General features: G+C 45.6%; 2 protein-coding genes and 1 long non-coding RNA gene across 6 annotated transcripts; all 3 read left to right on the top strand.

Moving 5' to 3' along the window:
• Positions 1-42,198: 42,198 nt before the first annotated feature.
• On the top strand, positions 42,199-92,683 carry LOC106585097 (semaphorin-4C). The gene is made up of 16 exons (XM_014170926.2): positions 42,199-42,795; positions 70,024-70,227; positions 76,223-76,377; positions 77,322-77,384; positions 79,861-79,959; positions 81,722-81,818; positions 81,937-82,056; positions 82,773-82,924; positions 83,454-83,629; positions 83,996-84,140; positions 84,400-84,613; positions 86,006-86,121; positions 86,772-86,929; positions 87,249-87,340; positions 87,560-90,179; positions 91,123-92,683. Exons 2-15 carry the CDS (start codon positions 70,125-70,127, stop codon positions 88,468-88,470), a joined length of 2,601 nt encoding a protein of 866 aa, XP_014026401.1. The 5' UTR covers positions 42,199-42,795; positions 70,024-70,124; the 3' UTR covers positions 88,471-90,179; positions 91,123-92,683.
• A 2,059-nt stretch (positions 92,684-94,742) lies between these two features.
• LOC106585098 (cell division cycle-associated protein 2) lies at positions 94,743-108,187 on the top strand. 4 transcript variants are annotated; one of them, XM_014170931.2, is made up of 13 exons: positions 94,743-94,966; positions 95,505-95,739; positions 95,971-96,101; positions 96,383-96,548; positions 96,815-97,014; positions 97,232-97,450; positions 99,298-99,415; positions 102,599-102,918; positions 103,195-103,246; positions 103,505-103,659; positions 103,916-103,993; positions 104,442-104,604; positions 106,722-108,187. In XM_014170931.2, exons 2-13 carry the CDS (start codon positions 95,565-95,567, stop codon positions 107,837-107,839), a joined length of 2,895 nt encoding a protein of 964 aa, XP_014026406.2. In that variant the 5' UTR covers positions 94,743-94,966; positions 95,505-95,564; the 3' UTR covers positions 107,840-108,187. The 4 variants fall into 4 exon arrangements, with proteins under 4 accessions (XP_014026406.2, XP_014026404.2, XP_014026403.2 ...); XM_014170929.2 differs by having other exon boundaries at positions 94,750-95,147; XM_014170928.2 differs by lacking the exon at positions 94,743-94,966 and adding an exon at positions 94,978-95,147 and having other exon boundaries at positions 95,482-95,739.
• Positions 108,188-109,051: 864 nt separating this feature from the next.
• Positions 109,052-111,302, top strand: LOC106585099 (uncharacterized). The gene is made up of 3 exons (XR_001323909.2): positions 109,052-109,590; positions 109,724-109,759; positions 110,080-111,302. It is a non-coding gene; the product is annotated as an uncharacterized lncRNA (long non-coding RNA).
• Positions 111,303-126,955: the final 15,653 nt, after the last annotated feature.

Here is a 126,955-nt window from a genome sequence, read left to right as displayed (position 1 = left end):
AAACTGAGCTACAGAGGACCCCCCCACATACACACAAACTGATCTACAGAGGACCCCCCCACATACACACAAAGTGAGCTACAGAGGACCCCTCCACATACACACCCACACACACACACACACACACACACACACACACACACACACACACACACACACACACACACACACACACACACACACACACAAGAATCAAACCCACTATTCTGGCATTGCAAGCGCCATGCTCTACCAACTGAGCTACAGAGGTCCCCCCCACCACACACACACACACACACAATATAATTTAGCCTCTCAACAAGCTCATTCACATCAGCACTCCTCTCTGTCGACACAGTAATGTAGTAGAAACTGAATTAGGGTGACAGAAGCTGTATGGCATGTTTCTAATGTGTAGAGAGCACTCAACTTCCTGTTGACTCACACTGCCTAGTGGTAATCAAGAGTTACGAGATGAAGGGAGCAAAAGAGAAAAATGGGGGAGGAGAGCCGTGTGAGGCAATGGAAAAGAGGAAGGAAGTGTGGGTCTTTGTTTCTCTCTCTCCTTCCTGGGGCGTGGCGTCACCTCAGGGCTCCCTCTTTCCTTTTTCTTCCTTCTGACACACTTTCTCTTGCCCTCTCGCCCCCCCCCCACCCCCCCCCCACCTCCCCTCGTTTGAGTGTGCCCCCCTCTGTACTATGTGCCACAATGAAGAGGACAGAACTCGCTGGGTACAGTTAGTTGGGTCCGTTCTCTCTCTCCAGGATGCACTGCACTGATTAATTTACAAGGCACACACAGACAGTGGGCAGGCCAGACACACACACAGAATGGATGAGTAGGGGGAGCAGATGACTGTGAAGTTAATTAGAACATCCTGTGCCTACTTCTTTCTCTCCCCCCCCTCTCTCTCTCTCTCTCTCTCTTCCTCCTCCCCTCTCTCTCCCTCCTTCTCTCCCACTCTGTCCCTCTCGGAAAAGCTTTGATGTGGCTTCGTGCCTGGAAACGTAATGAAAAATGTATAATAGCCTTTCTGTTCTTTCTCTCTTCTCATTCCCTCTCTCATTCCCTCTCTCCCTGGTCCTGCCTCCTTGATATGGCTGTTTTACACAACATGGGGCGAAACCGTGTTGAAAGCTGTAGAGACCACTTGTCATAATTACTCTCTGAGACTCTTTTTCTCGCTCTTTCTCATCCCTCTTTCTTTCTCCTCCCTCCTCCCTTGGCAGTCTCTTTCTGCCAGTCAGCATATCACAGGGAAGAGAGTGTTTGATCCTTTTCCTCTATTCATCTCTCTTTCTCTTGCCTGTCCCTCTCTATCTTCTCTTTCCTTTTAATCTCTCTCTCTCTCTTTCTCTTGCCCGTCCCTCTCTATCCTCACTTTCCTTTTAATCTCTCTCTCTCTCTCTTTCTCTTGCATCTCCCTCTCTACCTTCTCTTTCCTTTTAATTCTCTCTCTCTCTCTCTTTCTCTTGCCTGTCCCTCTCTACCTTCTCTTTCCTTTTTATCTCTCTCTCTCATCTCTTGTCTCACGTACAGCCTTCATTACTTACAATCAACTTCAAGTTCAAAGATGTCATTTTTGACTTAAGTAGGACCTGTCAATTCCTCTGAGTTCATACACACGCCATTGAAAAATAGAAGTGCCCATGTGAAGCTCATTAATGATATCACAGATTGGAATGGAGGATGTCAAAGCTAATCTATCAGGGCAAGTTAGCTCCATCTCGCCTTCAATAAAACTTACTTAGGAATTGCAGATGACTGTGTGTGAAATCATTAAACAGGTTACAGTACCCTGCAGATATAGATTTGCACATGACTCTTATTGTGAAATCGATTGTTTTACCTGGAGCTAGCTCGTTAAGCCGACCATGTCTCGGCATCCTACACTACTGTAACTGTCATCTCTCATTCCCGTCAGCAACTCACGTTTATCTCTGCTCGTCTGCCGCCGTGAGTCCTCATCGACTCAATTTTCCCTAATCCATTTCTCTCACGCTCTCGCTTGCTCTCTCTTTCTTTCTCTCTCTCTCTGTTTGTTCTCTCCCTCTCTCTCTCCCTCCCTCTCTCTCTCTCTCTCTCTCTCTCTCTCTCTCGCTCTGTGTTCTCTCCCTCCCTCTCTCTCTCTCTGTTTGTTCTCTCCCTCTCTCTCTCCCTCCCTCTCTGTGTTCTCTCCCTCTCTCCCTCTCTCTGTCTCTATCTGTGTTCTCTCTCTTTCTCTCTCTCTCTCTCTCTCTCTGTGTTCTCTCCCTCTCTCCCTCTCTCCCTCTCTCTGTCTCTCTCTGTGTTCTCTCCCTCTCCCTCTCTCCGTCTCTCTCTGTGTTCTCTCCCTCTCCCTCTCTCTGTCTCTATCTGTGTTTTCTCTCTCTCTCTCTCCCGCTCTCTGTGTTCTCTCCCTTTCTCTCTCTGTGTTCTCTCTCTCACTCCCTTTCTCTTTCTCTCTCTCTCTCTCTCTCTCTGTGTCCCCCCCTCTCTCTGTTTGTTCTCTCCCTCTCTCTCCATCGCTGTGTTTCTCAATCCCCTCTTTCTTTGGAGCTCTGTTTAATTTGGCTCATGTATCGATTAGAATCATGCTGTGAATTATTTTACTACATGAAGCTGCGTGTTCCTTGCTGCTCTCCTCTGCCTTCTCCCGGGTGATTGGTCCTATATTTACAGGCAGGTTTATTTGGGTTTAATCTCCCCATTAAGGACTGCCTGTCTCAGCCTCTTACTGAGTGCTTCCTTCATCTTAACTCTGTCTTTATATAAACACTCACAGCTCCTCTATCTGCAGACAGACACATACTGCAGGTCTACCCTTTCATTTCGGAGCTCTTTTAACACACTCTCTTCTCCAACCCCCTGCTCTCAACATCCCCTATAGTCCTCTCCTCCTCTGCTATTCTCCCGGGATCATCATACCTGTCTCCTCTCCCTCTCTCTCTCTTTCGCTCTCTTTTATTGTATGTCTTGGCTGTCCTCTGTCCCTTCTCCTCCATGACATCTAAAATACATCCAAAGTACACTTAGACATTCTCTCTCTATGCTTACACACACACCCACACCCACACCCACACCCACACACACACACACACACACACACACACACACACACACACACACACACACACACACACACACACACACACACACACACACACACACACACACACACACACACACACACACACACACACACACACATGGTTCGTTCCAGTTGAAGAAAAGGTCAGTCCATTAGGGAACAATGCAGGGAGTTTTCCTGTGGAGGGAGAGCACTGGGACTGTACTCTACTGTAAAGCTTTTCATTCTGTGGGTATGTGTGTGAGTGTGTATGTGTGTGTTTCTATATGTATCCCACTGGGCACACACTGGTTGAATCAACGTAATTCCAATGAACGTGGAAGAGACGTTGAATTGACATCTGTGCCCAGTGGGATGTGTGTGTGGGGTGGAGCGTGCGGGGACGCGCAAGTAGCCGAACGGTGGTTTGATGTGCACGTGCATTTTGCGTGCGTGTCCAGGCTGAGGTTTTTGTTTACTCTCTTTTCAGTGTCACTGCCTTGCAGACAGCAGTAACCTTTTCAAATGGCACAGTCTGTCTGCCTTTTTTTGGCAAGCAGGGGAAAAAGGAATGACTCTGACGCCAATACGTTTCTTGGATAAGGGCTCTATTCAATCCGTATCGTGGAAGTTCAGCGTTACAGAGTAATTGACATTTAAAGGCAATGTTCCCGCGTTAGCAGAGTCTGCATTCGTGGTAAACGCTGCACATATCGGCTCATTTGAAAATGACCTTTACTTTTCTACCAGGCAATCTGTAACGCTTCATCGAAACAGATTGAATAGAGGCCTTAGTTTGTTTTATTTTGCTTTGGTCTATCTTTCTATCCTTTTTTACTTGACTCCTCAATTTGCTGTGATTGATTCTGCAGCAGGAGCAGACCGAGACCAGACTCAATTCAAGACGAGCTTTTGGTGATTGTCAACCATCGATTCTCGATTACTCTACCAGTAACTAGATTGATAAAGCATCCTGTCTCTTTACGAGGACGGGGAATGAATGTTTTGAATGTTCACACACATATACACACTCACACACACACACACACATACGCAGGCACGAACACGCACGCAGGCTGTCATCCTATTATAAACGAGTAGTCCAGATGTGAACGCTTCTGTGTCATTCTAAGGAGAAGACGATGATGAAGCTAGCATAAGGCTCCTTCAAATTTTCCCGAACTCGGACCAAGATCATTCCCCGAGATTATAGAAGTTCTCCAACAGTTTGTTTGCCGTTTAAGTCATTTGTTTGTTCTAATTTGGACATGTAGAAAGTGACGGCCGTACTTTGCAAACCGAGCGCAAACCGAGTAGAAGCGTGTGAAAATGTCGGCGGGCAGACGCCTACCAGCGGGTGGCCCCTTAAAAGAACCGCGAGCGAGCGGCAGACGAACGGCAGACCATCATTCGGTGCGATGTGTTTTTTCTTGAACTCTCCTGCCTGCTGCTATGTGACTGTCCTTGAGGATGCCTCTCCACTCTCTACTCTATGACAGATGGGTGCTGGAGTGTCTCTGCAACTTCCCCAGTCAATATTTCCGCTTCAAAAAGGAGTGCATACTTCTCTCCACTCCATGAACATACAGGTAACGGCTCAAATAAAGGAAACACAAGTCAATGAGGGACAATTAAGGAATCCCATCATGTTTAGGGTCGTATAAAAATGCCCAGTTGCCCTTTATTCTGGCCACCATGGCTAGTGTTTCAGTCACCAGATCTCAACTCAATTGGACACTTATGGGAGATTCAGGAGCGGAGACTGAGACAGCGTTTTCCACCACCATCAACAAAACACCAAATTATGGAATTTATAGTGGAAGAATGGCATCTCATCCCTCCAGTAGAGTTCCAGACACTTGTAGAATCTATGTCAAGGTGCATTGAAGCTGTTTTGGCGGCTCGTGGTGGCATTTCTAGATGCCGTGTTGCCATAAAAAATTCAGTGTATCAGAGAGCATCCAAGGTTCAGGATTGTCTTAAAAGCACGCATACAGTTGCAGCTCAATCTGTCTCTCCCTTGTCTCCCTGTCATCTACCTCTCTCTCTCTCTCTCTCTCTCTCTCTCTCTCTCTCTCTCTCTCTCTCTCACACACTCTATCCCTCTCCCCCTCTATCTTATCTCCCCCGTCTCTTTCCCCCTCTATCCTATTCCCCCTCGCTCCCTCTTTTCTCTGTCCCTCTCTCATCCCCATCTGCCTCTCTGTCTCTCTCTCTCTCCCCTCTCTCTCTCTCTCTCTCTCTCTCTCTCTGTCTGGCCATGGTCCCGATCCTCAATTGGCTTAGTGGAAGTCATTCGCTGACGCCTCTGCTGTCGTCCTCTCCCTGTGGTGATCCTAATCCTGTGATCACTAAATACCCTCCTTTAGCTCACGCTGCTGCTGGTACTCTGCACTGTACTGCACTCACTACCCATTATAGTACTCCACACACTCAGCTATAGCTCCTCACCCCCAGGGCACAGACAGGGGAGAAGGATACTAACATGTCAATCATCGCCTGGCAACCACAGCCAGTAACTCCAACTCTCAGTCCCATGGAGTAGGTTGAAATTGTCCCTCACCGCTTATTTAGGGTCACATTTTGTTGAATCTTCTTAATGCTTATGGTTAGGTGAAGGAATAGGTTAATCTGATCCTACATCTGTCGTTAAATGCAACCCCTACCTGTAGCGCCCCAGATCTGGGGTGTAGATGTTTCCCCCGCAGCTCTATGATTTAGGATCAGCTTTGGCTCCCCAAATTTATTCGGGAACGAATGTTAAACTGACCTTTGATTAGTTTCTAGAGGGCAGCGTCATTCTGCTCCCACTACTCTCACTCATCACTGAAAGTATTGTGCTGCAGATAATGTCCGCCAAACTACGCTGTCAAAGGCAGACCGCTGTTTTGTCTGTCTGTGTGTGTGCGTATGTGTGTGTGTGTGTGTGTGTGTATGTGTGTGTGCACATGCTTGCTTGTATGACTGTATGTGTGTGTGTGTGTGTGTGTGTGTGTGTACGTGTGTACGTGTGTGCGTGTGTGTGTGTGTGTGTGTGTGTGTGTGTGTGTGTGTGTGTGTGTGTGTGTGTATGTGTGTGTGCGCATGCTTGCTTGTATGACTGTATGTGTGTGTGTGTGTACGTGTGTACGTGTGTACGTGTGTGCGTGTGTGTGTGTGTGTGTGTGTGTGTGTGTGTGTGTGTGTGTGTGTGTGTGTGTGTATGTGTGTGTGCGCATGCTTGCTTGTATGACTGTATGTGTGTGCCCCATAGTGCTCTGTGTGTGTGCGTCCTTGCGTGTCTAGGTCTAAATTAGAAGTACATTAGCTAAAGTGTATTTATCATTTGCCACACAGGGGTTGAGTATGGCTGGAGCCTGTGGATGTCTCATAGGTTTAGAGGCATTAATCACCCAGTCCCAGATCTCACTACGTGGCAGTTTCAGCTTAGCAATCCCTAGGTTATTGACTGGATCCCAACCCCCTCCCCTTTAAGTCAATGATTAACAGATACATACACTGAGCGTCTTATTTTCTGGCCTGAACGACATTGAAGGTGGCAGTGGGTGAGTGGGCCGATCCCCCGGCCCATACAATGTAAAGCGCATTGAGCTGAGTGAATCATTAATCATTACATCCTGTGTCCCAAATGGCATCCTATTCCGTATGTAGTGCACTACTTTTGACCGGAGGCCCACGGGCCCTTGTCAAAAGTAACGCGCTATATCGGAAATAGAGTGCCATTTGGGACTCGGCGGACAATTTAATGACCACATTCTGTGCTGACTGAGGGCAAACTCTCCTCAAGCCCGGGTCACTGGGTTGTGTCACCTTCAGATGTGGATAGCCTCCTCAGTGTGGCATCCGCTGTGGATCACACCCACAACATCATGTCATGTTGTGACTGTGTTGACTTTGGGACCCAGGGACAGAAATCGGTCCATCTAGAAAAAAGAAACGCACACCTTTAAAGGCGAGGTGCTGGCTAGCGGAGTAGAACACTAGAAAATAAAGGAAAGCCGCACACTCTAAGAGCTCAGATGCAAAAATTTAATAACCAACGTTTCGACAGCGAAGCTGTCTTCATCAGGGTATCATCAAACACTGCGAGATGAGTCATTTATATAGTGTCAAGAGACACACAGGTGTTTGTAATCATGGCCAAGTATGGCCTAATATCATTGGTTAACTCAAATATTTAAAAAAATGGCATACAAAGAACATACAAAAAGACAAACAAATGGATAGCATACGATCATAGCATTTGTAGTCTAAAATGTATCTAACAAACAATTACAATGGCAAAATCACAATTATCACAAGAATGGCTTCAGATCAAAGTCTATATTGAGACCGAAGGGAGCAAGGGTCTTTAAATTAAAGATCCAGGCAGCCTCTCGTTTTAACAATAAATTATCAAGGTCACCCCCTCTCCTCGGGAGGGTGACATGTTCGATACCAATATAACGCAGAGACGAAATCGGATGGTTTGCTTCCAAAAAGGTCCCCCTGTTCATATAATGTTAGTCATCATGATCTAAAAGGCATCAACTACTCAGAGACTATTTGTGAATACCAGCCCTGAACGTTCTCGGCTGTCATTGTGGCTCCAAACCTTGCGCCAGTTAGTTTAATGGTATTCAACAAGGTCTCAGTACATAGCCGTTGGTACATGTCGTGCTGACGTGAGTAGGTACACATCCTAATGGGTACGAATATTAACATATACAGTGCATTCGGAAAGTATTCAGACCCCTTGACTTCTTCCACATTTTGTTACGTTACAACCTTATTCTAAAATGGATTAAATGTTATATTTTCCTCATCAATCTACACACAATAACACAAAATGACAAAGCAAAACCTTTTTTTTTTCTTTACAAATTGATACAAAATGAAAAAATGAAATATTACATTTACATAAGTATTCAGACCCTTTACTCAGAACTTTGATGAAGCACCTTTGGCAGCAACTACATCCTCAAGTCTTCTTGGGTATGACACTACAAGCTTGGCACATATGTATTTGGGGAGTTTCTCCCATTCTTCTCTGCAGATCCTGTCAAGCTCTGTCAGGTTGGATGGGGAGCTTCGCTGCACAGCTATTTTCAGGTCTCTCCAGAGATGTTCGATCGGGCTCAAGTCCGGGCTCTGGCTGGGCCGCTCAAGGACATTCAGAGACTTGTCCCGAAGCTAGTCCTGCGTTGTCTTGGCTGTGTGCTTAGGGTCGTTGTCCTGTTGGAAGGTAAACCTTTGCCTCAGTCTGAGGTCCTGAGCGCTCTGGAGCAGGTTTTCATCAAGGATCTCTATTTACTTTGCTTCATTCATCTTTCTCTTGATCCTGATTAGTCTCCCAGTCCCTGCTGCTGAAAAACATCCCCGCACCATGATGCTGCCACCATCATGCTCCACCCTAGGGATTGTGCCAGGTTTCCTCTAGACATGACGCTTGGCATTCAGGCCAAAGAGTTCAATCTTGGTTTCATCAGACCTCTTTTATTTTATGACTTCGCTGTCCTTTGTCCCTTCTCCTCCATGACATCTAAAAGACATCCAAAGTACTCTTACACATTCTCTCTACACTCACACACACACACACTCCCATGGTCAGAGTTCTTTAGGTGCCTCTTGGCAAACTCTAAGCGGGCTGTCATGTGCTTTTTACTGAGGAATGGCTTCTGTCTGGCCACTCTACCACAAAGGCCTGATTGGAGGAGTGCTGCAGAGATGGTTGTCCTTCTGGAAGGTTCCCCCATCTCCACAGAGGAACTCTGGAGCTCTGTCAGAGTGACCATTGGGTTCTTCCTGACCAAGGCCCTTCTCACCCGATTGCTCAGTTTGGCTGTCCTTGCCAGCTCTAGGAAGTCTTAGTGGTTCCAAACTTCTTCCACTTAAGAATGATGGAGGCCACTGTGTTCTTGGGGACATTCAATGCTGCAGACATGTTTTGGTACCATTCCCCAGATCTGTGCCTCAACACATCCCTGTCTCGAAGCTTTACGGAGAATTCCTTTGGGCTCATGGTTTGGATTTTGCTTTGACATGCACTGTCAACTGTGGAACCTTATATAGACAGGTGTGTGTCTTTCCAAATCATGTCCAATCAATTGAATTTACCACAGGTGAACTCCAATGAAGTTCTGGAAACATCTCAAGGATGACAAATGGAAACAGGATGCACTTAAGCTCAATTTCGAGTCTCATAGCAAAGGGTCTGAAACCTTACAGTACCAGTCAAAAGTTTGGACACACCTACTCATTCCAGGGTTTTTCTTTATTTGGACTATTTTCTACATTGTAGAATAATAGTGATGACGTCAAAACTATGAAATAACACATATGGAATCATGTAATAAGCAAAAAAGTGTTAAAAAAAATCTAAATATATTTTATATTTGAGATTCTTCAAAGAAGCCACACTTTGCCTTGATTACAGCTTTGCACACTCTTGGCATTCTCTCAACCAGCTTCACCTGGAATGCTTTTCCAACAGTCTTGAAGGAGTTCCCACATATGCTGAGCACTGCTTTTCCATCTCTCGGCGGTCCAACTCATCAAATCAAATCAAATCAAATCAAATGTATAGCCCTTCTTACATCAGCTGATATTTTATTTATTTTTTTATTTCACCTTTATTTAACCAGGTAGGGAAGTTGAGAACAAGTTCTCATTTACAATTCCTACCTGGCCAAGATAAATCAAAGCAGTTTGACACATACAACAACACAGAGTTACACATGGAGTAAAACACACATACAGTCAATAATACAGTAGAAAATAAGTATATATACAATGTGAGCAAATGAGGTGAGATAAGGGAGGTAAAGGCAAAAAAGGCCATGGTGGCGAAGTAAATACAATATAGCAAGTAAAACACTGGAATAGTAGATTTGTAGTGGAAGAAGGTGCAAAGTAGAAATATAAATAATGGGGTGCAAAGGAGCAAAATAAATAAATAAATACAGTAGAGGAAGAGGTAGTTGTTTGGGCTAAATCATAGATGGGCTATGTACAGGTGCAGTGATCTGTGAGCTGCTCTGACAGCTGGTGCTTAAAGCTAGTGAGGGAGATAAGTGTTTCCAGTTTCAGAGATTTTTGTAGGTCGTTCCAGTCATTGGCAGTAGAGAACTGGAAGGAGAGACGGCCGAAGGAGGAGTTGACTTTGGGGGTGACCAGAGAGATATACCTGCTGGAGCGCGTGCTACAGATGGGTGCTGCTATAGTGACCAGTGAGCTGAGATAAGGGGGGACTTTACCTAGCAGGGTCTTGTAGATGACCTGGAGCCAGTGGGTTTGGCGACGAGTATGAAGCGAGGGCCAGCCAACGAGAGCGTACAGGTCGCAGTGGTGGGTAGTATATGGGGCTTTGGTGACAAAATGGATGGCACTGTGATAGACTGCATCCAGTTTATTGAGTAGGGTATTGTAGGCTATTTTGTAAATGACATCGCCGAAGTCGAGGATCGGTAGGATGGTCAGTTTTACGAGGGTATGTTTGGCAGCATGAGTGAAGAATGCTTTGTTGCGAAATAGGAAGCCAATTCTAGATTTAACTTTGGATTGGAGATGTTTGATGTGAGTCTGGAAGGAGAGCTTACAGTCTAACCAGACACCTAGGTATTTGTAGTTGTCCACATATTCTAAGTAAGAACCGTCTAGAGTAGTGATGCTGGACGGGCGGGCAGGTGCGGACAGCGATCGGTTGAAGAGCATGCATTTAGTTTTACTTGTATTTAAGAGCAGTTGGAGGCCACGGAAGGAGAGTTGTATGGCATTGAAGCTCGTCTGGAGGGTTGTTAACACAGTGTCCAAAGAAGGGCCAGAAGTATACAGAATGGTGTCGTCTGCGTAGAGGTGGATCAGAGACTCACCAGCAGCAAGAGCGACATCATTGACGTATACAGAGAAAAGAGTTGGCCCAAGAATTGAACCCTGTGGCACCCCCATAGAGACTACCAGAGACCCGGACAACAGACATCCGATTTGACACATTGGACTCTATCAGAGAAGTAGTTGCTGAACCAGGCGAGGCAATCATTTGAGAAACCAAGGAACCATATCTCAAAGTGCTGTACAGAAACCCAGCCTAAAACCCCAAACAGAAAGCAATGCAGGTGTAGAAGCACGGTGGCTAGGAAAAACTCCCTAGAAAGGTCAAAACCTAGGAAGAAACCTAGAGAGGAACCAGGCTGTGAGGGGTGGCCAGTCGTCTTCTGTCTGTGCCGGGTGGAGATTATAACAGGACATGGCCAAGATGTTCAAATGTTCATAAATGACCAGCATGGTCAAATAATAATAATCACAGTAGTTGTCGAGGGTGCAACAGGTCAGCACCTCAGGAGTAAATGTCAGTTGGCTTTTCATAGCCGATCATTGAGAGTATCACTACTGCTCCAGCTGTCTCTAGAGAGTTGAAAACAGCAGGTCTGGGACAGGTAGCACGTCCGGGGAACAGGTGCGGGTTCCATAGCCGCAGGCAGAACAGTTGAAACTGGAGCAGCAGCATGGCCAGATGGACTGGGGACAGCAAGGAGTCATCATGCCAGGTAGTCCTGAGGCATGGTCCTAGGGCTCAGGTCCTCCAAGAGAGAGAAAGAAAGAGAGAAAGAGAGAATTAGAGAGAGCATACTTAGATTCACACAGGACACCGGAGAAGACAGGAAAAATACTCCAGATATAACAGACTGACCCTTGCCCCCTGACACATAAACTACTGCAGCATAAATACTGGAGGCTGAGACAGGAGGAGTCAGGAGACACTGTGGCCCCATCCGATGATACCCCCGGACAGGACCAAACAGGCAGGATATAACCCCACCCACTTTGCCAAAGCACAGCCCCCACACCACTAGAGGGATATCTTCAACCACCAACTTACCATCCTGAGACAAGGCTGAGTATAACCCACAAAGATCTCTGCCACGGCACAACCCAAGGGGGGGCGCCAACCCAGACAGGAAGACCACGTCAGTGACTCAACCTACTCAAGTGACACACCCCTCCTAGGGATGGCATGGAAGAGCACCAGTAAGCCAGTGACTCAGCCCCTGTAATAGGGTTAGAGGCAGAGAATCCCAGTGGAGAGAGGGGAACCGGCCAGGCAGAGACAGCAAGGGCGGTTCGTTGCTCAAGTGCCTTTCCGTTCACCTTCACACTCTTGGGCCAGACTACACTACTGAAGTACTGAAGAGATGAGTCTTCAATAAAGACTTAAAGGTTGAGACAGAGTCTGCGTCTCTCACATGGGGAGGCAGACCATTCCATAAAAATGGAGCTCCATAGGAGAAAGCCCTGCCTCCAGCTGTTTGCTTAGAACTTCTAGGGACAATTAGGAGACCTGCGTCTTGTGACCGTAGCGTACATGTAAGTATGTACGGCAGAACCAAATCGGAAAGATAGGTAGGAGCAAGCCCATGTAATGCTTTGTAGGTTAGCAGTAAAACCTGGAAATCAGCCCTTGCCTTAACAGGAAGCCAGTGTCGGGAGGCTAGCACTGGAGTAATATGATCACATTTTTGGGTTCTAGTCAGGATTCTAGCAGCCGTATTTAGCACTAAATGAATTTTATTTAGTGCTTTATCCGGATTGCCGGAAAGTAGAGCATTGCAGTAGTCAAACCTAGACGTGACAAAAGCATGGATTAATTTTTCTGCATCATTTTTGGACAGAAACTTCAGATTTTTGCAATGTTACGTAGATGGAAAAAAGCTGTCCTTGAAACAGTCTTGATATGTTCGTCAAACGAGAGATCAGGGTCCAGAGTAAGGCCGAGGTCCTTCACAGTTTTATTTGAGACGACTGTACAACCATCAAGATTACTTGTCAGATTCAACAGAAGATCTCTTTGTTTCTTGGGACCTAGAACAAGCATCTCTGTTTTTAAAAGTTTAAAAGTATAAAGTTTGCAGCCATCCACTTCCTTATGTCTGAAACACAGGCTTCAAGCGAGGGCAATTTTGGGGCTTCACCATGTTTCATCGAAATGTACAGCTGTGTGTCATCCGCATAGCAGTGAAAGTTGACATTAAAGTTGACACAAGGGGCTCAGGTAGTGCAGCTAATCCAGGATGGCACATCAATGCGAGCTGTGGCAAGAATCTTTGCTGTGTCTGTCAGCGTAGTGTCCAGAGCATGGAGGCGCTACCAGGAGACAGGCCAGTACATCAGGAGACGTGGAGGAGGCTGTAGAAGGGCAACAACCCAGCAGCAGGACCGCTACCTCCGCCTTTGTGCAAGGAGGAGCAGGAGAAGCACTGCCAGAGCCCTGCAAAATGACCTCCAGCAGGCCACAAATGTGCATGTGTCTGCTCAAACGGTCAGAAACAGACTCCATGAGGGTGGTATGAGGGCCCGACGTCCACAGGTGGGGGTTGTGCTTACAGCCCAACACTGTGCAGGACGATTGGCATTTGCCAGAGAACACCAAGATTGGCAAATTTGCCACTGGAGCCCTGTACTCTTCACAGATGAAAGCAGGTTCACACTGAGCACGTGACAGACGTGACAGAGAACGGAGACGCCGTGGAGAACGTTCTGCTGCTTGCAACATCCTCCAGCATGACCGGTTTGGCGGTGGGTCAGTCATGGTGTGGGGTGGCATTTCTTTGGGGGGCCACACAGCCCTCCATGTGCTCGCCAGAGGTAGCCTGACTGCCATTATGTACCGAGATGAGGTCCTCAGACCCCTTGTGAGACCATATGCTGGTGCGGTTGGCCCTGGGTTCCTCCTAAAGCAAGACAATGCAAGACCTCATGTGGCTGGAGTGTCAGCAGTTCCTGCACGAGGAAGGCATTGATGCTATGGACTGGCCCGCCCGTTCCCCAGACCTGAATCCAATTGAGCACATCTGGGACATCATGTCTCGCTCCATCCACCAACTCCACGTTGCACCACAGACTGTCCAGGAGTTGGCGGATGCTTTAGTCCAGGTCTGGGAGGAGATCCCTCAGGAGACCATCCGCCACCTCATCAGGAGCATGCCCAGGCGTTGTAGGGAGGTCATACAGGCACGTGGAGGCCACACACACTACTGAGCCTCATTTTGACTTGTTTTAAGGACATTACATCAAAGTTGGATCAGCCTGTAGTGTGGTTTTCCACTTTAATTTTGAGTGTGACTCCAAATCCAGACCTCCATGGGTTGATAAATTGGATTTCCATTGATTATTTTTGTGTGATTTTGTGGTCAGCACATTCAACTATGTAAAGAAAAAAGTATTTAATACGTTTATTTCTTTCATTCAGATCTAGGATGTGTTGTTTAAGTGTTCCCTTTATTTTTTGGAGCAGCATATATAGTGAAAACAATAGTGGTCCTAAAACGGAACCTTGAGGAACACCGAAATTTACAGTTGATTTGTCAGAGGACAAATCATCCACAGAGACAAACTGATATCTTTCCGACAGATAAGATCTAAACCAGGCCAGAACTTGTCCGTGTAGACCAATTTGGGTTTCCAATCTCTCCAAAAGAATGTGGTGATCGATGCTATCAAAAGTAGCGCTAGGGTCTAGGAGCACGAGGACAGATGCAGAGCCTCGGTCTGACACCATTAAAAGGTAATTTACCACCTTCACAAGTGCAGTCTCAGTGCTATGATGGGGTCTAAAACCAGACTGAAGCATTTCGTATACATTGTTTGTCTTCAGAAAGGCAGTGAGTTGCTGCGCAACAGCTTTTTCATTTTTTTTTGAGGAATGGGAGATTCGATATAGGCCAATAGTTTTTCATATTTTCTGGGTCAAGGTTTGGCTTTTTCAAGAGAGGCTTTATTACTGCCACTTTTAGTGAGTTTGGTACACATCCAGTGGATAGAGAGCCATTATTATGTTCAACATAGGAGGGCCAAGCACAGGAAGCAGCTCTTTCAGTAGTTTAGTTGAAATAGGGTCCAGTATGCAGCTTGAAGGTTTAGAGACCATGATTATTTTCATCATTGTGTCAAGAGATATAGTAGCTAGGGGAGTTAGAGCCCTGTGTATGTTCGTAGATAAGATGAGAGCACCCCTCCAGCTAGGATGGAGTCTGTCACTCCTCAACAGGCCAGGCTTGGTCCTGTTTGTGGGTGAGTCCCAGAAAGAGGGTCAATTATCTACAAATTCTATCTTTTGGGAGGGGCAGAAAACAGTTTTCAACCAGCGATTGATCTGTGAGACTCTGCTGTAGAGATCATCACTCCCCCCTAACTGGGAGGGGCCAAAGACAATTACTCGATGCCGACACATCTTTCTAGCTGATTTACACGCTGAAGCTATGTTGCGCTTGGTGACCTCTGACTGTTTCATCCTAACATTGTTATTGCCGACGTGGATAATAATATCCCTATACTCTCTACACTCGCCAGTTTTAGCTTTAGCCAGCACCATCTTCAGATTAGTCTTAACCTCGGTAGCCCTGCCCCCTGGTAAACAGTGTATGATCGCTGGATGATTCGTTTTAAGTCTAATACTGCAGTTAATGGAGTCGCCAATGACTAGGGTTTTCAATTTGTCAGAGCTAATGGTGGGAGGCTTCGGCGTCTCAGACCCCGTAACGGGAGGAGGAGAGACCAGAGAAGGCTCGGCCTCTGACTCCGACTCGCTTAATGGGGAGAACCGGTTGAAAGTTTCTGTCGGCTGAATGAGCGACACCGGTTGAGCATTCCTACAGCATTTCCCTCCAGAAGCCATGAGAAAGTTGTCCAGCTGCGGGGCCCGTGCGAGGGGATTTATACTACTATCTGTACTTACTGGTGGCACAGACAATGTTTCATCCTTTCCTACACTGAAATTACCCTTGCCTAACGATTGTGTCCGAAGCTGGGCTTGCAGCACAGCTATCCTCGCCGTAAGGCGATCGTTCTCCTGTATATTATGAGTACAGCGATTGCAATTAGAAGGCATCATGTTAATGTTACTACTTAGCTTCGGCTGGTGGAGGTCCTGACGAACCACGTCCAGATAAAGCGTCTGGAGTGAAAAAGTTGAATGAAAAAAAGTTGAATGAGAGAAAATCAAAAAATATAAACGGTAATTAGAAAGTAAAAACCGTAAAGTTGTCAGGTAGCAAAGTAACGTTAGCAACAAAACGCACAGCAGCAGGTAAACAAGTCTGCAAGTCATCCCAAACCATCTCAATTGGGTTGATGTCGGGTGATTGTAGAGGCCAGGTCATCTGATGCAGCACTCCCATCACTCTCCTTCTTGGTCAAATAGCCCTTACATAGCCTGGAGGTGTGTTTGGGTCATTGTCCTGTTGAAAAACAAATGATAGTCCCACTAAGCGTAGACCAGATGGGATGGTGTATTGCTGCTGAGTGCTGTGGTAGCCATGCTGGTTAAGCGTGCCTTGAATCAGAAATAAATCACCGACAGTGTCACCAGCAAAGCACCCCCACACCTCCTCCTCCATGCTTCACGGTGGGAACCACACATTTAGAGATCATCCGTTCACCTACCCTGCTTCTCACAAAGACACGGCGGTTGGAACCAAAAATCTCATATTTGGACTCATCACACCAAAGGACAGATTTCCACCGGTCTAATGTCCATTGCTCATTTCTTGGCACAAGCCAGTCTCTTCTTATTATTGGTGTACTTTAGTAGTGGTTTCTTTGCAGAACTTTGACCATGAAGGCCTGATTCACGTAATCTCCCCTGAAAGGTTGATGTTGAGTTGTCTGTTACTTTAACTCTGTGAAGCATTTATTTGGGCTGCAATTTTCTGAGGCTGGTAACTTTGATTATCTTATCCTCTACAGTAGAGGTAAATCTGGGTCTTCCTTTCCTGTGACGGTCCTCATGAGACCAGTTTCATCATAGCACTTGATGGTTTTTGAGACTGCACTTGAAGATACTTTCAAAGTTCTTAACATTTTCCGGATTGACTGATCTTCATGTCTTAAAGTAATGATGGACTGTCATTTCTCTTTGCTTATTTGAGCTGTTCTTGCCATACTATGGACTTGGTCTTTTACCAAATAGGGCTATCTTCTGTATACCACCCCTACCTTGTCAAAACCCAACTGATTGGCTGAAACGCATTAAGAAGGAAAGAAGTTCCACAAATTAACTTTTAACAAGGCACACCTGTTAATTGAAATGCATTCCATGTAAATACCTCATGAAGCTGTTTGAGAGAATGCCAAGAGTGTGCAAAGCTGTCACCAAGGCAAAGGCTGGCTACTTTGAAGAATCTCAAATATAAAATACATTTTGATTTGTTTGACACTTTTTTGGTTACTACATGATTCCATATGTGTTATTTCATACTTGATGTTAATGTAGAAAATAGTCAAATAAAATAAAAACTTGAATGAGTAGGTGTGTCCAAAGTTTTGACTGGTACTGTATGTAAATAAGGTATTTCTGTTTTTTATTTTTCAAAAATTAAACATTAAAGAAATAAAAACCTGTTTTCGCTTTGTCATTATGGGGTATTTTGTGTAGATTGATGAGGAGTTTTTTTGTGTTTAATCAATTTTAAAATAAGGCTGTAACGTAACAAAATGTGGAAAAAGTCATGGGGGCTGAATACTTTCCGAAGGCACTGTATGAAAACAATATAAGTAAGGTCACTGATTGAATATGACCATTTTCTTTCATGTCTCCCCGCCCATCGTCATGAACATGTACCTTTCATCCTCTACCGGTAAGACTGTATCAAAGTCTGACCTCGTCTTTACCTCTTAGTTAATGGGTTTAATGGCTAAAGGCTATGATCTTCCCTTAAAGTGGGCATGAACCGGCTACACACACGTGCGCACGTGCACACCACACACACGCACACACATACACACAAACACACCAAACACACGGCTCTCTAAAATCAGGTCCCGGAGCTATTATTCACTTAGATCTGTGTATCCTCCTCACTGACTGTGTCTACTGCTGCAAGAGGGAGTCTGCCTCGATCTCCGTACTGTACAGTACGTCTCCGTCTCTCTATCCCCTTCATCCCTCTCTTCTCTACCTCCCATGCTCTCTTCTTCCTGCCACTGCCTCCATCTGTTCGCGCTCCTCTGTTTCTCTTTCCTCTTCCATCCGAGTGTCTTTCCTGTCTCTATTTAAGTCCTCCCTTTCCCTCCCTCCTCCTCTCCGCTCCCTCCTCCTCTCCGCTCCCTCCTCCTCTCCTCTCTTGAGCTCTTTCTCAAGGGTCCTGTTCTAATTCGGTCCTCTTCCTCCAACCTAGTTTTCTATTTTCTAATCCCGTTTTACACTTTAACTGCTTGTAGGACATAAGATAGCAGGGACCCTCTCCCCTCCTCTGCCTAGCCGGTTCAAAGGCATTACTGGCTGGAGGGCGGTAAAGGCTTTTGCCAAAACTTTTATAATAGCAACACATTTTCAGAGAGGAATTATAGAGACAGACGTTTATCCCTCCACCCCCGACACCTTCCAGTCCCTTCCTTCTGCGTCTGCTGGCAAACAACCCCTCTCAGTTTGTCTGCCTGTCTGTCGCTATCTGTCAGTGCCCACTCCGTCTGTCTCTATCTGTCAGTGCCCACTCTGACACAGAGACGGGGCTCCGTCTCTCTCGGACACACACTCAGACAAACACACTCAGACACGCTCAAACACATTCAGACACACACACACACACACACAGTCAGACACACACATACTCCAGCCACTTAAACACTCAGTCATGTGTCTGATGGCCTGGCAGGTTCTGTCATTCTTCCTCGACAGCCCCCGTCCCCTGACGGTGCCAACCAGCCATGGAGTGTGTGTGAGAGGCAGTTCAGGCATGCATTGTATCCAGCTGAACACACACACACACACACACACACACACACACACACACACACACACACACACACACACACACACACACACACACACACACACACACACACACACACACACACACACACACACAGAGATATGCGAACAAACACAGCCCCCAGAAAATGAATAGGCACATCATGTACCCAGCTCAGGCACTCACTGAAAAACCGACACAAACGCACGCACACGCACGCACACACTCTTTGTGCCAGGGACGCAGGTGGCCTGACCCTTTGGGTCTCACACAGACAGCTTAAATACAGTCTTCCATGGACACAGCACACTGCTCTACAGCGCAACCACAAACCAATATAATGTTCTGAGAATAGCAACATCCTACATGCTACATTGGGTAGTGAGCCATACATAGGATAGCATTCTAGTCAGACAGAGCAGAATCACTAAGTGTTGTCAGTAGAGATAGTCACTGTTCCACTCATGCTCAATAATGTTCTATGGAGAGTCACTATATGCTACAGTAGTGTAGCTGGTTTGTAAACCAGCAATGAGATTCTTGACAGAGCAGTATTATTAAGTGCTGTCAGTAGTAATACATCCTGTTTTACTCCTGCTCAGTTGTCACTGCTCTATCTTTGCATAACAACGCCCCGTGGCTCTATCATGTACCCCCATCCCAACATCCCAACAGGTCCATGTTAAGTAGAATGTGACATGATGTCCTCCGTCTCATCTCCCCATGTATGACTGATCTGAGACAGAGCCAGACGCAACCTGGCCCCAGAGCGCAACTTAAGAGCCAGCCTGCCAGGTCCGGTGTGGTTTTAAAGCAGCAAGCTGGAGAGGAGTGGAGAGGAGAGGATCCAGTGATTAAAGATGTGCCATTGTAATGAGAAGGTTGCCCTTCCAAATCCCTATGGTTGTGGTGGTGGAGGGAAGCCATAATGTGAATGGCCTCAGTGATTACCCAGCCTGCCTCTGCCTGTCAGACAAATGGATGGAGAGCATAGCTGTATAACATAACGGGGCTGCCAGGATACATTCTTTTTTTAAAGAAGTTACAGAGGATACAGCCAAGGATATCTGCAAGGCGATATTGTTAGAAGTAACTTGTATTAATTTATTTCTCTGTGTTCATTTGATTTGCCGCAGGCTAGGCTAGACTAGGCTACCCTGGTCCCAGATCTGACTGTGCTGTTTTTCCAACTCCTATGGTCATTGTTACAGTGTCACAAACAGATCTGAACACTAAAGGAATGCTCCAGACGGTGACTAGGGGATGTGGGAGGGTAATATACTGCTGGACAGCAGCCTGTCCAGATCCAGATCAGACCAGAAGAGAACAGAGTCCCATTCAAGCCTCTTAATCACACTAGGAAAGACAACAGCATGGACACAGGAAGTCATTCGAATTTGCATTGAGATTGGTTTGACCTCTCCTGCACTCCCCTCCTCTGCTCTGTCTGTCTGTCCAACTGGGCGGGCGCTGGACATTGTGAGTGGACACAGCAGATGTTTCTGGAGGCGGAGTTAGGTGTGGGGAGAGGGGGGAAGAAGGGGAGAGGATAAGAGGGTTTTAGCATTTAGTATCCCACAGGGGGCATAGAAGACAGCTGTGCATTGTCTATCCACGCCAACCATTGTCTGGGTTAAAACACAAAGAGGGAGCGGGATGGAGAGAGGCTGAGAGAGAGAGAAAGAGAGAGAGGGGAGAGAAATAGAGCGGAGAAAGACAAGGACAGATGGGGCTAGACAGCTCAGAAAAGAGGGCAACTCCGGGATGATATGAGGGATGAGGAGTGGTGGCTGGTGGGATTGTGTCGGTGAGGACAATGGTGCAACTGGTGCCGTGTTTCACCCTCTGGAAACCTGAACCCCCCCCCCCCCCCCCCAGACTCCCCTCCGTGGCAGGAGGACGGCTGGTCATATCGATGCAGTAGAAGTCAAGTTCAGCGGAGCACCAGAGCGCATATGAAAACCCAAACGGCATGTACTACATACACACCCAAATGTACAGTGAGAAAGATTCACTTTGCATGCTCCTCTCCTCTATCATGTCTTCCTGTGTCTGTCTGCTGGTCATAATACAATGTGTTTATTTCTGCTCATGTCTGATTGAGGAGGGAGCTGATACCACATAAAAATATGGCCCTTTTTACTAGGACATGCAGTCTAGACCCCCCCTCCCCCCCACCCCCACCCCTCCCCCTCCCCCCCACCCCCACCCACACACCACTCACTTTGTGTCTGAACTCTAAACCCACTTTTTATCCCACATCTACAGTGTCATTGAGAGAGGGCACTCAAGCAGGTAATTCACTGACAATACATAAAAATAGAGGTCATTATTTTCAAGCAGTCACTTGAAATTAAACGGTTGTGAAACATGTGTCAGTGTGTCGACTATTAGTTCCTACCACCCCTCCACTACAGTGAGGTGGAGGTTAACGTTTGCTCCAATCAAAATGTGTTGCTGCTGCATGTTGCTTCAGACTGAGTTGGTTGGAGTAGTTAGGTAGGCACACACACACACATACACACACACATGCAGGCAACACGCATACGGACACACGCAAACACACACAGGCACACGCACACGCACACCCACACACACCAACACACATGCAGGCACACGCACATACACATATACAGACACACACACACACACACACACACACACACACACACACACACACACACACACACACACACACACACACACACCACACACATGCAGGCACACGCACACACACACACACACACACACACACACACACACACACACACACACACACACACACACGAATACACGCACACACTCTCTCTCTCTTGCTCTCTGTCTCTCTTTATATATCTCTCTCTCAAGGTAGATACTGTACATGTGGGGAAATAAGCCTCTGGCTATTATTATAGGCAATGGCTAACATCCTCTCTCCACTCTCGTCTGTCCTCAGGTGCAGAGCCTGTGGAGGACAAGAAGATAGCTCTCCCTGTCTGCCATATATATTATCCACACACACACACGCTCACACACGGACGCACGCACACACACACGCACACACGCACACACGCACACACACACACACGCACACACGCACGCGTGCACACACACACACGTGCGTGCGCGCACACACACACACTCCTGTCCTCTCATATCACTCTATATGACATACAATGCCTTCTGAAAGTAATCATACCCCTTGACTTATTCCACATTTTGTTGTTTTACAGCCTGAACTTAAAATTGTATTGCATTTATATATTTTTTCACCCATCTACACACATTACACCGTAATGACAAAGTGAAAACATGTTTTTAGAAATTGTGGCAAATTTATTGAAATCTAAATACAGAAATATCTCATTCATATACACTACAGTTCAAAAGTTTTGGGTCAATGTCCTTGTTTTTTGTCCATTAAATTGACATCAAATTGATCAGAAATACAGTGTAGACATTGCTAATGTTGTAAATGACTATTGTAGCTGAAAACGGCAGATTTTTAATGGAATATCTACAGAGGCAGAGTTGCAAAGAAAAATCCATATCTCAGACTGGCCAATAAAAATAAAAGATTAAGATGGGCAAAAGAACACAGACACTGGACAGAGGAACTCTGCCTAGATGGCCAGGATCCCGGAGTCGCCTCTTCACTGTGACTGTTCACTGTTCACTGAGACTGGTGTTTTGCAAGTACTATTTAATGAAGCTGCCAGTTGAGGACTTGTGAAGCATCTGTTTCTCAAACTAGACACTCTAATGTACTTGTCTTCTTGCTCATTTGTGCACCGGGGCCTCCCACTCCTCTTTCTATTCTGGTTAGAGCCAGTTTGCACTGTTCTGTGAAGGGAGTAGTACATAGCGTTGTACGAGATCTTCAGATTCTTGGCAATTTCTCGCATGGAATAGCCTTCATTTGATGTCATCACTATTATTCTACAGTGTACAAAATAGTAAAAATAAAGAAAAACTCTGGAATGAGCAGGTGTGTCCAAACGTTTGACTGGTACTCTATGTACATATTTTTTACCCATCTACCAGTAGGTGCCATTCTTTATGAGGCGTTGGAAAACATCCCTCTTTGCTGTGGTTGAATCTGTGCTTGAAATTCACTGCTCGACTGAGAGACCTTACAGATAATTGTATGTGTGGGGTATAGAGATGAGGTAGTCATTCAAAAATCCTGTTAAACACTATTATGGCACACAGAGTGAGTCCCTGCAACTTATTATGTGACTTGTTAAGCACATTTTTACTCCTGAACTTATTAAGGCATGCCATAACAAAAGGGTTGAATGCTTATTGACTCAAGACATTTCAGCTTTACATTTTTTATTCATTTGTAAAAATGTTTTTAAAAAACAATTCCACTTTGACATGAGCTATTGTGTGTTGGCCATTGACAGGAAATCTCAATTTAATCAATTTTAAATTCAGGCTGTAACACAACAAAATGGGGAAATAGTCAAGGGGTGTGAATTCTTTCTGAAGGTACTGTAGCTATACTGTACAGTGTAATATATCAGAGATGGGACCAAGTTCCGATTATTAGAGTCACAAGCAAGTCTCAAGTCACAAGGTTCAAGTCTCAAGTCGAGTTCCAAGTCGAACGGGTCGAGTCTCGAGTCAAGACCAAGTCACGCATTCTAAGAGCAAGTCACTTCAAGTCACAAGTTTTCCCAAGACAAGTCTCAAGTCAAGTAAAAAAAAAATCTATACATGCAATGACTTGTTCAACTACAAATCGAGACCTTGGGACTATAAGGTTCTAGCTGACATTTTTGTACAAAATGAGTTAGTCACATATAATAGATCTTTAGATGGTTCTTCATCTGTCTGTAAAGTTATATTTTTAAAAAGTACATTTTAATTGAAAAAAATGATAAACTAGAAAGTTTTATCTGCATAAACCCACTTGAACTTGGCGCTATAAGGTTCGATCTGCAATCCAATCACAAGCCTGAAGAAATACAGACAGACCTATCAGAACACGTCTTTGCCGTCTCCCTCTATGGTCTAGTCTAACCAGAAATAATGGCACGCAAGCAACAAAAAATCAACGCTGTCAGAAACCTTAAGGTAAATGATGTCACATCGTTGTTCCGCGACGACAGTTATTTGTCTAATGATCATAATACATTTCTTAATTTTGGTAAAATAGTGTTATTTTATCCTTTATGTATTCATATAGCTAGTATTCTTAAAAACTGAACATGTCTAATTCACAAGTGTCAGATAGGTTCTATCTAAAAAAATTAAATTATGAATGTGTCAGCATTTTGATACTCTGTACTTAAGGTACCTTTAAGATGAGGACCTTAATGGATTATGAAAAAATTATTCACTACAAAACAGTTCTGAGATCTGGGATGTGAAAACTAATGCTCAATATCTCAGAACTATGCTTATTGCAGATAGAACCTTATAGTCCCAAGGTCACGAAATCTGTGTCTATTTATTGAGGCTACCAGACAGCCCTTTCCATTATGTTATCTACAACCCATTTTGATTATGTAAAGCTTCATAACTCAAATTTCAAGCAATTTTGACATACCAAAAGACCAGTGGGCCTATCCTAGTAATTGTTGCTTGATACCTCATTGCTGGTGAGCATGCAAAATAAACAGTTCATATTCTTGATGGCCCACATTTTTTGGGAGCTGCATATTGATTCAAAAATAAACAGCATTTTACACATTCATTTTCAGCTGAAAGTCATTCATGTTCAAAGTCAATATCAACTACGAATATCATGTCACATTTGAACTTCTCTGGAGTTCAGAGCAAGGAGGGTCATACAGCCTACCTGTACGCAGCGGAAGTTGCAGGATCGGATGGAAAGCACGATCTGTCAGTAACCTTTTTCTTCCTCGCAAATATCGTAATTCATTCGCCGGAATATGTTACATCGTCATCCCATAAGTATAGAAGGTAGTGAGATGTCACAGCTATCTTTGGACATATAGCCAGTACCACCACTGAGCACAGGAGGTTGGTGGCACCTTAATTGGGGAGGACAGGCTCGTGGTAATGACTGGAGCGGAATCAGAGGAAGGGTATCAAATACATGAAACACAAGGTTTCCTCCCCTCCATTTGCTCCATTCCAGACATTTTTAGAAGCCGTCCTCCCCTCAGAAGCCTCCACTGCCACTGAGGTATATAATTATAACCCACCCAAACTAGGCCTATCCGAAATAGGAAAATGATCAATGAAATCACCAGCTTATTGTTATGGCAAAGATGAGTCCGTAGCAGATCGCTGAACTGAATTTTAATTGGATAATATTAACGTAGGTAGGCTACTCTGTTTTTGCCAAGGAAAAACCGGAGACAATTAAGCAATTGCTTTCTGGTCACTAATCTGGATATGTGTGCCCGCCTTTGCGAGCCAATGCTGATGACTGGTTATTGGTCAACAGTCACGAAGCGCAACTTTTTGGTTCTGAAGCACAGATTACAAGAATCTGGTGCAATGCCTTAGGTCTATATTAGTAACCAGATCGAATAAACAAAGGTATAAATATAAAATACAAATGGTAGGCTATATTTGACAGTTTGCTGGTCCAATCAGAGGGCGCAGTGTACGTTTCACTAGACAATTTGTCGTTTTTTTTTGCAAGTGCGATGCTGCCTCTGGCCTAATCCACGGAGACTCTGTGCCACAAAATGAGTGACGAAACGTTACAAAATCTGTCCAGATACTTTCAAGTCGTCAGTCTCAAGTCTGAATTGAGTCCCGAGTCTTGAGTCCTCATGTCGAAGTCAGGTCTCCAGTTGTTTAATTTTCTATCAAGTCAAGTCTCAAGTCATCACCTCCGTAATGTATGGTTTTAATGCCAGGGGAAAATCATTAGAACTGTTGCTACAATGCAATAGCTTTTCTGTTCACATCATTAATGCAGCAATTTCAACCGATTTCTCTCAATTACCCTCTTCGCCATCATAATTGATAAATGTATAGTACATCGCTCTTTTTCGCTCTCTCCCTCCCTCACACACACACACACACACACACACACACACACACACACACACACACACACACACACACACACACACACACACACACACACACACACACACACACACACACGTACGTTCCCTCTCTCGCATTGTTGAGTTCCCTCTCTCGCATTGTTGATGTTCTTAGAATTAGTGGTGACTCGAACCCTGAAGATTCCTCAAAGAGCCATTTGAAGCTTTAGTTATTTGAGGGGTTCTTGGAGGAACCTTTAACGTTTCAATGTAGCAAACGGTTCCCGGAGAAACGCTGGACTGGAGGCGTGGCTTTCAGATAGATATTTTTAGGCCTCCCAGGGGTGTAAATGTCATTCCTGTTCATCTGTTCTGTTGTATTGTCATCCCATGTTAAGGTTGAAAACTGACAGTTTTGTAGCTTTAATGAGGCTTACAGAGGTGTATGAGTTCCTCTACAGCACAGCCTACGCAAATCCCCAACTTGGAATTGTTACCGCTTTATTACTATATTCGTAATCAGCCATATTAATGCTATTCATATTACATGATGTAATATGCATAAAAAAATTATGTATTTGCTGTGTACAAACAGGAATTACATTTACTCTAACGGGTGGCCAAAAGGAACTATCTGAAAGCCACACCTCCATTAAGCCACGCCTCCAATCTTCTGATAGGCTGCCACCTCTACAATATATTATTAAAAAGGTTCACAAAAAGGTTATGGTTTGAACCTTTGCACAAGGGTTTCTCAAAGAATGTTTTCAAAGGGGTTCCTCGAAGGTACCTTTTTGAACTGGAAAGGTTCCCCCGGTGTGGCAATTTTTTGAATTCCAAAATGTTCTTCCAGGCTCTTTTACTTCTAAGAGTGGAGGGAATTCAATACCTAGTAGATGAGTGGAATTCTAGTAGCTGGCATGCATTATATAGATATATGCAGCAGAGAAGGCCTCAGTGGACAAGTGGTCCTTCTATTCCACACCAGGGAAGCAGGCAAGGATGTGCTCAAACTACTTAAACAGAACAGGCCTGGCTCCATGCACCACGTTACTGTTACAAGTCACACTGTTACTCACCACGTTACCGTTACAAGTCACATTGCAGCGTATCACTTCTCACTAGTCAGCAGTGAGTACACATGATCCTCGGTCCTCAACAAAACACCTCTATGGAGAAGAGGAGAGAGAGGCTGCAATCCCAAATAGCAGCCTATACCCTATATAGTTCACTACTTTTTACCAGGGCCCTATATATGGGATAGGGTGCCATTTAGGAGGCAACCAGAGAGAAGTCAGGACACCTCTAAGAACATAACATCTGAAATAGGCTGACAAACAACAGGGTCTGGTGTTCTCTGTGTTCTTGGTTTATTCAGTAGAAAGCAGCAGCACACAGGGGTGGTGATTCAGAAAGGCCTCATGTTTCAAAGGGAACGTTTTCTCCGAATGGGAGCGGTATAAATAAAAACACAGGAGAGCCTCTGGTGAGGAGTTAGTTTGGGACTCTGCGTGAGCTTTGGTTCACAATGGGCCCAGTGTGTGTGTGTGTGTGTGTGTGTGTGTGTGTGTGTGTGTGTGTGTGTGTGTGTGTGTGTGTGTGTGTGTGTGTGTGTGGCTACACAGAGTGTACAAAACATTAGGAACACCTTCCTAATATTGAGTTGCCCCTTAAGTTCCCACACAGAAAAGCCTTTGCCCGTAATCTTCTCAGCAATGCACACCTAGTCAGTCTGTCATGGAAAGAGCAGGTGTTCCTAATGTTTTGTTCACTCAGAGTATATATATATATATATATATATATATACATATATATATGTGTGTGTGCCTGTATGTGTGAGAGAGTGAAATAGTCACATGGGCCTGTTATGTCACACGTCCACTCACATCATCCATCCAATATGTGCTGCATTAAGCCATGTTCACTCTGCTTTGCACTCCGTGGGGACCAGGGCCAGGACCAGGACCAGGGCCAGGGCTAACTCAAGCATTTCACTTTTAAATGCACAATGCATGTGTCACATGGGACACTCTGCATGGGTCGTCACTAGGTACCACAGCCACAAAGTAATAATTATGGCTAAACGCTGCCTATTTCTAAAATGTATCTTCTTAAAATCTGATTTAAACCTACATTTTAACCAACATTAACCGCACTGCTAACCTTATGCCTAACCCAAACCTTAAATGAAGACCAAAAAGCGAATTTCTGTTTTCATGAATTTTTATGTTATAGCTAATTTTTACTTTGTGGCTGTGGTAACTAGTGACAACCCTCTGCCTGGGCCAGAGTGGGAGATACTACCCCATGGGAGTGGGGGTGTATAGAATAAATCAAATAGGAAGTGGTTAATTTACAGAGTTGGCTAAAAAGTATCCTTCTCAACCCCTCCCTTTAAGGTAATATGCCAACTTAATAACATCTGTGTGAGCCTGAATCTGAACCTGAATCTCTTTAGCGCAGCACAGCTGGAGGGACTAAAGCCTAGCCGCCTGCCTGGCCACCGTGCCTCAGCCTGCTTCCCAAATGGCAACCTATTCCTTATGTGCCATAGGGCTTTGGTCACAGGTAGTGTGCCATGTATTGGATAGGGTGCTATTTGGTATGCAGCTCCTAGCCCCTAGCTCCCCTGCCCACCCCATCCTGGCCTGTTAATGGTACAGGTCGGGCTGGGTGAGGGTAATTACTACAGTGGTACTGTGCTCTGCCTGGACCCCCCCTCCCCCCCATGGCCATACTGAGACTGTTTGAGCAGTTGTGTTTTCTTTGTGCGGCCAGGCCTGCTATCACATTACTGCACACATGCTGATGCAGCATCAACCCACCAAACCCCCTTCCCTACCCACCTACCCACCTACCCAGCCCCAGCGCCAGCACCAACCCCTCCCTCGGCTCTGATCTGCTCCCTCAGGACACCTACTTTCACCAGGCACTGAACCAGGCCCTCCCCACGTCTACATCCACCTCAGTGCCGGCCCTCTCTCTCTTTCTGCCTCTCTCTCTCTCTCTCTCTCTCTCTCTCTCTCTCTCTCTCTCTCTCTCTCTCTCTCTCTCTGTCTCTCTCTCTCTCTCTCTCTCATCTCTGCTGATCTACAGTGGAAGATTATTCACGGAGCTATCGCTACAAACAGATACGTGTCACACCTTGATCCATCAGTGGGGAGTGGTGTCTTTTCTGTGGGGAGGAGGAGACTTGTTTTTTTCTGCTAAAACTGGAGCATGTTGTTTTCGGGGGCTGGTGAACCGTCTGTGGGACTTTGTAGTGGTGTGGGGCGTCAGGGGGGTTCTGTGTGCGGTGGACAGTGTGTGGACGGGGGGGGGTTTGGTTTTAACTTTCTAGTCTGTTAAAATGAAGTAAAGTTAGTTTGGCCCAAATATATTTTTTTAAATCAACAAAAATCACTCGCTCTCTCTCTCTTTCTCTTTTTGCCTCTCTCTTTCTCTCTCTCTCTTTCTCTCTTTCTCTCCCTTTCTCTGTCTGTTCTCCATCTGCTCTCACTGGCTGAATTGGCGTGGTTCGAAACCTCAGCTGCCAGCATGGCTAAAATCACATCAGCTTGAGTTTGTGATGGTGGCTCCAAACGTCCAGGACCTGGGATGTACAGTATACTGCACTAGACAGGAAAGGTCTGGGAAGAAATACACCTGAAGATGACCTCCACATGAACGAGGAAAGACTCACACAGCACAAAGAAAAGAGGCTCAGTGGCGGTAGTGTAGTGGGGGCACAGCTAGCTAGCTGACTCGAGGCAGAAAGACTGTTGCAGAGAAAAAGGGATTGGTCAGTGTGTTTATTTTTCCCTGCCTGCAGAAAGGGGTTAATTGATGGTTTTGGATATGCTTACCTAGAAGGAGGAATAGGGGTTTTGACCCTTTCTCTCTTTCTCTCTCTCTCTCTCTCTCTCTCTCTCTCTCTCTCTCTCTCTCTCTCTCTCTCTGAGCTCCAGTGAGCTTGTAAAGTCAGCAGCCATACATTATGGTATAATAATAATCCTGGTTTTATTGGGATTGCAGGGGGGGGGGTTAAGTGGTTATGAAGCACAATTCATGCCCTGTACAAAAGAGGACTGTACTGCTATATACATATACTGTACCGGCTGTTCCTCCCCATACTCACAGACAGAGACCTTATTGGAAATGTGGTTTTCATTGGTACGTAGATAGAGCACAATGCTCCGTGTGTTTGTGAGTGAGTGAGTGCGCGTGTGTGTATGTGTGTGACCACTATGCGTGAATCAGCGTTGGGGGTATTAGCGACATGTTGGTATTTAAACAACTCCTATAACAACGGGGCTTAAGTCTATCATTGTGCCCACACTCTGCATGTTACAGAGCCAATGGTACCAGTCTGCTTACTAAACCAGCATCATGCAGACACTCCATTGACATGACAAGTGTACAGGAAGTACGCAATTACCACATACGACCTTATATCAGTACATTTCCCCATCAACATTCTTATGACAGTTCAAAAGCGTCCGATAGAGATTTCTTACCTCAAGATTAAATTAAATATTGGCAGGTCAAAAGTGTCCAATATTAGATTTCTAGAATATGACAAGGCCTTTGCATAAGGAGCTAGATGTGTCAGGATAAGCTCTGAAAACCGTTCCGTCTAGGTAGGTTTAGGTAAAGGTCAGTGAATAAATGTTGGAGGGAGTTCAAACATCATCCAAGGCTCCTGCCAGAGATCGAACTTCAGCAAGCAGCTCCTCAAAGAGACCTGAATCACTCTAAAGGGCTTTAAAGGACAAAAAATCTACATATTATATAGAAGGCCAGGCCAAGTAATTTATCTTGCTTTTCCCTATATATCACAAAGCCCTCTACGCTGGTGTTTGTAACCGGGTAGTCCCGGTTACAACGGGGACCACGTTTTAGAAGCATGAAGGATTGCTGGTTGTGATGATGGGCATTTATAGGAAGTGGTGTTTAGTATTTACTGTGTTTTTCACAGATGACTGATTTGCACTTTAGGAGTCTGAATATGGCTGTGTTCTGCTGTAGCATTCTTATGGCCAAACTGTGGGGAATGTTGACACTGTGCCAGCCTGGAAGCCAGCCTTCATGGCCTTGGCACAGAGAGAGAGAAGACCTACTGTCTCCCTCAATACATAGAGGGGCTGGGGGGACCGGGGGTCATGCCAGCGGAAAATGCCCCTGGTAGGATGGGCACGGGTGTGGAGCAACGGCTGTCTCCCGAAATCAACTCCTGGCAGGCCTGGATATCTCCTTTATTGAGACCTAACAAGATGGACTGGTAAAATTAGCCCTCTTAAATTGGATACTTGTTACATGGAGTGAGGGAGTGGTGTGTCTCAGGTAAGTGGCTTGAATTGAATAACAGAGAATGCATCTCAATAACTCCTAACAACCGGAATTAGATTACTTATAATGTAGTGTTCATGGTGGAGTGAGGGGTGATGGGTAAAATCAGACGAGGGCAGATGTGGGCAGAATATGTTGATGTGAGATGGCACACATGTTCAAAACGTGTGTGTGGTAGTTGCACGCTCACACCCCCACCCCTGGCACAAGGTTGGTTGTCGAGTGCATTACCTCCCCAGCCTAGCCAATAGAAATGCATCACAATCTGCACCATGTTCAACAACATTCCGTTTTTATGCTCACATTATATTTCTGTTCCCCGTCAATTGGTTCAGCTGGTTGAGGCTTTCAACGTGAAATTCAACAGCCAGTCACAAAAACAACATTCCTCTCTAGGCAGAGGCAGAGGTTGAGTCCCAAACGGCAACCTATTCCCTATACAGTCCACTACTTTTGACCGGGGCCCCAGGTCAAACGTAGTGCACTATATAGGGAATAGGGTGCCATTTGGGACGCATAAAGCCCTTGTACACAAGATCAGCTGGTGGGAGCCGTGCTCAGGATTCTTGGCAGCTCCTTCAGTGGACAGGGCCGTTTACTGGGTTGCTATATCACCACATAGCCTCTGGCAGAAGACGGCTTTTACAGTGAAGTTAATATGGCTACGTCAAACCAAAACATTTCACTTGAAACTTCTAGTCTTATCTGAAAAAGACAGGTCTTCTTGGAAAAGCTAGTTACTGTACTAAGTTAATGGCAACACATGAACATAACTCATTATATAACCCTCCCATCTTCCCTCACGTACAGTAGCTCTCTGTTTCAACCAAACAATTATATATGGTCTCTCATCTACTTGTACATCATCATCTGCTCATCTATCACTCCAGTGTTCATTTGCTAAATTGTAATTACTCCGCTACTATGGCCTATTTATTGCCTGACCTCCTCACGCCATTTGCACACACTGTATATAGACTTTCTTTTTTTTCTATTGTGTTATTGACTGTATGCTTGTTTATTCCATGTGTAACTCTGTGTTGTGGTTTGTGTCGCACTGCTTTGCTTTATCTTGGCCAGGTCGCAGTTGTAAATGAGAACTTGTTCTCAACTAGCCTACCTGGTTAAATAAAGGTGAAATTAAAATAAATAAATACAAAATCTAGTCGTATACTGTACCCGTAGGCTATATATAAATTCCCATGTATGCCTATGTATTATAAAGTGAGGTCTCAAGCAGGCAGGCAGTAAGGCAGGCAGTGTAGCATGCATACCATAGGGAGAAGAGGGTAGAGGGAGGAGAGGGAGCTGTGGGTTGGGAGGCTGGTGGTGCTGCTCATTATGGTGACTCAATGGCCAGGGGGGGACAGAGTGACTGAGAGGTGTGGGGTCCCCTGGGTCCCAGCTCTGCCTTCCTCAGCAACTTTACCACAGCTCACAGACTGACTGAACGCGCACAGGAACAACGCAGCCAGCCGCCTGGGGACCCAAGCCGCAGCAGCCGCGGAGCCCACATTCACTTTTAACAGTTTCCAACAGAATTAAACAGACCCCAAACTTTTCTCTTTACATAAGACAAGAACATTTGCATATTGTTATGCCATAAGAGACATAAGTGACAAAGCGTGGCAGAGAGGGGGTATTGTGTGCCAGACTTTAAAAAGCACTTAAGCAGATTTATAGAAGTAGGAACTTTCTGAAATTAAGTGGAGGAGAGTTTATGTTTATTTCTCAATCTCTGATCGTTTTTTTTTTTTTACTTTTAGGAGAAGTAGCTAAGGGAGTATTTAAAGAGTGAGACGGCTGGGGTGTTCGTTACAGATGGTGCTGTCCGGCTTTGATGAAGAAATCTCTCCATTTGAGACTTCTAATAACTCAATGTGTTTTCGAGGTGATTCTAAAAAAGCGCATTTCTCTTCGTAGGTTAGATGAAAAAGATCTATGGATTCGTGTGAGTTACATTAATGAAGGGCATTCGTAAAATGTTCATTTTCAGTCTAGGAAGTGCTAGGATTAAAAAAACGTTTGTGTCAAATCCGATCGTCCTTTAATGAATATGCTACTCAAATAAAATCATGTAGTGCTGTGCTGTAATTTCCTGGCTCAGCCAGAATAGAGAGGGGCAACTTATCATATCGGGACATGTTTTAACTCTCATCTCAATATAAATTCTTTTCTGCAGTAGATGCCACAGCAGTGAAATATTGGAGAGAAAAAAAATTGAAAATGAAATGTTGCTATTTCTCTGTTTCTCTCCTCAAATGTTTACTCCTGAAATTGCAATGTAATGAAATGTGACAGGTCAGCATTTGAGGAGAATGGTGGCTGTCAAAAAGCTAATGTTGCAAAAAGGCCTATGAAGCGATTTAGGACAGATCCCTTAATCAGTGTTCAGAATCAAAACGTCAATACTGTATGTTACTTTCTTACGTCGTACCTCAGTAATTCCTATTTGTCTTGATTAAACAATCTGCCTTATTAGCTAGTCATTACGAATCATGATGAAGTAAGCATAAATTATAATAATGCATTCAGTTACAGTAGCTTGTGTTCTACAGGTTGGTTTTAGGCCACAATTACCTGGTAGAATACAACAAATACATAATACTAAGCTTTGTAAGCTTTGTCCAGTTTTAGCTGTGGCCTCTGGTGTGCATTTCAGTAATTGCAATGAACCGGTACAGTAGCTAAAAGGCCTAACATGCTAAGAAATAGGGTACTGTGTTAAATAAAGCAGAATAGTTACCTTATTATTTTAAACGCCATAAACTTTACCTCATAAACCGTAGCCTCTATAAACCAGAGCCTAGCTTGTCGTAATGGAAATTTCCAGTGGAGCAAAAACCAGGTAGAGTGAGGATGCGTCTCAAATGGCACCCTTTCCACTTTTTAGTGCACTACTTTTGACCAGAGCCCTATTGGCCCTGGTCAAAATGGTCAAAAGTAGTGCGCCACTTAGGAAATACGGTGTCATTTGAGACATAGCCTGAGTGATTGCAGCCACTACAGCAAAGGCTCATGGGAGTTGACCCCTGACCTTTGTCATAATGAACCTGTACCCCACTTCTCATGCCGTTCTGGCCTGTTTCCTACAGCTGTTTTTCTCACCATGTGCTCAATACTCTTCTAATACTGTTTCTACTGCAGCTCATGATTCATTCAAGATGGGTTGTATTCACAGCCTTGTCACACGTGATACAAGTCAGTAGTCCACGTCCATCCCTGTCTGAGGATGTTGGGAGATGACGTTGAAACCGGCAACTACGGGCAACAGTGAGCGCTGTTAACTTCAAGTAGGTTTTGGTTTTGCTGGGGCGATGAGGGTGCAGATGGGAGAAGGGTGTAAGCATCTGCCTTTAGTGCCAAAGGTTGCGTGTTTGAATCCAGCGATAGTTGTTCAGGAGATTTTTGTTTTAAGCCTATCCCAAAATGTAACTCTTACCTTAATCATTCAGAGTTAATGACTAACCTTAAGATTTCAGAGTTAATGCCTAAACTTAACCCTAACCTTAAAAAGTTTGAGTTAATGCCTAAACGTAACCTTAAACACTTTTAAATTTGACTTTTGGAGCAACTTTGAAATTTGACGTTTGAGGATAATTGATGAATGGCTAATTCTGATGTGAGACTGTGAGAGCTTGTTGCAGCATTCAACCTTGGAAAGACAAGCTTGCTCTACTCTGGGACCAAAATAAGCAGAATTGAACAAAACAATGATTTAGCATTTCAAGTGTGCTACTATCTCGCTTATAATACGTCTGGGGATATTTTCTCCCCTTGAAGCTGGAGCTCCACAGGGTTTAACTCCCATCAATATAACAGCCCAAGTCTCTCTCTTGTTACCGGGAGGATTGACCTGATTTGTGAATCCCCCCTTTGGTAATCTCTGCTACGTTTATGATGTGCAACCCAAGCCCTACATTACCTTCACAGAGCAGGCCTCGCGCGGATCATCCTTCAATCTTTTCACATTTGATTTACTTAGCGACAGTTAGAGGTTTCATGTGTCTGTTTATTATTTGATTGACCTGCCTGGCACAATGTTTTGACATGGTTTTTTTACACACTGCCACATTACGGATTCAGCTCAGATCAGCTTGCATCATATGTGTTTCTGTTTGAGACCAATTCACCACCACATGAAATCTCTCTCTCTGTCGCTCTCGTTTATCTATGGTATCTCAGGCCTTGAATCTCTTTCCAGCAGGCAACATAACCCTGCTAGCTTATAGATTCCCATTCATTACATTTCATTTACAGCATGAACATGCCAAGGCATTTAGGTCTATGATGGCTTATAAAACCAGTGATTACTAAAAAAAAAGACCTTGTAAGCCAGAGGATCTATCCAAGCAAATCTGCATATTTTATCCCTTTAAATTAACTTTTGGAAAAAACAAAACTGTCTGTAGCCTAATTTCTGTAAGTATTTAACTTGACTTGTTATTGTTTTTCCTGACTGTTCCATCACTCAAACAACATATTGGGTAAGTGTTACACAACATGCTGAGTGGTGTATTTGGGCTATCTACAGAGCATTAGGAAACTATTCAGACCCTTTCACTTTTTCCACATTTTGTTACGTTACAGACTTATTATAAAATGTATTAAATTGTTTTTTCCCCTCATCAATCTACACAATACCCCATAATGACAAAGCAAAAACTGGTTTTTAGACATTTTGAGAAAAAAAAAAACGGTAATAACACATTTACATAAGTATTCAGACCCTTTACTCAGTACTTTGTTGAAGCACCTTTGGCAGCGATTACAGCCTTGAGTCTTCTTCGGTATGACTCTACAAGCTTGGCACACATGGATTTGGTTGTATCAGGATAAAGGTAAGACCCAGATGCAGATCGTGTCGAAGTAACAATGTTTACTACAGCAACAAGGGGCGTGCGTTCCACCCACACAAGCTGCTGGGTTCAGGTGGTGGGGTTGGTGGAGACCAGGCAGCACAGAGTTGTCTCAAGGTCCTGGTTGGCTCGCTCCGACTGGGGGTGGAACCCAGAGGACAGGCTGGCCGACAACCCAATGGGTGCAGAATGCCTTCCAGAACTGGGATGAGAACTGAGGACCCCAGTCGGAGACCATGTCCACGGGCAGTCCATGGATCCGGAAGACGTGCTGCACCATGACGAACGCGGAGACGTCAGGGACCATGGTGGGCCACCAAAAGCGTCATCGCACAAATGCCAAGGTCCGGCAGGAACCCGCGTCAGGCACGGACTCCCCCCCCCCCTCGGGTTTCGGCTGGGAACGCTGTGCCTCCCGGACCTGTTTCCCTATACCGCAACTGAGTGCCGTTGCCAGGCACGAGATGGGAAGGATGGTCTCAGGCTCTGGGGTAATAGCCATTGGGCTATAACGGCGAGACAGCGCATCCGGCTTGACATTCTTGGATTCCGGCCGATATTAGGGAGAAGTTGAACCATGTGAACAGCAGGGCCCATCTAGCTTGCCTGGAGTTGAGGCGTTTGGCAGTGCGGAGATACTCCAGATTTTTGTAGTCGGTCCATAGGATGAACGGATGATCCTCCCCTTCCAGCCTGTGCCTCCATTCCTCCAATGCCGTATTCACTGCGAGAAGCTCATGATTTCCCACATCGTAGTTTTTCTCTGTGGCGTTGAGGCGATGGGAGAAGAAGGCGCAGGGATGTAGCTTCAGGTCCAGGGCAGAACGCTAGGACAGGACCGCCCCCACTCCTACATCCGACGCATCGGCCTCCACCATGAACTGACGGGAAGGGTCAGAATGAACCAGGATGGGAGCAGTGGTGAAGCGGTGTTTGAGGTCCAGGGAACGCCCGGTCAGCAGCAGGGGACCACGTGAACGGAACCTTGGGAGAAGTGAGTGCTGACAGGGGGGAAGCCAGGGTGCTGTAACCCCAGATAAAGCGGCGATAGAAGTTGGCGAACCCAGGAAGCGTTGCAGCTGCACCCTGGAAGAAGGCTGGGGCCAATCCACCACCGCTCTCACCTTCCCGGGATCCATCTGGACACTCCCAGCGGAGATGATGTACCCCAGAAATGGGATGGTGGAGCGATGGAACTCGCACTTTTCTGCCTTGACAAACAGCTGGTTCTCCAGGAGGCATTGAAGAACCTGTCGGACGTGGAGCACATGTTCTTGGGGGGTGTGGGAGAAGACGAGAATGTCATCAATGTAGACGAAGACGAACTGGTTCAACATGTCACGGAGAACGTCATTTACCAGAGCCTGGAACACGGCAGGGTTGTTGGTGAGGCCAAATGGCATGACCAAATACTCGTATTGGCCTCTGGCCGTGTTGAAGGCGGTCTTCCACTCCACCCTGCCCGTATCCGCTCCAGGTGGTAGGCGTTCCGTATATCCAGCTTAGAAAACACGGTGACCCCCTGGAGCGGCTCGAAGGCCGAGGAGATGAGTGGTAGCGGGTAGTGTTTCTTCACCGTTATGTCATTGAGTCCCCGGTAGTCGATGCACGGGCACAGGGTCTTGTCCTTCGTCTCCACAAAGAAGAACCCTGCGCCGGTGGGAGAAGATGAAGGATGTATAAATCCTGCAGCTAGGAAGTCCCCAATGTAGGTGTCCATAGCCTTGGTCTCTGGTCCCGACAGCGAGTACAGTCATCCCCGGGGTGGAGTGGCGCTATGGAGAAGGTCAATCCCGCAGTCATATGGTCGCTGCGGTGGAAGCAAAGTGGCCCGGGCCTTGTGGAACACCTCCCGAAGGTCCTGGTACTCCGCGAGAATGGCGGAGAGGTTCGGGGCACCTTCCGAGTAAGCAGGAAGATGTCCCGGGGCAGGTTGTGCTGACTTCAAATCCTGGGCATGGCAGAATGGACTCCAGCCCATGATGGCACCAGTAGACCAGTTGATGAGGGGATTGTGTTGCTGGAGCCAGGAGAATCCCAATACCATGGGAATCTGAGGAGACTTGATGAGTAGGAATTGAATAGTCTCGCTGTGATTCCCTGACACCCGTAGGTTGATAGGAGTGGTAATATGAGTGACACAGGCCTGTAGAGCACCTGTCCAGCGCTCAAACATCCATGGAAGTGGAGAGGGGCTGAGTGGGGATGTTCAGCTAGGAAGCCAGGGTAGCGTCCAAAAAAACTCTCATCGGCACCAGAGTTAATGAGGACCTGGAGAGATTTAGACTGGCTTCCCCACAGCAGAATGACATGAACAGGGGTAGCAGGAAAGTTCTCCATATGACCCACCAGAGAACTCGCTCCTACCAGTGAGCCTGATCTCTTTAGAGGACAAGAGGACACAAAATGACCAAGAGTCCCGCAATACAGACAACTCTTCGTGTTGATCCTGTATTGCCATTCCGGTGGCGATAGCCCAGCTCAAGATAGTTGCATAGGCTCGGGAAGCGGTTACTCAGATCCGTAGGTAACTCCCGAGCAGCAGGCTTGTCCTTGACCTCCTCCTGGACGCTGTGCAGGAACATATTGAACAGTTCTTCCTGGTTCCAAGCACTCTCCTATGCCAACATGAGGAATTCCACTGCATAGTCAGCCACACTGCAGGAGTCCTGCCGAAGCTGGATTATCTCCCAGGCAGCTTCTCTCCCGGAGAATGGGGCGTAAAAAACCTATTCACCTCTCCCACAAACCCCTCCAGTCTAACACATATGGCCGGCTGCTGTTCCCATACAGCAGTAGCCCAGGTGAGAGCCCTCCTGGACATCAGCGTGATGAGATAGGCTATCTTGGAGCGAGCCGAGGGGAAGGGGGGAAGGAGGAGGGCTGAAGCTCGAAAATGAGGGCACACTGAGCTAGAAACCCCCGACAGGTGCTCGACTCTCAATTGAAGCGTTCCGGGGGGTTGGTAATCCAGAGACAGGGCAAAGGTACAGAACAGCAGGCAGGCTCAGGGTCAGGGGCAGGGGCAGGGGCAGGCAGAGTGGTCAGGCGGACAGGCTCAGGGTCAGGACAGGCAAGGATCAAAACCAGGAGGACGAGAAAAGAGAGACTGGGGAAAAGCTGATCCAAAAAACGCTGGTTGACTTGACAAACAAGACGAACTGGCAACAGACAAACAGAGAACACCGTTATAAATACACAGGGGATAATGGGGGAAATGGGCAACACCTGGAGGAGGGTGGAAACAATCACAAAGACAGGTGAAACAGATAAGGGTGTGACAGGTTGAGTTTCTACCATTCTTCTCTGCAGATCCTCTCAAGCTCTGTCAGGTTGGATGGGGAGCAAAGGTGCACAACTATTTTCAGGTCTCTACAGAGATGTTCGATCGGGTTCAAGTCTGAGCTCTGGCTGGGCCACTCAAGGACATTCTGAGACTTGTCCAGAAGCCACTGCTCTGTTGTCTTGGCTGTGTACTTAAGGTCTTTGTCCTGTTGGAAGGTGAACCATCGCCCCAGTCTGAGGTCCTGAGCACTCTGGAGCAGGTTTTCATCAAGGATCTCACTGTACTTCATCTCTGTTCATCTTTCCCTCAAATCCTGACTAGTCCCCCAGTCCCTCCAGACGTGACGCTTGGCATTCAGTCCAAAGAGTTCAATCTTGGTTTCATCAGACCAGAGAATCTTGTTTCTCATGGTCTGAGTCCTTTAGGTGCCTTTTGGCAAACTCCAAGCGGGCTGTCATGTGCCTTTTACAGAGGAGTGGCTTCCGTCTGGCCACTCTACCATAAAGACCTAATTGGTGGAGTGCTGCAGAGATGGTTGTCCTTCTGGAAGGTTCTCCCATCTCCATAGAGGAACTCTGGAGCTTTGTCAGAGTGACCATCGGGTTCTTGTTCACCTCCCTGACCAAGGCCCTTCTCCCCCGATTGCTCAGTTTGGCCGGGTGGCCAGCTCTAGGAAGAGTTGGTGATTCCAAACTTCTTCCGTTTATGAATGATGGAGGCCACTGTGTTCTTGGGGACCTTCAATAATGCAGACATTTTTTGGTACCCTTCCCCAGATCTGTGTCTCGACACAATCTTGTCTCCGAGCTGTGCAGACAATTCCTTCGACCTCATGGCTTGGTTTTTTGCTCTGATATGCACTGTCAACTGTGGGACCTTATATAGGCAGGTGCGTGCCAATTGAATTTACCACAGGTGGACTCCAATCAATTTATAGAAACATCTCAAGAATGGTCAATAGAAACAGGATGCACCTGAGCTGAATTTCAAGTCTCATAGCAAAGGGCCTGAATACTTATGTACATTTCTAAAAACTTGTTTTCGCTTTGTCATTATGGGGTATTGTGTGTCGATTGATTAAGGAAAAACATGTATTTCATCCATTTTAGAATAAGGCTGTAACGTAACAAAATGTGGAAAAGAGGAAGGGGTCTGAATACTTTCCGAATGCACTGTGTCTTGCCCTCTGTCAGCAGCTCGAATGTATGCTTTTAGGGTTGTTTCAAGGCTTCATGTGCAAACTGCAAAGGCCTCTACATTAAATCTGACAGGAATGAATGATGCCACTTGAACTAAAACAAATGTAGCTCCCCCTCTAGCTCACAGATGTTTAATTTCAGCAACAGCACGCAATGGATTGGAGTGCTTATACCCACCTGTTTACCATTCCTATTGGTAGGCATAGTACATCAACATTACACAACTAAAGTAACAGAAGTAACAAAATTAACTTAGGGATTGAAGTTGAATGGGCCTCTTCATTATTTCACCTTTACATACCTTCTATCTACGCCATAAACGCTTGGAGCTACACATCTCCACTGTCTGGAGATTTATGTCTGAGACTTAGTCATTTCACTTTGATATTTCTGTAACTGCTATGGGCCAATTTTCAAACACGAGCCAACTAGTTCCTCTGAGTCTGTCAGAAAAGCAACACATTATTACAATATCTAACCCACTGTGATAGCATAGGCTACTGGATTTATAGTCTTAATGCAAATTATTTCTTCAGAGTCTATTAGAATAGCAACCCATAATATTGACATATTATAATGCCTATAGCTTACTGTGGTAACAGTTTACTGTACATATAATACACATGCATTCACACAGGACTATTAATCATACATTCCCATACCAAGAGACAAAGAAGATCAAACTTTTGTATGAATCTATTAGTATGAAATCTCTTGGGTATTTGGGATTATCAGATTCTTTACTATACTATACCTCCTAATCCCGTCACCTAATCTGTCAATCATAATCCCATGTCTTGTATGTTTCCTCTTTCAGATCTGTTGTTTTCTTCCCCTCCATTATACAGTTGTAGGATCTTAATTTAATCACCCTGTTGCAGGAAACTTCCTGCACAGCAGGAAATGCTAACTTCAAGTCAAATCAAAGTTTATTTGTAACCTGCGCCGAATACAACAGTTGTAGACCTTAAGGTGAAATGATTACTTACAGGCTCTAACCAATAGTGCAAAAAAGGTGTTAGGTGAACAATAGGTAAGTAAAGAAATAAAACAACAGTAAAAAGACAGGCTATATACAGTAGCGAGGCTATAAAAGTAGCGAGGCTACATACAGACACAGGTTAGTCAGGCTGATTGAGGTAGTATGTACATGTATATATGGTTAAAGTGACTATGCATATATGATGAACAGAGAGTAGCAGTAGCGTAAGAGGGGTTGGCGGGTGGTGGGTGGTGGGTGGCGGGACACAATGCAGATAGCCCGGTTAGCCAATGTGCGGTTAGCCAATGTAGTGTATTCAAGGTTTAAAAATAATTCTAAAGTTTGTAATTTAAAAAATGTCCGTCTTGATTGTCCCTAACTAAAAATGTATCAACCCCTACAAAAATGTCCATTCATTATAATCCACACAATTATTCACATTTCCTGTTGCTGCAGGATACTTTTCCTGCTTTGAGAAACTGGTCAAATTAAGATCCGACACCTGTACAATATCATCATACATTATTTTACTTTCTTGTCATCACTAGACAGACAGATAGACATATATTTTATTCCTCAACAAAGTCCACTTCCTAAAATAAATCACAAAGGTGGTATATAAATCTACTATTCATTTTCCTAATCAAACTCATATTCATATCTATATAGTGTGTTATGTGTTATATATGCCTAAATTACCATAACTCATCAAAAGGTCTATTCCTCTGTAACCTGACTTTTGGGACTATCAAATAGCCCAGTCTGGGAATTGCACAGGGGGAATGGGCGGGGACCTGTTTGTGCCTTTGTGTCATCCTTGGTCCCCACTGTGATACGTAATGCAGAAGAAGTATGGCACACGCTGCAGCGTAACGGTATAGGCACACTTAACCGGTATTCCACTGGAATATCTGCTCATTAACGCAACGACCAACCGATGTCCCTCTCTCTCTATCTACTGACTGTTTTTAATTTCTGCAGAAACTTCTTCATATCGAGAGTTGTGCAGTTCTCTGTCGGAGAGCGCCGAGGAGAGGTTTTATATGCTTTGGAAGTGGATCTTATTTGCGTTTTCTTTCTTTCTTGGTTTCGTATTACAGAGCCTGGCGATTGAGGGAGTGAGCGGAGCAGAGAGCGAGTTCCGCTATGTAAACTGACAGCATCATATGTCTTGATTTCCAGATGCTTCGCAAGAAATCTGAAGGAAAAACGCAAACAAATACAAGTGACATTTGTTGGGATGTGGAATAATTTATAACTAACTGAATCGTCCAAAAACAAAGCCGAGATAACGGAAAGGAAAGGGATACGGAATCTGTCGTCAGTTTACGCGACTGCGGAGAGAACTGACAGAGAGAGTAGGCCTTTTGCATTATTATCGTCACAACTGCTGAACAGATAAGCTTACAGAAGAGAACGAATACTACGGTAAGTTTTTTTGCAATCATTACAACATTATTCAAATCATTTGAGCGTTATCCTGTAGGTTGGACACATCGTGAGACTGCCTAATGTTGAATATTTAAAGTAGCCAAATATAAGAGGGAAAAAATTAGAAAAACATCTGATCCGTTCGTTGGCTTAGTCAGCAGGGCTCCAACTGTTGCCACAAGTGGGCTACACTGTTTTTACCGGGTTTTATGTACACTGGACAATATTTTTTACCTAACGTAATTGTATTCTTGCTGCAACTTTATCTCTACTAGTCCACTGTAAACAGCGCACTGCGGTTGGGAAGCAGTTGGAAGCGAATCAAATGTTTTTTGTTGTTGTTGTTAGCCTACAAAACCACATTTAAATCATGATTCAGACCATGTTTATTCGATGCTGTTCCAAATCGTCTGGGTAGACGGCTTCCTTATTTTCTCAACTTACATGTTCTATGTATGTGTGCCACGTTTGTAGTGAGTGAAATAGAGCATGTATGCTTTCCACAATCGGGCACAGAGTAGTTTAACTGTTTTTGGATACATTTGGATACATTGGATTGCGAAACAGACACTGTAATTAGATCAAATTCGTGTCTGATATGTCTACGTTGTTATCACACTATAGACCTTTTGGAGAGGACTATTTTACCGTAATTAAACATTATTACAAGTATCCAGTTCACAGTGGCTTAACGCATTAATTCGGCCAGTTTTTTCTGTTGCTTTCTTTTTAACGGTAATGAAGTAAATGATAGCTTCAGCTGACTGATGATAGTAATTGGCTAGAACGTGTGAGCAGAACAGTTGAACTGCTTTGCTGACTGACTGACTGACTGACTGACTGACTGGCTGGCTGGCTGGCTGGCTGACTGACAGGCTGACTGGCTGGCTGACTGACTGGCTGACTGACTGACTGGCTGACTGGACAACAGGGTTTGCGCACGTTGGATTGTGTGGTGCTGATTTTGTTCCTAAGGACTGGTCCACGATCAGTTTTTAAAGTCTCTCTGTGTGTGTGTGTGAGTTTGTGTGTGTGTGTGTGTGTGTGTGTGTGTGTGTGTGTGTGTGTGTGTGTGTGTGTGTGTGTGTGTGTGTGTGTGTGTGTGTGTGTGTGTGTGTGTGTGGCGCGCGCGTGCGCACGCGCCACCGCCACGACGAATAATAATGCCACAGTAAAATTACAATGCCAGTGGTGTCGGTGGTGTGTTGACATTTCCAGGGTGTGTGCCCATGTGTGTCTAGGGATATTTACCACACTTCTCCAGGGCCTGTGCGTGTCCATTTGGCAGGCAGGGAAAATGGTGGTGGAAGCATGCAAACTCAGCGCCCTCCCTCCCCCCCAGATGTTAAAGCGTCTATTGAGAGTCCGATTTGGCTCCTGCCGGGTTGATCTCTTCATTGTTGCCACACAATGGGCCCCACATCCTGCTGCCTGCCCCTCCTCCTAGTCCCCAGAATCCCCACTGCTCTTCAGCCCACTCACAGGCAGCCTCATGGCTGGCCTATAAAGCACTTTTAATACTGTGATGCCGTCGTTCTTTAGGTTAAGTGGCGAAAGATGGATTTGTAACCACTTGGCTCTCTTTATCTCCGTTATCCTCTGCTAGCATGTGTGTGAAGCTGAAGCTAGCTGTCCTGGGAGCAGTGTGGCGGTTGCATCATGCCTGGGACATGGAGCACCAACACATGTCCTGTGTCTAAGCTGCTACAGTGCATTCAGTCATCCCCGTGCCTCTTGTGAAATGTAAACGCAGCAGATATTGAAGAGAGTGACCACACGTGGCAAACAGCCATCCAAACATGTGAATTACATGGTTACATCAATCTCTTTTCTCTCTGCTGGTGATGCCGTAACGCCTGCATATATATGCACAACTGATTTCAACCTGTTTTGTTCGCAAGCATTAATCTGTTTGAATGCATGCGGTTCACTGCACAGCTCAGTGAGCAACAGTTTGATTTTACCCTTGTGTTGCTGCAGCAATCTGGGGATGAGATTAAAAAAGAGCCCCTCTTTTCACGATTCATTGCTCTCCTTTGGAATTTGGATCCTTCTCCATCTTCAAATGTTAATTCCTCTCCGATCCTTCTCTCTCTCAGCCTCCATTTCTCCTCAATTTGGCCCTGTCTCTCTCCCCCACCCTCCTTTCATTCTCTCTCTATCCTCTCTCTATTCTCCCATCCTCTCATCCTTTCTCTATCCTCCCATCCTCTCTCTATTCTCCCATCCTCTCTCTATTCTCCCATCCTCTCTCTATTCTCCCATCCTCTCTCTATCCTCCCATCCTCTCTCTATTCTCCCATCCTCTCTCTATCCTCCCATCCTCTCTCTATCCTCCCATCCTCTCTCTATTCTCCCATCCTCTCTCTATCCTCCCATCCTCTCTCTATCCTCCCATCCTCTCTCTATCCTACCATCCTCTCTCTATCCTCCCATCCTCTCTCTATTCTCCCATCCTCTCTCTATCCTCCCATCCTCTCTCTATCCTCCCATCCTCTCTCTATCCTCCCATCCTCTCTCTATCCTCCCATCCTCTTTCCATCCTCCCATCCTCTCTCTATCCTCCCATCCTCTCTATATCCTCCCATCCTCTCTCTATCCTCCCATCCTCTCTCTATTCTCCCATCCTCTCTCTATTCTCCCATCCTCTCCCTATCCTCCCATCCTCTCTCTATCCTCCCATCCTCTCTCTATCCTCCCATCCTCTCTCTATCCTCCCATCCTCTCTCTATCCTCCCATCCTCTCTCTATCCTCCTATCCTCTCTCTATCCTGGTGTGTAATGAGTGTGATAGTCTTGTATCAGCACTATAGCAGGCCTGTCGGTCGGCAGCGGTGGAGAGTAAAGGAGTGCAGAGTCCGTGCCAGTGGCTGTGATGGTGTGATGCAGGCAGGCCAGCTGAGAGGGCTTCGGAACAGGAGCAGATGGGTCATCTGGCTTTGTGTATGTCTGTCTGTCTGTCTGTGTGTGCGTGTGCGCGCGCGTGTGTGTGTGTGTGTGTTAGGCCTGGAGGGAAACGGTGGGGGGTTGGGCTGGGGCTGGACACAGCATGATGTTTAGAGAAGCGGGGTGCAGGGGGGGGGTATAGTGTTTTAAGGGCATCATGGGGAGGGTGAGGAGATCAGGGATAGGGCTGGGTGTAGTTGGGGTTGATATAGGCCTGTGTTTTGATGGTGCTCCCAAAGCCCTCTGTGTGCTGGAGAGAGGCTGCTGTGTGTGCAGCTGTGGGCCAGAGAGAGAAACATTCATTGACGCAGGACTGTGAAGTGTAGCTGCCTGGGTTCTCTCTGCAGCACACACACACACGCACACACACACACACACACACACACACACACACACACACACACACACACACACACACACACACACACACACACACACACACACACACACCCCCACACACACACACACCCACACACTGTTACTTTTTAAAACACACCATTCTGTATGCAGTCGAAAAACACACACACACACACACACACACACAGTTTTGTATTGCTATCATTGTGGGGACCAAATAATTGATTCCCATCCAAAATCCTATTTTCCCTAACCCTAAATCTAACCCAACCTTAACCTAACCATAACTCTAACCTTAACCCCAAACCTCTAACCCTAACCCTAAAACTATACCTAACCAAAACTCCTAACCTGAATTTTCCTTGTTTGACTTCTCCTTGTGAGGACTTATGGTACCCACAAGGATGGTTAAACAAACTCACACACACACACACAAACACACAAACATAGGAGCGGTCCTGTGAATAGATCACACTGGTGATTTCTGTCCCCGGTTCTGGTTCTACAGTAACATTCTATCTCTACATAAGATGAGACACTTCGGCCTGTCTTCTGGGTCAAAATCCCCAGAGGACGGGCTCTGTAGTTTGTGATATTGAGCTTCAGAGAAACTTCTCCTTCTCTCTCTGCACGGTTCATAACAAGTCCAGTGTTCCGACTGAAGCGCTGCGTTATGTATGAGAGAGAGAGTGGACCTGGAGAGAGCAATGGCCTGCTTGTTTTTTTACCAGCTGACTAGTATTGACCACTGATCTGCTATTTCACTGTCCTCCCTCAAGGCTCCCATGCTGATTTTCCAAACTCGCTCTGTTGGTGGTGGGGGGGGGGGTGGCATCTACTTGCATATGTTTCTGTCATTTTATGTGCGTGTTGCCTGGCATAATGATATTTGTTCAACGTAGATTCTGTGTTATTCCATCTCATAACAGCTTCTTAGAACAGCCTGAAATGGGGCCATCTTTCTTTTACTTCCGTTTGTCTCATCTCAGCATTTGCTTGTGGGCTCCCCTGAAGCAGGTGGAAGCTGGATTGTATTAGAGACAGTTGGACAGTGATTTCCTTTGTGCCAAAGGCTTGCCAACCAGCTCGGGCTGTATAAGGCCTACGTACTGTATGAGTCCGTCCCAAATGACACCCGACTCCCTATGTAGTGTGCCACTTCTAACCAGGGGCCTGTGGGCCTTGGTCAAAAAGTAGTGCACTTGTATTAGTAGAATAGGGTGCCATTTGGGACGGCGCCCACAACATGTTATTTACGGAAATGTCGCTCAGAGAGGAGACTGATGTGTGTGAGTTGGTTGGAAGTTGGAACTCATCTTGTTTTCCCCTCTCCTTGAACAGATGTTTTCTGCAGCCGTTCTCTTTCTACTGTCCATTCTGTTTCCTTAGCATCAATGTCACTGTTATCCTTTGTGCTCTAGCTAATGAGCCAGGGCTGCTTGGGTCCATTGTGTCTGTAGTTGTGTGTATTATGCGGTGTGTGCGGGCGCGTGCGGTCTTGTGTGTAATAAACATGGTGGTCCATGGGGGTAGGAGCGTGTGTGTGTGTTGTGTGTAGTAACAGAATGAGAATAAAGCTTTTCCCGGTGTTACCTAGCCTTCCCTGACTGTGGGCCTGTGGGCACTGCATTGTGTTTGCAGACTGTGGTCCATCCATGCAGATGAACAGCAGGAGACAAGCCTATTTACACCAGTTGAGCATTGCAGTTTGTTTTTATTAGAGCCTTTTTTTGGCATTGTTCTGTTCCGATACAGCTCGCCTTGTCTTCCCGTGTGACTGCGCCACCGAACCGTTAGCGGCAGGAAGTGCCCGGAGCGCAGGCCTGTTACACACACGCACGCACACTAAAACACACACACACAGACACACACACAGACACACACACACACACACACACACACACACACACACACACACACACACACACACACACACACACACACACACACACACACACACACACACACACACATAAACTGTGGCTGGACAAAAATAACAATAAAAATGTGCCCTGCAGCTGGTATGGAGCAGGAGCTTAGCCAGGAAGGAGTGAGGCTGAGCTGAGTTGATGGCCTTTTTTCGACAGGAGAGAGCAGGAGCAGAAGAGGAGGAGGAGGCTGGGCAGAGGCACAGAGCCACGGCTTATCACTGGGTCTCGCCCTTTAGAGACCCAGCCAAGCTCCCGCCAAACCCCAGCTGAGCTCAGCCACCATGGTTGGACTGAGACAGCTTTTCTCCCAGGGTGTGGTGAGTTGGCAAGTGGGGTTAGCCTAGCCTAGCGCCTCCTGTTGGCAGCTCAATGCCAGTTCAGTCCAATGTCAATGCCTCCTTTCCCAGCTGCGTAAACTGCAGACAGAGCCAGAGCTAGGTCCAATAATGGGGCTGTTGTTAGGCGTGTTGGGGCAGCTTGTGGCTGTGGCGAGGGGGCCCCACAGGGGTATGGTGTGTGGTGTGTGCATGTGAGGGGTGTCTGTGTTTCCCCCCTTGTCCTCCCAGCCTGTAGTAGTCAGACCTCTGACCCTGAGCTTGCTGCACTTTGCAGATCCCCTGCTGATCTCTTCCAGCCCGCTGCACCCTCTCTGGCTCACTGAGATGGAGGGAGGGAGGGGGGGAGGTGGTGAAATATAGAAAAAGGAAAGAGAGGTAGAAATGGAGAGATGGGGTGATATGGTGAGGAGGGAAAGCAAGAGAGATAGGGATAGAGAGAGGAAGAGAAGTAGGGAGGGGGAAGATGGACTCAGAGACCCCGAAGAGGGTGAGGCGGCAACACAAGGAAGTAGGAAGAGAGAAAGGGACAGAGAAATTAAGAGGAGGAATTGGAGGATTTGAGGGAGATAGAGAGGAGAGGGTGACCCAAACCTGGAAAAGAGAGGAGAGGAGAGGGTGACCCAGACCTGGAGAAGAGAGGAGAGGGTGACCCAGACCTGGAGAAGAGAGGAGAGGGTGACCCAGACCTGGAAAAGAGAGGAGAGGGTGACCCAGACCTGGAGAAGAGAGGAGAGGGTGACCCAGACCTGGAGAAGAGAGGAGAGGGTGACCCAGACCTGGAAAAGAGAGGAGAGGGGTGACCCAGACCTGGAGAAGAGAGGAGAGGGTGACCCAGACCTGGAGAAGAGAGGAGAGGGTGACCCAGACCTGGAGAAGAGAGGAGAGGGTGACCCAGACCTGGAAAAGAGAGGAGAGGGTGACCCAGACCTGGAGAAGAGAGGAGAGGGTGACCCAGACCTGGAAAAGAGAGGAGAGGGTGACCCAGACCTGGAGAAGAGAGGAGAGGGTGACCCAGACCTGGAGAAGAGAGGAGAGGGTGACCCAGACCTGGAAAAAGGGAGAGGAGAGGGTGACCCAGACCTGGAGAAGAGAGGAGAGGGTGACCCAGACCTGGAAAAGAGAGGAGAGGGTGACCCAGACCTGGAAAAGAGAGGAGAGGGTGACCCAGACCTGGAAAAGAGAGGAGAGGGTGACCCAGACCTAGAGAAGAGAGTAGAGGGTGACCCAGACCTGGAGAAGAGAGGAGAGGGTGACCCAGACCTGAAAGAGAGGAGAGGGTGACCCAGACCTGGAGAAGAGAGGAGAGGGTGACCCAGACCTGGAAAAGAGAGGAGAGGGTGACCCAGACCTGGAGAAGAGAGGAGAGGGTGACCCAGACCTGGAGAAGAGAGGAGAGGGTGACCCAGACCTGGAAAAGAGAGGAGAGGGTGACCCAGACCTGGAGAAAGGAGAGGAGAGGGTGACCCAGACCTGGAAAGAGAGGAGAGGGTGACCCAGACCTGGAGAAGAGAGGAGAGGGTGACCCAGACCTGGAGAAGAGAGGAGAGGGTGACCCAGACCTGGAGAAGAGAGGAGAGGGTGACCCAGACCTGGAGAGGAGAGGGTGACCCAGACCTGGAGAAGAGAGGAGAGGGTGACCCAGACCTGGAGAAGAGAGGAGAGGGTGACCCAGACCTGGAAAAGAGAGGAGAGGGTGACCCAGACCTGGAGAAGAGAGGAGAGGGTGACCCAGACCTGGAGAAAGAGAGGAGAGGGTGACCCAGACCTGGAGAAGAGAGGAGAGGAGGTCAGACTGAAAGAAATGGAGTGAGGAAGGGCGGAGAAAAATCCCTGCATACCTTGTCGTAGGTTCGGAGAGAGTGAGATAAGGCTGGACCAGCAGTCAACAATTATACCATCAATCTCAGACCTAGCTCTCTCCCTCTGCTTTCCTCTCTTGTTTCTCCCTCTCTCCCACAATCCCCTAGCTGTGTGCCCTGTGTATTTGTATTAGACGGTCTCCACGTGCCGCTTTTCTTTTTTTCTCTTCCCCCCTCTCTCCCTCACCTCTCTCTTCCCCCTCTCTCCCTCACCTCTCTCTTCCCCCTCTCTCCCTCACCACTCTCCTCCCTCTCCCTCCTCTCTTCCCCCGCCTCTCTCCCTCACCTCTCTCTTCCCCCTCTCTCCCTCACCTCTCTCTTCCCCCTCTCTCCCTCACCTCTCTCTTCCCCCTCTCTCCCTCACCTCTCTCTTCCCCCTCTCTCCCTCTCCTCCCTCTCCCCCCTCTCTCCCTCACCACTCCTCCCTCTCCCCGCTCTTCCCCCGCCTCTCTCCCTCACCACTCTCCTCCCTCTCCCTCCTCTCTTCCCCCGCCTCTCTCCCTCACCACTCTCCTCCCTCTCCCTCCTCTCTTCCCCCGCCTCTCTCCCTCACCACTCTCCTCCCTCTCCCTCCTCTCTTCCCCCCGCCTCTCTCCCTCACCACTCTCCTCCCTCTCCCCCCTCTCCCTCACCTCTCTCCCTCACCACTCTCCTCCCTCTCCCCCCTCTCCCTCACCTCTCTCCCTCACCACTCCCCCCTCTCTTCTCCGGCCTCTCTCCCTCCCCTCTCTCCCCCTCCTTCACCTCTCTCTCTAACACACTGACTCGTGGCATATGGAACAGTTTATCAAGGAGCTGATTTTTTCGCCTATTAAGCAACGTTTATTTTTCCCGAAAAAGGGGAGAGAAAGGCAAACTATGTTTTATTCTGATATTTAACCAGTGTTGAGCCCAGCCCCATAGTGTCAGGAGACATAGCCCAGTAGTAGCTGGGAGGAGCGAGTTCTTTTGTGCGCGCCCTCTCCTGCTAAGCTCTTAAACTCGCTGCTTCTACGCATCAAAAAATCTATAAAGCGTCTCTTTAAAAGCGGCCTGAGAAATAATGGAACGAGAAGCGCTGGAGAGAGGCAGAGATGCAGATGGATACCTCCAATCGGTTACCTTTCCACCTCTGTTTGACTACCGCTTTTTATCTTTCTCTCTCTTTCCTCCTCCACCTCTCCTCCTTCCTCCTCTACCGCTCCTCCGTCCTTCTCTACTTCTCCCTCCCTCTCTATTTCCTCCTCTACCTCTCCCTCCCTCCTCGTCTCCCCCCCTCCTTTCCTCCCTCTGTCTCTCTCTGGCTGATAAGGGAGCCAACCTGTAAAGTAAATGAATTCCGTTTTTTTTTCCCCTCTTAAAATTCACAGTGTTCCGGCCTCCCCTGTGCTGAAGCCTATCGACTGATGTACCGTGAATTGTGTGCCAGGATTAAATTCCTTAAATTTGTCTTTCGCTCCCTGTGGGAGAGGGACCCCTTTTAAAATAAATGTTGCAGTGTGTGTGTGTGTGTGTGTGGCAGTCGCCCACACAGCGGGGCACCACGGGTGCGGTCTGTGTGTGTGTGTGTGCACTCGTTGTCTGTGTGTGTGAGATGCTGTGCGGACCTTTACTTTGTTCTGCTGTGTGTGTGTGTGTGCGTGCGTGTGTGTGTGTGTGTGTGTGTGTGTGTGTGTAGCTGGTTGACTGCTGCTCCTCCTGGGTTTAACACTACTATTGTCTGACACACAGAGTAGCAAGTCATCAGGCAGAGAGAGAGAGAGAGAGAGAGATGCGTACAGCCATGCCGTATGACCATGCTGCACATAGTGTCTGTTGCCCATCACTCTCTGGCTTGGTGCTCTGTCACTCTCTGGCTTGGTGCTCCGTCACTCTCTGGCTTGGTGCTCCGTCACTCTCTGGCTTGGTGCTCTGTCACTCTCTGGCTTGGTGCTCCGTCACTCTCTGGCTTGGTGCTCCGTCACTCTCTGGCTTGGTGCTCCGTCACTCTCTGGCTTGGTGCTCTGTCACTCTCTGGCTTGGTGCTCCGTCACTCTCTGGCTTGGTGCTCCGTCACTCTCTGGCTTGGTGCTCCGTCACTCTCTGGCTTGGTGCTCCGTCACTCTCTGGCTTGGTGCTCCGTCACTCTCTGGCTTGGTGCTCCGTCACTCTCTGGCTTGGTGCTCCATCACTCTCTGGCTTGGTGCTCCATCACTCTCTGGCTTGGTGCTCTGTCACTCTCTGGCTTGGTGCTCCGTCACTCTCTGGCTTGGTGCTCTGTCACTCTCTGGCTTGGTGCTCCGTCACTCTCTGGCTTGGTGCTCTGTCACTCTCTGGCTTGGTGCTCCGTCACTCTCTGGCTTGGTGCTCCATCAGCTGATGGGGAACCGCTGCGTGTCGTCAGAAACCAGTCCGCTAGTGTTTCCCCGGCAACCTCCTATGGTGTTGCGTACTGAGCGTGTGTGGTTCATCTCCGTTGAGATTTCTTTGTGTGTATGTGACACGCGAGAGCAGCCAATGTCTTAGACCATCAGACCAAGAGGAAATTCCCTTTTGGGCTGTGGGCAGACACTGATTTGGAAGTTCGCAGGCGGGGCTACCTCACCACGTGACCAGGACCGACTCATGTCCGCTACGTGTGTGCGTGCGCACGTGTGTGTGTGTGTGTGTGTGCGTATCGTGACTGCAGCGGGGAGTCCACAGTGCCTTACTAACAGGTTTATGAGTCTGTCTGTGTGCTTTTTTTTTCAGGAGGCGAATTAAGATGCAAAGTCACTGACTGACTGAGTCATGGCGACAGCAGCAGGGCGGGCGGGTGCTGACCGACCGTACACTCACACACCCCTATCTATCTAACTCTCTTTACATCGTCGCCTTCGCTAATGCTCTCGCCTTCTCTAATTCTTTCACTCTAATTCTCTCTCTTTCTCTCTCCCATCTCGCTCTCTGTGAGTCGCGTACACGCACACACACACACACACACACACACACACACACACACACACACACACACACACACACACACACACACACACACACACACACACACACACACACTCACACACACACTTACACCACGTTGCTGTCCTCTAGCCCACCTGGCCCATGGACAGTGAGACCATGATCAGAGGAGAGTGGTCGTGGTGATGGTGAGATTCAGTGTATTGGCCCAGTCCAGCAGCTGTATATAGTAGCAGCAGTAACAGTAGCAGATGCAGTAATTGGAAGTGGTCTATTGATTTATTGGCAAGCAGGAGAATGTGGCATTAGGGCTCTCTCTCATCGCTCATTCAATCAATGGACCGCACAGGTGGGCAGCACTTAGCCTCCTACAGGACGCTAGCTCTGAACTCTCTCTCTCTCTCTCTCAATCTCCCCCCTCTCTCGCTCTCTCTCTCCCTCCATCTACCTCTTCATCCCTGTCGCTATCTCATTCTCCCCACCATGGCCACTACAGGTACATTACTAGTACTTTTGGGTTTTTGTGTCTGAACTCCTGGCGCTGCCTATAACTGACTGCAGGCCGGATTAGGACTTATTTTTTCCATTGTCTGTCCATCGCTGTCTGTTTCATTTCCCCCCTGTTTGCCTCTAGTAAGCCACCCTACAGTTTTTGTTTTTCCGTTGCGGCAATAACAAAATGTCCTCCGTTTTTTTTTCTCACTTAAAGGGCCAGCCAATGTTTTCTTTCTTCTCGTTTGATCCATGCCACAAAGTCCTCCTCCTCCTGTCTCCTATATCCGAGGCTGCAGACTTTCGAAAGAGGAGAACATTCTCGTAACATTATTGAGGGTATTACGTGGCATCTTTCGATCTCTTCGCAACTTAAGCACCATTTAATAGCTGCCGTTACACTCTAACATAATTTCACATGGTGCATTATCAGGGCCTTGGTTCTCTAAGCCCTCCACCAATGTGGTGTGTGTGTGTGTGTGTGTGTGTGTGTGTGTGTGTGTGTGTGTGTGTGTGTGTGTGTGTGTGTGTGTGTGTGTGTGTGTGTGTGTGTGTGTGTGTGTGTGTGTGTGTGTGTGTGAGAGAGCTAGAGAGAGAGCTAGAGAGAGAGAGAGAGAGAGAGAGAAATAAGATGAGATCCATTTTCAGAAATGTTGATGAATTTACATTAATTAAAAACACAATGTATCCAAAGGGTGAAAGTGCATACAATTTATTTTCTTTTTGGACTTTTAAGCAACTTTTGGAATAATTGTATTATTATATATATTTTTTGTTAGGATAAATCAAGGGAATCTTTTTTTAGTTTGATTATATAAACTTCAGGGAAGGATTTAAGGAATAATAAGGACATTGAAAGTCTGTCGCAATTAATTTGCCGGTCAAGGATGGATTGATTCTTATTGTGGAAGTGACACCGCCTGCTGTTTTCAGCCTCATTATTTTTGCAGCTAGTAGTCTATTATTGTTTCCTGTCGCTGGATCTTGGCTCTCTACTTTTCATGAGCTTGTTCAGAAAGTTTCCTCTTTTGGCCAACAGGAACAGATATCACAGGCTTCAAACAGTCAAAGGGATCCAGAACCAAGTGCTCCATAACACTCAAAAGCTCAAATCGTAACGCCAGTTAGCCAGCGTGTGAACAGCTGAGGGGGACAGATGCCTATCACTGTATCTGGTTGAGCCAGGGGGCAGCCTAAATTAATAAGATACGGTTCTGATTACGTTCATAAGTGTAGAGGAAATAATATTTCGAAAAATCGAACTTACGACTGAAGAGACAAATATAATGGAAATGATTCGCTAAATGACTCCCATTTGGGCCAGCTGCAAAAACCTTCTGGAACATTTCCAGCCACCTGGACTACGCATATAGCGCATCTTGGAAAACAACAAGTGTGTTGGATATCGCGTTTACATTTTTTTTTAAAGCACGCCTAAAGTAAACGTGAATAACAGTCATGCACATTGAAAGAAACCCATGAGCATTCATTTCAGACAAAAAAAAATGCAAAAATTGCAAATGTGAAAAATTGGAAATAAACTCTTGAGAATAGTGGTGCCATTTGGGATGCGGCTATTGAGAGAGTTTGTGAGAGCCACTCACGATGTAGGTGCACTTGGGCTGGAAGGCGTAGGTTCCACAGGTGTAGAGGTGGGTGTGGTTGTAGCTCTGCAGGAAGCGGATGTAGTTGAAGCACTCCGTCCAGGGGAGAAGAGGAGAATGAAGCCATCCGAAGACCAGGGAATAGGGTGCCATTTGGGACATGACCCTGGACTAAGAGGTTTGAGCCGTGATAGAAATCAAGGCCTCAAGGTGCACAGTGTTACTGATTTTTCTCGTCCCCCTGATTAATGAATTCATTTAATGAATCTAATTGAACTGATTGATTCATATCATTGATTGGCCAGAGAAACCACTCTGTTGCCTCGGGTCTGAATCAATCCCTGATTAGAGGAGCAAGGATGAAAAACATCATTGCTGCCGACCTCTAGGCCCTTATTGTAAATGGCACCAGACCGTTTTGAGGCCCCTGTTTAGATGGACGTCTGTCCCAAATGGCACCCTATAAAGGGAATGGGGTGCCATATGGACATGTTAGATGGTGGCTGCCTGTTTCTATTGACTGGGGGCCCGTAAGAGAGAGAGTGAGACAGAGAGCGCCAGAGGCCTGGTTGTTAGGCTGTATCATGCTGTGTTCTAGGCTGTTTGTCAGACTCTTAACTGTTCATCATCAGGCAGGAGATGTGACCTAGACGTGCATGGAGGAGAACAACACACACACTATACACACACACACACACACACACACACACACACACACACACACACACACACACACACACACACACACACACACACACACACACACACACACACACACCACTACCTGTTCGCCTCCTCCCTGCAGCGAGGCTAGAAGGGAACCATCCTTCTCCTCTCCTGTCAGAAGGAACAAATCTGTCCGTGTGTCTGCAGCCCCCGCCTTGTCTGTCCTCATGCTCTACCACCATACCCCCCACCGCGCCGCACCGTTACCCTCTGACAGATCACCTCCACACATCTCCCGGCTGGGCTGGCTGCTCGCTCTGCAGCACTCTCTGCCTGTGTTTGTGTCTGTGTGCGCGTGTGCATGTGTGTGTATGTGTGTGTTTGCCCGCAGCCCTGTACTCAACCAGGCCTCCCATTGCGTCAGAGAAGGCCTCGCCATCTCTCAAGGAGCTCAAGGAGCAGCCGGAGAGGGGAGGAGGAGGGAGGGAGAGAGAGATTAAGAGAGAGCGGGATGGATGGAGAGTTGGGATGTTTGTTGTTATTGGGGATATTAATAAAGATGACCTCATCCAGAGCCCTTTGAGTGTGTGCAGCCCTGCCTCTCCATCTCCAGTCCCTTCTCCTCTCCTCCGTTCTCTCGCTCCTTTCATTTCCCTGTGTGCCTTTCTCCTTTGTTCCCTCTTCGCTTTTTTTTCTCAAGTGTGCCCTCCTCTCAGCCTCTCCCTGCCTGGCAAACCCTCTCAGCGTCTGTCATATTTTATGCCCTTTTTAGTTATGTATGTGTACTCGAGGAGGTGTGAGATTGTGTGCGCGCGCATACGTGCATACACGCGTGTCGCAGCAATGCCTAGATCATGGCTCTGTGTGTGTTGTCATCCCCTCACTACTTCCCCCATCAATGCGATAAAGTGATATTACAGCTGAGGAGACCGAGATATAGGTAGCAGTGAGACTGGCCCTGAAAGCGGTGTGAGCAGTATTCAGTCATTAGCCTGCTGTGCTGCTGCAGCCTGTTATCCTGAACTCTCTGTAGTATTCTCTGTCACTTTACCAGCTGTCCAGGGGGACGCACCGGGAGGCAGAAAACACATGACATCAACACAACACCCTGCCCTGCCCCGGAGTCCCCCCTGCTGAGGTGTACACACACACACACGCACACACACACACACACAAAATATGCCTGTTTGTTAGATCCAATGTCTCACAAAACAATTCAAGTCTATGTGCAGTGTGCACTAGAGCTGACTGTATTCTTTGTCTCCTCTATGTTTGGCCATTTTGGACTCACGCAGGAGAGAGGCGAGAGGGACTCAAAGGAAACAGGATCTCCCTGTATCTCTGTCTCTCTGTGTGAGGCAGGAAGGAACACCGGCCGTCTCTGACCTTTGAGGAGTCCTGATTACTGCGCACTAGACACTTAACAGCAGCACGGCTGTGTCCCCTGGTCAAAAGTAGTGCGCTATTAAGGAACACGGTGGCTTTCGGACCGCAGGTATCCTCTCCAGTACAAAACCTCTACTCTGACACCTGTTTACTATGGATAAGTTCTGGAGGGAGACGTGCTCTGTTTCTCATTCATTGTCCATAGCCTTGTAGCCTGTACCACGCTACAAGGCTTTTTTTTATCTCAGCAGGTTATTCCTCTAAATATAAAAGGGTGAGGAGAGGGGCTGCGGAGCGAGATGGAGAGCGAGAGCAATAGAAAGCCAGGGACACAGAAATGGAGAGGGCAAGGAGGGCTTAGAGGTAGTGAGAGGGGGGCAGAACGACGGAGCGAGAGATGGGGGGGGAAAAATAGGGACGGAGAGAGTCATAAAGAGATGCAATGGAGGGACTGACAGACGGAGAGTGAGAGAGAGAAAGGCAGAGGGATGGAGAGAGTGTATGACCTGAGTTGACTGGGTCCAGTGTAGTGTTCAGTAACTAAACCAGGAGAAAGGAGCTGTTTATCAGTCTCTCCACCAGGGATTTGTTAAGCTCGACTTTTTTTTTTTTTTTAATGCGGGAAATATTCAGATAAATCTCCCACAGCCTTGGGCTTGTTGTGAATAAACTAGCTCGCAAGCCAAGGCATTAGCATGAGATCCTCCCACTTATGTCAACATTCTCTCTCACACACAAATGTCTCTGATACACACACTCACGCACACTTGAGTGCATATACTTAGAAACATAGATATCGCATATGCACCGATTAACCCATTCACACATAGGCACTGCCCCAGATGTACATGAGCTATGGTTTACTTACATACACATTGATTCTCTCGTTCTCATTCTCAAATCCATCACACACACACACACACACACACACACACACACACACACACACACACACACACACACACACACACACCCTCTCAGACCTGCTCAGTGCTGAGTGTGTGTGTGGGTGCGTTGATATGTGTGTGTGTGTGTGTGTCTGTCCTAGACAGGCCCATTTGCTACTTGCTGAGCCCGTGCCAACCGTGACACCAGGTGCCGGTTATTTCATGCCTATGTCTTCTGAGCACGTTGGCATAGTTAGAGGAGTAATGAGCAGCGCCGCTAGCGAGCCGCGTCACCCCGCGCATCTCGCTTCACTAGCCAAGCTAATATCAATTCATGAAACACTGTGGCTAACTAGGCCGCCAGTGCAGCCGACTTCCCAAATGAATGGATGCTAGTTGCAATGAAAGGAGCCACTTGTACGCAAACTGCACATTCATAGAAGAAGTCGTGTAATCACTAAGGCTCTTTTCCCTGGATCTTTTATCTGAGCCAGAGCAGCCAGAGGGTCAGCGATGGTCATTTCTGGGGAAGAGAGGCAGAGGGTGCGTCGCAAATGGCACCCTATTCCCCGAGGGCCCTGGTCAAAAGTAGTGCACTAAATAGGGAATAGGGTGCCATTTGAGACGCAGCCCCAGAGTGCTAATCTTAGCACATAAATCACGACCCTGTGAATAATTGAGGCACTCAGAGAGGTGAGAGGTCAGAGCTGAAGGATACTTTAGTACAAAGGAGGTACACATCGTTGTCTTCCGGGCTCGCTCAACAGCTCCATCCCTCCTTTTCTGGGCCCATTTATAGTCTAGGGGTTTTGACCTTGTCCAGATGGGCCCAGTTCGGCCCCCTTCGGTTGTCACTGACCCTTTTAGGAGGAGATGAGGAGAACGCTGAACGACTGGCTGGGAGACATCTTGGATGGTTTATTGCCACATGTCGCTTTCAATACAGGCCCTCACACTCACAACCACAGCACTGATTACAGCTCTCATTACTGTTACATTACACCCACACATATTGAGACACACACGCACACACACACACAGACACACACACACACACACACACACACACACACACACACACACACACACACACACACACACACACACACACACACACACACACACACACACATCCATAGTGCTTGCATTTGATTTGCATCTGATTTCTTCATACTCCGGACACTTTCTCCAGTGATAAAAGAAACACAGCCGTTCTGCATTATACGGTTGTCTACGTTCATTTGGGGATGTGGCGGATGTCATTATTTCACCATTCACTCAGCCTGTCTGTATGGCCTCGGCAGGTGAGGGAGGGTGTCAAATTGGTGCAAATTGATTCGCGGCCCGGTCCCTCACATTGGGCTTGATAGAAAAATTCCTTTATTACAGTTCCATGGGCAATTTCCTATAAAACTACAGGCTTAAACAGCATTGTGTGTGTCTGTGTGTGTGTGTGTGCTCATGCATGCGTGTCTGTGTGTATTACACATAGCTAATTCTTGCGAGTCTGGCTCAGTTTCATGTTGCTGCTCAGTCAGCCTGTCAGAATAAGCAGGGCAACAGCTGGAGGCAGAGAGAGTAGGGTTTTGTTTGCAGGTGTTTTATAAATTCTCCTCTTAAACGACCCCCTCCCTCACTCTCTCCTACTTAATCCTACTGAAACCCCTCTCTCGCTCTCGCCTACTTAAATCGAAAGAGGGGTGTGTGTTTGTGTGTGTGTGTGTGTGTGTGTGTGTGTGTGTGTGTGTGTGTGTGTGTGTGTGTGTGTGTGTGTGTGTGTGTGTGTGCGCGTGCGTGGGTGCGTGCGTGTTTTGGTCTTCCTGTCCCCACAAGAATAGTAAACAAACAAACATTTGACCAACTGGGGATATTTTGTTGGTCCCCACAAGGTCAAATGCTAATTCTCGAGGGTTTAGGGTTAAGGTTAGAATTAGTGTTAGGGTTAGAATTAGGTTCAGGGTTAGGGTTAGGAGCTAGGGTTAGGTTTTAGACTTAAGGTCAGGTTTTTGGGTTAGGGTTAGGGTAAGACTACGGGTTAGGGGTTAGGGAAAATAGGATTTTGAATGGGACTGAATTGTGTGTCCCAACAAGGTTAGCGGTACAAGGCTGTGCGTGCGTGTGTGCGTGTGTGTGTGTGTGTGTGTGTGTGTGTGTGTGTGTGTGTGTGTGTGTGTGTGTGTGTGTGTGTGTGTGTGTGTGTGTGTGTGTGTGTGTGTGTGTGGGCACGTTTTACTATACTTGTGAGTACCAAAAGTTCTCACAATAATAGTAAATCAACAAAACATCTGAGTTTGCCAGTCCTCACTTGCACAATGCTATTTTAGGGTTAGAGTTAGAGTTAGGGTTAGTGGTTAGGTTTAGGCTTAGGAGTAAGGGTTAGGTTTAGGGTTAAGATTAGGGTTAACGTTAAGGGTAAGGATTAGATTTAGGGTTAGGGAAAATAGGATTTTGAATGGTCCTCACAAGTATAGTAAGACGTGTGTGTGTGTGTGTGTGTGTGTGTGTGTGTGTGTGTGTGTGTGTGTGTGTGTGTGTGTGTGTGTGTGTGTGTGTGTGTGTGTGTGTGTGTGTGTGTGTGTGTGTGTGTGTGTGTGTGTGTGTGTGTGTGTGTGTGTGTGTGTGTGTGTGTGTGTGTGTGTGTGTAATTATGCAGTGTGCAGTGCAGCATAGTTGGAGTTGGCTCTCCTTACTTCTGAAGAGAGACGGAATGGAATGGTTTGGATGACCTGCTTATTTAGGAAAATCCACTAGCTTTAGCCAATGTGTGCGCGTGCGTGTGTGTGTGTGTGTGTGTGTGTGCCTCTCTCTATCTGTGTTTTGTAAATGCTCCAGTAGGTAGGACAGTCAGTAGCGTTACACCTTCCCACCGTGAGAAACCGTCAATTTGTTCACGTACGCAGCAGAGATTTTCCAAGCAGATCGTAAAGCCATTGCGCTGGTTTTAGTTAGCAGCAGCGCCCCAGGCTCGAAAGGGTTAAATGCTTTAGCAGAAACACCATGCGTAATGTTCCCAGAAGGAGAACAGCACAGATTCAGTCATCGAATTGAGTTTACAGGTCATTTGATTAAAGTAACTCGATCAGCGACGGCCTACTTTTTCCATAATGTCTTTTTGTTGGTGTATTTTTCATGCGTTTGCCTGTTTTTGGGCTGTAGAATGGAGATTGATATTCTTTCAGTGGCTCCCTGGGCTCCCATTTTCTATTCCCATTAGCCATTGTTCTGCAGTTATTGAGGATTGCGGTGTCAAAGGGTTTAGTACTCTTTTTGTAGCACACTTCACTGTAATTGTAGACGGACTGTGCAATATTGAACCGTCACCCAGCCGTATAGAGTTCTCAATATGATTATGAAGCCATTGATGTTGACATGTGAATCCTGCCTGTAGCACTAGGCTCAGTGGCGGTTAGGACTTACATGACATGCGGTGTGAGTCTGAGCTAAGCTCTTGAAGCCAGAGCCATGAGAGAGCATCTCAAATGAATTCGGACCTAGCAGCTCTCTGCTTTCATCCGGAATCCCTTTGTGTGTGTGTGTGTGTGTGTGTGTGTGTGTGTGTGTGTGTGTGTGTGTGTGTGTGTGTGTGTGTGTGTGTGTGTGTGTGTGTGTGTGGTGTCTACGGGGGGTAAAAAGGTGGGTGAGCGTGTCTGTGCGCCTACGTGTGAGCGATTTTTACCATGTGAAAATGTGTGCGCTTCGAGTGTGTTTGGTGCGTGTGTGTGTGCCTATGCATTATGTGCCTGTGTATGTGTGTGCACGCATGAGTGTGTTTGTGTCTGCTGCTCTGGCTCCTCTGAGAGGGACATTAACCTGATTGAAAGCAGAACCCCCCTTCCCCCACCCACCCACCCCACCCCTCTGCCAGCCCAAAGTGACCTTCAGTGAGCAGGGCTGGCTCTAACTGACACTCCCACAGGAAGTCTTAAAGCACAGAGAAGAAGAAAAATACTGAGCCTGTGTCTTTTACAGCCATGGCCACTGCTGGTCTGCTGCCTTCTCTACAGAAACAGACCTTTACAAACACACGTCCGAGAGGGAGAATCAGATGGAGAGGGAGAATCAGAGATGGAGAGGGAGAAGGAAAGGAGGAGAACAGAATGGTGAGCAGACAGAAAGAGAGAAACAGAGAGGCAGACAAAGAAGAGGAAAACAGAGATGGAAGCAGACAGAGAGGGAGAATCAGAGAGGGAGAATCAGAGAGGAAGAAGGAGAATTAGAGAGGGAGAGGGAGAATCAGAGAGGGAGAATCAGAGAGGAAGAAGGATAATTAGAGAGGGAGAATCAGAGAGGAAGAATCAGAGAGGGAGAGGGAGAATCAGAGAGGGAGAGGGAGAATCAGAGAGGGAGAGGGAGAATCAGAGAGGGAGAGGGAGAATCAGAGAGGGAGAGGGAGAATCAGAGAGGGAGAGGGAGAATCAGAGAGGGAGAGGGAGAATCAGAGCGGGAGAGGGAGAATCAGAGAGGAAGAATCACAGAGGGAGAATCAGAGAAGGAGATTCAGAGAGGGAGCAGGGGAAGAAAGAGAAGAAGAACAGAAGCATGGAGCGGGTGTGGAAAATAAGAGAAATTAAAAGAAAGAAAGGGGAGAGGAGAAAGGAAATAAAATAGAGGGGGGGAGGGGGGTTGTCAAAATTGGACATGGAAATTACATTTTAGGGACTGCTGGAAAGAAATGATCTTTCAACAAGATAGCCTTCAGTAGCCAGACTATGAGGAGGGAGAGGGAGGGGGGAAATAAAGAAATTGAGAGCGAGAGGGAGAGCCTGGGGAGAACATTCGTGTGTTTGATGAGAGACCGCTGTGTGGAGCTACGTGTTTGGAGCTCGGGTCTGAGTGTGAGACAGTGTGGATGGAAGCCCACTCAATTACTTCCTTGTGCAGCGTCTCATTGTCGCTTTGAAAGAACACACAAGTGCTCAGATAGATTCTACAGCCCAGGCTTTTGCAAATTGCTGGGGATAAGAGTGTCAGGCAAACAAGCCAAGTCATTTGTATCCAGCACCACCTACAGAATACAGAGACACCAAAGAGGAAGTGGCAGCGCTCATACTCATACACAACATAAGCTGGGGGAAAATAGCCTTGGGCAACGTCTCTCTCTCTCAGTTGGGGGATATTGGTTGCTGATCATAAATAGCTATTCGCTGACAGGATGCCTTTTGCATGCCGAGAGGGCCGGGGGAGGGAAGGAAGAGGGGGAGATGACAGGAGAGAAGTAAAGCACAGAGATAAGGAGCAGACGCATAGGGGTAGGAGGAGAAGAACAGGATAAGAGGAGGGCTGTATGGATGCATAGGGGTTTCGAGAGAGAGAGGAATACATTAGGGAGAGAGGCAGCAGCCTTTGATGACTGACAGATAGGAACACACACACACACACACACACACACACACACACACACTCAGCCTATCATCCTGGTAATAAGAGTAACCCGGAACTGTATTCCTCCCTACTCCATAGTGGGTCTGAGCCAGCAGCAGATACCCTTATCGATCACTCTTATCTTCCCGTAAGGCCGCCTCGCCTCCCCCTGTCTCCTCATCACCCCTCCTCCCCCTCACAGCTCATTGATCGGAGGAACGTGTTAGACAGAGCAGGCCAGGCTCACTTAATGTAAAGCAAAGTAATGGGAGAGTGAAACAGAGCACTGATGCAACCTCACAGCCCAGAGCACCATTTCCCCTTAATAGATCCAATAAGGAGCCACAATAGAAGGATAGCATCACTCAGTCTCCACACTCTCTCCCTTCTCTGTTCTCTGTTCTCTTTATTTCATCTTTTCATTTTTCTCTCTCTCCTTTTCCATTATCACTCCCTCTCTCTTTTATAATTATCTCTTCTCTCACACTCTCTCCTCCTCCTCCTCCTCCTCTTACCCTTACATCCTTGCCCTCCTCTTCTCCCTCTCTCTCTCTCTCTCTCTCTCTCTCTATATATATATATATATATATATATATCTTAGTGTAAAAAAAGAAAGAAAGAAAGAAAGAGCTGAAGCCCAGCTAGGCTTAACCTTTTCCCCTGAGACCCCAGGGCCCTGGCTGTGAAAGAGAGGGCTCTGCTCAGGGCTCAGTACAAGCTGACCTGGGCCTAGCAGTCAGGAGGAGGGAAGGATACGAAGGGAGGGAAGGATACGAAGGGAGGGAAGGAGAGAGGATGAGTAGGGGACTAAAGGACAATTAGCCCCCATAGACGCTAGGTAGGCAGTCTGTCTCCTATTGAGCCAAAGAACAGAGCAGAGCACATCAACAGTTTTATCTCCACTCTCTCCATTAAATGACGGAATGTTCAAATGCCTCCTGGCGTGGATACAGTCATTTATATTAGGTAGGACATGTGTATTCTGTTTTGGTGCGGCCCTGAAATGAAAAATGGGAAAACAACTTTTAATGAACTGAAAAGACTGGGTGGAAAGAATTGTGTAGCTTTGAGTGTAATTTGGTTTAAATATGTTTTTATGTCTCTGATAAAAAATTAAAAAAACAGACTAGTTTGTTCCCGAGTCCTACGAGTCAGATGTGGGTGCGTACATATACTGTATTGGTTTGTCTCATAATGAGGGGTTAGTGATTGTGAGGGTTGCTAACACGTGAGAAATTCAGACAGTGTTGTGTGCGTGTGTATGTGTAGCTTAGTCTCACACGTGGCTGCGCTGGCTGGTGTTAATGATGCCTGCAGCAAAGACGATCGAGCGGCAAAATCACACATGAAAACACACACACACAGAGCGCATCAACGACAAGTCAGGGAGTTATCCCAGCAGCCCCTGGGCTAAGGCACGGGGCAGGGCAGGGTGCAAAGTGAACATTGAGCCTCCGCAGGTTTCTCCACGCTCGTGCGTGCTCATCACCAACAACATGTCAGGAAGGGGCTGAGAGCACAAGGTCAGAGAGAGAGAGAGTTCAACCTGTACTGTACATTTACCCCAGAGGCAGCAAGCATACAGATGTAGGATCTTAATTGGATCATTCTTTCTTAGAATTTTCCTGCACGGCAGGAAATGCAAACTTATAGTGTATTTGAGTTTTCTAAAGTTGGTAATTTCCCACTTTCAGACTTGATTTGCCCTATCGTAAAACGTATCAACCCCTACAAAATGTATTATAAACCACATAATAATTCACATTTGCTGTTGCTGCAGGATTGTTTTTGTGCTGTAGCAGCCTGGCTTAAATTAAGATCCTACATCTGTAGGTGGAGAGAAACAGAGACAGACGGAGTCCTACAGAGAAACAGTGTGTGTGCGTGGGAGAAGCCAAACACAGCCATGGAAATAGTGTATGAGAGATAGAAAGATGTCCTGACACAGACTCAGATAGGGTCAAAACGTTTAGAGCATTTACGAGCATTTAGTTCAACCTTGTTTTGCTCTCTGTGAGAGACGGAAAGAGCCAGTGTGTGAAAGACAGGCAGAGGCATAAGGATAATGTGTGTGAAAGACAGGCAGAGGGATAATGTGTGTGTGAAAGACAGGCAGAGGCATAATGCGTGTGAAAGACAGGCAGAGGGATAATGTGTGTGAAAGACAGGCAGAGGCAGAGGGATAATGTGTGTGAAAGACAGGCAGAAGGATAATGTGTGTGTGAAAGACAGGCAGAGGCAGAGGGATAATGTGTGTGAAAGACAGGCAGAGGTAGAGGGATTATGTGTGTGAAAGACAGGCAGAGGGATAATGTGTGTGTGAAAGACAGGCAGAGGGATAATGTGTGAGTGAAAGACAGGCAGAGGCAGAAGGATAATGTGTGTGAAAGACAGGCAGAGGCAGAGGGATAATGTGTGTGAAAGACAGGCAGAGGCAGAGGGATAATGTGTGTGAAAGACAGGCAGAGGCAGAGGGATAATGTGTGTGAAAGACAGGCAGAGGGATAATTTGTGTGAAAGACAGGCAGAGGCAGAGGGATAATGTGTGTGAAAGACAGGCAGAAGGATAATGTGTGTGTGAAAGACAGGCAGAGGCAGAGGGATAATGTGTGTGAAAGACAGGCAGAAGGATAATGTGTGTGTGAAAGACAGGCAGAGGCAGAGGGATAATGTGTGTGAAAGACAGGCAGAGGGATAATGTTTGTGTGTGAAAGACAGGCAGAGGCAGAGGGATAATGTGTGTGAAAGACAGGCAGAGGCAGCCAGAGAAATAGTGTGTGAGCGAGACAGACAAAGACAGAGATTGTATGTGTGTTTGTGTATCAGAGAGCGAGTGACTATGAGCCAGATGGATTTCCAGTAGTCTGGTTAACTCCTGTGTGATTGAAATGAGTTGAGCTCTGCTGTGGTGTGGTGTGGTGTGGTCACAGGGCAGTTTGATCAATTTCAGCTCTAACTACAGCCAGCCGCTGGCCTGATGGAACTGATAAGGCCTTGATGAAGGCAGTATTATCATGGCTGAGTACTGAGGCATGGAGGGGCCTGGAGGCCTGGGTAGTGGTGGTTCTCTCAGGGGACTGTCTGCTGCAGTAAAGGACCCCCCCCCCCCGGGCAGGGAGATGATGGGGGAGAGGATTCAAAGGATGAGGGCCTGGGGACACTAATCTGAAATACAGTGGCTAGGCTTTCTATCTGTCGCGAGGTACTTTATGTCTGGCTGGAGACAGGGTTGTGCTTTCATATATGGTTTTCTCAGATTGTTGAGTGGTCAGTAGGGTTGGGTTCCTTTCAAGTCAGTCAATTCTAAAAGTGAATTAAGATTGATTTAATGAATAAAAACATCTGCATTGGTAAAAATAGGGAACAATTCTGGGCAATGTTCAGGTAATAGATTACATTTCAATTCATCCCCTGAACTGACTGTCTGAATAAGAAATAGTCTGGGCCCAAGCCCTGGTCAGTTATCTATATATTATACATCAAATAGTAGTGTACAGGTACTATAGAGAGATAGAATGAGATCGCTTGTTGGCAGGCCAGTGGATTGGCAGGAAGTGTGTGCGTATCTGTCGCTGGTAGGGATGGATGCTGTAGAGCTCCCTCAGTGCCTCCCATGAGAGACACACACACACACACACACACACACACACACACACACACACTGCAGCTGATCAAACCCTCTTTGATTATCACTCTTTCATCTAGGCCTGCTCTTACACAAACACTACACAATCTGCCAGTACGTCACACACACACACACACACACACACACACACACACACACACACACACACACACACACACACACACACACACACACACACACACACACACACACACACACACACACATCCACACACACGTACAGGGACCCAGTCATTTGAGCTATCTGGTAGCTCTAGGTCTTGAACACTCAGGCACAAGTACACTCAGCCGTCAGCTGCTGCTTTGTGCAGGACAAACAGCGTCAGAACTGGGTCAAGGAGGCCTGTCCATATGGCAGCCTAGCAGGTCCGAATGGAGCGGTTGTACTGTCACATACACCGGATAGATGCAGTGAAATGAGTTGTTTTACAGGGTCAGCCATAGTAGTACGGCGCCCCTGGAGCAAAGTAGGGTTAAGAGCGTAGCCCTCTGGAGTGTGTGTGTGTGTGTGTGTGTGTGTGTGTGTGTGTGTGTGTGTGTGTGTGTGTGTGTGTGTGTGTGTGTGTGTGTGTGTGTGTGTGTGTGTGTGTTAGTGGATTGTAGTTGTGCTCAGTTAGATACACCACTGCTACCCCTAGACAGTCTTTTCACTTACTTTTAAAGTGAGTGGAAATGTTCCATATAAAATTTTCTCCAGCTGTTTTGCACATAACATAGAGGGTGTGAGGGGGTTTGATCCTGCCCTCTTCAAATACAGCCGCTGCAATAAAGGGGGGGAGAAGGGCGGGGGGGGTGAGAAGGGCGGGGGTGAGAAGGGCGGGGGGGAAAGGAGCGAGAGGAAGGAAGGATGAGCCTTGTATAAATGTATTTGTTTTGGGGTAGGAGGGAGGAGAGGTAGGTCTGGTTTGGTTCTTTGTACATACTGTATGTCCAGCTTGTGTTAATGGCCTCCTCCAATCAAGTGTAGTGGTACGACACTGTCAGTGAACTCTCTCTGCCTGGACACCTGTGACCTCTGGAAAGGTCACGGGTTCAAAGGACACAAGGGCTCGTTATCAGTTGATGAGAAGGGAGGAGAGAGGAAGCGATGGACAGGAAGCGAGGGAAGGAAACAGGAGGGCATGAGCAGGGCAGAGGTTGAACAGAGAGATGGACGACACTCAAGAACGGATATTCCGCTCAACTCACTTCCTATCCTAGGCCCCCCCCCTCTTTCCTAATCCTAACCTCCTTTCCCGACATCCATCCCCATCGGAAGAAACATCAGTGTGTTTTCTCCCCTGGGGGACTTTAGCCGAATCCAAACACACAAGCGAAACAGCATAATCGGAACACGTACTTTATTTCTCTCTTAACGTCAGGCTAATTAGCTAGCGTTTGTCGGGAACACTGACTGATATTATTAGTCTGCCACGTCGTTTCACATTTGTCGAACGTCCTTAGCCAGCCCAGTGAAAACAAGTCCCCTCCACCAATCATTATAAGGTGATTCAATACAGCCGGGAGGGATACGTGATTGGCTGGCTGCCTGCCTAACCGCCTGTTAGACCCGCTGAATCCAACCCCCCCCCCCCCACACACACAAGCCCCCCCGCCTCTTCCTCCTCTCTTCACCTCACCTTCCCCTGCTACGGTATGTTTACACAGGCTAGTCCTCTTAATCCTACCTCCAGGATGCTCACTCCCTCCATTCCTTAACTCTAGGCAGAAAGAGAAAAAGAAGATAGAATGCCATTATTGAGGATTGGAGGACTCTCAGCAGCTTGGAAGATAACATGAAGCCTGTTGCTACTGGTTTCAGACGCCCTCCAGGTTTCTAAACACACCTTTCTGTCCATGTCCCTCCTTCTCTCTCTCTATCTCCCCTTCACTCTCTCTCCCCTCGTCTCCCCCCTCCCCCCCTCCCTCCACTCAAGGCGATAGCCAAAGGCCTCTTCATTGATCTAATAAAACCTGGAGTCAGAGCTGTGAGCTGTGAGCCATCAAATATTCTTATCCCGGCCCTCCGTTTAAGCCTACTCATTTAGAGCGCATTTCGATGATCTTGGACTTTTTCTGTCAGTGCGGCTGCTCTTACTTTCCAAAAAGAAAAATCAATAGGAGTCAGATTGGGTTCAGAACGTGCAGTACAGGCTCCGCATCTCAATTCACACCCCCGTCTCCTAAATGCCAAACAGGACAGAAAGTCTCCCTGTTGAAACGGACATTTAAAATTCACATGACATTGAGCAATAAAAATGCAACAGCACCGACGGATATTTCTCATTTAATCTCCGAGAGTAAACACAATTTGACATTTAATGCATGTTTAGAAGTCAACAGCTTTCTTCTCAAATAGGTAAACAGCATCAAAGCGTTGATTTGGCTTCCCGATAGACACCAGCAGGTGTGGAATGATGATTCCACAGGCGGGAAAGCAGGATATCTTTGATAGTCTATTCCTGTAGCATTTATATGTGTATTTTTTAAGCCATGTCTACGGTGATGTTTGTATCATTTACCTCCATTAGTTGAACAGGCTACCGGGTAGCTTCACCTGTCAAAGACAAAACAAGTCTGACGTGTGACATATTCATTTAGGAGAATTATCATAAACTAGATTGCGTGTTGAATTGTCCTTGCTTCGACATTAATTTCCAGAGTCTGGTTGACGTGCTGCCAACACACATTAACTTCGATAGCGCTACATTTCACTTGAATAGCTGTCATTGAATTGGCTTGACGGAGCTCCGATAAGTTGTTTGCGCATGTCGCACGGCCGCTACACTAACGAGGTATCGTGGTAGTCGGTTCTGTACGCTTTTAACTGATTCTGCTTCATCTTTCTTTGTCAGGCTGCCAGAGGCTGTGCCCACGCTGTCTATCTCCCCTGTCGCTCATCCGTCCACCGGCGAATCAACGGCCTTGCTGAGACCAGGCAGGTCCTATCGGAGCCATGGGTGAGGCTAAGGTCCTGCTGTTGGTTCTTCTGATTGGTTGGGAGAAGTCGTTGTGTCTCAACTGGAACCCGGTCCCACGCAAGACGGTCAGATACCGTGGTGAGTAGATACAGGCCATACCATGTCTGCGTCTGAAATGGCATCCTGTTGACCAGGGCCAATAGGGATTAGGGTGCTATTTCAGATGTAGCCTATATTAACTGTTCACAGTCACTCCGTTTCCTGTTCTTCTGTTGTCGACTGTCTGTTTTAAGTCCAGCGGTCAATGAAAAACCCGTATATCATTTCACAAGAGGAAGTAGCGTACTTCTGCCTCTTTGTCACTCATATACCACATAACCACCTCACACCTTTATTCTGTCCTTTCTTTCCCTCCACTTCCTTCTCTTCCTTCTCCTTTTTATCCCACACCTCCCTCCTTTCTTTGCTTTCAGCCCTGCTAAGAACCAAACAGCCTGTACTATTTTCACAAAGAGATCACATTTCAGCTACACTTAGCAAGGCTGCTATTACGTAAAAGCAGCCCCTTTTTTCTGTCTTCTTTTCCGATTCCCATCTTCCCCACACTCCTTTTCCTGTCCCTGACTCACACTCAACCGTCATTGTTGGTGGTGAGGGTTGTGGACGGGGGATACAATGAAAAGAAACAACGAGCAAGCAGTCAATAGCAGCTTGAGAGACACGGCTAGCGATGACACACAGCTCCTGCTCACTCAACTCTAGTCAATCCACAGGCTCATCCCACACCAATAAACAGACTCGGTAAACATTCAACAGGCAATGCAAACAGCCATGCAGCTCGCTCACACAATCACTATCTCATCTAGACAGAGACAGAGAGAGACAGAGAGAGACGGAGGCAGAGACAGAGAGAGACAGACAGAGAGACAGAGAGAGAGACAGAGAGAGAATCAGAGACAGAGAGACAGAGAGAGACAGAGAGACAGAGACAGAGAGAGAGAATCAGAGAAAGTTAAATAGAAGAGAGTGAGAGACAAATAGGGTTGAAGAAAGAGAGACAGAGCAGAGAGGGAGAGAAAGAGAGAGCAAAAGGAGAGGAGCAGGGAGCAGACTGCCTTAAAAGGACAGGAAATAGTTTCACAGTAGCGAGAGGAGCAACGGAGTGAGAAAGAGACGGAAAAGACAAATACACACACGGAGCGGAACGTCTACAAAGTGTTTTATGTCGCGTGGAGCTGTCTCTCTGCACGCGCAGATCACATAAACATGAACTCTGTGTGCGGTGTGTGTGTGTGTGTGTGTGTGTGTGTGTGTGTGTGTGTGTGTGGTGTGAGTGTGTGTGCGTGTTGGTTTTACTATCCTAAAAACATTTTATTTTTTATTTTAGGCTTAAGGTTAAGTTTAGGGTTAGGGGTTATGGAAAATAGGATTTTGAATGGGAATCAAGTGTTTGGTCCCCACAAGGATAGTTAAAGAAATGTGTGTGTGTGTGTTTGTATGCAGTTTGGTGTCAGCAAACGTGACGAGAGAGAGAGAGAGAGAGAGAGAGAGAGGCCCAGAGTGTGTGTATGAATAATGCTTAGCCTGGCTGTCTGAGGGATTTAGTACTCCCAGGCAGTTTGGTGGGTGGTGATGGTGGTGGGGGGGGGGGAGAGATCGGAGCAGAGATAATGTTTACTCCCTCTCTCTGCCCACCCAGGCCCCGCCTCTATAATTATGGGTGGCTTAAAGTCATTTAGGTTCCGAAGGGGAAAAAACACAAACACTTTTTAACTGCTTCTTCTCTCTCTACTTCTACTTCTCTCCCTCTCTCCATCTCCATCTTTCCATCTCTCCGCCATCTTTCCATCTCTCTTCTTCTCTGTCATTCGCTCTCTCTTTCCACTCTCCTCTCTTTCTCATTTCTCACACACCCTCGTTGCGCCCTGATTTGGGCACGCCTGATTGGAGTATCCATTGGCTGGTTATTTTCAAACACTTAGCGGACACAGACACAGCCCCGCTACCCGCTACTCACCGGCCCCGCCTGTGGCCCAGTCGGGAGCAGATAAAATGCAGTTTGGGGGGTGGTTGTCCCCCCTCACCCCGGGCACACCCCTCTCCCCTTTCCCAGCACAACCCCAATGACAGAGCCCTGTAAACCATCTCCACACAAAGCACAGCAGCTGTGGCCAGAGAGAGAAAGAGGGACGGGCAGTTTGTTTGAAATGCCAGCAGGATGCTTTGATGCAGAGAATGAGACTAAAACTTAAAAGGAAAAACCAAAGCAAATGAGTGGTGCTGATTGAACGAGAGAAATAGAATGAGGATGTGAAGTGAGATCCATCCAGAACAGGGACGGGGGATGGAGTTTTTCATTTTCTCTCTCTCTCTCTCTCTCTCTCTCTCTCTCTCTCTACCCACCAATTACAGTAATTAGTGGTTGCGAGGGATTGAGGGATAGATGGATAAAGTTGTGGTGGGTGTGTTTGTGTGATTGGGGGAGGACAGACAGAGAGAGATAAATCATCCATCCATCCACACGCTATCTGACATGTGTCACTCACCCCCCAGCTTCCATCTCTCCATCCCTCCATCCTCCATCTTCCACTATGTCTCTGATTGAATGGGATTAATAGTATGGAGCAGATGTGACCTAGAGTGGAGTAGAGGGGCTTTAAGTCATATTGTTCAGTAAACAGCAGGGGGTCTGTCACAGAACGGCTATGGTTTTCATAAATCCATCCACGCGCCATTCTCTCTCTCTTTAGCCAGGTCGAAGTAGGGCAGTCTTAACCGTGGCACTCTTCTTCAGAAAGGTCATTTGTGGAATAAATCAACAACTCCTCCACTTGTCCTGTTGTTGTGTTAATCCACTTTTAACATTTCCTTTCCATGTTTGCCCTCCCACTCCTCCTCCCCCGTCTCTGCCAGTTCCCTTCATTCCTCTCTCACCACTCCCTTTGCTAATCTACAGCAATTACAAGTGCTTCCCATCTCTCTCTCTCTCTCTGCTCTCATTCTGTCTCATGCCTTGACATTCAATACAATCCACTCTGAAGTTTCCCTAGTCTCCTGATACAACAACTGGCTGTGTGTGTGTGTGTGTGTGTGTCCGTGATGCTGATGTTTGTGTGTACGTTTATCCCCATGTGGGTACCTGACTTGAGGGATTGTGTGTGTGTGTGTGTGTGTATGTGCGTGTGCCTGCATGTGTGGGTGTGCGTGTGCCTGTGTGTGTTTGCGTGTGTCCCTATGCGTGTTGCCTGCATATGTGTGTGTGTGTGTGTGTGTGTGTGTATGTGTGTCTTTTGTAGAGGGCGGTGGGCTATACAGTGTGTATGTCTCCTTGTTTCTTAGTCTGTGTTGCTGCTTCAAAGGTCCTAAAATAGCCCTTTAATTATAGTGCAGTGTGTGAGCTCCTCCATGGTTAGCAGCGTAACGCAGACCGTGGCAGTATTTATAGTTAAGCACTCAACGAAGAGAAGGAGCCTTAGCTTGCTGGAGAGGAGAAGAGAGGAGAGGAGAGGAGAGGCTGGAGCAGCAGCATACACGGAGGCACATCAGAGGAGATCTAAACTAGCCTTGAATCAGTCTTGACTGAGCCCTACTCTCTGCTCCCTGGACTGCCTCGCCTGGCCCGCCGCTCTGGCCTCCCTCCCTCCCTCCTTCCACCAGACTGACCCTGAGCTCTCCCAAAACGGCGCACACACCGAAACACACACACACACAGAGATACACACACACACACACAGCTAGAGTGGGGCATCACAGAGATGGGAGTATAGAACTCCTTCAGTGTAGTGGCTAGCTTAACATCACAGGGCGACAGAGCGCTGGTGCTCTTGTTACCATAGAACCCATAAAACTGACCTCGGCACATCTCAAGAGTTCAGCTGTGGAGAGACACAGACCTCTGCTGCCTCACCCACAACCAACATTTTATGGGCTTGCAGTTTTCCCTTTGGTCTGTGTGTGTGTATGTGTGTGTGTGTGCATGGGTAGATGGGTGCGTGTGTGTGTGTGCGTGTGCGCGTGTGTGTGTGCGTGTGTGTGTGTGTGTGTGCGTGTGTGTGTGCGTGTGTGTGTGTGCGTGCGTGTGTGTCTCATCTGTTGCAGTCATTAGATCTTCTCTTTGTGCTCATTTCTGTGGCATGTTCCTCCTTCCCCTTTCATTATATTTTCCCTTACTGGTACAGTCTGTCCTCTTATGTTGTTACTTTAATGTCTGGTGTCTGTTCATAACAACTGCTAAATCAGACAAAGACCCCTCCGTCCACTGTATTAAAACCAAAAGATTTTTGAGTGTATTTTTCCTTTAAGGCCCCCTACCGCGCAGACAGGCCTCAGGGCTGCCCCTGTGTGGTGACAGGTGGGAAGTGCAGCCTCCCATAACAACTAGCAATGACACTGCCACTAATAATTGTAAACAACCCCCTTCAAGCTCTGAGAAACTTTCTGTGAATGTGGACAAACATTATTGTCACTATGCAGGTACGCAGGAGGGTTGTTTGCCAGTAGGTGTGGCGGGAGGAAGGTTTGCGTGTGTGTATGCGAGCGAGTGTGTTTGAGTGCGCAACCGTTTATGCGTCAGCACACGTGTCGATGTGTGTTTACATGTGTGCAAGTGTGTGTGTTTATGTGCGTGAGTATGTGTGTTCTAGTGTGTGTGTGTGTGTACGTGTCAACGCCAGACATTTTCTGTCTGTGTAGAACCTAGCAGATGTGCTCTGGGCTCCCTTGAGGATGTCTCGTCTCCTCTCTCCTCTTCTCATCTCGTCTTTCCTCATCCAGCACACGCGCCAATACCCTCCAATGTTTATACGCTGCTGCTCTCTAGATAATGACTCTAGCTCCACGTGTATTACCTTCTCCCACCGTCTGTCCCCTCGAGTTTCCTCTCCTCCTTATACTGTCTCTCTATACCTCCATGCTCTCTCTCTTTCTCTCTCTCTCTCACCCCCACCCCTCCCTCGCTCTCTGACTTGCTGTCCTGCACCCCACCACCTCTATAGTTCTGGTTCGTTGCTATACCCTTAAACTAGGCCAGGAAGGAAGTCACATGACGTGCCCACCATAAATCAGAAGTGAAGTCTCTTCCCCCTGCTGTAGGATCTCAGGTTTTATTTTTAGAGGAACAGGAATATTATTATTCAATTCATGATATCACTTTACTGAGGCTTGCCTGACGTTTCGCACATGACTTCCCTTTGCTAAGAGCGAGACGCAGAGACACGACAGGAAACACAGGCGTGGATAATGGAAACTAAACTGCATTTGTGCTCTGTCAGTTTCTCCCTGTGTGTTTGTCTTTTACTGCATTGTGTGTGTGGCTGGGTGTGTGTGTGTTTGGTGGGGTGTATGTGTGGCTGGGTGTGTGTGTTTGGTGGGGTGTGTGTGTTGGGTAGGGTGTGTGTGTTGAGTAGGGTGTGTGTGTTGGGTGGGGTGTGTGTGTGGCTGGGTGTGTGTGTGGCTGGGTGTGTGTGTTGGGTGGGGTGTGTAGCTGGGAGTGTGTGTTGGGTAGGGTGTGTAGCTGGGTGTGTGTGTGTTGGGTGGGGTGTGTAGCTGGGTGTGTGTGTGTGTTGGGTGGGGTGTGTGTTGGGTGGGGTGTGTAGCTGGGTGTGTGTGTTTTGGGTGGGGTGTGTAGCTGGGTGTGTGTGTTTTGGGTGGGGTGTGTAGCTGGGTGTGTGTGTTTTGGGTGGGGTGTGTAGCTGGGTGTGTGTGTTGGTTGGGGTGTGTAGCTGGGTGTGTGTGTTGGGTGGGGTGTGTAGCTGGGTGTGTGTATTGGGTGGGGTGTATGTGTGGCTGGGTGTGTGTGTGTGTTGGGTGGGGTGTGTAGCTGGGTGTGTGTGTTGGTTGGGGTGTGTAGCTTGGTGTGTGTGTTGGTTAGGGTGTATGTGTGCTTGGGCCTTTTCCTGTGTTTCTCTGTGTTTCTCTGTGTCTCTCTGTGTCTCTCTGTGTCTCTCTGTGTGTGCCACTTTGACGAAACAGAACGTCTTCACCTTCCCACAGGTGCTGAGCTCCCATGTGGTTCCAAAGGCGCTTGATTTGTGACAAAAAGATGGGCAACACTTTGATCTGCACTGCCATCAGGTCGACTGAGACGCGTGTGTGTTTCTAACAGTATTGTCTATGTATGCGTGTTCCTCTACAGAGGTGCTGGACAGCATGGCCAGGTTCCGGGCTCTAGGTGTGTGGAACTACACCATGGCGACTCTAGCAGAACACGAGAGGGTTCTGTATGTAGGAGCTAGAGAGGCCCTGTTCGCCCTGGACCCTAACGACATCAGCAAACAGCTACGACCTCAGGTAACTACACACACACACCTCAGCGCAGCGGGCACCAAAGACAGCTGCGACCTTAACCCTACAGACAGCTTCTTGTGCAACGTTCCTTCACTTTGTTGCGTGGCAGTAAAGTTTCCTGATTCCGATGCCGTCTGTTCAGGGGTGGAGAGGGGAACAAGGCTATTACATGATTATGGGAACGTTAATCAGTGTAATTAGCCTCGTACAATAAAGGCTTGATAAAATGTCTTAAGATGCCTCTGTCCCCTCTCATCTCATATCCCACTCAGACATATACCAGCACTGTGGGGATTGTTATCTGATTAAACTTTCTAATTAGCATGAATTGGACTACTGTGTGACTGACGATGAACATGCAACAGTTCTGTGTTGTGAGCAGCCCAGTAATACGCAGCCCACCTGTTCGCTGCTGCTCTGTCTACCAAGTGTAAAGGGATGATCGGGCCACTGGATGCCACCTGCCCCACTGTCTTCACTCTGCACCTATCTCAACATCTGCCTTCTCATTCTGTTATCCATCTCTCTCTCTCTCTCTCCTCCTGCTGTCTCTAAATCCCATCTCTCTCTATCGGTCTCTCTCTCCTCCCGCTGTCTCTAAATCCATCTCCCTCTATCTGTCTCTCTTTCTCTCTCATCCAACTCTCTTTCTATCTGTTACTGTTGCCGTCTCGTCCACTCATCTCTCTCTCTCACACAAACACATCCCTCCCTCTAATTCTCTCTCTCTCTCTTTCTCTCCCTTTCTCTCTCTCTCTCTCTCTCTCTCTCTCTCTCTCTCTCTCTCTATATATATATATATATATATATATATCTCTCTCGCTCTCTCTCTCTCTCTCTCTCTCTCTCTCTATATATATATATCTATATATATATATATATATATATATATATATATCTCTCGCTCTCTCTCTCTCTCTCTCTATTTCTCTCTCTCTCTCTCTCAGATTGACTGGCCAGCACCAAAGGAGAATAAGAGAGAGTGTGCCACCAAGGGCAAGAACAACCAGGTACATATCCTAAAAGTTTCTGTTTACATTTGAGTACCATTGTAGACTGAGTACCCCTTTAGACTGAGTACCCCTTTAGACTGAGTACCCCTTTAGACTGAGTACCCCTTTAGACTGAGTATCCCTTTAGACTGAGTACCACCTTAGACTGAGTACCACCTTAGACTGAGTACCACCTTAGACTGAGTACCCCTTTAGACTGAGTACCCCTTTAGACTGAGTACCCCTTTAGACTGAGTACCACCTTAAACTGAGTACCACCTTAAACTGAGTACCACCTTAGACTGAGTACCACCTTAGACTGAGTACCACCTTAGACTGAGTACCCCTTTAGACTGAGTACCCCTTTAGACTGAGTACCCCTTTAGACTGAGTACCCCTTTAGACTGAGTACCCCTTTAGACTGAGTATCCCTTTAGACTGAGTACCACCTTAGACTGAGTACCACCTTAGACTGAGTACCACCTTAGACTGAGTACCCCTTTAGACTGAGTACCACCTTAAACTGAGTACCACCTTAGACTGAGTACCCCTTTAGACTGAGTACCCCTTTAGACTGAGTACTAGAGGTCGACCGATTATGATTTTTCAACGCCGATACCGGTTATTGGAGGGCCAAAAAAAGCCGCTGCCGATTAATCGGCCAATTTTTTTTTTTGCCAATTATTTTATTTATTTTTAATAATGACAATTACAACAATACTGAATGAACACTTATTTTAACTTATTATAATACATCAATAAAATCTATTTAGCCTCAAATAAATAATGAAACATGTTCAATTTGGTTTAAATAATGTAAAAACAAAGTGTTGGAGAAGAAAGTAAAAGTGCAATATGTGCCATGTAAGAAAGCTAACGTTTAAGTGCCTTGCTCAGAACATGGGAACATATGAAAGCTGGTGGTTCCTTTTAACATGAGTCTTCAATATTCCCAGGTAAGAAGTTTTAGGTTGTAGTTATTATAGGAATTATAGGACTATTTCTCTCTATAAGATTTGTATTTCATATACCTTTGACTATTGGATGTTCTTATAGGCACTTTAGTATTGCCAGTGTAACAGTATAGCTTCCGTCCCTCTCCTCGCTCCTACCTGGGCTCGAACCAGGAACACATCGACAACAGCCACCCTCGAAGCAGTGTTACCCATGTAGACCAAGGGGAACAACTATTCCAAGTGACTATTCCAAGTGACGTTTGAAACGCTATTAGCACGCACCCACTAACTAGCTAGCCATTTCACATCGGTTACACCAGCCTAATCTTGGGAGTTGACAGGCTTGAAGTCATAAACAGCGCAATGCATTGCGAAGAGCTGCTGACAAAACGCACGAAAGTGCTGTTTGAATGAATGCTTATGAGCCTGCTGGTGCCTACCACCGCTCAGTCAGACTGCTCTATCAAATCATAGACTTAATTATAATATAATAAACACACAGAAATATGAGCCTTAGGTCATTAGTATGGTCGAATCCGGAAACTATCATCTCGAAAACAAAACATTTTTTTTATTTTAGTGAAATACGGAACCGGTCCGTATTTTATCTAATGGGTGGCATCCCTAAGTCTAAATATTCCTGTTACATTGCACAACCTTCAATGGTATGTCATAATTACGTAAAATTCTGGCAAATTAATTCACAACGAGCCAGGCAATGAACGCAAAAGCAGTGACACAATTTCATGTTAGCAGGCAATATTAACTAAATATGCAGGTTTAAAAATATATACTTGTGTATTGATTTTAAAGAAAGGCATTGATGTTTATCGTTAGGTACATTGATGCAACGACAGTGCTTTTTTCGCAAATGCGCTTGTTAAATCATCACCCGTTTGTCGAAGTAAGCTGTGATTCAATGATAAATTAACAGACACCGCATCGATTATATGCAACGCAGGACACGTTAGATAAACTAGTAATATCATCAACCATGTGTAGTTAACTAGTGATTATGTTAAGATTGATAGTTTTTTATAAGATAAGTTTAATGCTAGCTAGCAACTTACCTTGGCTTCTTGCTGCCCTCGCGTAACAAGTAGTCAGCCTGCCATGCAGGCTCCTTGTGGAGTGCAATGTAAGGCAGGTGGTTAGAGTGTTGGACTAGTAACCAGAAGGTTGCAAAAACGAATCCCTGAATCCCCCCTGAACAAGGCAGTTAACCCACCATTCCTAGGCCGTCATTGAAAATAAGAATGTGTTCTTAATCTGACTTGCCTAGTTAAATAAAGGTGTAAAAAAAAAAAAAAACGCAAATCGTTGGCCAAAAATACCGATTAACGATTGTTATGAAAACTTGAAATCGGCCCTAATTAATCGGCCATTCCAATTAATCGGTCGACCTCTACTGCGTACCACCTTAGACTGAGTACCACCTTAGGCTGAGTACCACCTTAGATTGTGTGAGCCGGTGGTTATTGCTCTAAATGGTTGAATATTATCCTTCAGTCTCAGCCCCATCTTTCCCCCTCCCACAGACGGAGTGCTTCAACTACATCCGCTTCCTGCAGAGCTACAACCACACCCACCTCTACACCTGTGGAACCTACGCCTTCCAGCCCAAGTGCACCTACATCGTGAGTGGCTTTCAATGAATGATTCCCAAATGGCAGCCTGTTCCCTACTTAGTGGTCTACTTGTCAAAAGTAGTTTACTATAGGGGGAAAAGGGTTGTATTACAGTTGTATTACAGTTGTATTAGGGTTGTATTAGGGTTGTATTGGAGTTGTATTAGAATTGTATTAGAGTTGTATTAGAGTTGTGTTAGAGTTGTATTAGGGTTGTATTAGGGTTGTATTAGAGTTGTATTAGAGTTGTATTAGAGTTGTATTAGGGTTGTATTAGGGTTGTATTAGAGCTGTATTAGGGTTGTGTTAGAGTTGTATTAGGGTTGTATTAGGGTTGTATTAGAGTTGTATTAGGGTTGTATTAGAGTTGTATTAGGGTTGTATTAGGGTTGTATTAGAGCTGTATTAGGGTTGTATTAAAGTTGTATTAAAGTTGTATTAGAATTGTATTAGGGTTGTATTAGGGTTGTATTAGAGTTGTATTAGGGTTGTATTAGAGTTGTATTAGGGTTGTATTAGGGTTGTATTAGAGCTGTATTAGGGTTGTATTAAAGTTGTATTAAAGTTGTATTAGAATTGTATTAGGGTTGTATTAGGGTTGTATTAGAGTTGTATTAGGGTTGTATTAGAGTTGTATTAGGGTTGTATTAGGGTTGTATTAGAGCTGTATTAGGGTTGTATTAGAGTTGTATTAAAGTTGTATTAGAATTGTATTAGGGTTGTATTAGAGTTGTATTAGAGTTGTATTAGGGTTGTATTAGGGTTGTATTAGAGCTGTATTAGGGTTGTATTAAAGTTGTATTAAAGTTGTATTAGAGTTGTATTAGGGTTGTATTAGAGTTGTATTAGGGTTGTATTAGAGTTGTATTAGAGTTGTATTAGGGTTGTATTAGAGTTGTATTAGGGTTGTATTAGAGTTGTATTAGGGTTGTATTAGAGTTGTATTAGAGTTGTATTAGGGTTGCATTAGAGTTGTATTAGAATTGTATTAGAGTTGTATTAGAGTTGTATTAGAGTTGTATTAGAGTTGTATTAGGGTTGTATTAGGGTTGTATTAGAGTTGTATTAGGGTTGTATTAGAGTTGTATTAGGGTTGTATTAGAGTTGTATTAGGGTTGTATTAGAGTTGCATTAGAGTTGCATTAGGGTTGTATTAGGGTTGTATTAGGGTTGTATTAGAGTTGTATTAGGGTTGTATTAGAGTTGTATTAGAGTTGTATTAGAGTTGTATTAGAGTTGTATTAGAGTTGTATTAGGGTTGTATTAGAGTTGTATTAGAGTTGTATTAGAATTGTATTAGAGTTGCATTAGAGTTGTATTAGAGTTGTATTAGAGTTGTATTAGGGTTGTATTAGAGTTGTATTAGAGTTGTATTAGAGTTGCATTAGAGTTGTATTAGAGTTGTATTAGGGTTGTATTAGGGTTGTATTAGAGTTGTATTAGAGTTGTATTAGAGTTGAGCTGTCCTTGTGGTGGCTTCACAGCTAGCAGCACCACTGACATGGTGTCATGTCTCGTATATTCTATCTCCACGCCTCCACACCACATCCTCCCTAAGGCTGAATCCTCTGTGTCAACGGAAAGAGTATTCAATGCCAACGAGGCCGTGGTATCTGGCTCTACATGCGTTTGTAACGGTGATATGATAAGACAGTGTGGTGGATGCAGGGAGCGAGGACTGTGGCTCCTGTTACAAATGTTGTCACGGACAGACAGAGCCCGGAGCTGTGTTAGTCGACACAGACCACTGACCACCTCTGTATCTCCACAGAATGCAGACCACTTTAGTCTCAACCCTGGCTCCCTTGAGGATGGGAAGGGCAAGTGTCCCTACGACCCAGCCAAGGGCCACACAGGCCTTATAGTGGGTAGGTCATCTATTCTGTTTTATTCTATTCTGTTTTATTCTATTTATTCTGTTCTATTATATTCTATGTGTAACTGTTCTCTAATTGTGCCGATCCTGCCTGTCTCTGTGTCGCTCAGACAAGGAGCTGTATTCAGCCACACTGAACAACTTCCTGGGTACTGAGCCTGTGATCCTGAGGAACCTGGGACAGCAACACTACAGCATGAAGAGTGAATACCTGCCGGCCTGGCTCAACGGTGAGAGAGGGAGAGAGAGGAGAGAGAGTTTCCCATGCCAATAATGCAATTGAATTGGGAGAGAGCGAGAGAGAGAGAGGAGAGAGAGTTTCCCATGCCAATAATGCAATTTAATTGGGAGAGAGAGAGCGAGAGAGAGAGAGAGGAGAGAGAGAGTTTCCCATGCCAATAATGCAATTGAATTGAGAGAGAGAGATAGAGAGAGAGAAGTGATGGAGAGAGGGGGATGGGAGAAAGGGGGAGATGGAGGAAGTTAGGAGAGGAAAAGTGGAGAGGAAGAGGGGTTAGATGGAAAAAGAAAGGGATAAAGGATAGACATAGGAGATAAGATAAGGACTGGGTTAGAGGCTAGCTAATAGGAGCAGAGAAGCGGTGAGATGGAAAAAGCAGGCTAGAGAGAGTGTGAAAGAGTCTGGTGGAGGGGTGAGAGGTGGAGAGATGAGGTTAGAGAAGTGGACGTGAGGGAAGAGGGGTGAGAGAGATGAGGGATAGTGAGAGGGTATAAAATTGAGACGAGGTTAGAGGGTTAAATAGCAGCGCATGTGACAGGGTTGCAAGTGTTTGAGTCTCAGTGTAAAAAGTCAGTGAGCAGAGTAGGATTGAGTGGTCTGCTTGTGTGTGTGTTCCGGTGGCAGTGTGTGTGCACATGTGTGTGACTGTGCAGTCACACGTGCGTGTTCATATATCGTGTGTGTGCGTGTGTGTTGTCCCATCAGAACCTGACTTTGTGGGCTCGGCCCTGGTGAGGGAGAGCAGTGGCAGTAAGGAGGGGGACGATGACAAGATCTACTTCTTCTTCAGCGAGAGAGCTGTAGAGCTGGACTGTGACACGGAGCTCAATGTGGCCAGGGTGGCCCGCGTCTGCAAGGTAGGCTACACGCATATATGGCTACACACACACACACACACACACACACACACACACACACACACACACTGCCCCCGGAACACACACACAAGCACACCACTCAATCCTACTCTGCTCACTGACTTTTTACACTGAGAGTCAAACACTTCCAACCCTCTTTTCACTCTTTCTTTCCAGTCACTCTTCTCGCCCGGTTCTATCCTCATTAGGTGTCAATAGTTATCAGAAGACGTTGCGAGTTATGAGCTCAGAGTTTGCCATCCACTACCATTGCATCATACAGCCTGTTGTTTCTCCTGGTGAGGTCAAAGGATAAACCCTTTGCCCCTAGACTACCTCTCCTAACCTTTCCTCTGTCCCCTCCCAAGTCTATCAGACCACTCTTCTCACCCAATTCCATCCGAAAATGGTATCAAAAGCCATCAGCAAATTATAATGCAAGTGAACTGATTTTCCCCTCCACACTGGCATTATGCCACCTCTCCTGACTCCTGTCCCCTGACTGACTCTTGTGTGTCTCTCCTCTCAGGGTGATCTGGGGGGCACCAGGACCCTGCAGAAGAAGTGGACCACCTTCCAGAAGGCCAGGCTGGTGTGTTCTCTCCCCGAGCGACACGTCACCTTCAACAACCTGCGGGCAGTCTTCACCCTGCCAGGCACCGACTGGCGCACCACCACCTTCTATGGCATCTTCCACGCCCAGTGGTGAGTCACAATCACACACCGCCAGGGGGTCCGACGCGCCAAAGAGAATAGGCTCTCTCTCTCCAACTTAACTTAGCACTTTTACTAACACTGGGTTGGTGTGACTTCTTAGCCTACACTATCTAAACTTTTCCAATTCTTTTGAAAATATGATCTTATGCCCACAATTACAGTTTTAACGGCCTTTAGTCAGCTAACGTGTCTCCTCTGTGTATGGACCTTTTTGAATTCTGTTATTATCTCCTAGTAGAGCACAACCATCATTCTATTTCTCATACAAACAGACAATGTAAACAATGACTACAGAAGCAACCCATCTAGTTAATAACCTTAAGCCCGTGGTTTTGTTGTTCTCTCCTGTCCCAGGGGTGATGTGGATGTGTCAGCGGTGTGTCAGTACCAGATAGGGGAGGTGAAGAAGGTGTTTGATGGCCCTTATAAGGAGTATAGAGACGCGTCGCAGAGATGGGGGCGATACACTGGCACTGTCCCCAGCCCACGGCCTGGAGCGGTGAGTGATGGAGGGAGGGTGGATGGAGGGAGGGAGGGAGGGAGAGGCGGAGGAATAGAGGGACTTGGACAGGGAGAGTCTGGAGAGGGATCAGAGCCAACAAGCAATGCCAGCCTGTCCCGCAACTAACAATGTTCCTTGTTTCTCCCTCTCTCTCTCTCTCTCTCTCTCTCTCTCTCTCTCTCTCGCTCACTCTCTCTCTCACTTCTCTCTGTTCTCTCCTCTCTGTCTCTTCTCTCCTTTCTTCTTCACGGCGCAGTGTATTACGAGCTGGCATAGGGAGAAGGGCTACAACAGCTCTCTTCAGCTGCCAGACGCCACCCTCAACTTTGCCAAGAAGCACCCTCTGATGGAGGAGAAGGCTCAGGCTCGCCCCCTACTGCTCACCAAGGGCATCAACTTCACCCGCCTGGCAGTGGACCGGGTCAGCGCCCTGGACACGCGGGCATACAACATGCTCTTCTTAGGCACAGGTAGCTACTGACAGGGCATACAGCGTGGGCTAAGAATCTACCCACCGAAGATGGTCGAGTTTGAAGTTGCCGCAAGATTCCGAATATATTTGTGACCTTACCACCGTTCCTAAGCTTAACCACAATGGAGGAAACACAATACTGACTGAGATCAGTGTACTGTGTAAGAACTTCCCATACGCAACATAACAGTATAGGACCAAGACAGGTCCCAGATTAACCCATATGCCCACTAAAGATGCCCTTAACCACAGATGTAGGATCAGTTTACTTTAACCCCCAACCCTCCTAAGAAAACCCTCAAGACCCACAGTTTGCCTGAGATCAGTGTTCAGGTGGATTCAGGACAACTTCATCCTACTTCCATAAGATTGTCTTACGTCAGCGAGCACGACGACTCCAGCTACGTGGCCCGGTTGAAGACTGTTGAAGACTGTTGAAGACTGCATGTGGCCTAGGAAGGACACTGCCTGTCGGGAGACAATGACTTTCATAAACAACATACAGTACATCCAACTGCAGTAGCTACTTCCAATTAAGTAGCCTACTACTTAGAATTCCACTCACTGCAGTGCCGTGTAGAGTGAATCCCTGACTGTGCCTGCGGTGTGTTGGAGGCCCATGACTGTCAGACTGACGATGGGCTCAGTAGCTTGGCAGGCCCCCTGCTGTCTTGCTTCACAGCACAAACTCAACGGGGCCCTTGGCACACGTACACACTGCCAATTGGGCTGCGGGCTTGATTAGCTATTAACTGCAGCAGGATGACAGCTGATGCGGAGAGAACAAGTCTGGCGAGGACTGTTAGAAACGGAGGATGGGATTGGGGGATTAGCCGAAATGCTCTCGACACAGCGAGAGAGGAGCATGATACGTCATGCGTGATACAGCATTTACGTGTGTGTGTGTGTGTGTGTGTGTGTGTGTGTGTGTGTGTGTGTGTGTGTGTGTGTGTGTGTGTGTGTGTGTGTGTGTGTGTGTGTGTGTGTGTGTGTGTGTGTGTGTGTGTGTGTTGCTCTGCTCTGCTCTGTGCCAGGCTCCCGTAGGGTCCAGGGTCAGTCCCTCACATTATCCATGACAGTCCCACTGTGGTGAGGGCAGGAGGCAGGCCAGGTTCAGCACACACAGCAGATCTCTGCTCATAAAAGCGCCATACACCCAGACAGACACACAAGGTCACACCGCCGGCAGCAGCAGCTCAATTGCCTTTCAATGCAGGGGATGTAACCTTGCTCCCAATATTACCCAAAGAGTAAACTACAGTACAACATTCTGAAATGATATACCTCTCTTCTCATCCTACCTACCTTTTTTTCTGCTTTCCTCTTTATCCCCTCTTCTCTTTTCCCTCCTCATCTCTCCTACTCTCTTTTCTCTCCTCTCCTCCTCTAGCGGACGGCTGGTTGCAGAGGGTAGTGATCCTCGGCTCGGAGGCCCATGTGATTGAAGAGATACAGTTGTTTGATTCTCCCCAGCCAGTGGATAGCCTGACCATCTCTCACACCAAGGTAACACTCAACGCTAAGGCCAGGGGATTTCCCCATCCGTACATATGGTCCATTTAACTAGGCTCAGGAGTTTTCCCTGGCCCTACACCATCATGGACCATCACTAGGGTCAGGAGTTTTCCCCAGCTCTACACATAGACCATCAAGTTGTACTTGTATATCAAGCTGCCTCACACTACAGAAACAGGAGGTTGGGCCCTGCCCCATGGGCCGTTCTGAGTTTACTTACACATAGACCATCACTGGACCAGGAGTATTCCCTGATCATGTGACGGAACTAGGAAAGACTCCGGGCCCTACTCATCACCATTATGCCCTCACATGTCTGAGTGTCACCACTCTGTTTCACTGGCATTACACTCACATGCTGATCCTTATCTAATTAAACCAGGCTTTTCCTGGCCAGCTATTTCATAACAAGCTTTGCTCTCTAGCCAAACAGAGAAAGAAGAGGGGAGGGAAAACAAAATGTTATTGTAATTGAGAGTGATTATCCCATTATCTCCGCTGCCCTCTGTCTGACTTGTTCTTTTTCTGTTTCTCCCATCCTCCTCAACTATCTCTATCTCCTCCCTCTCTCTTTTTCCCCTCTTGTCTCTCTCTCAACCCCCTCTCTCTCTCCCTCCGTCTCTGTCTGCCTATGTCTGCAGAAGTACTTGTACATTGGCTCACGTTCAGAAGTGCTCCAGCTTCCCTTGGCTAACTGCAGCCGCTATCAGTCGCAGCCAGACTGCCTTCTGTCCCGGGACCCCTACTGTGCCTGGGACAGTGAGGGTCGCGCCTGTGTCCGCATCGACCTCCACCGCGGGTGAGCATGCCTGCCTCTCCCCTCCACTCCCCCTCTGCCCCTGCTCAGTGGTTCTGCCTCCCCCTCTTCTACTTGGCCCCTCCTCTGCTCTGCCCCTGCTCAGTGGGCTGGGTCCACCTGTGCTAGCAGCAGCTCAGTGGAGGCCAGTAGCAGAAAGTGGAGACCAGTAGCAGAAAGTGGAGGCCAGTAGCAGAAAGTGGAGGCCAGTAGCAGAAAGTGGAGGCCAGTAGCAGAAAGTGGAGGCCAGTAGCAGAAAGTGGAGGCCAGTAGCAGAAAAACATGTTATTAATGCCTGTTCTCTGTGCTCTCTGTTCCACAGGTCTACCTCCTCCCTATCCCAGGATCTGATGCTGGAGAGATTCAGCAGGGGCAAAGCCAAGTTTGACAAGCCTGTGGCCATCCCCAGCCCTGGTGAGTAGGAGAGAAACTGGACTGGTGGCCCCTTGTGGCAATAACTGGTCACTACAGTTGTAGTTTTTTGATAGTTATTGAATGGATTTGAGCTTAGAATTTAGTAATTGAATCAAGTTTAATTCAGTTGAGTTGGACTAAGTGAATTGAACTGAATTGAGATGAATTGAGTTCAGGAATTAAACATCTTGGCCAACACATACCCTCTCTCTCTCCCAGACAACTCTCGACTGAGGAATGTGACAGTAGTGGTGGAATCAGACATGGTGCTGCCCTGCCAGCTGGTGTCCAACCTGGCCCAGCCCTCCTGGCTCCTCAACGACCGGGAGCTGCAGCTAGGAGATGAGGAGACCGGGGGGCCACGCTTCGACCAGGCCCTGAAGGCTCTGGTGGTCCCCAACGTGATGCCGGTGCACGCAGGACGCTACGTGTGCTACTCCGAGGAGCAGGGGGTCAAGTTTCAGACGGAGCGCTACCAGGTGTCGGTGGTGGCCAGTTCTCCTGTGGTCATGGCAGCCCGGGCCCCTGACGGCAGCATGGGTCTGTTCTGGGTGCTGGTTATTACCCTGGGGGCCGCTTGTCTACTACTACTGGTGGCAGCGCTGTATCTAAGGAGGCGTCTGAAGCTGGCCATAGGTAAAGGAACGGAGATGAAGCCCCTGGAAAGCACCTTAGTCTACCCCATCACCCTGCCCAAGGAGCCACCTACCTTCGTGCCCAGCAAGATGCCCAGCGACGAGGACCGCTTCTGGGAGACGGGCGCCAACTACTACTACTCAGACGGCTCGCTGAAGATCGTTCCCGGCCACGCCCTGTGCCCCAGCAGCCAGTCTCACCACCACGCCCCCACGGCGTCTCCCAGCGCCATCCCCGGCCAGCCCATCCACTCCCCCAGCCGGCTCAGCCTCACCAACATCAGGGGCTCCGGCAGCAACGGCTACATCCGCCTCAACCTGAGCTCGGCTGGGGAGGATAGGGTTAGCGGGGGTGGTTCTGGTGGAGGAGGGCTGGGGCTGGGGCTAAGCGGGGGCGGGAACGACTATTCCAGCCCCTTCAAGGAGGAGCTGCGTCGGACCCTGCAGCAGAGGAGCGTGCTGCCTGACGCCAACCCTGAAGAGTCGTCTGTGTAGCAGCAGTCGTCTTTCTCCACGCCCGTTGTAATGAAGAAAAAAAAAGAAAAAATAGACAACGAACGGCAACTAACCTACCTCCCTCCTTTAGAGGACGCCTCTCTCTCTCTCGACTCCACTCTCGCTCCATGCTCTCTCTCTTTTTTCCGCCAGTGCTCGTTTGGCTGACTCTGTGACTGGTGGTAGATGTTTCTTTTGCACACAGCATGTGATGTGACACACACCGACCCGTTCCTCAGCATCCTCTCCTGTTATTGTGTTCCATACGCCACACTGACTGTCACACTTTACCTTCTTCACCAGTTTCACTTGCTTTCACTGTGCAAAACCCAAGCTGTGTAAATTCGGTATTTAAAGACAATTGAACTCAGAGAGCCTACACCTCAAACAAATGGAGAGAACTCCTTCAGGATAAGAGACGACCAACAACTCATGACAAGGTTGTAGCTTCAGGGCTAAACCAATAAAGCAAGCAGCACGAGTTGACTGACTGAAAGATGGAGGAGCTGGCTTGCCTTTTTTCTGTTCTGTTGAGGACTTTTTCGCTTGCTGCACTTAACATGGGAGTAAGAAAGTCGATTTTGTATTTGTGAGCAAAGAGAGTGAGAGAGTCACATAAAAGGCAAATGAATCCCAAAAGCATGACGACAATCACGTTCCCCTCTCAGGGGGTAATACCTGGGAAGGAAAGAGTGGGATAAAGAGAGAAAATAAAGTGAGTTTTGTTTGAAAGACATGGGGGGGGTTACATGAAGGACAAACTCATAATTAGACTTTCTCGGCTCAATTTGTACTTTTTTTCACGTTGTCAGTCTTTCCTCTGAGAAAGTCTTCAACCCCTGCCACATTGATATATTGTGACAATTTAAATTAAGACATTTCTATGTGTTCTTTTTCTATGTCTTACGGACTACGGAAGCGACAAATAGAGACCAATGGCTTTAAAGCGCCTCTCTGTGAATGAGAATGTGATGGAAGCGCGTACAAACTTCTCATATCCCTGCACAAAGTAGATATCTACCCAAATAACCTCCACACTAGTAAATATATTTTAGCACTACTTTGACAGTAACTACACTACACATTTACACAAGTGGTTGATGGGAATTTAAACCCATTCTGATGCTTATACACTTCCTTGGGATATGGTTATGGACATGTCTGTTTGACATAATCCCACAACAGAACCTACAATAGCACACTCGCTTATTATTCTGAATTTCAGATGAGACAAAGGCATTGTTTTCAGTAATGTAGCAGGGATGGCATGGGGGAATGTAGGTCAACTCTCACTAAACTGTTGCGACTGCAGTGGATGTCTCAACAAGTGCTTTACATAGTATGTTTGTGTCTGGGCGGGGGTGCTGGCGAGTTGAACTGCCAAAAGGACCTCCCTCCCTGCACCGCCCTGAATGCCAAACGTGGTGGATGTACTAGTGTGTCCTGGAGGGGACGGAGCAGCACTGTACCTGGACACGCCCTTTAACCACTTATTTCCCTAAACCCCACCCACCTACCTAATGACGTCCAGAGAATGACCTGGCACCACTGTGGAAAGCCTGAACACAGAGAGAAGGATGGACACTCAACTGTAAACACACACTACCCTGTGCTGTTGGAGGGACAAGCAGACAACAGATGGAAGACAGATGAATGGCCTGTGACAAACCAACAGCTCCAGAGAGCAATCAGAGGCACATCAATCAGAGGTATGGCTCTCTCTCTCTCTCTCTCTCTCTCTCTTCCTTCTCTCTCTCTCTCTCTCTCTCTCTCTTTTCCTTCTCTCTCACTCTCTCGCTCTCTCTCTCTCTCTCTCTCTCTCTCTCTCTCTTTCTCTCTCTTCCCTCTCTCTCTCTCGCTTCCCTCTCTCTCTTTCTCTCTCTCTCTCTCTCCTTCTCTCTCTCTCTCTCTCTCTCTCTTCCTCTCTCTCTCTCTTTCTCTCTTCCCTCTCTCTCTCTCTCTCTCTCTTCCCTCTCTCTCTCTCTCTCTCTCTCTCTCTTTTCCTTCTCTCTCACTCTCTCGCTCTCTCTCTCTCTCTCTCTCTCTTTCTCTCTCTTCCCTCTCTCTCTCTCGCTTCCCTCTCTCTCTTTCTCTCTCTCTCTCCTTCTCTCTCTCTCTCTCTCTCTCTCTTCCTCTCTCTCTCTCTCTCTCTCTCTCTTTCTCTCTTCCCTCTCTCTCTCTCTCTTCCCTCTCTCTCTTTCTCTCTCTCTCTCTCTCTCTTTCTCTCTCTTCCCTCTCTCTTCCCTCTCTCTCTCTCTCTCTCTCTCTCTCTCTCTCTCTCTCTCTCTCTCTCTCTCTCTCTCTCTCTCTCTCTCTCTCTCTCTCTCTCTCTCTCTCTCTCTCTCTCTAAAAGCCTGCAGACACACAAAGATTCTAGCCAGGCCCAAGATCTGTTTGTGCTGTCATGCCGACTCCTATGTCACTGTTATGGCTTGGCGTGAACAATTCTGGAACTAGCTCAAGAGACGCAAAGACCGAGCCGGAGAAATAAGTGTCACAATCAAGAGTTTTACAGCCTTTGAGATTAAACATAGTTGTTTTATTACGCTGCATCATCTCTACTCTCATGGAAGTGGCCTTGCATATACAATTATCACTATGTGTGCCCTCTCTAACATGTTCGTTTTCCCCTTCCTGTGCTTTGTCTTCCAGGGCTGGCTGTGTGACACATCTGCAGGGACCAGAGAACGACACAAGACAAAGAAAGGAACAAGAGGGTGACGACGTTTCTTTCTTTCTCTCCACAATGTAGACTAGAGACAGCTGAAGGGGATGTAGAATATTGCAACGATCCCTGAGTTGAAGAGGTACTTACTTACTTGGCCATCAGTGGTTAGTTCATCCTAGTGTTGCATGACCTTCTCTGCAAATGTACTGTACACATCTCCGATAACATGCTCATCATTGTAAAAGAAGTGTATCATGTTTCAAACTTTTGCCTACACTGATGTTCTCTAGAAAAAAATGAATAAATGGTTAGAGTTGTTAAGGACTTCTTCATGAATACATCTTCTTAACACGTTTTCTTTTGCCGTGCCTCTTCACCTTCGGATAAGCCAAAGTAGACTGCAGTTGCTTTTTTTTCTCAACATTATTATTTAATATAATTTGATACTTTGATATTTAAGTTTCAACAGTCCGTCCAACTTCACTTCAAAGAACTCTCATGTCTAGAACTTTCCTGCATATTTTATTTAGAGCTTCATTTTTTTCAGAAGGCAAAATGTTTGTGGCTGGTCAACATCCTGTTTACATGTCAGTAGTAATCTACTGAAGCATATCCCTGATTCCCTAGCTCATGAAAAGGTAAACAAATCACCAAAACTTTGAACGTCATAGAACCAACCAAGCACAGCAACCTCCTTAAAACCAAATGATAACTCATAATTTGATGATCTAAGGTTTGATACTAAATCTTAAATATTTATAGATGCCTTTAATTTGAAAATATGTAAGTTTTAATATGTTACCAAGCACTGGTTCAGACACTTAACCATCTATTATGCATCAACAGCTACTGGAGCTGTTAAGATTGGTATAGATATTTATCTGATTTGTCTACCAATGGACATTATGTCTGATAAGTCATGAAACTGTCTTAAAGGAAAGTTCTCCATCAAACTCACAAAAGGGATGTTAGACTAAGGGATGTTGGGGAGGCAGGTAGCCCAGTGGTTAGAGCGTTGGACTAGTAACCCGAAAGGTTGCAAGATCGAATCCCCGAGCCGACAAGGTACAAATCTGTCGTTCTGCCCCTGAACAAGGCAGTTAACCCACTGTTCCTAGGCTGTCATTGAAAATAAGAGTTTGTTCTTAACTGACTTGCCTAGTTAAATAAAGGTTAAATAAAATGCTAAAGCTACCAAAATAAATATTTGCCTGTGTGTAACAATTCTGGATATAGATAGGCTAGTTATTACAATATACCTGTCAAAAACAATGCCTTCCACAGTCTTCTCAAGGCTTTTGATTCTGCTGTTATTCAATATTATTATTGTTATATTATCATTATTATTAATTTCTTCCTTTTTGGCTTTAAGTTGCAAAGGTTCCTCTACCTGTTCGTTCACAATCTTTTGTTTGTTTTTTAAAGGATGTTAAGTAACTTATTTCGCTTGTACAAACATGTCGATATTTATTATCATTGTACATATGTCCTTATTTTTTATATGTGTATATATACATGAATAAAAGTAGAGATCTACCCAAAGTGTGTATGTGTCTGCTGGTGGTTCATGCAAATGGATATAATCAAACCAAGAGTATGGGTGTAAGCATAAACATCTCTGTTATCCAACAATCAAGGGTACATGCTGCAAATGAAAATCGGAGTGTGCTTCAACTCATTAGTGCGATTGCAGCCTGAGCATTCAGTGCATTAGTGGCAGAATGTGCAAAGGATGTAGTTGTATACTCTCACTAATTGAAACAAGTAGCTATGGGAAGAGCTTTACCAGTGGTAAAATATAATTAACAGGAAACAAACATCACAAACATCACAAACATATTATGTAAGAACTCAAGCAAGATACCTCATTAAAGATTCTTTATCGCACAGGGGAATTATAATGATGTTATAAGGTCTTCATAAAGAAGGAGAGACAATTTGTAACATCTCAAAGGAGGATGACTGGCCCTGTCCTTTTGGAGTCCTTTAAAAAAAAAAGAGATTACATTAGGCCTGATATTAGTCCCAAGTTTATTACTATAATATTTTACTTAGCCTCTGTCACAGACTTGAACATCACCTTGAGCGAAGCCTGGGAGCCAAGGCTACATTCTATTAGTCCTGATTCTATTTTATTAGGCCCGACATATGGCCTATTAATCTATTGTATTAGGCCTATTCTTTCTCCTGTTTCAAGGCCTGCATTACCATGTCTAGTGCTCATTCAGTCTCCTCTTCCCTGTTCACGTTGTGCCTGCTGCTTGCCTGTATGCCTGGTGCTAGCGAGGCCACATGCTCTCAGTGTGCCAGACAGACAGACCCAGCTGTGGGGAGGGAGGGAGGGGTGGGAGTGTGACGTCACGGTGTACACAGCTGGGTCAGAGAACTGCTTTAATCCTCTCTTTATAGGTCACCAACCATGGCTATGTCATCTCATCATATTGACATGTATATTTACTCCATACATTTTTCTTGACACCCAAAAAGACTTACATTTTGAATGCTTAGCAGGACAGGAAAATAATCAAATTCACGCAGCAACCGAACATCCCTGGTCATCCCTACTGCTTCTGATCTGACGTCACTAAACACATGATTTGTTTGTAAAGGATATATGAATGTTGGAGTGTGCCCCTGGCTTTCCTTAAATTTTCAAAACAAGAAAATAGTGCCGTCTGGTTTGCTTAATATAAGGAATATGAAATTATTTATACTTTTACCTTCGATACTTAAGTATATTTTAGCAATTACATTTAGTTTTGATACTGAAGTACATTTTAAACCAGATACTTTTAGACTTTTACTCAAGTAGAATTTTACTGGGTGACTTTTACTTTTACTTGAGTCATTTTCTATTAAGGTATCTTTACTTTTACTCAAGTATGACCGTTGGGTACTTTTTCCACCACTGGGGACAGATAGTAATGAGAGGAATGACACAGTAAGCCTACATTGTTTTTTACTGAAGACATTTTCTTCAACCTGCATCAACATCCTTGGTCTTGCATTCAGACTAATACTACAAAGCTACACTTAGGAAAAAAAGGGCTCCATGGGGACAACCAAAGAACAATTTTAGGTTCTTGATAGCATCTTTTTTTTCTAAGAGCTTAGGCACACAAACTCTCCCCTCACTGTTTGGAGGTACATAAAGATGCTTGTGAGGTGACTGCAACCTGTCTGTCTGACAGATTGGATGTTGGCAATTATCAGGTTAATTGTCAACGGGGGAAAAAACTGTATTTGTATGAGTAGCAGCAGCAGAGACCGAGTAGGGGCCTACCAGAATATCCCAAAGGCAGACTGACGGACTACTACCAGAGGGTCCAATTAATCTTACCAAATGTATAGGCAAATTGAGACAAAGTTTTAACACAAAGAAGAGCTTTGATTTGTTTTTGGGAAGAAGTTGCGAAACTTGGGAATGGATGAGCTGTTCCTACACCAATGCGCAAGGAAAAATATTATCTACAAAGATAATTTAAATGGAAAATAATGTTATGTTAGCCTCTTCCTCTTTGCTAGCGTAGGAACTCATTTTGGAGCACTAAAACAGATGTGATTCATTGGATGTTCTAGAGACACGTGACATGTGCTTTCACATGTATTGGCCAGTTCGTATGAAATGAGATCGTTTTGTAGACATACGAAATAGTGCCCAAATGGCCATAACTATCGATTTATATCCATATTTTGATAAGTTTTAACGAAAATGTTTTTGAATTTGGTTTTGAGTTTGTTTAACGTACATGTAATGACTTCGTTGGACATTTTAACGTTAACCAACATTTGTTTGGGTCGCGGAAGGATCTCCGTGCCACAGCTACTGTGAGTGGTGCGAAATTTGAAAATTACACTTTTATGGACTAGCTAGCAAGCATGTTAGCTAGTTGGAAAACGGTTGTTTTTTTTGTAGTCATTTAGCTGGTATGTTTTGCTAAGTCTAGTTGGATTCATAAGGGTGGATATTGTAGCGTTTCTAAAAAAAAAAAAACACATTCTTATTAAGGTAAGATGCTGTCGATTAAGTGAGTGTTAACTCTATCTAGTGTTAGCTAACGACGTTAACTGGTCAACAAGCTAACGTTAGCCAGTTTGTAACGTATCAAACAGTTAAATGCGAATTTGTAGCTAACTTCAGTTTGTTTATAAAAGTTGTAAGTGGCTTTGTAAGCTGTTTTTAATGTGTTTGTTTCATGCATAGTTTCAATAACGTGTAAGCCACAAATGCCTGTCGCATAATAAACCACTTGTTTTCGTGTGTGATCATCAGTCGTTGCTTGTTTTGTCAGCCTTGGCTTCCTTGAATGCGTTATTGATCCAATTTGATCAACTGTTAACAGCAGTTGGGTGATCTCTAATTCAGGTGAAAGACCCCGCTGAAGTCGCTTGGAATCCTTTCTGTTGTAGTTAGGTAAGTTAGATCATGGCCAGTTCAGAGCTGAAAATGGACAACGTTGAGAGAACTGAAACCTTGAATGAACAGGAGGCCTCTTGTCCTCCTCTGAGCAACATCACAACACCTTTGGAATCATCCCAGCTCACACCCTCCCAACTGGATATCTCCCCTCAGAGCTTCACGCCATCTTCTAACGTCAAAGGTAATTCAGACATTGAAGAAGTTAGCTGCTTATCATTCCACTGGGTCCACTGCTCTCTGACGTTATCCTGTATCTAATCGACTCATTATTGTAACCGGAAACACATTTTCCATGGCAATGTGACGTTATGTTATAGGTCTACACAGTGCTTTGTCAAGAGATGCAATGAAATCTTAGTTTTTCTGAACTAAGAATGTCCCAATAAATGCTGCATCTATTGTCTTTATCCAGAAAAATCTCGCCTGGCTCAGCTGAAGGTTAAGCGGAGGTCCAATGTTGGGGTACGGGGTTCACCGGAGACAAACTCCCTTATCCGCTATATAGCCCAACAGAGGATGAAAACTCCCCCCACAACCACACAGGTGAGATGTTTGCTTATGCATGATCATACTCTGAAAGATTGTGCAATAAAAATACTGTAGGAAGTGCACTGCAGATACAAGTTGCTCTAGGACTGCTTGTGTTAATCTGAGTTGGAGTTAGCAATGCTCCCAGCCAGAGTCAATTCAATTTATGACATAGGCCTATAAGCTGTCTCTCTTGCTACAATGTCTCTGTAATTGGTCAAACAGCTTGGTTTGAAACCAAGAATTAGAAACAATGAATTAGAAACGGTGTGTTTACCATGTCTTTCTCTTCATAGCCTACCCAAGCCAGATCCTTCTCTCCCAGATTCCCCTCTACTCTAAAGCAGAAGATGGCTATATTCCAGAGCATAATGGCTGTGGAGGAGAATGAGAATGAAACGTTGCCACAACGGGACACTCACACCGGGGGATGCATCAACACAAGAGATTTTCTGTCTGTTGGTTAGTCTGCTTCAGTCACAAAGGCTAAATCATTTATTAATCAGTTATTATTACATGAACTGAAATTGGTGCTTTGTCTGAGTATACTATTTCAGTTTTCAACTAGTTCGAATTTGAAAGAAATGTTGAAGTTTTGATATATTTGTTATACTACTTTGAGGGAATGGAGAAACATCCAGATACTACAGATTGCCCTTTTTAGTGCCTTCTATAAGGGTTTTCAATTCTGGGCTGTGGTTGTTTATGGGTGTTGTCTTAACTCTCAGATGGGTGGAGCTGTGATGATGGCAGTGGTGGGAAGGAGAACAAGACCCCAGTGAGCCAGCCTCCCTTTCTAACTCCACCACCCAGTAAGGGGCGCTGCACAGCAGTCCTGCAGGGGAACGGTGTGGAGGAAATTGGCGAGGCCAACACTCCTGTCCTCAAACGCACCGGCACCATACTGAAGCAGCAACAAAACAATGAGGTAACCTCACCACACACTCACCAAGCACTTCTCTGTCTGTTGAATGACAAATATAACTTGGCCAACCATTCAGCATCTGTTGATGTTTTTTGCGACTTTGGTTTGTAAGAAATATTGAAAAGTATTTATTTAAACAAAATGTATTTTACTATTAACTATTCTACTGTGGCTACAATGTTCTAACGTCCACTAAACCCACCATGACCCCCTACCCCAGGTTGCCGTTGTCCAGAACAAGGACCATCATCCAGCTCTCACTGTAACACCCGGCGCACAGCCCCAGAATGACACTGAGCTCTGTGGTGAGCTAGAACGCGCTAGTGTGTCCCTGCCACCAGCCCTGCATACTAATGCTGTGTCCCAGGTCACACGGGGTGAGCCCCAGTCCTCTCCTCTAAAGCAGATTTGTACTCCCACCAAGGAGGAGCAGGACCAGGTAAGACACCACCAGGCTTTATCTACACACACCAAATATGTGTCCCAACTGGCACCTTATTCCTTATATATTGTACTACTTTTGACCAGGGCCCGGTCCCTGGTCAAAAGTAGTGAACTACACTGCTCAAAAAATGAAAGGTAACACTTAAACAACACAATGTAACTCCAAGTCAATCACACTTCTGTGAAATCAAACTGTCCACTTAGGAAGCAACACTGATTGACAATACATTTCACATGCTGTTGTGCAAATGGAATAGACAACAGGTGGAAATTATAGGCAATTAGCAAGACACCCCCAATAAAGGAGTGGTTCTGCAGGTGGGGACCACAGACCACTTCTCAGTTCCTATGCTTCCTGGCTGATGTTTTGGTCACTTTTGAATGCTGGCGGTGCTTTTACTCTAGTGGTAGCATGAGACGGAGTCTACAACCCACACAAGTGGCTCAGGTAGTGCAGCTCATCCAGGATGGCACATCAATGCGAGCTGTGACATGAAGGTTTGCTGTGTCTGTCAGCGTAGTGTCCAGAGCATGGAGGCGCTACCAGGAGACAGGCCAGTACATCAGGAGACGTGGAGGAGGCCGTAGGAGGGCAACAACCCAGCAGCAGGACCGCTACCTCCGCCTTTGTGCAAGGAGGAGCACTGCCAGAGCCCTGCAAAATGACCTCCAGCAGGCCACAAATGTGCATGTGTCTGCTCAAACGGTCAGAAACAGACTCCATGAGGGTGGTATGAGGGCCCGACGTCCACAGGTGGGGGTTGTGCTTACAGCCCAACACTGTGCAGGACGTTTGGCATTTGCCAGAGAACACCAAGATTGGCAAATTCGCCACTGGCGCCCTGTGCTCTTCACAGATGAAAGCAGGTTCACACTGAGCACGTGACAGACGTGACAGAGTCTGGAGACGCCGTGGAGAATGTTCTGCTGCCTGCAACATCCTCCAGCATGACCGGCTTAGCGGTGGGTCAGTCATGGTGTGGGGTGGCATTTCTTTGGGGGGCCGCACAGCCCTCCATGTGCTCGCCAGAGGTAGCCTGACTGCCATTAGGTACCGAGATGAGATCCTCAGACCCCTTGTGAGACCATATGCTGGTGCGGTTGGCCCTGGGTTCCTCCTAATGCAAGACAATGCTAGACCTCGCGTGGCTGAAGTGTGACAGCAGTTCCTGCAAGAGGAAGGCATTGATGCTATGGACTGGCCCGTCCGTTCCCCAGACCTGAATCCAATTGAGCACATCTGGGACATCATGTCTCGCTCCATCCACCAACGCCACGTTGCACCACAGACTGTCCAGGAGTTGGCGGATGCTTTAGTCCAGGTCTGGGAGGAGATCCCTCGGGAGACCATCCGCAACCTCATCAGGAGCATGCCCAGGCGTTGTAGGGAGGTCATATAGGCACGTGGAGGCCACACACACTACTGAGCCTCATTTTGACTTGTTTTAAGGACATTACATCAAAGTTGGATCAGCCTGTAGTGTGGTTTTCCACTTTAATTTTGAGTGTGACTCCAAATCCAGACCTCCATGGGTTGATCAATTGGATTTCCATTGATTATTTTTGTGTGATTTTTGTTCTCAGCACATTCAACTATGTAAAGAAAAAAGTATTTAATAAGATTATTTCTTTCATTCAGATCTAGGATGTGTTGTTTAAGTGTTCCCTTTATTTTTTTGAGCAGTATATATAGAGTGCCGTTTGGGACACAACCCAACACCCCAGCCTCCTCTCTTCTGTCTGTGAAGTCCTCATAGCTCTGCAGAGCACACGACTGCTATTCTCACCCCATGTTCCTGTCTGGCTCTCAAAAATTCTGTTTGGTTCCCGCTCACTCAACAGGAGTGCTCCTTTGAAGTCCACAGCCCCAGCCAACCTCTGGTTGTGCATTCAGGACCAGACAGGACAACTCTGTCCCCGCTGTTTGCCATTCCATCTCTTCTGGAGATGAACCCCACAGGTAAATACACTATATGCTGCTCTCCTCTCTGTGCTTTGAAGCCTAGTGCAAGCTTAGCATAGTACAGATAGGCCTGGCATGGCAATTATATAATCGTGTAACCTAGTGATTGGGGGGCTAGATACGGTTGCGTTTCGGTATATTATTTTTGCCGGTATATTGTTTTGGCTATCGCTGTGTGTGTGTGTGTGTGGCTGGCTGGCTGTATTTGGCTGTACCTGCACCAAAACTCCAGTATTTTTCCTTCATAGCTTGTTCTCCATCTTTTTAAATAGAGAGCTAATTAGTTTTTCAGCACTTTTATTTCCATGACTGATCTAAACTAGTTTTCTCACGCTCTCTTGTCCCTCTGCAGCAGACATATGGTAAGCAATATGTTTGGGATATGGAATCGCAATAAAATCCCAGTCTCAAATCACAATACTTTGGAATTGTGATATTCGTAATACATATCTTAACGGCTCCTATGTATCATGGTGCTAATATATCGTGAGGTCCCTAGCAATTCCCTGCCTTAGTGTAACTGACGATTTCATGGATGAATACACTCATGAAAATAAAATAACCCTTATACAGTACCAGTCAAAAGTTTGGACATTTATTCATTCAAGGGTTTTTCTTTCTTTACTATTTTCTACATTGTAGAATAATAGTGAAGACAAACTATGAAATAACACATATGGAATCATGTAGTAACCCCCCAAATATTCAACAAACCAAATATATTTTCTATTTGAGTTTCTTCAAAGTTTAAAAAAATATATATTGTTTTTTATTTCACCTTTATTTAACCAGGTAAGCTAGTTGAGAACAAGTTCTCATTTACAACTGCGACCTGGCCAAGATGGAGCAAAGCAGTGTGACACAGACAACAACACAGAGTCACACATGGAGTAAACGATAAACAAGTCAATGACACAGTAGAGAGAAAAAAGAAAGTCTATATACAGTGTGTGCAAAATGCATGAGGAGGTAGGCAATAAATAGGCCATAGGAGCGAATAATTACAATTTAGCAGATTAACCCCCGAGCTTCTTTGACAAGAAGCTGCCCCCCAGCACCCCTCTACGGAAGGGGGGCACCCCAGGCAGGGTCCCAACATCTGCCGGGGTGTCCCAGCTGAGGTCGCTGCTGAAGACCCCCCAGAGGACCCCTTTAAACCTGGCCCAGCCAGACTTCAGCAGCCCCTCTCTGACTGGAGCATCCCCACTCCTCACTAGTGGGCCCTGCTGTGGGGAACAGAAGAGCGCTTACACACAATACTCCATAATGTCATAGTGGAATTATGTACAAATTAATTACAAATGAGAAGCTGAAATGTCATGTGTAAATACCTTCTCAACCCCTTTTTGTTATGGCAAGCCTAAATAAATTCAGGAACAACTCCCCATAATAAGTTGCATGGACTCTGTCTGCAATAATAGTGTTTTGAATGACTGCCCCACACAATTATCTGTACGGTCTCTCAGTTGAGCAGTGGATTTCAAACAGATTCAACCACACAGATCAGGGAGGTTTTCCAATGCCTTGCAAAGAAGGGCACCTATTGGTAGATGGGTAAAAATAAATAAAGCAGCAGACATTGAATGTGCCTTTTGAGTATGGTGAAGTTATTACACTTTGGATGCTGTATCAATACTCCCAGTCACTACAAAGATACAGGCGTCCTTCCTAACTCACTTTGCCAGAGAGGTAGGAAACCGCTCAGGGATTTCACCATGAGGCCAATGGTGACTTTTAAACAGTCACACAATTTAATGGCTGTGATAGGATAAAACTGAGGATGGCTCAACAACATTGTAATTACTCCACAATACTAACATAATTGACAGAGTGAAAAGGAAGCCTGTACAGAATACAAATATTCCAAAACATGCATCCTGTTTGCAACAAGACACTAAAGTAAAACTGGCAAAGGAATTACCTTTTTGTCATGATTACAAAGTGTTGTGTTTGGGGCAAATCCAATACAACAGATTACTGAGTACACTGCAGTTTCTTACCAAGAAGACAGTGAATGTTCCTGAGTGGCAAAGTAAGTTTTTACTGTAATATGCTTGGAAATCTATGGCAAGACTTAAATGGTTTTTGAGGAATGATGAACGACTAATTTGCCTGATGTGTGTGTGCGCATCTATTGTATAATCTACGTGTGCAAAACTCTTAGAAACTTACCCAGAATGCTGTAATCACTGCCAAATGTGATTCTAACATGTATTGACTCAGGGGTGTGTATATGTATGTAAATGAGAAATTTCTTTATTTCATTTTCAATTAATAAGTCACTTTGTCATTATGGGGTATTTGTGTGTAGATGGGTGAGAATTGTTCATTTTAATCCTTCTTGAAATCTGTCCAACAGTGTGTAATAAGTCTAGGGGTATAAATACTTTCTGAAGGCACTATCAAATGTTTTGGGGCATTGGCTCGAAGTGATTGCTTATGTCGCTTATGCCTAAAGCTGGCCCTGCTTGAGCGTGTTTCCACCCCGGGCAAACAGGACTATCTTTCATTTTCATTGTAAAACCATATGCCCTAGACTAGAGCATGGTTGGCAGTTCAAAACCAAAGTGGTAGGCTTTTAGCAAACACAAATAGGAAGCATTCCACATTTCTACCCAAATAGGAAGCATGGTCCTATTTGGCTCAGTTGGTAGAACATGGAGTTTGTAATGCCAGGATAGTGGCTTCAATTCCCGGGACCACCCATATGGAAAATGAATGCACTCATGACTAAGTTTCTTTGGATAAAAGTGTCTGCTAAATGGCATATTATAAGACTTGGAGCTACACAAGCAGAGCAGAAAGTAGTTAGCTTTTAGCAAACACCAAGACCCAAAACTAGCAACGTCTAGGGGGATGAGTACTCTCTCCACAGACAGACACCTAAGTTGGAGCTGAATCCAGTAGTCTTTGTGTGCTTGGAAATTGTGACATTCTCCTTCAGTCGAGCTAAATTGAGGAAGTGAATCCGAGCCCAGGTGTTATAGCCAGGAAGGCGGCGCTTCCGAGGGTGGGCTCTGCATTTCATTGGCATGTTTTTAGTTCAGGTGAATGTGATTGCATGTCATACCGAACGACCTACTGAAATGGAACCACATTTTTCTGTAAGAGAAGCACTTGTTTGAATAGAGCCGTTTTGAGTAGGGTCAAATTATGATAAATATCCATTTTTCCTTTTAGATGAAGCTGATTCCTCTGGTGGTAACGTTACCTCAACTGTGAAGAGGAAGAAGCAGGTGCGTTTCGGGATCCTGCTGCCCCCCGAGCTCTTTGACAAGAAGCTGCCCCCCAGCACCCCTCTACGGAAGGGGGGCACCCCAGGCAGGGTCCCAACATCTGCCGGGGTGTCCCAGCTGAGGTCGCTGCTGAAGACCCCCCAGAGGACCCCTTTAAACCTGGCCCAGCCAGACTTCAGCAGCCCCTCTCTGACTGGAGCATCCCCACTCCTCACTAGTGGGCCCTGCTGTGGGGAACAGAAGAGCGCTTACACTCAGGGAAAGGTACAAGTCACTCACTAACAGAGTGATTTACCTGTTGCAAAAATTATGAAGTAAGGGTTGTATTCATTAGGCACCAAACAGAAGAAAATGTACTGAAACAGGAAGGGACTACCTGATCGTCCAGTAAGGAACTCTTGTTTTACCTTGCCAAAACATTTAGCTACAGTGTTCCCTAATGAGAACGGACAATCATTGAATTGTTATTCTTGGTAATCCAGCATGTGGGTTAGTTGTTTGTCACCATGGAAATAATGCAGTAATTCTCTATGCCCTCAGATCACTTTCCCTTCAATGGACGATGATGTTGACAGTTCCTTGGACAATGCAGGTTGGTTGTTGAACAGTGATGGCTGAGAGGATGCTATATTTCTAGTCAAGCTCTGTGTACAACGTAACATTGTTACTTGCTGTACATATTTGCAGAGCTGGAGACTCAACCTCTGGATTTGAACTTCGGACGGATTATATTTCATCTTCCCACACCCTCTCTCTCTCCTTAAGTAACAGCACCTCTCCTCCTCAGCCTCAAGTCATTGATTTTACAGTGGTGTCAAATGAGAGTTTAAAACTGAGCTGTTTGCTGTAGATTCTGCCTCGGTGCCTGACGCTGCCCCGGTGCCTGACGCTGCCCCGGTGCCTGACGCTGCCCCGGTGCCTGACGCTGCCCCGGTGCCTGACGCTGCCCCGGACCGTGAACCAGAACCAGACGCCACAGCACGCTCTCGCAGCAGAAAGAGAAAGGTCAGTTAACACACCACTCATTCACAGAACAGGATATCCTCATTCCCTCCACTTACACACCAATGAGAAGATAATCTCTGGACTAATGTTACCATAATATTAAAACTATCTTCATCTGATGATTTAGTGTTAATCTCAATGGAAGATCTTAAAGGGTATAACGAAATGGATCCTATCCTAATGCCACCGTTCTCTCTCTACCTATTTCTACCTCTTTCTCTCTCTCCATATCCCTCATTTTTCTCTGCTCGTTCAGCAACCAGAGGAGGAAAGTAAGCCTGTGAAGAAGAGATCGACGCGTACGGCTGCCAAGTCTGCCTGTGGGAGGATGAAGGTCAGTCTGGGCTCTGCTCATCACTTTACTTTCTCTAGCGACTTATGATATTACACGCTGAGGCTGTGGATAGTACAGTGAGCTAAGCCTCAGGGAGGTATTACATACACCGAGCTACTTGCCTCGTTCTAACTTCCTTTTATTTAGCCACAGTCAATCTGCCTTCCTCGTGCTCAAGGGATTTAGGTGATTCAAATTTTGAGCAAGAACCAAACTATATTTAGAAGAAGGTGGTGTTTTGAGTACTTGTGGGATTTACTTTAGTTCTGAACATGAAAGGAATGAGCGTTTCAAGGGGCCAAAGAAGGAAGTCCACTGTGATTGATGTAATAACTGTGTCCCTCAGAGGTGACAGTAAAACAATATCAAAACCTAAACGAGAAGAGGTGCATGGTTGTAAGGCTGGGGAAAACCAGCTTGGGTATTCAGTTTGTTTGTGTTTCTCCAGAACTTAGCAAAGCGTGGCTTTGGGAAGAAGGAGGTAAACCACTCTCTGTACGGGAAGAGATCCTATGCATCCAAGAACCCCAACCTCAGCCCAATCACGGAGAACCTGTCCTCCCTCAGCTGCTCCCCCACCCCTCAACACCCCCAAACCTGCAGACACACAGGTAAGCACGCCGCTGTTAGGCTCTGTTTTGATTACCCAGGAAGGAACATTCCTTCCTTGAACTAATCATTGATCAAATATGATTGGATTGGTGAGAGCAAGGCTTCCACTCTGCTGATTTCACTGTATACCTACTAGAGGTCAACCGATTATGATTTTAACGCCGATACCGATTATTGCAGGGCCGAGCGAAGCCGATACCGATTAATCGTCAGATTTTTATTTATATATGTATCTATATTTTTTGTAATAATGACAATTACAACAATATTGAATGAACACTTTTATTTGATTTATATAAATCAATTTAGTCTCAAATAATGAAACATGTTCAATTTGGTTTAAATAATGTAAAAACAAAGTGTTGGAGAAGAAAGTAAAAGTGCAATATGTGCCATGTAAGAAAGCTAACGTTTAAGTTCCTTGCTCAGAACATGGGAACATATGAAAGCTGGTGGTTCCTTTTAACATGAGTCTTCAATATTCCCAGGTAAGAAGTTTTAGGTTGTAGTTATTATAGGAATTATAGGACTATTTCTCTCTATACGATTTGTATTTCATATACCTTTGACTATTGGATTTCTTATAGACACTATAGGTATTGCCAGCCTAAGTTGTTGATATGCTTGAAGTCATAAACAGCGCAGTGCTTGAAGCACAGCGAAGAGCTGCTGGCAAACGCAGGAAAGTGCTGTTTGAATTAATGCTTACGAGCCTGCTGCTGCCTACCACCGCTCAGTCAGACTGCTCTATCAAATCATATACTTAATTATAATATAATAAACACACAGAAATATGAGCCTTAGTTTCTGGATTTGACCATATTAATGACCTATCATTTGGAAATCAAAACATTTATTCTTTCACTGAAATACGGAACCGTTCTGTATTTTAGCAAACGGGTGGCATCCATAAGTCTAAATATTGTTGTTACATTGCACAACCTTCAATGTTATGTCATAATTATGTAAAATTCTGGCAAATTAATTATGGTCTTTGTTAGGAAGAAATAGTATTCACAGTTCGCAACGAGCCAGGCGGCCCAAACTGCTGCATATACCCTGACTCTGCTTGCAAGAGAAGTGACACATTTTCCCTAGTTAATATTGCCTGCTAACATGAATTTATTTTAACTAAATATGCAGGTTTAAAAAAATATATACTTGTGTATTGATTTTAAGAAAGGCATGGTTAGGTACGTTGGTGCAATGACAGTGCTTTTTTTCCCACGAATGTTCTTGTTAAATCACCCGTTTGTCGAAGTAGGCTGTGACTCGATGAGAAATTAACAGGCACCGCATCGATTATATGCAACGCAGGACACGTTAGATAAACTAGTAATATCATCAACCATGTGTAGTTAACTAGTGATTATGTTAAGATTGATTGTTTTTTATATGATTGTTTTTTATAAGATAAGTTTAATGCTAGCTAGCACCTTACCGTGGCTCCTTTCTGCACTCGCGTAACAGGTGGTCAGCCTGCCACGCAGTCTCCTCGTGGAGTGCAATATAATCGGCGTCCAAAAAAATGCCGATTACCGATTATGAGAACTTGAAATCGGCCCTAATTAATCAGTCGACCTCTAATACCTATACCCACACTCACTCATGGAGACGCTGAAGATGCACAGCTCAAGTCAAGGCAGTCTCCACTCTCACTGACTGACACTTGAAATACAGTACTAAGTACAGTCAATCATAGAATGCTGCTACTGTGTAAACATTCTCACATAGGCCATTCAATCTGACTCGGAGCATGTCCAAGTACAGCCATTCAACTGTCTGTTGTAGTAGTACCTGTAGTATTATAAACTGGGTGGTTCAAGCCCTAAATGCCGATTGACTGAAAGCTGTGGTATATCATACTGTATACCATGGTTATGACAAAACATTTATTTGTACTGCTCTAATTACGTTGGTAACCAGTTTATAATAGCTATAAGGCACCTTGGGGGTTTGTGGTATATGGCCTATATACCATGGCTAAGGGCTGTATCCAGGCACTCCGCGTTGCGTCGTGCTCAAGAACAGCCCTTAGCCGTGGAGTATTGGCCATATACCACACCCTCGGGCCTTATTGCTTAAATAATCCATGCTGTGTGTCCTCCCTCCACAGCCAAAAGAGGCTCCAGCCTATTGGAAGATGACATTAACAGCGACCCAATCACTGGAGTGGTCATGGCTGCAGCCCTGTGGCAAAGCCGCCTGTGCCCCGCGGCCGGTGGGGTCTCACCAGAAGACCCCATCCCAGCTGCAGAGCCCTCTGTTGGGCCTTCAGAAGCCCGCCAGGCCCCTGTAGGCTTTACCACAGGCCGCTCTGGGACTGGGAAAGCAGCACGGGCCGGGAGACGACGGTCAGGTCCAACAAATACCTTCAGAACCAAAGAGCAGAAAGAACCGAGTGTTATTAGAGGAGGGAGAAGGAAAGGCAGGAAGGTGAGTGTTCCTGTTGATGACTGTCTCAGTGAAGAGCAGGTAGAGAACACTGATGCTGAGCAAGACCCAACAGAAACAAACCAGGCAGAGGTTTCAGAGTCCAGCCCAGCCAAGCACACTGTACCTGGTGACCGAGAGGGTGAACCTAATGCTCAGTGTACTTCAGACCCTGTAGATACAGATCAATGCACTTGCACACTACCAGATGCAGGTAGGAGTGGTGACAGTCCAGTTAGGGTAGACACTACACCCTGCCCCCCTACACACGAGATTAGCGCCACAGTGGCTTCATTAGAGCAGGAGGCAGTGAGCCATGTAGAACCGAGACCAAACAAAGGCAAGCAGAGAGAAGCTCGGGGCCCGGGCCGCTCCAGGGGTAGAAGGAGCTCTATATACACAAGATCAGTCGTAGAGGAGAGGGAGGAGGCGCAGGCACCCCAGTCAAACGGTCCAGAGGCAGTGGAGGAGAGCGGACAGGAGTTGGAGAATGACAGCCACAGGTCAGAGATGGAGCAGGGTAGCATTACAGAACAGGCCTCCTTCCGAGACTCCCTCCTTCCCCCCTGGGCACAGGAAGAGTTCAGCATCGATGATGTGCTGCGGCCTCTTCCCGGCAGGGGGCATCGGTCTGTCCGCCGTAGCCTGAGGAACCAGAGTCAGAGCAGCACCCTTGAGGCCAGCGGCTCCGGCCTGGCCTGGCTGCCCCAAACCTCCCCAGACTCCATCAGGGCTATCCGCAGGAAGACCAGGGGCCGCCGCAGCTCAATCCAGGCTCTACTGCCCCCTCCCCTGGAGTAAGTGAACCACATGGACCGTTGAGCCGCTCGTAGCCTGTCGGCTACTGGACACTGACTGTGTCTGAAATGGCGCCCTCTTCACTATGTAGTGCATATTATAGTGAATAGGGTAGCATTTGATGCACACCTGCCTTTTTGACACTGTTAGAGAAGCTAAATGGGATGTGGTTCTCTGAGTTAATTGTTTGTTGGGAGTTTTATAAACCTTTTTTGTTTTTAGTCGTTAACTACTTGTCTAAATAGAATAAGGTCTTTAATGTCCTTGAGCTGTCTGGCAGTTATTTAGTTTTTTTTTTTTTATGTTTACCTCCTGTATCCATTAAATAAAATGGGTATTTTCCAAACCATTCATCGTCTGAACATTGTACAGGCCTCTCTTGAAATACACATTGATAAAAACATGCCTAAACTTTAAAATGTACAGTATATCATAGGAAGTTGGTGGCAACTTAATTGGGAGGACAGGCTCGTGGTAATGGCTGGAAGTAATTGGTGGAATGGTATCAAACACATGGTTTTCATGAGTTTGATGCCATTCCATTTGCTCCGTTAAGACATTTATGAGCTGTCCTCCCCTCAGCAGCCTCCTGTGACAACTATATGTTCTAGTAAAAACAATAATGGTTATTTCGTACAATAGATCAGACTGTACTGATCTGTATCTGGTTTCATGAACCAAGCTTGTCTATATACATACATACATGCATGCATGCATACAGTGGGGGAAAAACGTATTTGATCCCCTGTTGATTTTGTACGTTTGCCCACTTACAAAGAAGTGGCCTAGCCAGTCTGGAGTGGCCTAGCCAGTCTCCAGACCTTAATCCCATAGAAAATCTGTGGAGGGAGCTCAAGGTTCGAGTTGCCAAACGTCAGCCTCGAAACCTTAATGACTTGGAGAAGATCTGCAAAGAGGAGTGGGACAAAATCCCTCCTGAGGTGTGTGCAAACCTGGTGGCCAACTACAAGAAACATCTGACCTGATTGCCAACAAGGGTTTTACCACCAAGTACTAAGTCATGTTTTGCAGAGGGGTGAAATACTTATTTCCCTCATTAAAATGTAAATCATTTTATAACATTTTTGACATGCGTTTTTCTGGATTTCTTTGTTGTTATTCTGTCTCTCACTGTTCAAATAAACCTACCATTAAAATTATAGACTGATTTCTTTGTCAGTGGGCAAACGTACAAAATCAGCAGGGAATCAAATAGTTTTTTCCCCCACTGTGTGTGTGTATGTATGTGTGTATATATAGATAGATGTATGTATACTCGGAGAGGAGCACAATTATCTACTGGTAATCAGAGTGCATATATGTCACCATTGTAGTAAGTCATACTGTTCTACATTTCCCTTTCGAGCAGGATGTCTCTCCTTGGCTCTTTTGACCATTACAGTCTGAGCTGAACCATGCTTCCTCCCTATTTTCTAGACGTGAAGTGGATGTTTTAGCCAATGGAAAGGAAAAAACAACCTGCGCTACATATGGATACATGTTCTGGTAAAAGCAGAAATAAATCAAATGGCAGGGGACTAATGTATGCCATAAAAACAATCTGCAAGGATCATGTACCTTGATAGGCCATTTCATTCTGGGTGCTGGTAGTTGACCAGTAGAGGTCACTCTCCCCTCTGAACTAAGGCCCAAAGACGGTACAGCAGCACAAAAAGACACAACCCAAGACCTAGACCAATCATAGGACTAATATATTATCAAACCTTTGGCGAAATCTATCTTTTCACAATATGGTAAGAGAATACAATTTAGTAGGATGGAACTGACTATACCTAACGCATCCAATACAGGACAGAGTGTAAACTAAGGGTAAAGCAGTGATTTGTCTTATTTCATTTCAAGATCCCTCTTGTTTTTTCTCTGTAGAAGATGGATGGTTGAGCTGATAAGCGTACTGGCCAGGTGAGGACATGTTGCCATCTCGGGAAGGCAATTGGACAATACGCATATCAAACAATTTATCAGACCTAATCAACCACTTGATATTCAATCCCATCATTGGATATGGTGCCCTTGTACTATTATGTGGAATAGTCTCTTTTTTTTAAAGACAAGAAATACTACAACATACATTCTGTTCAGTTTGTCTTTCTTACATGAACTCGTTAATAGAATCTGATTCATTTACCAATTTGTCTTTGTTCCGTCCTTGTAGTTGGACTAATGTTTTTGCCTTCGTTCCTCCTCGCTGTCTATAAAGGTGATTTGTGTTGTAATTGCAGTGTTTGTCTGAACGTGCCGCCTCCTACTACTTAATGGGTTCATTGGGCCAGTGTGTGTCGGGGTGTGAAGCCCCTGTCCCTGAGCCTGGCAGACAGGCATAGAGAAGACGGCTTAACACAAGAACAATGGAGTCCTTTGACCAAAACGACGCCCCCAAGATGTGGCCTCCTGTCACCGTGGCAACCCCCCCCATGGGATAGCGAACGGGCTGACAGCTGGAGAGGGAGAGTTACAAAAATGTAGTCTTGAACCTTTCCTCCATCATTTCCTCTCTCAATCATCACTCTGTGTGCAGGAGGTCTATATGTTACACTGCACTTTCCAGCTGTTGCAATGGGAATGCATGTGGCTCCACTTTGTGACCTATCTCCGGTTTTGATATACTGTGTAGGCCTGGCTGCCCTACCGATAAATAAAGTGAGTGTGACACCAAGTGATAAATCACGCAAATGTTACTTCCTGTTCATGGAATAATGACATTTATTCACAGATGGGGTCATTGATACTTTGAGTGATTTACAAGATCTTACAGTAAATCTGTTTTTACACGTCCTGCAAAAAGCTACTCCAACAAAAGAAAACCGTTCCTTAATAACAAGGTCACACTTGATTTATGTAACGTTACATACATTATACACATCCCTTCTCTTCGAAGGTCAATGGGGATGACAGTTTGGTTTCTATATGCTCCTCAGGACCTTAGTGTTGTAGGATGAGGATCTGAGCTCTCTATTATTCATGCTCTGTGGTGTCACTCTCCCTCAGCTCTGCATGGGTTTCCTATAGAGCTAAGGACAGCGGGAGGATGAGAGCAACAAAGAGTGGAATGGACTACTGCAGCACCAAGGGCTCCAAGGGCCCCAGCCTCTAATCTATTAGTGTTTTTCTCCTGATCTGACCAGTTGCTATGTCTGTAGCGGTGTTAGCTGGTTGCTACCTCTTTTCCTTTGACAGGTGACTTGTCCCAGGGTTCTAATATGAGTAGATAAATACAAGCCTAATTTGAATAGAAGGTTAAGTGGGATAGAGCTGTTCTGGTCACTTGATTGACAAGTGACTTGAGGTATGATAACAAGCCAACTAACATGCAACATGCTCTGAGTGAGGGACAAACAAACTGAAGAACAGTATTGCCAGTAGCAGTAACACTCCTACAGTTGAAGTCGGAAGTTTACTTACACTTTAGCCAAATACATTTAAACTCAGTTTTCACACTTTTTTGACACTTAATCCTAGTAAAAATTCCCTGTTTTGGGTCAGTTAGGATCACCACTTTATTTTAAGAATGTGAAATGTCAGAATAATAGTAGAGAGAATGATTTATTTCAGCTTTTATTTCTTTCATCACATTCCCAGTGGGTCAAAAGTTTACATGCACTCAATTAGTATTTGGTATCATTGCTTTAAATTGTTTAACTTGGTTCAAATGTTTCGGGTAGCTTTCCACATGCTTCCCACAATAAGTTGGGTGAATTTTGGCCCATTCCTCCTGACAGAGCTGGTGTAACTGAGTCAGGTTTGTAGGCCTCCTTGCTCGCACACGCTTTCTCAGTTCTGCCCACACATTTTCAAAAGGATTGAGGTCAGGGCTTTGTGATGGCCACTCCAATACCTTGACTTTGTTGTCCTTAAGCCATTCTGCCACAACTTTGGAAGTATGCTTGGGGTCATTGTCCATTTGGAAGACCCATTTGAGACCACGCTTTAACTTCCTGATTGATGTCTTGAGATGTTGCTTCAATATATCCACGTAATTTTCCTGCCTCATGATGCCATCTATTTTGTGAAGTGCACCAGTCCCTCCTGCAGCAAAGCACCCCCACAACATGATGCTCCCACCCCTGTGCTTCACGGTTGGGATGGTGTTCTTTGGCTTGTAAGCCTCCCCCTTTTTCCTCCAAACATAATGATGGTCATTATGGCCAAACAGTTCTATTTTTGTTTCATCAGACCAGAGGACATTTCTCCAAAAAGTACGATCTTTGTCCCCATGTGCAGTTGCAAACCGAAGTCTGGGTTTTTTATGGCGGTTTTGGAGCAGTGGCTTCTTCCTTGCTGAGCGGCCTTTCAGGTTATTTCGATATAAGACTTATTTTACTGTGGATATAAATACTTTTGTACCTGTTTCCTCCAGTATCTTCACAAGGTCCTTTGCTGTTGTTCTGGGATTGATTTGCACTTTTCGCACCAAAGTACGTTAATCTCTAGGAGACGGAACACGTCTCCTTCCTGAGCGGTATGATGGCTGCGTGGTCCCATGGTGTTTATACTTGCGTACTATTGTTTGTACAGATGAACGTGGTACCTTCAGGCATTTGTAAATTGCTCCCAAGGATGAACCAGACTTGTGGAGGTCTCAAATGTTTTTTCTGAGGTCTTGGCTGATTACTTTTGATTGTCCCATGATGTCAAGCAAAGAGGCACTGAGTTTGAAGGTAGGCCTTGAAATACATCCACAGGTACACCTCCAATTGACTCAAATGATGTCAATAAGCCTATTAGAAGCTTCTAAACCATGGCATCATTTTCTGGAATTTTCCAAACTGTTTAAAGGCACAATCAATTTAGTGTATGTAAACTTCTGACCCACTGGAATTGTGATACAGTGAATTATAAGTGAATTAATCTGTCTGTAAACAAAATTACTTGTCATGCACAAGTAGATGTCCTAACCGACTTGCCAAAACTATAGTTTGTTAACAAGAAATGTGTGGAGTGGTTGAAAAACGAGTTTTAATGACTCCAACCTAAGTGTATGTAAACGTCCGACTTCAACTGTATAAGGAAAGATAGTTTCTTCCTGGGCCTGTCTGGACTAGATGAGGCACAATCTGTTAAGGTGTGTCTTTGGGATATGCTGAGGAACACAGTACCCCTGTGTGTCTGTGTGTTTCTGAGGGAAGCTCATTCCAGTCACCCTGAGAGAGACAATCTGCCCAGTGGAGCCATTAAAGCAGGGATTGGCATCTAGATTCAGCTGTGGGACAATTTTTGTTTGAATGTATTGTCTGGGGGCCGGAACATAATTATAATAATTTGTAAAATGCAAATTGACCACAACTAAAGCAAAAAAGAAATAGCATTTGAAAATAACAATAATTTCATATGATTTCCAAATATTATTTTTTTTTTTTTCTGAATTCCTGGTGATTTGACAGTATTTAAAAACATGTTATGTGATTTATTTATCTTATTAAAAACTTTAGGCACCCCTAAAAAAATATCGCTTGCGGTCTGGTTTTGTCCTGTGGGCTGGCCGCCTGTTGCTGACCCCTGCTTTAAAGGATGTAGTTTTAGATGTGGAGAAACAAGAAGTGAACATAATCATGGTTCAGAACCATATGACACTGGACAAGGCTCCATATCAGAGACGACTAGCCCACCACAGGGATGATACTAACTAGGCACTGTGTGCCCTTGAAGAGATAATAGTAGAAGTAGGCTTATTAGGTTCATTTCAGGGTTAAGGGTTTGGTTAAGGTATGAGTCAGTTTTAGATCTTGGTTTTATAGGTCAGGAGTGGTCTTATAGCAGGGCCAACATTATGGGTGGGCCTTAGGGGGCCTGGCAAGCCCAGTACCTCCTTGCCCAAAATATTTTATTTCAGTGGTTTCCAGCCTGGGGTACTTGGCCTATTCACAGGTGGTACTTGAGAAGACTCATGAGACCATAGACTTACTGGTAAAATGCACACGAGGTGGTACTTCAGCTGTACTCCAATGGTGGTTCACTAACCCGAAAAGGTTGGGAACCACTTACTTATTCATCTGAGACTCGCGCCGACAGAAAGACACATCAATCTCAGTTAAAGCATCCAGCCGAGTGAAACAGCGCCCCCCTGTTTTAGTAAGTGTAGTAGCCCATGTACCTGATGCTGTCTGGACCAAATGAGTATGGTATGTCATACTATGTATGTCCGGGCTACATATAGAGGGGCTATGTTTCCCTCGCACGGATGCTTTCTCCGGTTTTATAGTTTCAGCAGAAAGGAAGTGGCGAAGCAAGAGGGCTAACTCTCGCAAAATCTGTCCAGTATAAACCCAATGCATTTCTATTGGAAGAATATGCAGACCTGAGCTTATCGCCTGACTTCCCGCCTTTGGACAAAGACTCCCATTGTTAGGTCAGAGACATGAGCATCTCGTCATTATATTCAGATCTCTGGTTTCAGCTTCTTGTGAATTGGAAAGGAAAGTTGGCGAGTGCAGTTAGGATGCTGGATTGATGTTTCGCCAAAATTATAATTATCCCTGTCTAAATAAAATCATTCAAAATACTTCACCAGGGACCATGACTTAGCCACATTTTTTTGGCTGTGGATTGTTTTAAATCACAAGTGTGTTTGGGAAGCCCGCCATTTGGGTCGAGCGGGTGACAATAGGTCTAACTAATTGAGTTGCAGCTGTCAGTGAAAAGCATCTAAAATATTTGTGAATATAATATCTATTCTTGAGTATAATTTCAAATATTGCAACAAGAAGAAAGGAAGGTGATGATTTGATCAAATGTTGAACTTCACTAGCAATAGCTCATGCCAAGACAGATAGAAAGGGAGGCAGACAGGTGGAGAAGAGAGGTGAATGTGATTGAAAGTATAGAAAGTACCGGAATTTATCAGGATATTTTCGACTGTTTTTAATTGTCAGCTTTAGTCCTATGTATTTTACTTACTTGATGATGGAAGTTATGTGTACTGCTGCATTGGCCTATAGGCTATCTCTGAGTCGTACTCTCATTTCTTTAGTCGCCAATGGATCACAGTGTATCAATGTGTCCATATGACAAAGGCTAGTGCTCTCGCCATAGTTGAATTGAAACTTTTAGATTTTTATCATTTTACTTTAGATTGATATGATTAACAACGTGACAATCATTTTGAGAAACGAAAACTTTATTATTGAAATGAAACTGTTCCATGAAAATGTACATATATAAATATTCATAAATGGCATGCAGATCGGTAGAAATGGTAGGATAAATTGTAATCTTCCCCAAACTTGAAACCCATGAGCTGCCTATGGTCTTTACTATTACACCCATTTAAAAAAAAAAAACGCGTGCAAGCACGTGCACACATAGGAGGTCCCGTAAAAAAAACAGCGCCTATGGAAATCAAATGCCCTCCAACTGATTCATGCAGGCGCCGGGTCTGCCTTCTAGCCTCTCCCCACTGGTCTTCTATGGCCGTCTGGCAGTGGACAGAGGGCCTGTAGATTAGCTGTGACATGCCAATTTCATGTTTATTTGTACAATTGTACTATCTATGACATGATTGTAGTAGCATTATGGAAGACGTTAATGCATTTCATGGGAAAGGTATGCTATAAACATCACAGGAGGTTGGTGGCACCTTAAATGGGGAGAACAGCTAGTGGTACTGTCTGGAGCGGATTAAATGGAATGGTATCAAATACATCAAACACGGTTTCCATTGTGTTTGATGCCATTCCATTTGCTCCGTTCCAGCCATTATTATGAGCCGTCCTCCCCTCAGCAGCCTCCACTGCAAACATACTGTATTTCTCCCACATCTTTCTAGTTTCCCCTGGTCGGCACAGGGGGGAGACAAACATACAGATCTTTACACAAACCTGATCTTAATTATGTGCTATCTTGAATGGATGACTGAATAATGAGGATCATACAATACTTACCAAGGATTTACATTAGGTGTTTAATGCAATTTATGACATAAGGAAGGGAATAAAACTTAAAAGGAACCCAGTAGACTGACTTGTCTAAATTTCATATGGGTCTTGAATATGTATCAATGATATATTAACAGGGAATATTCAAGGACAAAGGCATATCCACAGAACACTTAAGATATTAAAGAACTCTCCACTAGCTATATGTTAATTCATAGACAAACCCACATGCCCTAGTAGTCATGTATCCTGACTCATTATGAAGCTACTAAAGCAGAAGCAGTAATACTAGTTAATGAGAAGGAGATTATTGAGAAAGTAAATGTTGCGGGAATGAGAAAATGGGGGTATACTATGGGAGTCTGCAGAGACAGCGGGGGGGGGGGGCAGTGCAGACAATGAGTGTTGAGCTCCAGAGGTTAAGTCCCCAGCCCGCCAATAGGGCCCACAGGAATGTGAAAGGCTCTTGGAGGGGGCATTGTTGTCTGAGGTGCATCCTGCTCTGTAAATATTACACTACACATTACAACTCAAGGTCTATGGACTGACTAGTCTGTGGAAAGACTCACGCTTCTTTCTTTAGGAACACGGCTACTGTAGAAGACATAAATCATGTGGTATCTTCACAATCTTTCAACTTCTATGCGTGTAATGTTTGGTTTGTCTTCTGAAATAATCTATATGGATATGTAAATGAGCACAGAAACACTGATCATCCAGGATATCGAAGCATTGTTCTCTGTATGCAGAACCTTCTGGATAAAGACAACTTGGGGCATTGATATCCCTTGACTGAGCCCTCTCAGGCAGAGGGGCTTGTGATACCACTGCGTATCAGTGACTATAGCCCCAGGGGAGGGTCCTAGCCCTAACCAAGCTTGTGTCTGGGATAGACAATGGGCGTCCAACAACACACTAAATAGACTGGGGGCTGTTGACCCACCTAGGAAGATGCCTATGGCAGAAATGGATCTAAGCCAGAGTTAAACCATCAATTGAGTTTTAACACCAATGATGTTCCTCTCTTAGCACATAAAATAGGAGGCACTACATTATGACATGCATCCCGCAGTAAGACTTGTCTGAGAATCGTGGTTTTGGAGGAATGGCAAACTGGCATTGGTTTGGAATGGTGCCTTGGCCAATGGATTCTCTCCAACAGGGTTTAGCTATGGTATCAGAAGTACCCAAATTGCCGTATAGCAATTAGCGAATGGTATCTCAAAGTAATGCCTCATATTATGACAGAGTAAAATTCACGCTTTGAACCAACAGGTTCCTTCATGGACCTACGGATTTGTTGCAGTATGTCAGTAGCTCCATTGCAGAGGAGGTACATTTCTGTCATCGTTACTGAATATAGAACTCCTCCACGTAGGATGAATTATATGAGAGTCAGAACTAGTTGTTCATGTTAATTACCTTGTCAGCAACACAGCTGTAAATGTACTCAGACTGAAAGGATTGCAAGGTACAGACAGCAAGACAATTAATTTGTCAAACCTCAGAGTTGTCCACACAACCTCCTCTCCTTTGTCTTTCAATTGGGCACTGTCTTTGACAGAGTAGTGTACTTCAAGGCACTTTAAAGGTACTTTAAGGTACTAGTGGAGGAGTTTGTGTTTTCAGGGGATTTCAGAAAAAAAGGAAAGCGTGGAAAGAGTTCTCCACCACTTTGTGAGTGTGTGAGAGGTGTCTGGCTTGACTTTAAGTTCCATCCTCAATTCCTGGAGTGTGTGTCCAGTCAGGGAGGGCCCTGCTCTATGTTTCCAACACGATGCACTTCACCTTCCAACTGCTCTCTGTCCCCTTTGGATTGAGGGAGGGGAGGGAATAGGGGCCATGTGGGTGGGGATGCAGTGGGGGCATGTTCTTGGGCGGATAGGCCTGGAAATTTCCGTTGTATGTTTCAACAGCCCATTCCAGGATGGGAGGGGTGTGAGCAGTGGGGTTGGGGTTTCGGAACTTGGCTAGGAGCCAGCCACAGCAGGAAGCTTTCTAGTTCACACAGACAAAAGCAGTCCTGGCCGCTGCCTAGCTATCTGTGCAGGACTCAACAGCCCTCACAAAACAGGAACTCTGCACAGTTATATGAGTCTGGCTACACCACTGCAAAGATTGACTGCAGTCACTCACTCACAGCTACACTGACTCTTCAACACTCTAGTATATATGCAATATCTGCAGTGTTTGTCTTCATTGTGGAAATGTTCATTTCAAGTTCCATTATGTTCCATTTATGCTTTCATTTGTTATCTTTCTCTACTGCTCAAAATCCAGTTGTCTGTATTTTAAAGGCCCAGTGCAGTCACAAACGTGATTTAACCCATTTAATCCCACATTTTTCCCAGACATGAAAACATCCAAATCTTGTGTCATTAGTAAGCCTTTGAAATAATCAATCATCATTTTTTTACATTTTCATGGAAAAGTAGGTGAAAAAGTGTGTTTTATGGTCGGTCACCATTGGGATAATGTGATGTATACTGAATTAACATATTTCTCCTATGCAGTTATGAAAATTCTTATATATCCCAGCCCAGTTATTAACACATTTAAAACTCTGTCACTGGCAGTCCCCAGCATTGCTACTGGAATGCCCCATCACATTCTAGTGTGACTATTTTACATATCAAAAACCCTTATACAACACCGATATGAATACTGAGAGCAAAAACAAAAAAACAACAACCATCAACATATTTCAACATTGTAACTTTATTGTAACATGCATTGAAACATTAATATTGTAACTTTATTGTAACATGCATTGTAACATTGTTACTTTATTGTAACATGTATTGAAACATTAATATTGTAACTTTATTGTAACATGCATTGTAACATTGTTACTTTAGTGCAACATGTATTGAAACATTAATATTGTAACATTTGAACTTGTACTTTAGTGCAATATTCTTGTAACATTGTCATTGTGACATTTTAGTGCAACATTTACTAACAACTGTATAACTGTATATTCCTTCACATTGAACATAAAGGTAACATTTAGGATAGAGGTAGCCTGTAGAACAGGCATTCAAGTAGGGGCCTACACTGAACAATTATTATTATTTTTTAAATATAAATATATATATTATACACACACACACACACACACACACACACATACATACATACATACATACATACATACATACATACATACATACATACATACATACATACATACATACATACATACATACATATTATAGAGGGAGGCTTCAAAACCAAGTGCACGATTAGTTTGTGCATCACTATTTTGAACTACGATCAGTCAAACCTACTGTCATACAGTATGTCTTCAATCAAATGATCCTCTTTTCCAGAAATATTTCAGTCATTTTGATTGTCTTTTTCCCTTTTTCGTCAACTTTTATTTTCTTCCTAGAGTCTGTTGTACTGCTTCTCCTCACCTTTTTCATTCACTCTTATCTCCTTTTCTACTGTCCGTGGTATATCTTGAAGCACTCAATGTGCAGTGGCGCTTTGCATTTCTCACATGCATAGCTAGTGCGTTTGTCACAATGACGACATCTATGGAACCGGTACATCGTGTTGATTGGCCAGTAAGAAGCTTTGTCATATCTTGACTGATCTTCAACAGTAGCAGCCAGTAGAGATCTCCTTCCATGGCTCAGTGGTTTCGTGCCAAACTTTTGCATGAGACTGTGGCACTATCCATGAGAAGGTGAGCAGGTTGATGGTTCCTCCCATAACATCTCTGTAAAATAAATGGCTGTTTACGAGTGTATTGTTGAGAGACCATGCAGAGATGGGCCACCACCACTTCTTAGACCTGATGGAGATATGGTATCTTGAAACCAGTAGGTTGTGAAGTTCAACACCACCCATGTACTCATTGTATCGGTTGATGCATTTTGGTTGTGGGACTTTGTCAAAAAGCACGTCGCTCCTTGTTCCATCTCTTGACAGAGGTCTCACTGTATTTCTCCTCCATGTTTGTTGCCACTGTGACAATGTTATTGTCTTAAGAACGGACCAGCAACGTGTCTCCTTGGGTCAGAACCTCAGAGGTTCCCCGGGGTAACTTCATGAAGTCCTTCTGTGGCTTGAATGGGACATCAAACAGACAAATTTTTCTCATCGTTCCAGAGCTCCCATATCCTCTTTTTGTCATTTCATCGAGGAGTGCAAGCGAAGTGAAGAGGTTGTCATGAAGGAACTTGCAACCTTGAGGCACCTGAGATTGCTCTGCAACACCAATAACGACACTGGGTCCATGACCCAACCCAGTCTCAGGGAGGAGAGTGTGGGGTGGTGAGGAGTAGGTCATCATCACTGATAACTTTGTTCCTGTCATGATCAGTTTGCATAGGTTCAGCATATACATTCAACAGCCTGGCTGGCAAATGGCCTGTCTCCACCTCATAGTCCATATCTGACCCATCACTATTACAATCTCTGAGGGATAACTGCAATGTTGCACGCCTTGTCTGAGCAGTCACCTAGATCCAACATATCCAGAACTTGACTCAAAGTGAAACTAAAAGAAAGAACAGAGTAGAAAGTTAGGTAGAACAAGAGCTATGTATGTGTATACCTAGATGCACTGTGTTTTCCCACCGGTCACTATTGTTTCCGTCAACATGTTTACTCATTCTGTGACCACACTGAACAAAGTTGAGTAATTGCAAATGCATATATCAATACTAGACACCTTAAAGTTGATGTGTACCAAAACTCTTTGTCCTATCTTAATGTTAATATACTTTACTAACCTTTTGTTTGGGAGCTTTGATGTAGCCATCCTCTTCTCATGGTGCAACCAGGAAGTAAACAGCTCTGGTCATGTGACAATTTACAATAAACATGTGACACTGCACATATTTCATTGAGACCCTTTATTATTTCAATATTTGCTGGAAATGCATTGATATATCATTCAGTAAAATGTTTAGAGCCTTATAACTGTAAAAAAAAAATACGGTCACTATTGTGACTAAGTGTGTTTTATATATATATATATATATATATTTCCACACTATAAGATTGGAATAATACTGTGAAATTGTGAAAATTATGATAATGCCTCTCCTTCTGTCTGCACTCTGCCTGGTGGTAAAACGTCCTATCAGGACCCCTCAATGGGCCAGTGTGTAAACAGCAGCAAGGACAAAAACAAAAAGTAATCTGCTCCCACTGTTGATCAGTCTGGATAGAAAACCATACATCCGCTTTACCAACATCCAGGGTCATATACAGTGCATTATTCAGACCCCTTCCCTTTTTTCACATTTTGTTACGTTACAGCCGTATTCGACACACAATAATGTGTAGAATAATGACAAAGCGAAAAGAGGTTTTTAAGATTTTCTTTGCAAATGTATTAAAAATAAAAAACTGAAATACCTTATTTCAGACCGTTTGCTACGAGACTCACATTTGAGCTCAGGCGCATCCTGTTTCCATTGATCATCCTTGAGATGTTTCTACAACTTTATTGGGGTCCACCCTGTGGTAAATTCAATTGATTGGACATGATTTGGAAAGGCACACACCTGTCTATTTAAGGTCCCACAATTGACAGTGCATGTCAGAACAAAAACCAAGCCATGAGGTCGAAGGAATTGTCTGTAGAGCTGAGAGACAGGGTTGTGTCGAGGCACAGATCTGGGGAAGGGTACCAAAACATTTCTGCAGCATTGAACTTCCCCAAGAACACAGTGGCCTCCATCATTCTTAAATGGAAGAGATTGGAACCACTAAGACTCTTCCTAGAGCTGGCCGCCGATCAAACTGAGCAATCGGGGGAGAAGTACCTTGGTCAGGGAGGTGACCAAGAACCCGATGGTCACTCTGACAGAGGTCCAGAGTTCCTCTGTGGAGATGGGAGAACCTTCCAGAAGAACAACCATCTCTGCAGCACTCCACCAATCAGGCCTTTATGGTAGTGGCCAGACGTAAGCCACTCATCAGCAAAAGGTACATGACAGCTCGCTTGGAGTTTGCCAAAAGGCACCTAAAGGACTCTCAGACCATGAGAAACAAGATTCTCTCGTCTGATGAAACCAAGATTGAACTCTTTAACCTGAATGCTAAGCGTCACGTCTGGAGGAAACCTGGCACCATCCCTATGGTGAAGCATGGTGGTGGCAGCATCATGCTGTAGGGATATTATTCAGTGGCAGGGACTGGGAGACTAATCAGGATCAAGGGAAAGATGAATGGAGCAAAGTACAGAGAGATCCTTGATGAAAACCTGCTCCAGAGTGCTCAGGGCCTCAGACTGGGGTGAAGGTTCACCTTTTAACAAGACAACGACCCTAAGTACACAGCCAAGACAACGCAGGAGTGGCTTCGGGACAAGTCTCGGAATGTCCTTGAGTTGCCTAGTCAGAGCCCGGACTTGAACCCGATCAAACATCTCTGGGGAGACCTGAAAATAGCTGTGCAGCGATGCTCCCCATCCAACCTGACAGAGCTTGAGAGGATCTGCAGAGAAGGGGAGAAACTTTCCAAATGCAGGTGTGCCAAGCTTGTAGCGTCATACCCAAGAAGACTTGAGGCTGTAATCACTGCCAAAGGTGCTTCAATAAAGTACTGAGTAAAGGGTCTGAATACTTGTGTAAATGTGATATCAGTTTTTTTTTTAAATACATTTGCAGAAATTTCAAAGACCAGTTTTTGCTTTATAATTCTGGGGTATTGTGTGTAGATTGATGAGTGGAAAAAATACAATTGAATCAATTTTAGAATAAGGCTGTAACGTTACAAAATGTGGAAAAAGTCAAGGGGTCTGAATACTTTCCGAATGTACTGTATGTTCAGTGAGTACTCCCATACCCAGGAGGGTGTTCCCACTCTTTTTGTTAAACCAGACTTTTGCATCAATTTATATGATCTCTGTAATAGATAGTGCATGACATTATTAATTGATGTTGATTGCGATGGTAGATCTGAGTCAAGGGGGATGCCATGAGCATTCCCCATCTTCTATCTGTGCTTTCTATTTCGTGTTCAGTTTAAATTTATGATCACTATCGTACTGAAATATTTGAAAGATGCCATTTTTAAATATTTTGAGACGTATGCTTGTGATGATGGTTTCATGTATGCTAATAATATTTTTTGCACACATATTTGATATTTCTCTTCTGTCAAAATCTACTACAGGTGACACAGCCTGCATGTCTACCTGCCTACCGACTGTACCTACGTGCCTCCCTACCTATGTACCTACCTTGCCTACAGGTAGCTACTTCAATGTGCATATGTGATGTATATGTTTTGTCTCATATGTTTTTTGTAAACAGGGAAACCTCTTCTGATCTAATTGCTCCCTTTATGACTTGATAATCCCACTCCGAGGACTGCAGGGGGCTAATCATTTAAAAAAAAGCTTCAGATAATTACATTTTGCATCCATGAATAGGGAGTTCTAATAAAGAGGGCTGGTCTTTGCCTGGTTGATAGACAGGCAGGTGTTCTTGATTTCTATTCAGCAAAGAGGAAACTAAAGAATTAAGGACATTTTAAAATCCATGTGGTTGACAGATTTAAATGCATTATAGGCTACATTGTCGATAGTGTAATTTCTAACAGCCCAATTCTAATATTTTTCCCAGTTGTTAGCAAAAGATATGATCTGATCAGTCAAAAGATCAATTATTGGCAAAAGATCAGAATTGGGCTGCCTGTGTAAATGTAGCAATAGGGTCATTCACTAATGTGACACTAAACTGATCCATGCATGATGTAGGGTCAGTGCAATCCGGGATCCGTGGGACTTCCTTACCTTAAACCCTAACCTTAACCATTTAAAATGTCAACTTCAATAGGGTAGGTACTCCCCAAGGGTTCCGGATAGCATGGACCCATGATGTAGCCTCGCTCTGGAGAACCCAAGGCATTGACAAGGCATTCTGCCTTATCCCAAGGGTTTTCAGCTATAAGCACCGCTTACAGGTGGGACCATGTGAACTACAATCCCGATGCTCTGTTTTCACTTTTAGAAACGTAAATAATCATTGCTTGCCGAAACATGAAATTATCTTACATAACAGCGAAATATTATCCATAAACAAGTGCTGTAACATAAGAGATATGACCATGTGGGAACACTAACCCGAACCCTATAAAGGTGTGTAATAATTGAACCTTCATTTGTTTTTATTTCTATCTGATATGAAAGATATGTTCCTTATGTTTCCAAAACCGTACCGCAAGTGATGCATGTTAACGTTCAGAAAGAGTGCAGGGGCTCTTATCTCCCCCAGTCAGAAGATAACTTCATGAATAGACGCTAAAGGTAGTTAGCGTCAATGAATAGGCTAGATGTAGCCCGAAGAGACAATGAATGGGCTAGATGTAGCCCGAAGAGACAATGAATGGGCTAGATGTAGCCCGAAGAGACAATGAATGGGCTAGATGTAGCCCAAAGAGACAATGAATAGGCTAGATGTAGCCCGAAGAGACAATGAATAGGCTAGATGTAGCCCGAAGAGACAATGAATGGGCTAGATGTAGCCCGAAGAGACAATGCACTTATGGACAGTGGCGATTTTATCATGTAAATCTAGGTGGAGCAAACTCTAAAAAAATGTTTTAGATGCATGCCAGCAAAGCCACTACACAACACTAAACAATACATTAATTGCACTATAAAACAGTGACAAACGGTGCCCACTAACTGTTATGCCTTGATCACACCGACAGTGTTTTTGTGCAAAATAGTACACAGCATCATCTGGATATGTGTGGAACCAAAGTTCAAAATTCACCTTCTGCTACCATTTCTGTCAAGCAGTCTACACATACAGTTTGACGCATACGTTAGATAAATCCAACGTATGTACCACACAGAACGTACTGCCTCTGCAATGCAATGCTGCAAGGCAAACACAGTTTTCCATTGGAAATGAATGTACTTCTGGTGTACCAAAATGCAATGACGCTGTCGGTGTGATCGAGGTTTTAGGGCCTACACAAAGCTGTCTCAACAGCAGAGCTTTCTTTTCAGCACCATGGAGTGAATCCTTACCACTGCTATACCTGGCTATCAGCGGAGCTTTGTCTGACAGCGAAACAGTTAATTCAGCCTCATTTGGTGCCTTTAAAAAAAAACATAACTGATATGGCTGACTTGCTTAAACAAACATGGTTTCTACTGACAATTGAGATGTACAAACTATAGCATAAGGGAACGACGAGCGCATAAGAGGCAATCCGTAATTTTGATTAAGACATTAATGAGCTATGACGGACGTAATCAATAAAACTATTTGTTCAGCACTTTTGAAATGTACAGCGACAGAATTCACAACATGGACCGTTCTTACAGTATTCTCCCTGTACACCAAGTCAGAACCGTAGGATAAATAAAAGGGGCATTTAAGCAGACAATCAAAGCACTTACAATGTTCAATGATACAATTTCTATAAAACAGGCTACAGGCTACATGTGCACCACCAAGTCAGAACAGTAGGCTAAGTTAAGAGGGGGAAAGGGATCAAAATGATTAGGGTGAGGCACATGGCCTACTAACAGCTTACAACACAACATAAACTTAATATTACTTTCTAAGAAAAAGTAAAAGTCTGCAATAAAAGTCTGAAAAGCTGTCATCAAGGCAAAGGGTGGCTACGTTGAAGAATCTCAAATATAAAATAGATTTGTTTAACACTTTTTTTGCTTATTACATGATTCCATATGTGTTATTTCATCATTTTGATGTCTTCACTATTATTCTACAATGTAGAAAATAGTAAAAATAAAGAAAAACCCTAGAATGAGTAGGTGTGTCCAAACTTTTGACTGGTACTGTATATATACAGTATATACAGCGGCAGGTAGCTTAGTGGTTAGAGCGTTGGGCCAGTAACCAGTTGCTGGATCGAATCCCTGAGCTGACAAGTTAAAAATCTGTTGTTCTGCCCCTGAGCAAGGCAGTTAACGCTCTGTTCCCCGGGCGCCGAAGACGTGGATGTCGATTCCGGAAAATTATGTCATGGCTTTAGAAGCTTCTGGCATCATTTGAGTCAATTGGAGGTGTACCTTTGGATGTATTTCAAGGCCTACCTTCAAACTCAGTGCCTCTTTGCTTGACATCATGGGAAAATCAAAAGAAATTAGCCAAGACCTCAGATTTTTTTTTGCAGAACTCCAAAAGTCTGGTTCATCCTTGGGAGCAATTTACAAACCCCTGAACGTACCACGTGCATCTGTGCAAACAATAGTACGCAAGTATAAACACCATGGGGCCACGCAGCCGTCATACCGCTCAGGAAGGAGACGCGTTCTGACTCCTAGAGATGGACGTACTTTGGTGTGAAAAGTGCAAATCAATCCCAGAACAACAGCAAAGGACCTTGTGAAGATGCTGGAGGAAACAGGTACAAAAGTATCTATATCCATAGTAAAATGAGTCCTATACCGACATAACCAGAAAGACCACTCAGCAAGGAAGAATTTAAAGGCAATGCTACCAAATACTAATTGAGTGTAGGTAAACTTCTGACCCACTGGGAATGTGATGAAAGAAATAAATGCTGAAATAAATAAATCATTCTCTATACTATTATTCTGACATTTCACATTCTTAAAATAAAGTGGTGATCCTAACTGACCTAAGACAGGGAATTTTTACGAGGATTAAACATCAGGAATTGTGAAAAACGGAGTTTAAATGTATTTGGCTAAGGTGTATGTAAACTTCAGAAAAAAAGAAATGTCCCTTTTTCAGGAACCTGTCTTTAAAAGATAATTCGTAAAAATCCAAATAACTTCACAGATCTTCATTGTAAAGTGTTTAAACACTCTTTCCCATTAAACAATTAATGAACATGCATCTGTGGAACGGTCGTTAAGACACAAACAGCTTACAGACGGTAGGCAATTAAGGTCACAGTTATGAATACTTAGGACACTAAAGAGGCCTGTCTACTGACTCTGAAAAACACTGAAAGAAAGATGCCCAGGGTCCCTGCTCATCTGCGTGAACGTGCCTTAAGCATGCTGCAAGGAGACATGAGGACTGCAGATGTGGCCAGGGCAATAAATTGCAATGTCCGTACTGTGAGACGCCTAAGACAGCGCTACAGGGAGACAGGACAGACAGCTCGCAGTGGCAGACTGTGTGTAACAACACCTCCACAGGGTCGGTACATCTGAACATCACACCTGCAGGACAGGTACAGAATGACAACAACAACTGCCCGAGTTACACCAGGACACCACAATCCCTCCATAAGCGCTCAGACT

This window comes from Salmo salar, chromosome ssa24 (genome assembly GCF_905237065.1).
Source record: "Salmo salar chromosome ssa24, Ssal_v3.1, whole genome shotgun sequence".
In the NCBI taxonomy this organism is placed as follows: domain Eukaryota; kingdom Metazoa; phylum Chordata; class Actinopteri; order Salmoniformes; family Salmonidae; genus Salmo; species Salmo salar.
Note: the sequence above shows the minus strand (reverse complement) of the source record. Positions and strands in the feature narration are given on the sequence as shown.

Bases quoted from the DNA above. Each gene is read 5' to 3' on its own strand.
- LOC106585097 (XM_014170926.2), top strand. From the start codon at position 70,125: ATGGGTGAGGCTAAGGTCCTGCTGTTGGTTCTTCTGATTGGTTGGGAG. The intron at 76,378-77,321 runs GTAACTACACAC...TCTCTCTCTCAG, and splicing joins GCAAACAGCTACGACCTCAG to ATTGACTGGCCAGCACCAAA. The intron at 84,141-84,399 runs GTGAGTGATGGA...TTCACGGCGCAG, and splicing joins CCAGCCCACGGCCTGGAGCG to TGTATTACGAGCTGGCATAG.
- LOC106585098 (XM_014170931.2), top strand. From the start codon at position 95,565: ATGGCCAGTTCAGAGCTGAAAATGGACAACGTTGAGAGAACTGAAACC. The intron at 102,919-103,194 runs GTACAAGTCACT...CTATGCCCTCAG, and splicing joins GCGCTTACACTCAGGGAAAG to ATCACTTTCCCTTCAATGGA. The intron at 103,994-104,441 runs GTCAGTCTGGGC...GTGTTTCTCCAG, and splicing joins CTGCCTGTGGGAGGATGAAG to AACTTAGCAAAGCGTGGCTT.